This window comes from Lutra lutra, chromosome 5 (genome assembly GCF_902655055.1).
Source record: "Lutra lutra chromosome 5, mLutLut1.2, whole genome shotgun sequence".
Classification (NCBI taxonomy): Eukaryota; Metazoa; Chordata; class Mammalia; order Carnivora; family Mustelidae; genus Lutra; species Lutra lutra.
The window spans coordinates 98,672,459-98,812,521 of NC_062282.1; the positions used below are offsets into that span (position 1 = coordinate 98,672,459).

The 140,063-nt window shown below is 40.5% G+C and overlaps 3 protein-coding genes and 1 pseudogene across 10 annotated transcripts in view; 3 read left to right on the forward strand and 1 right to left on the reverse strand.

Annotated features, from left to right (window-relative positions):
- Positions 1 to 32,871: 32,871 nt before the first annotated feature.
- LOC125100272 (uncharacterized) lies at positions 32,872 to 74,983 on the reverse strand. 5 transcript variants are annotated; one of them, XM_047730365.1, is made up of 5 exons: positions 74,431 to 74,737; positions 63,685 to 63,784; positions 53,403 to 53,460; positions 35,468 to 35,584; positions 32,872 to 33,730 (listed from the first exon to the last, which is right to left on the reverse strand). In XM_047730365.1, the coding sequence occupies exons 2-5, from the start codon at positions 63,778 to 63,780 to the stop codon at positions 33,720 to 33,722; spliced, it is 282 nt and encodes a 93-aa protein (XP_047586321.1). In that variant the 5' UTR covers positions 63,781 to 63,784; positions 74,431 to 74,737; the 3' UTR covers positions 32,872 to 33,719. The 5 variants fall into 5 exon arrangements, 3 of the variants coding, with proteins under 3 accessions (XP_047586321.1, XP_047586320.1, XP_047586319.1); XM_047730364.1 differs by having other exon boundaries at positions 35,468 to 35,563; positions 63,685 to 63,828; XM_047730363.1 differs by having other exon boundaries at positions 63,685 to 63,828.
- Positions 74,846 to 114,860, forward strand: SLC30A5 (solute carrier family 30 member 5). 4 transcript variants are annotated; one of them, XM_047730360.1, is made up of 17 exons: positions 74,846 to 74,898; positions 75,063 to 75,114; positions 85,162 to 85,284; positions 86,439 to 86,505; positions 88,179 to 88,264; positions 93,352 to 93,439; positions 97,421 to 97,508; positions 98,959 to 99,035; positions 99,280 to 99,450; positions 100,126 to 100,414; positions 100,589 to 100,797; positions 102,032 to 102,189; positions 103,059 to 103,188; positions 106,461 to 106,662; positions 107,296 to 107,522; positions 113,262 to 113,390; positions 114,016 to 114,860. In XM_047730360.1, exons 4-17 carry the CDS (start codon positions 86,452 to 86,454, stop codon positions 114,184 to 114,186), a joined length of 2,079 nt encoding a protein of 692 aa, XP_047586316.1. In that variant the 5' UTR covers positions 74,846 to 74,898; positions 75,063 to 75,114; positions 85,162 to 85,284; positions 86,439 to 86,451; the 3' UTR covers positions 114,187 to 114,860. The 4 variants fall into 4 exon arrangements, with proteins under 4 accessions (XP_047586316.1, XP_047586314.1, XP_047586318.1 ...); XM_047730358.1 differs by lacking the exon at positions 74,846 to 74,898 and having other exon boundaries at positions 74,981 to 75,114; XM_047730359.1 differs by lacking the exons at positions 74,846 to 74,898; positions 75,063 to 75,114 and adding an exon at positions 75,554 to 75,802.
- On the forward strand, positions 109,657 to 110,254 carry LOC125100273 (small nuclear ribonucleoprotein G-like; annotated as a pseudogene).
- A 20,412-nt stretch (positions 114,861 to 135,272) lies between the features above and the next one.
- Positions 135,273 to 140,063, forward strand: part of CCNB1 (cyclin B1) — an 8,196-nt gene continuing 3,405 nt past the window's right edge. Inside the window, exons 1-4 of the mRNA XM_047731220.1 lie at positions 135,273 to 135,430; positions 136,046 to 136,216; positions 136,318 to 136,458; positions 138,878 to 139,060. Of these exons, the coding sequence (XP_047587176.1) occupies positions 135,410 to 135,430; positions 136,046 to 136,216; positions 136,318 to 136,458; positions 138,878 to 139,060 (516 nt within the window). The 5' untranslated portion in view covers positions 135,273 to 135,409. The remainder of the gene's footprint in view (positions 135,431 to 136,045; positions 136,217 to 136,317; positions 136,459 to 138,877; positions 139,061 to 140,063) is intronic.

The window sequence follows — 140,063 nt, forward strand, 5'->3', positions numbered from 1 at the left end:
GTACCTCCCTTCTGACATTTCATTTAACCCACAAATTGTAGGCTCTCTCCTAGTACACAGCAGAACCTGGTTCCTGTGGGTGGCTGTCACCAGCCTTCCCTCATGAGGGCGGGAGGCCACATTACTCACCAACTGCAGAGTCATGACAACATCATATAGAAACTGGAGATGTTGACCCTGTGTTCTGTTTATGCCATTTATTCTGTTCTCTTTGAGAATTTTGCAGACGAAACCATGATTCTGTATAAATGGGTAGTGTTCAATGACAGCTCTATATTTGGTTGTAAGTTAAATGACATTGCTTTCAGAATTTAGCATGTGGGCTGTGAAATATGTAAGTTTATGAAAATGTTCTCATAACCAACTGGGAAATAGAAAAGATAAACCAAATTGCTTCTGGTAGAGATCACTACAGTAATCCACTATTAATCCCTCTTCATCCCAGGAATTAAGTATTCATTTCCTCTCTGGATTTCCTCAAAATAATCATGTTCTAATCCATAAGAGGTCTTTCCCTCTCGCCTCCAGTTGCCAGGTTGAGTTTATGACTTGTGAGATAGATTTTTACCTGCACCACGACACTGGTCCACCCCACCCACTAGTCTGTTAATATGGTTGTTTCTTAATGAATTTAAATATATACGGGTAAGTATTCCAAAGCTACTTTTCTTTTTTTTTTTTTTTTAAGATTTGTATTTAATTATTTGTCAGAGAGAGAGAGAGCACGAGCGAGAACAGGCAGACAGAGTGGCAGGTAGAGGCAGAGGGAGAAGCAGGCTCCCCGCCAAGCAAGGAGCCCAATGTGGACCTTGATCCCAGGCCTCTGGGATCATGACCTGAGCTGAAGGCAGCTGCTTAACCAACTGAGACACCCAGGCATCCCCAAAGCTACTTTTCAATCAGATTTCCCCAAATACTATATTCTTCCACTAAGGAAATCTGATTTAAATCTTTCTTATTTTCGAAAACTAGATATATTTCACGTAAACAATAAGTATTATGATAATATATGTGGGTGTTATGTCTCAGCATTAAAGGGGAATGTCAGTATTAGCATTTCCATTTAGGAGGAGAGGACAAAGACATGGAAAGGCTTAAGTCCCTGGAATTCACAGCAAAATCTGAACCTCAAAATATTACAAGGTTCCTTTTTTCCTTTCTTATGTACAAAACTAATACCCACCAATGGTTCTAGCATATTCCCATAGCCATCACCCCTGACAGTCCACAGTCTCAAGGCAGTCCCTGCACTCAGGCTCAGCTGTTCATCGAAATAGACTCTACGTTCTGGTAAAATACAGCTGATAGGCCTGGGAAGTATGAACATAGAACTCAAGGCCTTTTACCTTTGATTCTCCTCCTGGACCTGAGCCTTTTCAGGGTGGGATGCGGGAGGCAGTGCATTAACATAAAGGCAAACAGGAAACATTCCTTTCCCCATATTTAATGCCAACTGGATTCGCTTTCCTACTCTACCCCACAAGCATAGCTAAAATGTGCCCTGCCAAGAGGCACCTGTGAGGAAGATACACTCCCTGCATCGTCTCATCCTCATGTTCTTCCATGGTGCTCAGAATACAGAGTGATTTCTGTGAACTGGGATCCATTCTGCAAAAGGCAGCTTCATGCGTGCCTCATTTAAATGGGCCGCTCTGTGCCGTATATGTTATTATAAGTAATGCTCCCACACCCCACAGATTTTAATGCATCCTAGAAAGCAAATTACTGTCAATGGTAAGTTATATGACATTCCTGACCAAATTAGTTCGTTATTCATCTGAAGACCAACAAACTCAGCCTCCGTTGAACTGTGAAGGAAGGGGGAAAGCATCAAATGGTTATATAGACATTCTGTAATTAGGGGTTGGGACATGACTCCATTGGAATCTTTGCCTGAGCATGGTTAAACTTCAACAGGTCTGGAGAGGTCAATTAGTGCAGCTCCTGCCTCAGCCTGCTGCGGACTCCAGGGATCCATTAGCATAGTCCAACAGAAAGGAAAAGATATAGACCAAGAAAATGAATGTCTTGTGGCACATTTGACAGCTACATTTTTCCTAGGGCTACTCCACTGGAAGTAGAACAAGATGTCAAGAATAACTTAGGAGAAGTTTAAAAAAAAAAAGAAGAAGAAAAAGAAAAAGTCCTAGGAATATGTAAGAAAGTTGGCTATGATGCAAATATCTGAAGCAGGAAAAAGACAGAAGGGCAGCATTCAATGAGCTCAGATCCTCAGGCTACTCACCAGCTGATTCCAATGCAGTTGCTGGCAGATTAAGGAGAAAACAGGGTTTGGGAACTATATATTTTTTTATATCTCCTTCCTTCTAATTGTTCTTAATCCTCACTCCCTAGATGGCTTAAGCATTAATAGGCTGAAGCTATGTTCTTTTTTTTTTTTAAGATTTTATTTATTTATTTGACAGAGATCACAAGTAGGCAGAGAGGCAGGCAGAGAGAGAGGAGGAAGCAGGCTTCCCCCTGAGCAGAGAGCCCAGTGTGGGGCTCAATCCCAGGACCCTGGGATCATGACCTGAGCCAAAGGCAGAGGCTTAACCCATTGAGCCACCCAGGCACCCTGAATTTATGTTCTAATAAACACTGGGTTAGTTATCCTCTTTGGGTTGCAAAAGACAGAAATAATTTCACTTAGGCTACCTCAGGTAACGAGGGTTCACCATGCAGTTATAGGGGGCAATTAATGTGTGCGGCTTCTCCTTTCTCTCCCTGTCCACACCTACTCTCACCACTTCCTAAGCCCCCTGACCCCAATCCACTGGCTGATCCTCTCCATATTTCTCACTTCAAATTCAAATTCAAACAGAGTTTGTCTGCTTATCAATGTAATTACTCTCCCTGGTCAGACTTTTCCCAGTTAGTCCATGCTACAAGCTACCTACCAGCCTATAAGCTGGCTCCCCCTGGGGTCAGGCGTCTACTTCTGGAGCAATCAGATGCCCACTGAACAAGGTACAGTTTAGGGCAACTTCTTTAGCAAGAGGTCAGGAACAAAAGTAGCTTTCCATAGAAAAAATGGTGAGCATCTCAGGCATATGTCTATGTCAAACTGCCATCAATTACTTAAGTAGAAATAAACCGGTTCATTTGGAGGCAAGCATCTTTATAGGAGTGGAATGGTCTTCGTGAGCTTCCGACCTGTGCAATTGCACAGGATCCCTTGGCGTAGAAGGGCCCTCATTCAGCTTACTGCTCTGCTGTGGCCATCTCTACATTCTTAATAAATTTTTTTTTAATTTATTTGACAGAGATCACAGGTAGGTAGAGAGGCAGCCAGAGAGAGAGGAAGGGAAGCAGGCTCCCCGCCGAGCAGAGAGCCCAATGCGGGGCTTGATCCCAGGACCCTGGGATCATGACCCGAGCTGAAGGCAGAGGCTTTAACCCACTGAGCCACCCAGGCGCCCCTTAATAAATTTTTAACAAGGGCCCCACGTTTTCATTTTGCCTGGGGTCTTGCAAATTATCTAGCTCTTCCTATAAAGGAGTTTTTTATCACAAAAAGTGAAGGGAGTTTCATAGAATCAAATCATTTTGGATCCATGGGGTTCTTCTGAGATCATTTACTCCAAATACTCATTTGACAGATAAGAAAACCGAGGTCAGAGAAAGGATAATTGGCCTAATCAAGATCCCACAGTGAGTACTGGCAATGTCAGACTGGAAACAGATTCTTATCACTCTCTGTCCAATCTTCTCATTTCTCCATGTGACAGGCTTCCCAGAAGAGAGGACTTCCTGACACTTAGTCTATTTTGCCAAAATATTTGGTAAACTATTTAGAATTCTCATAAAATGAGGCTGATATAAAAACACGAAAGTTGATCTTTCCTTGTTCAGTCTTATAGTTTATTTCTTCACCTATGACCTCCTCAGAACAAATTCCACTGACAATCCTCAAGATCCAAAATGAAACCTGGGTGGACTAACAGAAGTTCTATGGAGGATCATTTGGTAATAGATCTCAAAATTACACTGTTCAAAGCCTTCAACCCAACAATTCCATTTCTACTCATAGTCTCACATATGTACACGGGCTATTGCATGCCAACACTATGCATCGCAGTGTTGCAAAAGATTAGAAACAACCTAAATATCCATCAACAGGAGAATGGTTGAAAAAAAAAGATGATACTACATTCATGCAACAGAATATTATGTAGCTCTTAGGAAAGAAGAACCTAATCTGTATCTACTAATATAGAACAAGACCAAAATATTGTTTCATGAAAAAGCAAGGTACAAAACAGTTTACAACATGTTTCAGTTCATGGGGAAATTTATTGCATTATATATCCTATAATTACACATAGACACGTGTTGGAGGGATTTGTATATATAAGGAGTTTGTCTGGAATTTATTTAAAAAAAAAAGAGGGACTGCCTCTGAGCAAGGGACACAGGGGACTCGGAGATAGGAATGTAGGGGAGATTTTTATTCTATGCCCTTTGTTCCCTTAAAATTTGTACTACGTGCAAATACTGTGTTTTCTAAAACTAATTAGTGAAATTAAATGTGTGTCTGAAGAGGGACCCCATGACACTGCTGGTATTGTATCACACCTACAACAATGAAAATCATACTACTGCTATTATTTTTACAATGCTTTTTCTGGGATATTGAACTTGCAGACAAAGGAAATTATACATAGTTAAATTAGTCTGAAAAACAATTCTCTCTCCTTCGCCTCCTCTGCTCTGCATAAAAAGGAAAATCTGAAACGTTTTCAAAACCTGTATAATCCATTGCTTGTTTAGTCATTGGCATGACGGCAACACAGTGGAGAAAATGAGGAATGCTCCCAAACTTTCTTTGGAAACTGGCCAATTTCATCTCGAAAGCGTCCTTCAGACATTACCTGCTTACATTTTCTCAGTGCACCCACCATCAGGGTCTGACACACTTTGCCAAGAGTTTTATTTTGAACCAAAAGCACAAAGGAGGACCGAAACCTCAGTAACCCCCATGGTTTAGCAGAATTACATTTTCCTCAGATTAGAGCAGAAGAGATGAGATTAGTCCTCTCGATAAACCCGCTTTCCTCGGGAAAACCAGCGTTCTTAGGAAGCAAACACAATGGCATGTCTTTCCCCGTCATATCCTCTTTGCTGGTCCACTTCCATACAACCTACATTTAGACAACCTTGGATACATTTGACAACTTGGGATCAAAGATGGCCACAACGGGGGCGCCTGGGTGGCTCAGTGGGTTAAAGCCTCTGCCTTCAGCAGATCAGGGTGATGATCCCAGGGTCCTGGGATCGAGTCCCGCATCTGGCTCTCTGCTCAGTGGGGAGCCTGCTTCCTCCTCTCTCTTTCTCTCTGCCTGCCACTCTGCCTACTTGTGATCTCTGTTTGTCAAATAAATAAATAAAATCTTTAAAAAAAAAAAAAAAGACGTCCACAAATTCTTTGACATTCCTCTCCTCGGAAAGTGATGTCTGTTTCCATTCTCTTTGGTTCTGGGCTGTCCTGTGACTGCTCTGATCAACAGAGTATGGCAGAATTGGTGCAATGCCATTCCAAGAGCAGTCTCTAAGAGAACTGAGTTTCCTCCTTGTTTTCTTAGAGTCCTAAGCAAGGCACTGTGTCAGACTCCAATTGATCTCCTAGAAAAAGCATGTGGAGATGCCGTAGGGCAACATAGAGATGGAAAGGGGCCTAAAGTCACTCCTGTCAGGACATCCGACTGTAGGTGGAACCATCGTGGACACTTCGGACCGTGCCAACCACCAGCTAAAGAGCATCAAGTGACCCAGTCAATGCCACATGGAGCAGAAGAATCACCCAGCCAAGCACAGCCCAAATTCCTGACCCACAAAATTATGGGATGTGATTAAATGTTGATTTAAGAAACTAAGTTTGGAGGTAGTATCTTATGCAGAAATAGATACCCAGGGGCGTCTGGGTGTCTCAGTCGTTTAAGTCTCTGCCTTCAGCTCAGGTCATGATCCCAGAGTCCTGAGATCAAGCCCCACAAGGAGCCTGCTTCTCCCTCTCCCTCTGCGGCTCTTCCTGCTCCTGTGTTTTCTCTCTCTCTCTCTCTCTCTCTCTCTCTCTCTCTCAAGTAAATAAATAAATAATCTTTTTTTTTTAAAAAGGAGAAGAAATAGATACCCAGGATGCCACACCATCACTATGAAACACTGACATCTCCAAAACTTTCATACTCAGAATTCAGTCTATCCTAATTTACATTAGAATCATGATAGAAGGATCTCATGCCAGGCGGCCATAGCTCCTGGGAGAAGGGGCCAGCTCCAAGCTGAAACAACAAAAGAACCTCCTCCCCCACACCACCTACTCCCTACAGTGCTGGAGCTGAGTCTACCTGGATGAGTTGAAGTACCATCCCCTGCCACTAAGGACTCCAGAGATCATGGGCCCACAGAACTTGGAGTTTGCCAGGTTATATAGCAACCCTGTCCCTGTGCCCATCCTTTGACCAGCCCAACCACTCCAATGCTCCTCCAAACCGATGTCCACCAACCCCCTGTCTACCACCTCATGGGGGCCACATTACCTGGGTATGAGGTAAGAACCAGACCCTCTTACTCCAGCTCTCGCCCTTTCAGGCTGGGCTGAGAGAAGGAAAGCTGAGACTTGGAAGGAGAGGTTTCTGGATCAACTTCCCTGGCCCATGATGACCAGCATTTGCCCCTCACTCCAGCCCATGTGCCTGTTCTCACCCACCCACAGGGTTACCAAGGCCTCAAAGAGGTGGCACTGTCAGAAACCATAATTAGGGATTTCATCATATACTTAGCTCCCTGAGAACACATTCTTCCTTATAGCATGCAAATCTATTGTTCCATTTTCAAGCATCCCACTAACTTTCAAATACATTGTTGGGAACTCACTAAGTACAAAAGTAAGACATTGCCTCTTCCCAAGTGGAGACATGGCCTCGAAATTCAGAAAAGGGCATCTCCAGGGTTGGGACAAAAATGGAAGATTTAGAAATCACACGATGAAGGAGGACAATGAGACTGGCAAACAGGGCTTAGCAAGGTCCAGGTTGTACAGAGGTGCGCATGAGCGAAGAAGCTGTGTGAGAACAAAGGGGAGGAGCAAAGCCGGTCTCTACCCTTCCAAGGAGTGAGGTCCCATTCAGTGTTACTGAAGGCCTTTCACCATGGCTAGAGAGGTGGGTTGACCATCCGATCTATTTTGATAGATTGGAGAGTCTGCATATTATCAGGGGAGAAAGGTGTTGGTTTGAGAGAACACTTTTTCCCACACCTCAAAGGAAAAAATTTTAGGATTTTCCCGAATTATCCCAACAATTTTCTCAATCTCTCACTTCAGACAAAATATTTAAGGCAAAACTATTTCCAGAGCATTCTTGGGTCACATCTTACAGAAGCAGAGAAGAGAAGAGGGAAGGGTAGAGCCACCCAGATTACCTGTCTGGTTGCTTAGACTGGTCCAATTTCACTAAGAATCACACAAACCTCTTCATTCCTTCTGCCGTGTTCACCTGACCCTTTTCAATTTCTTTTTCTTTTTTCCGTTACCTTAAGGGAGTAATCTAGACACTCTGGCTTTCTTTGCATGCAAAATATAACATTCTTTCTTTCTTCTTTCAGATAAAGGCAGTCGTGGGGAAAGGAAAAGAAAAGCGCCTGGCTTCTTCAAATTAGCTCTGAAATAAAAGTCACCGCCAGATGTTATATAAAAGGTGACGTAATCCTAAAGTACTTCATTACATATGCAGCTCTGCTCTTCAGCCCAGGAGGAGTTTATTACATTTTGTCGATCCCATTTTCTATACCCACATCATTTTTACATAATTTTTCCTGCCTGACAGACATCTTCACATTTTCACAGCAACCCATCAAGAGAGCATTACAGCAGCACGGGAACCAGGTTAGCAGTTTACAAATAATGGTGCTAATAAGCCAGATTTTTCCCTGAGATACAAATCAGGGGTAAGCACTCTATCCATGCATTTGAGAAGCACATCTATTTTAGAGTAATAGGGAAGAAAGCAGAGCTCCATTCCAGCTGACACCATGCTCTTTCAGAACCTGTACCGAATCTATTCCACAAGTAGGAAAATCTGGGAAATGCCGATCTAAACTTATTCCCGCAATTCTCTTTGTTTTCCTAATAAATTCCTGGCTGGTAGTGAATCAATAGCCATGGCAAATACTTTAAGATCAAACTTCCTGCCTTTTGGGACTGGTACAAGACTTAGAAGAAAACGGGCCATTTATACCAATGCAATGTCTAAGCTCCTGAGATCTTTTCAGCACAAATACCTCGAGACACTGCCTCCCACTCCCCAGGTGCGAAGCCGCTCCCCCCCCCCTCCTTCCCAGGCACTTGCAGCCCCACTGCCCTCCGATGGTGAAAAGCAACAGTGCAGGCTGGAAGTTTATTTGCTCCAGAAGGATTGAAACTGGCTGGAGGGAATGGCAGGGAGAGCATCTGCCAGTGTGAGAGGCCAGGTACACTCAATAATTAGCTACTTATCAGAAATGAACCTATCCAGGGTGCCTGGGTGGCTCAGTTGGTTGGGCGACTGCCTTCAGCTCAAGTCATGATCCTGGAGTCCCGGGATTGAGTCTCACATAAGGCTCCCCCTCCTCTGCAGGAATCCTGCTTCTCCCTCCGTTTACTGCTCCTCCTGCTTGTGTACTCTCTCTCTGGTCACATAAATAAATAAAATCTTTTTTTAAAAAAAGAAAGATAGATAGATAGAAATGAACCTAGGGGCACCTGGGTGGCTCAGTGGGTTAAAGCCTCTGTCTTGGGCTCAGGTCATGATCCCAGGGTCCTGGGATCGAGCCCCGTATCGGGCTCTCTGCTCAGTGGGGAGCCTGCTTCCTCCTCTCTCTCTCTCTCTCTCTCTGCCTGCCTCTCTGCCTACTTGTGATCTCTCTGTCAAATAAATAAATAAAAATCTTAAAAGAGAGAGAGAGAAATGAACCAATATGACTTAGAATTCCAGTGGGAAAATAAAGTACCCTGTAACTACCACCCCAAGGAAACATAAGTGCCATTCATCTTGAGGACATCTTTAAGTTTTAAGGAAAGACTCATGTCAAAATGAACTTTACGGTTTTCAAGTATAATAACAAACTTAAGGTAATAGAGCTGCTCCTTCTATAAGAGCAGGATTTGAATGTGGGACAAAGGGAGATGTGAAGGCTTTATAGAACTCTGACCCTCCCCTGTACCCTTCTCCCGGACTACCAAGGAAATAGATACAGATCTGTGGATAACTAGCCCCCAAAATGAATTTATATTTTCTCTTTGTGTCCAAGGGCAGCACTTTCCTTAGTTCTACAAGTAATTCCCTTCATAGGTTCAAATATTCTTTTCATTTTTTAAGTAGTTTTTCTTTATATGAAGGTTATTTGTGCACATAGGGTAAAAAATCAAATAATTCTACAAATCTCATTCCAAAAACAAGGCAGACCCAGCCATCTTCACCTTGTTCTTAGCTCTTTTTAACTGAATCACTTGCTATGTACATCCCTGTTTCTTTTTTTTTTTTTTAAGTTTTTTAAATTTATTTGACACAGAGAGCGAGAGCACAAGCAGGGGAAGCAGCAGGCAGATGGAGAGGGAGAAGCAGGCTCCCTACTGAGTAAGGAGCCCGATATGGGGCTCGATCCCAGGATCCTGGGATCATGACCTGAGCCGAAGGCAGATGCTTAACCCACTGAGCCATCTAGGTGCCACGATATTTCTAAATAACCTGTTTGTTTTGCTGCTTCTAGATATTTGAGTTTAGGTAACTTATACTGACTTTGCACTTATGAAGGAAGATTTTGTACACACACACCATACCTATATACTTCTTACTATATATAATTTGGGTAAGGTTAATAATCAATATTTATAATACTATGAACAGTAAAATATTTTTTTAAAGATTTTTTTTTTAATTTGACAGAGAGATCACAAGCAGGCAGAGAGGCAGGCAGAGAGAGAGGAGGAAGCAGGCTCCCCGAGAGAGCAGAGAGCCCAATGCGGGGCTCGATCCCAGGACTCCGAGATCATGACCTGAGCCGAAGGCAGCGGCTTAACCCACTGAGCCACCCAGGCGCCCCTGAATAGTAAAATCTTGACTTTACTACCACTACTAAGTCATGCAGTATACCACATTTACCCTTTCTTGCCTGAACAAGTTTTTAATTTTCCTTGGAGTTAAAAAATAAAGTCCTTTGGGGCACCTGGGTGGCTCAGTTGATTAAGCATTGGACTCTTGATCTCAGCTCAGGTCTTGATCTCAGCTCAGTCTCTTGATCTTATATCTCAGGTCATGAGTTCAAGCCCCACATTGGGCTCCATGCTAGGCATGGAGCCTACTTAAAAATAAATAAATTCCTTTTTCTCATATGTGAAGTTTTTTAGTTACTCATTGTATGAGTCTTGTGGGGCTGCCATAACAATGTGGTATGGCTTAAAATAACAGAATATTATTATCGCACAGTTCTGGAAGCTAGAAGTCTGAAATCAAGGTGTCCACAAGACCATGCTCTCTCTGAAATCTATAGGGGAGGATCCCTCTTTACACCTTTCTAGCTCCTGGGGAGATCTCTGCTCTGATGGTCACATAGCCCTTTTCCCTTCTGTATATCTGTGTTCATGTGACATTCTCACTTGGTATGTCTCTTCTGTATCATCTCTCCTCTCGTTATCAGGACATCAGTCTTCTGAAATTAAGGGCCTACCCTACTCCTGTATAGCCTCCTCTGAACTTACATCTTAATTACATCTGCAAAGATCTTATTTCTTTGTTTTTTTTTTAAGATTTTATTTATCCACCTGACAGAGATCACAAGTAGGCAGAGAGACAGGCAGAGACAGAAGGGGAAGCAGGCTCTCCACTGAGTAGAGAGCCTGTGCAGGGCTTGATCCCAGGACCCTGAGATCATGACCTGAGCTGAAGGCAGAGGGCTTAACCCACTGAGCCACCCAGGCACCCTGCAAAGATCTTACTTCTGAATAAGGTCACATTCTTAGGTACTAAGAGTTAGGACTTGAACATAGCTTTTGGTGCTCACTCTTCTACCCAGAGCATTTTATCTTCACTAATTTATCTCAAATTCTGTCCAGTTATCTAAATCTCCTCTGAGTATCCTGAAACATTTTCTGTTTCCTGTCAGGTTCCAGCTCCTGTGTTGGTTTACATTCAGATGGGCTTTTCCTTTACGACTGGCTACAGCTATAGCCCATGTACCTTCAGGTTCAAGTGCAGACACAGTGAATGTTTCTCTCTCAATAGTCCCATTGGCAGGACAGGGTCACCAGCCAATCTCAAGCCAACAGTTCCAGGCAAGAGAATACTGTGAGCTCATCAGCTTAGACCTAGGTCATACAGTCTATCCCTGGACCTGGGAGTGGGGCATCTTCATTTAACTACCTGATGGGATCATGGGGAATAGGAGAATATACAAAGGGTGAATAGATGTTGAGCACCCAAAATAACTCAATGTCCACTATAGCTTATTAACAACCACTTCAAGAGAGGTCATTTTCCCCCAAGGCCAGAACACAGATTTTGGCCAGCTAGAGAATTTTATGATAATCTACTCCAGGAAGGTTAAGAAAACAGAAAAGAAATTGAAGAAAAACACATTTAGATCTACACTTTATCCTTTTTCTGGTATTATCGGGATTCACTTGGTAATATCTAAGGGAAAAATACTTGTCACTTTAATACATTTTTACATCCTAAAATGTTTGGGGAGAACGTATTATCCCACATACAAAATGTCCTACAAATGGAAGGAAATATCCTGTGGTCAAATCCCTATGATTTCAAATAGAATGATGCAGAAAATAAAAAATTCCACCCAGGCAGGCAATAACCATCCTGTTGATAAAAATGTTCTCCTGCTGAGATGCCACAGAAGTTTTCTTCAAATGAGTTTTCACACCGCACTCCAGTTGTCCAACATCATCTCCTCCCATCTACGAGGAAGAGAACAACAGCTTCGTTCTTCTCCCCCCTCACAGCATCTGCCTCTGTAAAGCAGCAGAAAATATTTAACTAGGTTCCCTTTTCATTGGTTCCTCTATTAATTTTTTCTACTTTTGACTGAATTTTCTATAGTTCTGAACTACAGATCACCAACTTTAACAGTCACTTTATTCACTGAAACTGAATGTTGGAGCCTAAGAATTAACAATCTTCCAGCATGAGCAGCTTGGTCAAGGCAAACAAAATCTTAAAGACATAAGACCTAAGACAACAAAATCAAAAAGAAAAATGAAGGATATAGGAGAAGATGGCATGATCACTAACTTGATGTGTCAACATGACTGGGCCATGGGAAGCCCGGATATCTGCTTAAACATTTCCGGGGAATGTCTGTGAGGGTGCTTCAAAAGGAGATTAGCATTTGAATTGGTGGACTGAATAAAGCAGATTGCCCTCCCCAATATAAGTGCACCTCATCCAATCCTTTGAGGGTATAAATAGAACAAAATCGCAGGAAAGTTGACTACTCTCTGCCTGACTGCTTGAAGTGGGACATGAATTTTCTCCTCCCTTGGTATTCCTGGTTCTCAGGCCTTCACACCCAGACTGAAATCTCTAGCTCTCAGAGCTTCAAACTACATCCTTGGCTCTCCTGTGCCCCTGGCTTGCAGATGATGGGATCATGGGATTTAGCCTCCATGTCATGTGACCCAATACCTTACAGTAAACCTCTCTCTCTCTCTAATATATATATGCATATACTACGGGTTCTATTCCCTGCAGAACCTTAATACAGATGAAGTCAGAAGGGAGCTAGAAAAAAAAAAAAAAAAAGGAAGAGAGAGAGAGAAATCCAGGAAAACACTGAAAAGACAGAGAGACTAATATAAGATAGAAAAAGCCCTAACCTTGGTATGAAGGGACCTGTACCATAGACCCAGCTGCTTCCTAACTCACTGCCTACCCTGTCACCCCTCTAGGTTTACCCCTCTGGGCCTAAACCTCCCCCGAGAGGAGTGAGCCAACACACCTCTTGAGTCTCTCCAGTTCTAGAACACTGTCATCGTGATTCTTCACTGGTACCACCCACACAGGCAACACTCACATGATGGGTGCCTACCTGGCAGGGTCCTTACCTGTGAGGGAATGCCAGTCAAGGAGCTCACTGCAGGAACTAGATTTAAATGCTGCCTTTGCCAATATAGGCATCTTCAGAATTCTGAGATCAGAGGGAGAATCCCAGTGGGATGGGCAGCTAAGTGCTGGATACAAAGCTGCCAAACCATCAGGCCTAAGGGAGGTGCTCTTAGAAGAGCATTTCCTAAAAACTCGGCATTTTAAATGACACATCTTGACGTGCCATTCCCAGAACTATCATCTCACCTCCTATGGGGTTTTAGTGGTTGAAAAAACAATGAGCTCTCTATTTCAGGTGATATCAACAAAAGTCGTATTTCCCAGATCAATGCCCTCAACCAAATCCACCAAAGCAAATATAGATTCTTTTATGTTTTACTCACCCTTCTACTTGCTGCTGCCCTACATGAAGGCTTGAGATTTTATAGTGTGATTAGTATTGAGAAATTTGGGCCAGCAATGACCTTCAACCCTGGGATATTAAATCACCTAGAGAACTTTTTTTGTTTTTTAATATGAATGTATGGGCCTCTTTCCTAAAAATTTTCATTTAATTGGTCTGGTGAGGGGACCTAAGCTTTGGTTTCTTTTTAACCACCTCCAGGCAATTCTACTGTGAAGGCAGGATGAGAACCACTGGGCTGAGGGAACTACAGTGTTTCCAGAGGGCTCAGAGCAGCCATGAACACCCCTGACACACGTGCTTTACATTCCCAGTGTTTTTGGCCAAGAATTCTTTTTTTTAAATATTTTATTTATTTATTTATTTGACAGAGAGATAGCATAAGTAGGCAGAGCTGGCAGGCAGAGGGAGAAGAAGAAGCAGGTTCTCCGCTGAGCAGAGAGCCCGATGTGGGGCTCAATCCCAGGACCTAGGATCATGACCTGAGCCGAAGGCAGAGGCTTAACCCACTGAGCTATGCATGCGCCCCTTGGCCAAGAATTCTTAACAGAAGAGAAGTTCTTTTCACAACAGCACGAGATGCTGTGATTTTGGTCTAGCTTTTCTCTTTCCCCTATAGAGCTTGCAGCTGGTATAGACATTCCCCAAGCAAGCAAAGGTCCTACCAAGGGTAAGAAAACCACCAAATTTTCTGCCAAGCTTTTAAACTTGGGACTTACACTGCCATTTCAGAATTCACACTAATAATCTAGCATCTCCATGTAAGGGAATGTGTTTCAATGCCAAGTCTTTGTATTTCTGTGATATACTGATTAACAAAGCCATATCTTGGGTGGTGGAGAAGGTAGAGTCAATGTCCATATGTTCCTGAATATTAAACTTTCTCCAGCATTCTGAAAAGTCTGTCTCTCCATGGAGTTTAAAAGAGCTATATCCATCTTCCCTGGGCACTACCACAGTTTTTTGTGGACTTTTAAAGAGAATTATCTGGATTCCATGGACTTTTTTCACATTTGGAAATTTGGTGGTAACAATCCTCCTTATAACCTGCCATATATTCAGTCCTTTAAATATCAGTCACCATATCAGGTACTAAAATACAGCATCTCTTATCCACAGAACAGCCATGCAAAACCAGGACTATTTTTCCAAGTTTACAGATGAGAGTCTTCATAGCTAGTGACTGTTCGAGCTAGGTTTCAGATTCAGGGCTGTCTGGCTCCAAAAATAACAATCTTTTCACAATGCTCTACTGCCCACAGAAAATCTGTTGGAAGGTCAGTAACTGTAACAAAACAATAAAAGTAGATATTTGTATAGCAAATGTTTTCTCCTAACTCCCTGAGCCATGGAAAGGCATTCCTAGGTCATAGCTTCCACATCCTGGACTACCGTAAAGAAAATTCTCTAGAACTTCCAGTTCTTTGAGAATGGAAATACTTTCTGATTAACTTGTGTGATGTGTTATAAAATCACTTGTAAACGATACACAATCAGGTGCCGTAGATGATTAATCAGGATGGCTAGCAGAGTAGGAACCAGAAGGTCCAAGAGACAGATGGACAGCTTTTTTTTTTAAGATTTTTATTTATTTGACAGACATCATAAGTAGGCAGAGAGGCAGGCAGAGAGAGAGAGAGAGGAGGAAGCAGGCTCCCTGCTGAGCAGAGAGCCCCATGTGGGGCTCGATCCCCGGACCCTGGGATCATGACCTGAGCCGAAGACAGAGGATTTAACCGACCGAGCCACCCAGGTGCCCCAGACGGACAGCTTTTTGCGTCAACAGGGAGAAACACTTTCCTAACAAGGCATCCGAGTTCTTATGCAAGTGCCGCTTCTTTTTGTAGATGCCAAGAACATCGATTCAACCACATTAAAAGCCCAATGGTAAAGAAAAAGCACATATGCACTCGATCTCTACCTTTACGAAGAATTCATTGTTCCCAAGTTAGCTGATGGCATGTTCTGTTTTATGTAATGATGGTACCTAGGTATGGTCTACTTCCAGCCTCCATTTCAAAGCCACCAACCAAGCCCATGGGACGATGGATATTGGCACCTGCCAGTTTTCTTGGTCCCCTGCTCTTCCAGGGCTTGAATTTCTAGGTTTTAGGTTTGCCAGCATGGACCCGATTGCCTCCCTTTTCCTGACCCTTCTGTTCGTCTCTTCCCCCATTCCTTACTCCCAACTAACAACTGTATATCCATGGGATGATGGTAATTCTCCCTTATCTTCAAAGACAAAGAAATTAGGATTCTTGCCAGGCTTTTTAGAACCAAGAAAGATCCCCCCAGCACTCTACAAGCCAACTGAATTAATTGAGAGCTTATAATATTTGGTCAGCTACATTCACCCAGGGCTGTCCTAAGGAAGCCAGGAAGAATAGAGCCCTAATAGACAAGCCCGTACCTTTTTCGGTAGGTCATGCAAAAGCTGGAAGAATGTTATAGTTTGAATATTTAGATCCCCCCAAAGAGTGGCCCTTCTCACAGATACAATCTAGTCTTAAAGAAAGACTGTCCCCACTTCTCTATTAGTACGCAGGGGCCGCTTCACCATCCCCTCCAGAGTCAGGAAAGGCTATTATCTATCTCTTGAATTTAGCGAACCAAACAGAAGTTTGATTTCTTTTCAGATAAAAGACATGATGCAAATGAGAATTTTATCTTGCATGGAGGAGTGACAAAGTAGGAGAATGAATCCTACTTGATTACAATCTTCCATCATTCTGATTTTATAATTACTGAATGGAATCAATCAGCTTTCAATTGTTACCTTGGTGAAAGATTAAAACATCATTACTTGTCCTACATATTTCACACTTTAGCAAATTTTAATAAACTGAATGCATGAGAAATGGTTATATTATCTTTCATGATATTGGGATGCTAATGACATTTCTATTGATTTTAATTCACATTTGTTGGTCAAAAAGAGTCAGATTCCAACGAGGCATGGCATCCTATAATCAACACTAACAAATGAAGACCACTGAACACTGAAATGGTCCAAATGAAACCATTAATCAGAAATATCATAAAATAATTACCAAAAAACTAGGAAGGTCTTATCTTCCTAATGAACATCTTTTATAGTATATTGATTCATTTATAACTCTTACACATTGGTGATTTCTCTATTAAAATATTTTTCAGTAAGTATAGAAAAAGCACTCTGAAAAGGCAAAATCAGCAAAACACCAATTTATCAGTAAAATAGATCAGAGATACCTCCCCCTAAAAAAGTGAAAAAGACTCCTGAAGATCATACAATGTATACAACTCCACCTTAACACCATTTGCATCCAAAAAATTCTTAGCCCAGTAGCAGGAAGGATTGTACAGAGTTACCAATAACATAGAACAGAATAATACTTAAAGGTACAGGTTCTGCAGTCAAACATCATGGCTTCAGATAATTTTGTTTACTTAACTTCTTTGTGCTCAATCCACATTATGGGGGCATAATAATAGTACTTATTTCATTGTTCTGGTCACAAGATGAAATGAGATACTGTGTATAAAACATATTTCAGCATACTCCAGTCAGACTGCATTTCCATGGTTAAAAGCAGCATTAAACTTCATATATGTAAAGATGCTGTTTTGATTCTCTCCAACACTTTCTCATTTTAAATTTTTTCCAATACTTATTCTCTTTAGCTGGTCAATTGGACTATGCCTCCTAGGGGGCTAATCAAGTCTGGGAGGGTCTAGTGTTTGGAGTTCAGTCTTGCAAGAGGTAAAGAGGGGGGATGAAAAGGAGGCAAGAGAGAATAAGTTCTTAAATGCTCTACCATGGGAACCTCCCCACCCCATAGCCTCAGTCTTTAATAGACCTATAAAAATCATGATAAATGTGCTCTGTGGGATTCAATTTCTCATAAAAGCTGGAACAGGCAATGCTTTTCTCCAAGAGAATGTAGAAGGTAAAACATAGATGGCCTTGGAAGACATACAAGTAAAGACTAGGGAGCCCAGCCCTGTAACAACAAGGACAAGCAAAGAGTTACAGGAAGGATGCTGGATGGGCCTGAGCCTAGCTAACTTGAATCTCCAAGATGTGGAGGTGGAGGAATGGCAATAGGGGATCCCAGGTGACACCACTGGGGATTTCAATATAAAATCAATTCTTGGGGCACCTGAGTGGCTCAGTGGGTTAAGCCCCTGCCTTCAGCTCAGGTCATGATCTCAGGGTCCTGGGATTGAGCCCCACATCGGACTCTCTGCTTGGCGGGGAGCCTGCTTTCTCCTCTCTTTCTGCCTGCTTGTGATCTCTGTCTGTCAAATAAATAAATAAATAAATCTTTAAAAAAATAAAATAAAAAATAAAATAAAATCAACTCTTCAAAGGCCCCATTTTCTCAATTTAAGATTCAGTGGACTCCTTTCCATTCAGGATTTTTGAGAACTTCAGGACACTAATTCAACATATTGCTATTCAAGTTCCAGTTAAATGCATTCTACCCTTTTTAATCAGATTTTTACTATCCCACATTTTCCTCTAAGGTTATTTAAAATTTTACAACATGTGAAGTCAGGATTTTTTTTTTTTAATCAAAGCACCAGGTCAAAACACCACTTGTATATGCTGTAGAAAAAAATTATATAGGAGGAGGAACAAGATGGTGGAGTAGTAGGAGACCTAAAATACTCAAGTCCCAGGAGTTCAGCTAGATAATTATCAAACCATTCTGAACATCTACATACTCAACAAGAGATAGAAGAGAAGAAGAGCAGCAATTCTAACAACAGAAAAGCGACCACTTTCTGCAAGGTAGGATGTGGAGGGAAGTGAATCCAAGGAATGGGAAGACAGACCACAGGTCCTGGCAAGTGAGAGCGCAACGGAGCATAAAATCGGAACTTTTAGAAGTCTGCTCCACTGAGGAACGTTGCTCCAGAGGCTAAGTGGGGCAGGGACAGTGTCCTTGCAGGGACAGTGTTGTCTCAGGACCCACGGGGTCACAAAAACACTGGGAGTGTCTGAGTGTGGCAGAGCTCCCAGGTATTGGAGATGGGGAAGCCGACTGTAGAGACAGGGCCTAGGAGTGGGTTCTCAGCTCGGGGTTACCTTAAACCATGATCGGGGCATAGTCAGACCACTGCTCTTTGAGCAGGGACCCCGCAAGTGACAGATCCGAGGAGACTGGCCTTCCTCCTTGGGGGAAGTGGCACAGGAGTGTGCTGCAGGAATTGACTGGGTTTGGAGACTCCAAACGGAGCCCTGTGCCAGAGATTGAAATGCTTGTCACAGGCCGGATGAGCATGGAGTGCGGCTGGAGACCAGGGTGACGGGAGGGACTGACTGCTTTTCTCCGAGGGTGCACTGAGGAGTGGGGCCCAGAACTCTCAGCTCCTTCAGCCCGGATATTGGGAGGCCACCATCTTCATTCCCGTCCTCCAGAACTCTACGGAAAGTGTTCAGGGAACAAAAGCTCCAGAGAACGAACTCAAGCAGATTACTTAGCCTGGCCCCTGGCAAGGGCAGTGCAATTTTGCCTCTGGCAAAGACATTTGAGAATCAGTGCAACAGGTCCCTCCCCCAAATGATCAGCAAGAACATCCAGCCAAAACCAAGTTCCCTGATCAATGAGAACTGCAGAACTCCAAGATAGGGGAATATAGCACAGAGAATTCATAGTGTTTTTCCCATGATTCTTCAGTTTTTCAAAGTTAAATTTCTTAAGTTTTATTTTTTTATTATTCTATTTTTAAAATTTTTCCTCTTTCCTATTTTAACGTTTTTAAAATATGTTAATGTTTTAAAGATTTTCTTTAAAGATTTTATTTATTTATTTGACAGAGAGATCATAAGTAGGCAGAGAGGCAGGGAGAGGGAGAGGGGGTAAAGCAGGCTCCCCGCTGGGCAGAAAGCCCGACGTGGGGTTGGACCTTGAGATCATGACCTGAGCTGAAGACAGAGACTTAAACCACTGAGCCACCCAGGTGCCCCAAAATATTTTAATGTTTTTTTTAAACTATTTTATCAATATCTTTTTTTTTAAACATTTTTTTTTTTTTTTGTCAGAGAGAGAGGGAGAGAGAGCGAGCACAGGCAGACAGAATGGCAGGCAGAGGCAGAGGGAGAAGCAGGCTCCCTGACGAGCAAGGAGCCCGATGCGGGACTCGGTCCCAGGACGCTGGGATCATGACCTGAGCCGAAGGCAGCTGCTTAACCAACTGAGCCACCCAGGCGTCCCTTAAAAACATTTTTTAATTTTCATTGTTATAATCATATTCTATCCCTTCATTGGTTTTGACCTTATTTTTTGTATACATACAGGTTTTTCTTTCTTTAAAATTTTGGGATACACTTTCTTCTAATAGATCAAAATATACCCTAAATCTAGTGCATGGCTTTGTTCTAGTCTCCAGCCTGATAACACTTTTCCCTTTTTTTTTTTTCTTTCTTCAACCAACTTCTTGTCAATTCCTTTTTTAGAATCTTTTTTTAGTTATCATTTTTACAGTCATATTCCATCCCTTCATCATGTTTACCCTTATTTTTGTGTATATATATAAGTTTTCTTTCTTTAAAACCTTAGAAGGCAGTCTCTTCTAACAGACCAAAATACACCCAAAATTAATTGTGTGATTCTCTTCTATTGACTGGTCATATATATATATATATATATATATAGAAAAGAGAAAAAAAAGTATATATATATATATATATATATATATATATATATTTACACTTTTTTTTCTCTTTTCTTCTCCCAGTTTCAGGTCTCTTCCAATTTGGTTACAGTATATTCTCTGGGGTTGTTGCTACACTTTTAGTATTTTGTTCTCTCATTCATCTATTCTTATCTGGATAAAATGACAAGGCAGAAAAACTCACCTCAAAAAAAAGAACAAGAGTCAATACCAATGGCTAGGGACCTAATCAATATAGACATTAGTAAAATGTCACAACCAGAGTTCAGAATGACAATTATCAAGGTGCTAGTTGGGCTCAAAAAAAGCATGGAAGATACTAGAGAATCCCTTTCTAGAGAAATAAAATCCCTTTCTGGAGAAATAAATGAACTAAAATCTAATGAAGTTGAAATTTAAAAAGCTATTAATAAGGTGTAATCAAAAATAGAGCCTCTTACTGCTAGGATAAATGAGACAGAAGAGAGAATTAGTGATATAGAAGACCAAATGATGAAGAATAAAGAAGCTGAGAAAGAGAGAGATAAACAACTACTGGACCATGAGGGGAGAATTCCAGAGATGTGATACCATAAGACAAAACAATATTAGAATAATTGGGATCCCAGAAGAAGAAGAAAGATAGAGAGGGCAGAAGGTATAGTGGAGCAAATTATAACAGAGAATGTCCCTATTATGGCAAAGGGAACAAGCATCAAAATATAGGGGGCACAGAGAACCCTCCCTCAAAATCAATAAAAATAGGTCCACACCCCATCATCTAATGGTAAAACTTACTAGTCTAAGTGACAAAGAGAAAATCATGAAAGCAGCTGGGACAAGAAGTCTATAACACACAATGGTAGAAATGTGAGACTGGCAGCAGACTTATCCACAGAGACCTGGCAGGCCAGAAAGAACTGGCATGATATATTCAGAGCACTAAATGAGAAAAATATGCAACCAAGAATACCATATCCAGCTAGGCTATCATTGAAAATAGAAAGAGAGATAAAAAGCTTCCAGGACAAACAAAAATTAAAAGAATCTGTAAACACCAAACCAGCCCTACAGGAAATATTGAAAGGGGTCCTCTAAGCAAAGAGAGACCCTAAAAGTAACAGACCAGAAAGGAACAGAAACAATATACAATAACAGTCACCTTACAGGTAATACAATGGCACTAAATTCCTATCTTTCAATAGTTACCCTGAATGTAAATGGGCTAAATGCCCCAATCAAAAGACACAGGGTATCAGAATGGATTAAAAAAAAAAAAAAAAAAGACCCACCAATATGCTGTCTGCAAGAAACTCATTTTAGACACAAAGACACCTCCAGATTTAAAGTGAAGGGGTGGAAAACAATCTACCATGTTAATGGACATCAAAACAAAGCTGGGGTGGCAATTCTTATAGCAGATAAATTAGATTTTAAGCCAAAGACTATTATAAGAGATGCGGAAGGACACTATATCAAACTTAAAGGGTCTGTCCAACAAGAAGATCTAACAATTTTAAATATCTATGCCCCTAACATGGGAGCAGCCAATTATATAAACCAATTAATAACAAAATCAAAGAAACACATTGCCAATAATACAATAATAGTAGGGAACTTTAACACCCCCCTTACTGAAATGGACAGATCATCTAAGTAAAAGATCAAAAAAGAAATAAAGGCTTTATTTATTTATTTATTTATTTAAAGGGATTGCCCAGGGAGAGAGGGTCTTTTTTTTTTTAAAGATTTTATTTAGTTATTTGAAGACAGAGATCACAAGTAGGCAGAGAGGCAGGCAGAGAGAGAAAGGAAGGGAAGCAGGCTCTCTGCTGAGCAGAGATCCCAATGTGGGGCTCGATCCCAGGACCCTAGGACCCTGAGACCATGACCTGAGCCGAAGGTAGAGGCTTAACCCACTGAGCCACCCAGGCGCCCTGGAAATAAAGGCTTTAAATGACACATTGGACAAGATGGACATCACAGATATATTCAGAACATTCCATCCAAAAGCAACAGAATACACATTCTTCTCTATTGCACGTGGAACATTCTGCAGAATAGATCACATCCTGGATCACAAATCAGGTCTCAACTGGTACCAAAAGATTGGGATCATTCCATGCATATTTGCAGACAATGAGTGTTTTGAAACAAAACAACAATAGGAAATTTGGAAAGAACCCAAATATATGGAGGCTAAAGAACATCCTACTAAAGAATGAATGGATCAACCAGGAAATTAAAGAAGAATTTTAAAAAATCGTGGAAACAAATGAAAATGAAAGCACAACTGCTCAAAATCTTTGGACACAGCAAAGGCGGTCCTGAAAGGAAAGTATATAGCAATACAAGCCTTTCTCAAGAAACAAGAAAGTTCTCAAGTACACAACCTAACCCTACACCTAAAACAGTGGGAGATATAAGAGTAAATGAAACCTAAATCCAGCAGAAGAAGAGAAATAAAGATCAGAGCAGAAATCAATGAAATAGAAACCAAAAGAACAGTAGAATGAATCAACAAAACTGGGAGCTGGTTCTTTGAAAGAATTAATAAGATTGATAAACCCCTGGCCAGACTTATCAAAAACAAAAGAGAAAGGACCCAAATTAATAAAATCATGAATGAAAGAGGAGAGATCACAAGCAACACCAAAGAAATACAAACAAGTATAAGAACATTTTATGAGTAAATACACACCAGCAAATTTGACAATCTGGAAGGGATGGATGCATTCCTAGAGACATATAAACTACCAAAATGGAACCAAGAAGAAATAGAAAATCTCAACAGACCCATAACCAGTAAGGAGATTGAAGCAGTCATCGAAAGTCCCCCAACAAACAAAACCTCAGGCCAGATGGCCTCCCAGGGGAATCATACCAAACATTTAAAGAAGAGTTAATACCTATTCTCCTGAAACTGCTCCAAAAAATAGAAATGGAAGGAAAACTTCCAAACTCATTTTATGAGGCCAGCATTACCTTGATCCCAAAACCAGACAAAGACCCCATCAAAAAATAGAATTTCAGACCAATATCCTTACTGAACACAGATGCAAAAATTCTCTCCAAAATACTAGCCAATAGGATCCAACAGTACATTAAAAGGATTATTCACCAAGACCAAGTGGGATTTATTCCTGGGCTGCAAGTTTGGTTCAACATCCACAAATCAATCAATGTGATACAATACATTAATAAAAGAAAACAAGAACCATATGATAGTCTTAATAAATGCCAAAAAAGCATTTGATGAAGTACAGCATCCTTTCTTGATCAAAACTTCACAATGTTGAGATAGAGGGTACATAACTCAATATCATCAAAGCCATCTATGAAAAACCCACAGCGAATATTCTCAATGTGGAAAAGCTGAGAGCTTTTCCCTTAAGATCAGGAACACAGCAGTGTTGTCCACTATCACCACTGCTATTCAACATAGTACTAGAAGCCTTAGCAATCAGACAACAAAAAGAAATAAAGTCATCCAAATCAGCAAAGAAGAAGTCAAACTTTCCCTCTTTGCAGATGATATGATATGTTAGGTGGAAAACCCAAAAGACTCCACCCCAAAACTGCTAGAACTTATACAGGAACTCAGAAAAGTATCAGGATATAAAATCAATGCTCAGAAATCAGTTGCATTTCTATACACAAACAGCAAGACAGAAGAAAGAGAAATTAAGGAATTCATCCCATTTACAATTGCACCCCAAACCGTAAGATACCTAGGAATGAATCTAATCAAAGAGGCAAAAAAAATCTGTACTCGGAAAACTATAAAGTACTCATGAAAGAAATTGAGGAAGACACAAAGAAATGGAAAAAAAATGTTCCAAGCTCATAGACTGAAAGAATAAATATTGTAAAAATGTCTATGCTACCTAAAGCAATCTACATATTTAATGCAATCCCTATCAAAATACCAACAACTTTTGTCAAAGAAATGGAACAAATAATCCTAAAATTTATATGGAACCCGAAAAGACCCCAAATAGCCAAAGGAATGTTGAAAAAGAAAACCAAAGTTGGCAGCATCACAATTCCAGACTTCAAGCTCTATTACAAAGCTGTCATCATCAAGACAGTATGGTACTGGCACAAAAACAGACACATACATCAATGGAACAGAAGAGACAGCCCAGAAATGGACCCTCAACTCTATGGTCAACTCATCTTCGACAAAGCAGGAAAGAATGTCCAATGGGAAAAAGACAGTCTCTTCAACAAATGGTGTTGGGAAAATTGGACAGCCACATGCAGAAGAATGAAACTGGACCATTTCCTTACACCACACACAAAAATAGACTCAAAATGGATGAAAGACCTCAATGTGAGACAGAAATCCATCAAGATCCTTGAGGAGAACACAGGCAGCAACCTCGACCTCAGCCACAGTGAATTTTTCCTAGAAACATCACCGAAGGCAAGGGAAGCAAGGGCAAAAATGAACTATTGACTTCATCAAGATCAAAAGCTTTTGCACAGCAAAGGAAACAGTCAACAAAATCAAAAGACAAATGACAGAATGGGAGAAGATATTTGCAAATGACATATCAGATAAAAGGCTAGTACCCAAAAGCTATAAAGAACTTATCAAACTCAACACCCAAAGAACAAATAATCCAACCAAGAAATGGACAGAAGACATGAACAGACATTTCGGCAAAGGCGACATCCAAATGACCAACAGACACATGAAAAAGTGCTCCACATCACTTGGCATCAGGGAAATACAAATCAAAACCACAGTGCGATACCACCTCACACCAGTCAGAATGGCTAAAATTAACAATTCAGGAAATGACAGACGTTGGTGAGGATTCAGAGAAAGGGGAACCCTCCTACACTGTTGGTGGGAACGCAAGCTGGTGCAGCCACTCTGGAAAACAGTATGGAGGTTCCTCAAAAAGTTGAAAATAGAGCTACCCTAGGACCCAGCAATTGCACTATTGGGTATTTACCCTAAAGATACAAATGTAATGATCCGAAGGGACACATGCACCCCAATGTTTATAGCAGCAAAGTCCACAATAGCCAAATTATGGAAAGAGCCTAGATGTCAATCGACAGGTGAATGGATAAAGAAGATGTGGTATATATAGATAATGGAATACTATGCAGCCATCAAAAGAAATGAAATCTTGCATTTGCAACAATGTGGACAGAACTAGAGGGTATTATGTTAAGCAAAATAAGTCAATCAGAGAAAGACAATTATCATATGATTTCTCTGTTATGAGCAATTTGAGAGGTAGGGTGGGGTGTTGCAGGGGGGTGGGGGTAGGGAGGGGAAAAAATGAAACAAAATGGGACCAGGGAGGGTGACAAACCAAGAGAGACTCAATTCCAGGAAACAAACTGAGGATTGCTGGGGGGTAGGAGGGGAGGGATAGAGTCGCTGGGTTATGGACATTGGGGAGGGTATGTGCTTTCACAGACCTGTACCCCTGAAGCAAATAATACATTATATGTTAATAAAAACATTATAAAAGCCATCCATACTTGGACCACAATAACGACAACAATAACCATTATTGTTTGTTTATGGAGTGCTGACTATAAGCCAAACCAGGTATCGTACTAATTGCTTTACTGGTATTAAGGTATTTAACCCTTACAACAGCCCAGTAAGGTAGGTTCAATTATTACAGATGAGGGACTTGAAGTCAAGAGAGGCCGCTTGTTAGAGGGGAGATGGGTAGGGACAATGGGTGAAATAGATGAAGGGGATTAAGTGCAGACTTAACTTGATGAGCACTAAGTAATATGTAGAAGTGCTGAATCACTATGTTGTACACCTGAAACTAATATAATACTGTATGTTAACTATACTGGAATTTTAAAACAGAGGGAAAAAGAAAGGTCACTTGTCCAAGGTCATAAATGTTGGTAGGGAAACCAGGATTAGTTCATTCTTTCAGCAACTATCCATTAGGGGTAAAATATATCAAATAAGACACATTTTGCCAATCTAGATTAAAGAGAGGCACTGTTATTTTTTAAGTATACTTATTCACAAGAGCTGTAAGAGCAAACACAAATCACAAATGGTTTTACTTCAACAACTTTATTGCACGTTTCATTTTTCAAAACTAGCCACAACAATAACTCCCATCATACATATTTTTGATGTGATTTTAACTTTCCTCACGTCAAGATAAGGGAATCTGTGTTCCCTCCTTGAACATCGGAGGGTTTATGACTAAACGGTGGTAGCGATGCTATGTACTTCCAAAACTAGTTCATAGGAAGTTCATAGCTTCTGCCTGGTTCTGTTGGAATATTTGCTTTTGGAACCAAAGTGCCACGCTAGGGGAAGGTGCTTTTGGAACCAAAGTACCATGCTAGGGGAAGGTCCAAGCACAAAAGAGAAAGCTCTAGATGTTTCCAGCCAAGGCCCCAGCCAATAGTGAACATCACCCTTTAGACATGTGAGTGAAAAAGCCTTTGGATGATTTCAGACCATCATCAAATTGGCCCCTATTCCCCAAGTGTTCCCAGCTGAGGCCCCAGACATCATGGAACAGAATAAGCTGTGTGCATTGTGCTGATCATACGCTTTCCGAATTCTGGACCCACAGTTCTCCTCAACATAATAAAATGTCTGCTGTTTTACACTATGTTTGGGGTGATCAATTATGCAGCAATAGCTCTCAACAACATCAGTAGAGTTTGCTCATTAAGCACCAAAGCACAGAAACATAAAATTGTGGGTAACCTGTTCAAATTGCATGTTGACCTTTTCCTCAACTTCAGCTGGGTTATTCTTCAATTCTTCCACAAAGAGCCGTTATAGCTTTACAGAGGATTTCTGAAGTATTCATTAAAATAATCATAGCAATGGGACACCTGGGTGGCTCAGTTGTTTAAGCATCTGCCTTCGGCTCAGGTCATGATCTTGGGGTCCTGGGATGAAGCCCTGTATCAGGCTCTGCGCTCAGTAGGGAGTCTGCTTCTCCCTCTCCCTCTATTCCCTCCCTACTTGTACTCACACTTGCACTCTCTCTCTCTCTCTCTCAAATAAATAAATAAAATCTTTAAAATTTAAAAAAAAAAAAAAAGGATCACAGCAGGAACACCTGACTGGCTCAGTTGGAAGAACATCTGACTCTTAATGTCAGGGTGGTGAGTTCGAACCCCATACTGAGGGTGAAGATTAGTAAATAAATAAATACTTAAAAATTAAAATTAAAATGATCACAGCAAATATGTACTGCATTAGAACAAGTAAAATGCTATTAGTGTGATATTGAATGGAAAGAAAGCAGAATACCAATTTTTATACATGTTATGAGTACCCTATGTAAAGATTCTTCATGCGAATGGGAAAAAGTTTAGAAGGCACTCTGGAAATATTAAAATAATGGACCTGGTATTTTGTAAAGTCTCTTGATTTTTTTTAATAATTGGTACATGATGTGTATATTATACATGATATGATATATGCTTGAGGTATAATATATAGATAAAAATATATTAAAATAAAATAATCAGAGAGAGAAATTAGGCAAATTTCCACTCCCTTCCTAGGAGCTCATTCACATGAATGAAAACATTTCCTTCATAACATAATATCTCCGTGTCTCACTTTTCTTTCCTATGCAATGGGAATAATAACACTTATTTCACAGGGTTGTTATGAGAAGTAAATGAGAGAGTTAATTTGGCAAGGCCTAAGACAGTGCCTGACACATAGAAAGTAATATACATGCTATTATCTCATCCAACTCCTAATATTGTAGATTAAGATCATCTCTGTTAATCCTGTCTTTGATTCCCAAACTCTGCCACTAACAAGCACCAGAGGACTGAACTAGGAAAGAGGCCATCTGTGTCCCAGCATCAGCCAAGGAAATGAGCTGTGCAATCTTGGCCAAGCTGCTCAGCCTTCACTTCCTTGTGGGGACAATGAAATGGATGCCTACCTTTCTGGGTTTTCTGTTGAAAATCAACTGACATAATGCACTGAAAGGATTTGGTCAAGCTCCAAAACAAATGCCATTTGTCTATCTTCTTATTTTACCAATGTTATTAGTTTGCTAGAGAAGTTATAACCAAGTGCGACATACTGAGTGATTTAAACCACAGAAGTTTATCATCACACAGTTCTGGAGGCTTCAAGTCCGAGGTCTGGGTGTCAGCAGGGTTGGTTCCAGCCGGAAGGAAGAATATGTTCCAGTCCTCTCCCCTGGCTGCTGGTGGTTTGCAAGCAATCTTTGGCATTCCTTGGCTTCTCGACACATCCACCTGATCTCTGCCTTGATATTCACATATGTTCTCCCCATGTGCATATCTCTGTATCCAAATTCCCCCCTTTTCATAAGGACACCAATCATATTGGATTAGAACCCACCCTAAGGAACTCATTTTAACTTGAATACCTGTATAAAACCCTGTCTCCAAATGAGGTCACATTCTGAGGCTGTGGGGGTCAGGACATCCACATGTAAGTGGAAGGGGGCGGTGACACAATTCAACCCATAAATGGGCTTGAAGAAATGAAGATCCAAAATGGGTAGTCCAGTATTTAGGAAGAGCAGGACATAAACCCAGCAGACTTTGACAACTTGTTTGCTATGTTTTGAAGGAAATGTGCAAAACACTTCTTTTGAAATTCCAGACTAAAGCAACTCTGGCTGAGTCCTTTTATGAACCTCAAATTCAGCCCAGATTCATAAATCCTTGAAGAAAACCAAGCCAATTTTGGAGTTTCCGACAAGATTCAGAGGCTGAATGGATCAGACAGAATTTCATTTGGTATTTAGGATTATTGAATCTAACCTGAAACTTAATGCAAATTCATGGAACACAAACTCCTTACAAATTGAATAGAACCAAATATTAAGGGCTCATGAGCCATCTGGAATGCACATGCTGAATGTTGAGGTTTTTCCCATCGCAATAACATCATGGGGGCGGGTGGGGAGGCCCGGCTGGCAGGTTCTCACCATCACCAACTCTGTAACCTGATGTATTTGCATCTCCTGTGAATTTGAAGATTTCAAATAGTGCAACACAGAGATAATAATGAAGTCTCATTTGTGAGCAAAATTTTAAACAATATGAGTTCTCCTTAAATGTAAAAATTTGTCAAAGTTTACAAAATTTCAAGATGGACAAGCTGAGTGACTTGCAAACTATGTATTGGTTAATGTCATAGGAAGGTGTCACTTCAACTGGTTAACAGAAACACCTGCAATCTTTGATCAGCAGAAACTATCACTCATGGACATCCAAACGTCCACTATTGGCTCCAGTAACCATTATGCTCTCACTTTAAATGTGACAGTTGTTAAGAATTAAAATCTTGGGGTGCCTGGGTGGCTCAGTGGGTTAAGGCCTCTGCCTTCAGCTCAGGTCATGATCCCAGGGTCCTGGGATCGAGCCCCGCATCGGGCTCTCTGCTCAGCGGGGAGCCTGCTTCCTCCTCTCTCTCTGCCTGCCTCTCTGCCTACTTGTGATCTGTCAAATAAATAAATAATCTGTAAAAAAAAAAAAAGAATTAAAATCTTCGGGGCGCCTGGGTGGCTCAGTGGGTTAAGCCTCTGCCTTCGGCTCAGGTCATGATCTCAGGGTGCTGGGATCGAGCCCCGCATCGGGCTCTCTGCTCAGCAGGGAGCCTGCTTCCCTCTCTCTCTCTCTCTCTCTCTGCCTGCCTCTCTGTCTACTTGTGACCTCTCTGTGTCAAATAAATAAATAAAATCTTTAAAAAAAGAAAAAAAATTAAAATCTTCTGGGGCACCTGGGGGGCTTGACTGATTGTCTGACTCTTGATTTCAGCTCAGGTCTTGATCTCAGGGTCGTGAAATGAAACCCCAAGTTGGGCGGTTGCACTCAGTGGGCGGTTTGCTTAAGATTTCTCTTTCTCCATCTCCCTCTGCCCATTCTTCTGCTTGTGTGCTCTCTCTCTTTCTCTCTTTTACAAAATAAATAAATCTTTTTTAAAAGAATCAAAATCTTTTAAGGAGGCTTTAACAATGTCATGCAGGTGTTTACTTAAGTGATGGTCCTCAGAATGAAAAACTCACTGGAAAATTAGTTGCTTTGGACTAGGAGTTTGTCCAGCACAAAAAGCTGGGGAAGAAGCCCAAATATCAACCTCGATATACCCTACTGTTAACAATCGAAGGCTAAGAAAACAAAAAGCACTTGAAGCAAAAATAGCCAAAATAGGTGTGGGGTTTTACACTTTGTGAATACATGGCCTCCACTTTAAACTTATTCCCGTGGGGAAACTACCCTTCAACTCTGAAGATGTTATTTTTTTAATATTTTATTTATTTGACAGAGAGAGGCACAGTGAGAGAGGGAACACAAGCAGGGGAGCAACAGAGGGAGAGGGAGAAGCAGGCTTCCTGCCAAGGAAACCCAATGCAGGGCTCAATCCCAGGAACCTGGGATCATGACCTGAGCCAAAGGCAGACCCTTAACGACGGAGCCACCCAGGCACCCCCATCTCTGAAGATTTTAATGATGCAAAGCCTCCAGGAACATGTCTCTTGAATTAAAGACCACCCTTCTGCATTTTCTTAGCAACTTCATTGGCTTACAATTTATATATCATGAGATTCGCTCCTCCTGAGTGTACAATTCAGTGATTTTCAATAAATTTCCTGAATTATGTAGTCATCACCATAATCTAGTTTCAGAGCATTTTTATTACCCCAGTAAGACTTCTCATGCCCATTTACAATTAATCCTCATTCTTACCTCCAGGCACCCACTAATATACTTTTCTTTCTCCTTAGAGGTGCATTTTCTGGACATTTTAGACAAATGGAATCATACAGTACATGGTCTTTTGTGTCTGGCTTCTTCTACTTGACATGATGTTTTTGAGCAGATCTGTGGTGTAGCACGTATCAATATTTCATTCCTCTTTATTTCTGGATGGCACTCCATTGCATGGATCCTGTAGTTGTTTTTAGGCTTAAGTTTAGAAGGCCCAAAGGCATCACCACTTCTTACTAAGTGTGCCAGATGTAACTATAAATAAATATAGTAGAAAGTACCCAAATATGGCCACCAGCAATTCTTCCCCTTCCTCTGCACACTCCTGACACTGAGAGGTGGAGTCTACTTTCCTTCCTTCACTCTAGAATCTGGAATGGCCCTATCCCTTGACTTGTCCAATAGAGGTAGCCATAGTGATGTCCTGACACTTCTGAGCCCACTTAAGGGAACTGGCTTCTGCTTCTCCTCTTGGAAGACAGCCATCATCCTACAAAGGAGTGAGGGCCAGACTACTAGATGATGAGACGTCACAAGGAAAGAAGCTTTCAACTGTAAGAGGCCTTCTCAGGTGTTGTGGCCCTGGCTGAGCTCCCAGGTGAACGCAGCTTCATAAGTGACTGCAGTTATACCAAATGGAGCTGAGAAACCGGCCAGTTTCACCCAGGCAAGCCACAGAATGAGAAATAATGACTGTTGTTTTAAACCCCTCTGTTCTGGAGCAATTTGTTATGTAGCAATAGGCAACCCAAACATCACAATTTAACCAAAGTCTTTCTCTCCCATTTTAATTCTTGTTGATTTCATTCTTTTTCAGTTTTTACAGTTGTAGGTTTTCTCTTGCAAGAGATTTCTTTTTTTTTTTTTAAGATTTTATTTATTTATTTGACAGAGAGAGACACAGAGAGAGAGGGAACACAAGCAGGGGAGTGGGAGTGGGAGAAGCAGGCTTCCCGCTGAGCAAGGAGCCAGACGTGGGCCCCAATCCCATGACCTTGGGATCACAACCTGAGCCCAAGGCAAATGCTTAACTACTGAACCATCCAGGCACCCTTGCAAGAGATTTCTAAAGGGTGTTGACTTCAACACCACTTCCTTGGCTATTTGTGATATGCTGAAGAGTTCTATGTCAGTCAACTGGCTTTCTGATATTTATATGTTGAAATCTTGAAACAAAATTTTTAAATGCCCTGAAGAGAATCACCTGGAAATCTTTATAAAAATGGATTCTCCATCCTCCCCTCCCCTCATTTCAGCATGATGGATAAGGAATCAGTATACAGCTGTTCCCATGGCAGTGTACAAGTTAATTTAATAATCTCACTAGGAAAACTATTTCAATAACTCAAGTATCTCCTGAATTTTGACTAAAGGAAAATGAGCATGCTAAACACTGTGCACAAAGACACAGAAACTATCAAAAGATAACCCTTACCCTCAAAAGTTTAGAATCCAGTTGCCAAAAAAAAAAAGTTATATCATGTCAATATCAGATTAACATTCGATCAGCCTACACTGGAGATACAAAATTAGGTAATTTTAACTTACACAATGTTATCTATCAATTCTATCTCAATAAAACTGGGTGAATGCCTCTCTTCACCCTTGGAAAGCCGTCTGGCCCCCACCCCATGCATTCAGGCAGGGAGTTATCATCTATAGCCTGGTGATTCAGAGGACAGACAGCATCCTTCTGGCCACAGTGATAGGTTCAGGGATGAACATGTGACCCAATCACAGCCAATGAGACACAATCACTAGACTATGTTGGGACTGTGAGACAGAGGTACTCTTTTTTTTTTTCTTTTTTTTTTTCTTTTTTTTTTTTCTTTTTTTTTTCAACTTGATTCAGAGCTATCTGGCAACCTCAGGAGGAAAGCCTGTCTTAGAAGAAAACTATATTTTAGGAAAACAGAACTGGGAGCCATCTAGAGAAACTGGCCCCTGATGATACCAAAGTTGGTTCCTTCTCTGGACTTTTCAATTCTGCAAGCCAAAAACACACACACACATAGAAAGACACATACCTTTTATTGCTTAGGCCACTTTGAGTTGAATTTTCTGTCTACTGTAAAAGAACTTTCTTAGAAGCATGCTTCTCATCAGTAAAATGAGGATAATACTTGCTACCAGGTTTTGATGGGGTCTGAATATTTTGGAAAGTATCAAGCCTATTCAAACACAAAGTATTGTCCTACTTACTTCCTCTTTACAGCTTCTGCCTATTCCTAGCATAATAACACTTTTAAAGCATAAACATAAGGCTGGACCAAAAGAACATTTTCATTATCAGATATGCTTGTTCTGTGTACAGAGACTTCTGAACCCGTATGTTCCACAGAATTCTTCAAATCATAGAATTCTTTGAAACCAAATCAGCAAAGTTCTGTTTCAATGAGCCGTTTCTTCCTTAGGCCACAAAAATTGCTTTTGCAAATAAAATCCTATTTTAAAAATAGTGTTTGTGGAAAACATTTTACCTGTGATACATGCGAATGTGCTTTGGAAATGAAATTGCCTAGGAAATTCGTTGTTGATGTCTCGTACATTTTCATTACTACTAATTAGTTCAAGTCTAAGTTCCTTCTACTTTCTTGATCTTGCAACTTGCTGCTCAAAAAAGATACAGCCATGTGGGGAGCCAACAATGAAAGCTCTTTGCTCTTTATTTAAACAGCAGAAGATTTTCTTTTCAATAACCAACTGCTCTTTCCTGTCCTTAATTTCTGTTTCTCCCTCCTTTTCAGGACTCTTTTATCCAGCCTTGAGATCTGATGTTTTGATTTGATCCATCTGCAGGATTTATTCCTCATAACCACCACCAATGCCTTTGCAGAAATTCATCATCCAATGCCTGTGGGTATTAGAGGACAGGAATATAAAAAAATTAACAAACAGGAACAATATTTTAGTATGTGAATTCTATCTCAATAAAGCTGTTACTTAAGAAGGAAAAAAATAAGGCAATGAGTAAATACTAATCCAGCACTCCAAGAACCAATAGAGAGCCATATACTGCTCCTTGCCAGAAACAAACCATGACCGGGGCTCATCAGCATGAAGGATGGTGATATTCTTCTCTCGATATCCAAATAAAACCCAGCAAACCCTCCTTCAAGTGTTACCAGAGAGGCATGTGGAATCACAGTGAGTGGACTGAACTGATAAAGGCATTTTATCTTCCAGCATTTAAATGTGCCCTTTAAAGACTAAAATCAATTCCAACATCCCTATTTATACTCTGGTGATACCCATGTGTATATATAGCAAAACATCCATTAGGAAAGAAGACTTGCATCTTTCCACATAATCCAGAATGATGGCAGATTATGACGTGTAATTAAATCAGAGCCATACATAAGAAGAAATATATTGTGGACTGAATCTATTCCAAGCTACCTTCTTTTTAAATTTAATTTTCTACTCCATTTTTTATGTTTCATCTCACCTTGCCCATCTACTTTCCCTGTAATTCATTCCCTAGCTCAGCTGGACTTATTGCTACTTAGACTGGCAGATACAACAGTGAAAAGATGATGTCACCCCTTAGCCAAATTGCACTATTATTATAGAACCGCATGTACTCTCATTCATTTATCTCTGCTGACATCGCTCCACAGGAAGATTTTCCAGGGCAGATGTGAGCTCCCTTGGCAACAAAAGTGGGGGAGAGTGCACATTCATTTTAAAATCCTGAGAGGTAGGATTTAGTAAATCTTGACTCTTCAGAAGTATACTGTGAATAAAGGAGACATCTAATGTCCTCAAATGTGTTCTGATTAAAAACCTCCATCTTGAGCATGAAATACCTTCCCAAATTTATTCTCATCACAGAAATACATTCTCCATCTAAAGGCATGCTTTTGACCCACAAAAATAATGCAGACTAAAGTGGTCTATTTGGCAAGTAGAGGTATATATGCTAAGAAATGACGTACACTTTAGTTATCGTTTGATTACGACTTGGGCAAAAATTAATAAAAGATAATTATGCAGGTTCCATCCAAGTGTGCCAAAACAGCTTCAAAATCGCATAAAAGCATTAGAGAGACAGGATTTTTTTGAAGAGGAAAGCAAGCAGTCGGAGAAGTGGTATAAAACAGAAAAGGCGGGGCGCCTGGGTGGCTCAGTGTGTTAAGCCGCTGCCTTCGGCTCGGGTCATGATTTCAGGGTCCTGGGATCGAGCCCCGCATCGGGCTCTCTGCTCAGCAGGGAGCCTGCTTCCTCCTCTCTCTCTGCCTGCCTCTCTGCCTGCTTGTGATCTCTCTCTGTCAAATAAATAAATAAAATCTTTAAAAAAAAAAAAAAAAAAAAAAAAACAGAAAAGGCACCCCAGGAAATGAGAGTAAAAAGAAAACCCAGGAAAAATCAGGTTCATTTGGGGGTACTTCCCCCATATCCACTCTTCCTCCTTTTTTCCTCCTAGCTCTTTGGAGAAATGGGTAACTTTCTAAAATACATTTTCTATCATTTTTCTCCTATCTTTTTAAAATATAATTAATGCACAGAGCAAAAACTCCAACAGTACAAAAGGGTATGCAAAGAATGTGAAGTCTCTCTGCCACTCTGAGCCCCTCCCCTAGGTACCCACCTCTCGCCTCGCCCAGCAAAGCAAGGGCTGTACTGCCTTCTTGCATCTCTTTATTCTTGGGCGAGCACCACGCGCTCATTCGAGGTCTGATGGAGCCTATGGATAAGGTCAGAAAACCTGTAAAATAAAATACAGAGGAAAAAAGAAGCCAATTCTATTGAAATATGGTTCTGTCTCTGAAGCGGTTGGGGTTCCACGGGCTCCAGGTAAGAGCCTCCACTCTTAGTCCCCATACGTACGTACAAGCCCATTCATAGACATCTCTACCCTGTCCCACAAATGGTGGCGACTTGTCGCAGCGGGTACCATGGAGCTCTGCCCAGATGTCCCGGAAAGCCGGAGAACCCATCGCCTGGCTGCTGTAAGGGAGGTCACGAATGCTTCACACTTGCCCTCTTCCTCAGAGGATCCTCCCCCTCCCACCCCCCACTCCAGCCTGGGATGCACTGCAGCCAAGATGGGGTAAGAGAGCGGACAACCGTGCGGTACAACTCACGCCCCTATGCTCCCTCCCGGATCAGGCTAAAGCTGATGCTTACAGAGGCCTTGCTTAGCTTTTTTTTCCCTTGCCCTGCTCCCACTGCCCCCCTCTCCAACACTCCCCTTTTCCTGCGAGCACCCCTCCTCAAAGCACAAGAATCCCTGTCTTACTCTCTGCTTCTAGAAGTCCCAATGCCCAACGCTTCATGACCACCCCTCCCCTTGAGGTTTCCATTTACTGATTTCTTGGAAAAGATTCCCTATCTGTACACATGGATCCACCACACTCTTTTAACAGCCACATACTATTCCATTAAAGGGATTTACCATCACTAATTTGTCCCATTTCCAGCACAGTCATTTCCAAAAGTTCCTCTCTGGGAACTTAAAAATCTCATTTTTCCACACTGAAATGTGATTACGGCCCTGCCATAGTTTAAGGATCTAGTTCGCTGCGGAGGAGCCCTTTATCTTCTCCACCGGTAAAACGGTAGTCCTTTGCTACCTTTTTGGATTAAAGCTTTATTCTCAAAGCAACTTATCTCTAAATTTGACAAGCTGTAAAGACTCAGCTGGCCCCTGGCCCTTGCATCCGTCAGTCCCCTCAGCCAGAGCACCTTAGCACCCAACCAAGGACCCTTCTCCATGCTAAACAGCAACAGCATTTGTAGGAGCTACAAATGCTCACCTAATGAACAGGTGTCCAAATGAACTTAGACCCTCAAACACTGGGCCTCACTGCTTTCCTCCCTGCCAGTAAGAGGAACAGATGCCTCTTGAGTCTGGTAGGAATGCACGGCCCCTTGCTGTGTCTCACACATGGCTCCTGGCAGCCAACACCCATTCCCAACAGCACAGTCTAAACCCACAAGGGGGTAAGAAGCACTTCCCTCTCTGCATCCCCAACTGAAAGGGGGATCTGGGCACCTAGCTGGCTCGGTCAGTAGAGTACATGACTCATAATCTCAGGATCATGAGTTCAAGCCCCACGTTGGGCATGGAGAAAGAAAGAAAGAATGAATGAATGAATGAGAGAAAGGAAAGGAAGAGAGAGAGGAAGGAAGGAAGGAAGGAAGGGAGGAAGGAAGGAAGAAAGGAAGGAAGAAATGGGGAGGAAGGAGAGAGGAAGGTGCATTTGCTTCCCCACTCCCACCCTGGGTAGTGCTTGTTGTGGCACTTCTTTGAGGCTGACCTGCACCTTCTGAAGAGCCTCCTGGGTGCAGGAATTTCCCACGGTCTCAGTTCCACTTTCCCAAGATTGAAACCAGAACTCATTTTCCCATCGAACAGCTGCTCACAGCGTGCATGGTGAGTAAACCCAGGGCAGAGCAGCATGAGGAAGCAGGTGCTGCTCAGAATCCATTTTCTGGGCAGGAGAGAAGAGACGGGCTGTGGGGTCTAGGGATAGTGGAAGTAGGGTCTCTGCTGGGTTTGTTCAGTGATGTGAGTTCCGTTACATCAAAGAATTGAGACGCATAATTTACTTCGCATTTGTTTCTCTTTCCCTCAGCATCACCCTTCTCCAACCAGAAAAAGATGCTTGGTTTCACTCAAAATCAGACAAATGCAAAACAAATCCAAAGAAATATTTTTTTTCTACCTGTCAGACCGGCAAAGGTGAAAATGTCCAGTGAACTACATTGGTGTGAACATGGAAAAACACGCTGTCGGTGGGAGAATAAACAAGTCCAACCTCTGTGAAGAGAATGGGGCTCGAACTGTCAAGTGTGAAATGTGAAACTCTTAACCCAGCAATTTCACTAATAGGAATTTGTCCTATAGATGGGAGTCCACCAAAACTTTTTTTTTAAGGGCCAGGTAGGGGCGCCTGGGGGGCTCAATCAGTTAAGCATCTGCCTTCGGCTCAGATCATCTCAGGGTCCTTGGATGGAGGGCTGCAGCTCGTGCTCCTGCGCCCTCTCTCTCTCTCGCTCTCTCTCTCTCTCTCAAGTAAATAAAATCTTTTTTTAAGTGCCAGGTAGTAAATATTTTGGGATTCCAGGCCATGTAATTCTTTTTTTAAGATTTTATTTATTTGTTTGTCAAAGAGAGAGGGAGCTGCAGGCAGAGGGAGAAACAGGCTCCCCGCTGAGCAGGGATCCTGATGTAGGATTCAATCCCAGGATCCTGGGACCATTCCCTAACCCAAAGACAGACACTTAACCGGCTGAGCCAGCCAGGCATCCCATTTTCTTTTCAGGCCACGTATTTCTGTTGCAAATACTCAGGTCTGCTGTTACAGCATGAAAGCAGCCACAGACAATATGTAAACAAACAGGTGTGGCTACCACCCAATAAAACTTTATTTACAAGAATAAATGGCAGTTTGAAATTGGCCCACAGGTGTAGATTGCCAGTCTCTTCTGAGTATTCTAGGAAACATACACAAAGACACGGATAGTATATTCTTCGTACCAACAGCCTAAAAATGGAAACCACCTGATGTCCATCAAGGGTGGACTGGATAAGCAAATTAGGGTATCTCCTTTCAATGGAATATTTGCAGCCAGTCAAAAGGAGGCAGCTCTATCTGCACTGATAAGGGTGATACCCAAAATATATCACATTTTTTAAAATGCAAAGTAGAGAACTGAGTACAGTATGCTTCCATTTTTTATTAAAAATGTATAAATGTGGGCTCCTGGGTGGCTCAGTGGGTTGAGCCTCTGTCTCCGGCTCAGGTCATGATCTCGGGGTCCTGGGATTGAGTCCCGCCTCAGGGTCTCTGTTCGGCAGGGAGCCTGCTTCCTCCCACCTCTCTCTGCCTGCCTCTCAGCCTGCTTGTGATTTGTCTGTCAAATAAAAACATAACATTTTTAAAAATGTATAAATGTGTATGTATCTAAGCATGAACATATCTGAAAGGACACACAAGAAGTTGGGGAGGAAAACCAGATGGGGGACAGGAACATGAGGGAGAATTTTTTCACTGTCTGCCCCTTTGTGTCCTCTGAATTGCATACCATGTGCTTCACCGATGTAGAGCAAATAAATACAGTTGAATTTGTTAATTGCATGTGCACTTCTAGTACTGTTCTGGATCACCAAGAATAGACAAAAAAGTAAAGTGGGACTCTGGGCAGAGGACTTTACTATTTCCAAAGTCCACTCCCATGCCCAGAGGCTGCCGTGTCTGTCAAAGAGCATCATAGTGGGAATCAGGAGACCTGGCCTCAAGTCCAGCCTCCGTTACTGACTCTGTGCTGTCCTGGGCCAGGCAACCTCATCACTCTGATCGTCCATTTCCTCTTCTGTACAGTGCAGGCCAAAGCCACTTTTGAGCTATATAATTTATATAATATTACTGTTATTGGGGATATCTTTTAATGTCTCTGGGCCTCTTTCCTCATCTGCAAGTCAGAAAGTTGGACAAAATGAGGCTTTTCACTCTCAGATGCATGATCCCATTAATAAACAAAGTTGTCTTTTACAAAAATTCAGGCAGAATCACCAAGTTGGCAAGCTAGGAAGGATCTCTTCTTGCTTATCTCAAGAGATGACTCCAAATCCAAAACAGAAAATAAGATATCTGTTTGCACTTAAGAGACCCAGTCCAATCTGGGAGTGGGAGAGGTCTGCCTTCTTCCAAGGACATCACCTCCCTTTCCTTGGCCTGGTTGACCCAGCAGTTGTCACAGCCCGGCACCATTTTTTTTTCTCCAGCAGCCACTGGATAGAGAGCACAGCCTGTTGAAAGACATTTAGGAAATGTCAGCCACAAAGACAAATACACTAATAGTGTCAAAGAATAGACTCATGAGTGCTGGCAGGACAAAGAAATGGAGGGATGCCATTCGGCAGGGCCATGTAGGAAAAGCCGGGCCTTGTCCCCACTTCTGGCCTCTGTTAAGAGCTCACCATTTGTATTGTTTCAGGAACTTTAGGGAGGTAACAGGATGGTGATGAGGAAGAGCAGGGTTGCACTAGCCTCCTGTTTCTGAGAATTTCTGGCTATTGTTAAGCAAAAGTTTGGAGAAGTTAAACTGACAGGAAATAACACACTTGTTGAGTTATAAGGTGGCAAATGTTGTGAAATGCTTTTTCAGAAAACGTCCTGCTAAGGGAGAGTGTGCTGATGTGATAAGGAGCAGAACTCTTAAGACCACCTCAGCTGGTGGAAGTCTCTCTCTTTTCCTTCCTCATTTCCTCATTTCCATGAGCTCGGGAGTATAAACCCAGATGCTTTGAAAAGCAAGTTGCAAAGATTCTTCATGTCCCCAACTTCAAAGAAACTTTTATTCTTGAATAAACCATTTTGGCCTCCCAACCTTAGAACCAAAGCAACCAGTCAAATCTAAGAGATTTTAACAAATCACAAACTCTCCCTGGAAATGCAGAGAGTACAGTGGAGACATATCCCCAAAAATGACAGGCTGGGACAGGGTGAAGGGAATGGGTGGCCTTAAGGCAGGAGAAGAAAAGGAAGGTGAGATTTCAAATGTGAATTACAGATTTGCGCTTTCTCTTTGAGAGATGGGAGGAAATAGTCATTAAATATAAGTCACAGGACATACAAAATTTGTATAAATCTTGGTGGATTATGGGACAACTAAAAAGAGGATAGAAAAGAAGGAAAAGAAAGAAAAAGAAAGCGAATTCCGGACAAGAATTTGCTATGAGAAAGACAAAAACTGTATGATTGCATTTATTTGCGGAATCTAAAAAACAAAACAAACCAGAAAGACTCACAAACACAGGGAACAAGCTGTTGGCAGGACCAGTGAAGAGGATTAAGAAGTACAAACTTCCAGGTATGGGGGCGACTGTGTGGCCCAGGTGGTTAAGTGTCTTACTTCAGCTCAGGTCATGATCTCAGGGTCCTGGGATCGAGCCCGGAGCCCCATGTCAGGCTCTGTGCTCTGTGCTCTGTGCTCAGCAGGGAGTCTGCTCTCACTCTGTCCCTTCCCTACCCCGCTTCCGGACTCACACTCTCTCTCTCAAATAAATAAATAGAACCTTTTTAAAAAATAATAAATTTAAATAATAATAAAAATAAAACAAAAATAAACCAAAACATTCCAGGTGTGGAAAAGTCACAGGGATGAAAATAATTGTGTGGTGAGCGATGGGGACTACACTTACTGTAGTGAACATTATGGAACATAATAGAGTTGTTGAATCCCTATGTTGTACACCTGGAACTAACATAACATTATATGGCAACCATATTTCAAAAACAAAAATTTTTTAAAAAGAAGGATTTGCGGGGCGCCTGGGTGGCTCAGTGGGTTAAGCCGCTGCCTTCGGCTCAGGTCATGATCTCAGGGTCCTGGGATTGAGTCCCACATCGGGCTCTCTGCTCAGCAAGAAGCCTGCTTCCCTCTCTCTCTTTCTCTCTGCCTGCCTCTCCGTCTACTTGTGATCTCTCTCTGTCAAACAAATAAATAAAATCTTTAAAAAAAAAAAAAAAAGAAGAAGAAGAATTTGCTGTGTATGCTCTTTGGGGGTTGCCCAATAAGGATCAATCTCATGATGGGGCACTTTGTGCTAGAGAAGAACAGGCAAACCCTGATGGGGGAGGGGGCTGAGAAAGAACATTTGGAACGACCAGAACCCAAGGGTGTCCTACAATTTAACTCAGTTATGACCTACCTACCTGAAAATTGCATCAGATCCCACAGATGAAGGACTCAGTCCCACAAGACTGTCCCCTACTTCAGATGCCAACAGCAAATAGTAGGTTCCCAGTAGGGAATAGTAGGTCCTGTCTCACTTGACTACAAATTGGATGTTCCTATAAACTTCTCCCCCTTGGATTTGATTACTTGTAGAACAGAACTCAGCTCACAGAACTCAGATATACAGTTCACCAGTTTATTCAAGAGTATGATGAAGGATACAGATGAACAACCAGATGAGATACATAGGGGAAGGTCTATAGGAGGGTCCCAAGCACAAGAACTTCTGTCTCCGTGGAACTGCGGTGTGTCACCCTCCCATTGTGAATGTGTTCTCTCATGTGGAAGCTCCCCAAACCATTTAATAGTGGGATTTTATGGAGGCTTCCACACATAGGTATGATCAATTATTAACTCCATTTCTAGTCTCTTTCCCACCTCAGGGGTAGGGGGTAGGGCTGAAAATTCCAAGGTTCTAATCATGGGTTGGTCTTTCTGGTGACCAGCTCCACCCAGGATCCATCCAGGATCCTCATTAGAACAAAAGATGGTCCTCTCACCCAGGAAATTCCAAGGGATTTAGTACCCTGTTTCAGGAACTGGGGTCAAAGACAAATACTAGAATAAGAGATGCTCCTAACACTCTTATCATTTAGGAAATTATGATGGTTTTAGGAGCTGTGGTACAGCAACCAGGGGCAGAAACCAATATATGTTTTCTATTACCTCACTGTACCTTATTTCCATTTTTACTATTTTGCAAAAATACTGCAATATACAACCTTATTCATGTGTCTTGGTGTAAATATGCAAAAATTTATTTCAACTAATGTATATGTACAGATAGAACTGTTGATCTCATCGTATGCTTACTTTAAACTTTACAAAATAGTGCTAAATTATTTCTAAAGTGGTTATAAATAATTACAACTTACACTCAAACCTACTTCCCAGAGGACATTATATGATTTTTTTCACTTTTGACATTCTAATGCATGTGAAGTGCTTTCTTGTTTTAGCTTAAGTTTTCCAGATTAGTAGTGAGATTGAGCGTCTTTTCATATGCATTTCCAATCTGTAACTTAGATCATTTTTCTATAATTCTGTCTGTTTCATGTGGATCTGTAGAAGTTTCTTATACATTCCGAAAACCACTAATTTCTTTGATATATCTGAGCTGATTTTTTTATTTTTTATCTTGCAGATTGGAAACCAAAATATCAGTAGTCCATTCTGTAATTTAAAATTCAAGTTATACAGGTATTCTTACAAGAAAAAAAAAGTCTCCCTTGATTTTCTGATCTAAAAAATTCCTGGGGCACCTGGGTGACTTGGTCAGTTAAGTGTTTAACTCTAGATTTCAGCTCAGGTCATGGTCTCAGGGTCTTGAGATCAAGCCCAGTGTCGGGCTCCGTGCTGCGTGTGGAGTCGGCTTAAGATTCTCTCTCACTATAGACTTCAGGAAGCAAACTGAGGGTTTCAGAGGGGAGGAGGTGAGGGGATGGGAGCCCAGTGATGGGTATTAAGGAGGGCACATATTTCATGGAAGCACTGGGTGTTACATGCAAACAATGGATTATCAAAAACTAATATGTATACATACTGTATGATGACTAACATAATAAATACACACATACTTACATACATAAATAAATAAATATAAAATCTATTTTGTCTGATATTAAAAAAAAAAAGATTCTCTCTTTCCCTCTTCCTCTTCCCTCCCCTCTCCCTCCTTCTCTAAAAATAAATAAATAGGGACCCCTGGGTGGCTCAGTCAGTTAAGCAGTGGGTTAAGCCGATGCCTTCGGCTCAGGTCATGACCCCAGGGTCCTGAGATCAAGTCTGGAGGCCTGCTTCTCTCTCTGCCTCTGCCTGCCACTCTCCCTGCTTGTGCGCACTCTCTCTCTCTCTCTGATGAATAAATAAATAAAATCTTTTTTTATTTTTATTTTTTTTAAAGATTTTATTTATTTATTTGACAGAGAGAGATCACAAGCAGGCAGAGAGGCAGGCAGAGAGACAGGAGGAAGCAGGCTCCCTGCTGAGCAGAGAGCCCGATGCGGGACTCGATCCCAGGACTCCGAGATCATGACCTGAGCCGAAGGCAGCGGCTTAACCCACTGAGCCACCCAGGCGCCCAATAAAATCTTTTTTTAAAATAAATAAATAAATAAATAAGTACTAAAATATTTCTATCTTTGACTCTGATGCACTAAAACTTCAACAAATGACCAGTTCCTAGGGTGCCCAAGAATATTACAATATATGGTCCAAAAAATAGACACAAGCACCTCCCCTCAGACTTGTTTTAAACTTTCGGTATCAGTCAAGGTCCCCCCCTATTCCCCAAAATGGAAACAGATGATATACCCAAATTAGGAAAATCTGAAGAGGTTCTAGCAACAGAGGTATTAATTCCAAAAGGGTGAGTGGGTGTAGGGGAACCATGAGAGATCGTGGTAGTCTAGACAAGAGCAGTGACCCTCTGCTGAGGGACACAGCTGCCTGTGGCCACCTCACAGGAAGGAGCCAGGGAAATAAATGCCTGACCTCATATTCCTCTCTCCCTCCCTTTCATCTCCCACAGAAAACTGGAGAACATGAGTACCTTTAATGTAATCTGTGCAAGACAGCCTGGCAGGTTGGAGAATAGTATGGGGAAAGGCAGAGAATGAATCTAGGGAGGCATACTGAAGAAATTCATCACCCTTGTGTGGCCAAATCATTTCAGGTTCCATCCCATGTGTAGGAAAGGCAGATAACTTGATGAAGTTATAAAGGATTTTGAAACGTTTTTCTTTCTTTCTGAATCTGAGTTAAATCATGAGTTGCTAAGGCAAGAGATTCACTCCAAACTATACAAAGTATTTGCTTTGTATATGCTTTGTAGTATACTTTGTATACTACAAAGTATATGCTTTGTAGTATACTTTGTATACATTGTAGGATACAAAGTATACTACATTGTATCCTACAATGTATACAAAGCATACACCAACCCTGTATAAAGAAATCTACTGAAGATCAGAAATGTTGAAGAACTCACAATTCCTTGTAAACCCAAAGGGTCTACTATAAACTTTTAAATGTTAAGGGTGTTTTAGATGTTAAGGATGACTTATTGAAACTATATTGGAGTAATTAGAACAAGGCAAGTGACAGATCAACTGTAGGGCCAGATACATAGTTTGTGGAACACTTTGTCTCCTGTTTTTCATCTTTCATCTCCAACAAGGAAAAGGAGTATCAGACAGGAAATAGTAGAACAAGCATTCAGAAAGAGACCTAAAAATCCAAACTGGGAAGGGATTTTAAGAGAGCACCTGGGTTCACAACATCAGTAAAACCTCCTGACCCCGACGAACTACATCCCAGCCTACTACTGGAAGAACTCAGTGATGAAAGGAGCTGCTACTTGTTCTCTCTGAAGAATCTTGGGTAACGGGGCAGGGATGGACAGTGCAATTCTCAGGCAGGCTATCAAACATCACTTTGAACACAGAGAGAAGGATGGAAAGAATTTAAACATGCCTAGGAGTCAGGAAGGACAGGTTATAATTTAATTAATAGCATTTCCCTCCCCCCCACTTTTTTTTAACTCTGCCAGACTGGTAAATTAGAGAAAGCGATCAACACTGTGCTTCAGCAATTTAGCTCAGTGTTTGATAGAGATGCACAACTTGTAAGCAAGATGGAGGAGCTGGTCCAAATAATCACAAAGATAGATGATAGTTATGAATCCAGGTCAACCCAGAGTCTCTAGTGCCATGGGATTCTGTCTTCAGCTTGTCCTGTTTTTCGAGTAGAAAGCTAAGTGTACAGCCAACTTGCTTTTCCTCTTCCTTGAGGACTGGGAGAGGTAGCCAATATATTGAATGGCATAGTGAAGATTCAAAGGCCAAAATAACGAGCTAGATTTCACACGAAAAAAAATTTTAATTGAGATAAACATAAAACACTACATTTATATTCTTTAATGCATAAGAACAGAATCAGAAAAACACAACTATCCTTCAAACTAAACAAGAAGGGTTTTACTTCTTGCTTTTATTTCTTCCCTCTTCGAAAACCAACCAACACTACTGTAGATGAATGTTTCCTAATAAAAGCATAAATCCACAGGGACCAAAAGAAGGAGAGAGGAGGAAAAGAGGACAGGAGGTGTAGGTGATAATTTGATAGATGGAAAACAATAGTAACTGAGTTGGCAAGTTAGTTACTTGCCACCTGAAGTATCTGCAAACAGGGATACCTCTAAGAATGAAGCAAATTCACCTCGAAGAACCCTGGAAAGACCTAGAACTAGGAGGCCCAGCTACTGCAGGAGGGAGTGGTGAAGCACAGAGTCAAAAGAAGAAGTACATGAGGGGCGCCTGGGTGGCTCAGTGGGTTAAGCCTCTGCCTTCGGCTTGGGTCATGATCTTGAGGTCCTGGGATCAAGCCCCGCATCAGCTCTCTGCTCAGCAGGGAGCCTGTCTCCTCCTCTCTCTCTCTCTTTGCCTGCCTCTCTGCATATTTGTGATCTCTATCTGTCAAATAAATAAATAAATAAAAATCTTTAAAAAAAAAAAAAGAAGAAGAAGAAGTAGTAGTATGTGAAAATATGAATAGAATGAGCTGCTTAAGGAGTGCTTGGGTGGCTCAATCCATGAAGTGTCTGCCTTTGGCTCAGGTCATGATCCCAAGATCCTGGGACTGAGTTCCACATCCGGCTCCTTGTCCAGCAGGAAGTGTGCTTCTCCCTCTGCCTGCCTCTCCCTCTCCCTCAGGCTGCCTCTCCCTCTCCCTCTGCCTGCCACTCCCCCTGCTTGTACTCACACACTGTCTCTCACTCTTTCTCTCTCTCGTGACAAATAAATAAAAACTTTAACAACAACAAAAAAAGAAGGAGCTGCTTAGTGAGAGAGTGTTTCCGTTCACTTAGTAAGTTTAAGCAGATGTTGGGCAACCACTAATCAAATATGTTATAAAAGTGATTTAAGCTCTTGGTAGAAATTTGGTTCCAATGACCTTTCAAGTCCCATCACCCCTGAAATCCTTAATCATTGTGCAGACAGGCCTCCAATTAACTTCTGCATGTAGTTCACATGAGTTTCCTATAGGTGGCACTGTGGCATAAGATAAAACCGCAAACAGCAACTACTACCGGATTCTCCAGGCTATGGTAGAGTATACAGGGCAATACATAATACACAGAATGTTTCTCAATTTTGAAAAATCAGAAGCCTGAACCTATAGATTCAGAACACCTAAGCACAAAAGTTCTAGTGACTCATTAGCCTTTGTGTGCATTAGTTTGTCTTCCTTCTCAGCTCTGGCCATCTGCCTTCTTTCATATCTCAGCTGTGACATTTCTCTTCAGTCTACTTGTCACTCTTGGACAGCAAAATAAGTGATAATGCAAAGTAACTATTCCTTCACATCCCAAGTGTCCTGCTTCATTAAGTGCACCTTTTACCTCAGAGCTCCTAGGAGTGTGGGGCCCTACAAGCTTTATCCCGTTGATTAAAATAATGATGATGTAGGAAAGATGCTGGGTCTGAGCCTATGGCCAAGAAAGAATTCTTGAAATGTCTTTGGTGCAAAAAGGTGGTTTTATTCGAGCACTAAGACAGGACCCATAGGCAGAAAGAGCTGCAATGGGGTCACGAGGAGTGGTTCATTATATACTTTCAAGTTGGGAGGGGGTTAGGGATAGCGTACGTCCCTTAAGGAATTTCGGAAGCAAGGTTTCCAGGACCTTGAGGGGGCTAGGTATTGGGAAAAGGTCCTTTATTATCATCTAATAAAGCCTTAGTCATGAGACTCTTCAGATATATATCGGTGAGCCATATGCTTGGGGGATGATTGCCAACATGTATCTTGGGGGTTTCGAGACAAAGGAAGTTTCTAAAAAATTTTTTATATGTTCAAGTAGACTTACAGGATCCTGGGATTTGGGTTAAGATTGCCTTTTGCCCTTAGCAGAGAATTAACATCGAAGCAGGTGAGTTCCTAGAGTAATATCACTCTGCCTGTTTCGAGGACTTGGGAGCGGGCTGTAGGCAGTAAGGAAATTTTTCTTTCGTCTTTGTTTCCTACATCAGTAATAATAAATAACAACAAAACAAAAAACTATTTTCCTAGCACAAGTTCAGACCAGTGCCCCAGATATGATTGTCTCTGGCTCTCCTCCCTTTCCACAGCTAAAGGAGATTTATGCTTTGCTTCTTACAAAGTAATCACTTAATATCTAGCTCTTCCTGACAAATTTTGCTATTCATCAAAGCTGTAAATTTGGTTTCTTTATTTCTCTTATCTGTTTCAGATTTACAAGATCCGTGGGGAACATCTGCTTCTCCTCAAGGAATGTCTTCTTCAGTTCCATAGATTCAGATTACTCTGTTCCTATGTTCAGGTCTCAATTCCAAGAAAAATTCCAAAAGCTAGGAACCTTTTTTTGAAAGAGAGAGTGTGCCAGCATGCAAGAGTTGGGGAAGGGGCAGAGAGAGAATCCCAAGCCGACTCCATGCTGAGCGTGGAGCCAGACTTGGGGTCCTAGCCAAAACCAAGAGTCAGCAGCTTAACCGACTGAGCCATCCAGGCAACCCACGTTAAGAATCTATAGAACTGTCAAATACAATCATTTTTGGCATTACTTATCTCTGGACTTTTCAAACCATGGATTTTTTCCCCCTAAATACCATTAGTAAACCCCAAAACATAGACTGCCTTTTTTTAAGTTGGGTCTAATGTACCTGGCAAAAAATTAGGAGTTGAGGAGTAAAAAAAATTCCACATTGATTCTTTCAGTGATTAGATCTGCAGTAGAAATGGTACCTTTGGGGCACCTAGCTAGCTCAGTTGGAGCAAGGTTGTAAACTCGAGCCCCATGTTGGGTGTAGAGATCACTTAAAAAAGAAAGAAAGAGAAGAAATGGCAACCTTGTACCTTATTTCAGGTACTAACTACCTTGGTCCTAACTACCTTGGTCAGCTATAGGCACAGGCCTACCAATATCTGATTGAGTCTGGTTGTTTTATTTTTTTTTTTTTTTTCAGCATCATCCTCTTTACTAACTTTATCTGAAGAATATGCTGTCATAGCTCACAATGTCTTCCATCTGTCCTAATTCGTAGACTTGGTCTTTCTGTCCTTCTCTGGAGAAAATAGAAATAATTTATTTTATATTTAGAGCCGTTAATAGGTATTTACAGAAACACCCTTGAATTGTCTCCCAGAAAGAAGGGTGGCACCTGGTTAGATAGTCCTCCAACTTAATTATTTCTGTGGTTTCAAAAATGCTCTCAGCATTTCCAACATTACCTATGTAAGTGAACACTCATTCCACCTTCATATCACAAAATGGAAAACTCCCGAAGGAATACTATGCATTTGGACATACAGATTATGATAGGTTTATTTTGTTTTTTATCAATGTTCATAGCACATGCTTAAGTTCTTAAGCAGCTTATAAAACAGGAGAGTGCTCTTAATAATCTTTGTGATCTACTGCCATCAAGCAAATTGCCAAGCTTGTCAAAAATGGAAGAATTTAAACTTTGTGGATTCAGATTAACATTCAACATTGAAGCCCCCATACAAGCCAAATTCACTGGTGCTGTGAAGGAACTATGTGCTGGGGGACCCTAAGGATGAAACAAACCAGGGTCTCTGTCTGCATTTCATGCATTTTGAATATAGGCCTGGCTGGTGTAGGGACCAAGGCAGAATGCCCCCAAGATGGGTCACTGTGGCATGAAGATTATTCTGAGCTGAAAGCAACTGAGACTACAGGACCAAGACAAGCTTTTGCCTCTCCCTTAACTACATAGAAGAATCTAACTGATTTCCAGAATAAGGGTTCTTAACAGAGAGAAATTTCATCTGAGTGACCCATCTGTCTGGCAGGGCAAGCCTCTAATTACCAAACATCTGCTCTTCTTCTTGTCCTGTGAATTGCATTCCTTCCCTCTGAGGTCCCAGACCCTTACCCCATTATCCTTAGTTCAGGATGACCTATAGACCTCATTTTGCCTGACTGTCTTGGGAATTCCCATGTCTATGTGGACTCCCCCATACATATACCATTAAATTCAATTTGTTCCTATATTGTGTCTATTTGATTCTTAGCCCAACTAGAAGAACCTTGAAGAGAACAGGGATTCTTGCTCCCAGACACTGGCATCAGACCAGGATGAGGGAAAGCTTCAACAGCCGATGAAAGAGCTTCTCAAGAATGAAAGAAATTGTTTGTTTCTGAGGTCACCTCCCCACCCAAAAAAATCAATGTGAGTCTAGACTTACTTCAAAAAAATTTGCAATGAGATTTAAAACAAACATTAAGCAAAAGCGACTTAACAGTTTCTCCAGAATTAGCTTCTCATTAGGGCACATAGAGGGGTGCTAGGTCTCTGCAAATGTCTACTCAAAAGGCCTCTAAAGATTTCCCCAACTTGTGACCATAACGATGTTCACCTTCTGGTGTTGCCAGTAAAACTAAGACCAGAATTACAAAGATAACATGAGGAGGAAAAAATTTCCCTTCTCCCCTTCTAGGTTCTTTGGCTGGCCTAATAATTAAATAGACATAAAAGAGATTCACAGGATAAAAACAAATTTAATTGCATCCATACTGGAGCCCCACAATGACGCAAGACTAAAGGGCAGTCAGACAGTTGAGGCTTCTGAACTATCATGAGTTGGGGGCGGAGGGGGGAAGCGTGGTATGGGTCTGGGACTTCAAAGGGAAAAAGACAAGTAACAGGAATACAAAAGAGCAAATGTTTGGTCAACAAATGTTTGCCAGGCCATTCAGATAAGTCTCCTTGATGTAAAAAGTTATCTCTGGTTATAGCTTTCTTCCTGGTACAATCTCCCTGCCCAAATCCCTTTAGGCAGATAAGGGAGACATAAAAAGCTTTTCCTGAGTCTCTTAGGTCTTGATCACCTTCAGCTCAAAATAATCCACCTGCCAATATGGCACACTTTGGGGTGGCATACTCAGCTCCCCTTCAGTAACGACTTTGACTAGGTTTCTATACAATTATAGTATATGAAGTGTAATTTTATATAATATTTTATTGTGGCCTGCTTGGCCAATGTAAACAATTTGGAAAGCTTAGGCTGTACAAATATAATTTTGGGGGATGACTTCTTTTTTTTTTTTAAAGGTTTTATTTACTTATTTGATAGACAGAGATTATAAGCAGTCAGAGAGGCAGGCAGGAAGAGAGGAGGAAGCAGGCTCCCCGATGAGCAGACAGCCCAATGCGGGGCTTGATCCCAGGACCCTGAGACCATGACCTGAGCCAAAGGCAGAGGCTTTAACCCACTAAGCCACCCAGGCGCCCCAGGGGCTGACTTCTTTAAAATGAAATCAAGCCCCTAATAAACACGCGGTGTTCTATGCAACTGATGGACCACTAAGCTCTATCCTGAAACTAATAATACACTATGTGTTAACTAACTTGAATTTAAAATTTTTTAAAAAAAGAAAAAGAAATCAAGCCCCAGACAAGGAGAGCACCTTCTTTTATTACTTTCGTTTCCATGAGAAACCAACATTCAGCTTGGCGTACATCAACTCAAAGACATTTTTCCTAGTGCACACTCATCGCGACAAGGATTTAACTTCGTATTGTACACAGCATAAAGGGTTCAAGGATCTCTGCATGTGTTAGGTGGTTTGGTGTTGAGGCAACTTCAAGTTACCTTGGGCACTAGGGGATTTATTGTACATCACATGGAATTAAGGAAAATAGGACAGTGCCTGGCTGGCTCAGTCAGTGGAGCATGGGACTCTTGATCATAAGTTCAATCCCCATATTGGGTGTGGAGCCTACTTTAAAAAAAAAAAGTCTCTCAGCTATATAGCCAGGAGGCATCAAGGAGCCAAGACAGACGGTAGGCACTGCAGAGCCTGGGGTGCTCTTCCCCCAACTGGAAGGCAACAATGCAGCAGCAGACACAAGGGACCCAAAATTGCCTCAGTAGCTGTGTTCACTGACTCTCCATTATTATGGTAACTCAGCAGCTCTCTTTGTTTCTCAACTCCTGTCCACCAACCACCTCACTCTGAATATCTTTTTTCTTTTTTTTTAAAGATTTTATTTATTTATTTGAGAGAGAGACAGTGAGAGAGAGCGTGAGTGAGGAGAAGGTCAGAGGGAGAAGCAGACTCCCCATGGAGCTGGGAGCCCGATGTGGGACTCGATCCCGGGACTCCGGGATCATGACCTGAGCCGAAGGCAGTCGTCCAACCAACTGAGCCACCCAGGCGTCCCCACTCTGAATATCTTTTATCTACATCACAGTATACTCTACTCATAGCTTCTGCTCTGAGTTTAAGGGCTCAGAGCTTGGCATCCCTGCCCTGCCCTCCATCTGAGGAACCCAGATCTGCCTCCATTACCAACTGCCTGTCTCTTTCCCTCCATCACTAGTACAAATTCTTTTTTTTTTTCATTTAAGTTCCTTTTAGTTAACAAATAGTATAATACTACTTTTTTTTTTTTTTTAAGTAAGCTCTATACCCAGTGTGGGGGGCTTTTCTCAACACCCTGAGATCAAGAGTCACATGCTGACCGAGCCAGCCCCAGGACAAATTCTTGAGAAAGAAAACTCGATCCATTTAGCTAGTCACTTAGGCTGCCTCACAGGCCCCAGCCCAACACTGTCCTCGTGCACTCTTAAGTGAGGCCCAGCGTCGTTCATTGAGAACTGCCCCATGCCAAGCCTTCAATATGCTAAGATAGTGGAAGTACACCACCAGGTAACTTGAACTTGCAATTACCAAGGATGCTAAATCCTGTCAATAAGCCGTCAAAAGTCAAGATCAATGTTTCGGTTCCCTTCTGAGTATAAAGACACATCAAAAGAAAACTGCAGAAATTCTCTAATCATATTGTAACATAAAGAGACACGTGAGCGGTGCATAAGAGGGAAAAGCAGACAAAAATATTTTTTATGTAATGAATTTTTTAATATAATGAATAATGAAGATAAAATCATTAGTTATGCAGTACTCAGACGTCCTCACTCTGCATAAACCAAAGTATATTGTGAGGAGAACGAAGCAGGCTCTGAGCTCTTAAAATCTAGATGCATGCAAAGGGGTAATGTAAGCACCTCTGAAAAGGAGGAGGTGTTCAGCAGATGTGCTAGAGGCAGGAAAAAGCCGAATATACACTGGTTTTAGGAAAGGTCCTATATAACCAGCCTGTGAAATGCGTTCCAGGTGGAAGAGTATGCACGATTTTTTCTGGACAGTGTACAATCTTGACACACCAGGCTACAATCCCGCTTCCTTCCCTAGTCAGTCTAGATTGCTGCACTCTTCTTTCCCTCTTCTGGTTTTCTGCAGAAAGTACTCCCTAAATTCACGGAGGATTCTGTTGTCTTACACTGTCCCCTAGTGGCTTCAAACAGTTCTTGACTCCTTTTTTTTTTTTTTTTTTTTTTTTTGAGAAGGAAAGGAAGGTAGGGAAAGTGAGAAAGAGAATCTCAAGTAAAATTCACACCCAGCACAGAACTCACCATGGGGCTCCATCTCACAACCCTGAGATCATGACCTGAGCCAAAATCAAGAATTAGAGGCTTAACCACCTGAGCCACCCAGGTATCCCTCGTCTCCCTTTTTGAAGGGCAGTATTTATCACAGGGCCTCCCACACATATGGTGTTTAACAAATGTCTGTTAAATGGACTGGAATGAATGGCAGAGACCCTACAACGACCATGACTAGAAAACCTATTTCAGAGGCCTTGAGAGAATGGGTTCTCGGGTATTTTAGGCTCAGATTACTTACGCCATCTTCTACTTCCCTTGAAAGAGGATAATGCAATGTAGTTTACCTTTTGCCTCTTGCACAAGTTCCAGGAAGTCCAATGTCATCTTTTTGGGTAGTATAGCCTAGGAAAGCAAAAATTCCAAAAATGATAACTGCAAGTTCTCTGTTGATAAGAACAAATACGGATAGTTGAAGTATTGACGTTGCTCTCTGTGCCAGAACACTGGGACGGCAAGGCATTTCAAGCAAGCCTTCACATCTCAGTCTTGTCTGAAATGTGAGCAGCTCACTTACTAAATAAGGAAACTAGGTACATTTATGGCTCATCAAACTTTCTTTTGTCTCGGCTTGGTATATTGTTTGTTTGGGTTCTGGGTTTTTTGTTTTTCTTTTATGTAGCCATTGAACAGGTGTTTATTGCTTCTGCTATGTGTAAGGCACCCTGATGATCATCCTGGGGGATGCAGTAAGGGTAGAAGTGCCAATGGGACGTACCTTTGCCTTCAAAGTGCTTACAGTGTGGAGAAAAGCCAGAAGTCACACAGATTCTATACAAGCAGTGTTTCAAAGTACCCCAAGAGAGGGGCGCCTGGCTGGTTCAGTTGGTGGACTATGCAACTGTTGGTCTTGGGGTTGTGAGCTTGGGTCCCACGTTAGGTGTAAAGACTACCTAAAAATAAATAAAATCTTTAAAAAAAAAAGTTTCCCAGAAAGTGAAAGAAAGGCAGTTATAAGGAGTTCAAAGAAGGAAGAGGTCCCCTCTGAAATAATCTTCTTTGAATGTATTGCACCTGTCATTCCTGACTGAAGACCATTCAACAGCCAACGAACCATAGAGAATTAACAATGAGAGAGAGCTGATGTCATCTATCTATAATGAAACTATACCTAAGGAGAAATGCCCCACTCTTGTTCTTCATATGATAAAAATACTACTGGGTTTCAACTCAGAAAAAAATATTCACTCAGGAAATATTGGCTTTAAGATACTTTACCAGGTATAGGAAAGAAAAAAAGTAAGATATTGCCCTGACCAGAAAGAATCTAACATATAGCAGGGGAAAGTTGCCTAAAATTAGCAATCATGCAGTGTACCAGAACTGAGATCTTGTAAACAACCCTCCAATTTAAGCTGAGCTATTTTTTGAAGTTTTATTAAAATAATTTATAAATACCTGGAAGTTAGTACTGGGTTTATGGGATTTTTTTAAGGGTTTTTTTTGTTTGTTTGTTTTTTATTTGTTTGTTTTTTGCTGAAGAAAATACTGCAAAACATTTGTTCACAAAGGAGTGGTATTTGCAGAATTAAAGAACTCCTACAATCCTGTTTAAAAATACAAATCATCCAGGGGCGCCTGGGTGACTCAGTCGTTAAGTGTCTACCTTCAGCTCAGGTCATGATCCCAGGGCCTGCATTGGGCTCCTGGCCCAGTGGGAAGCCTGCTTCTCCCTCTCCCACTCCCCCTGCTTGTGTTCCCTCTCTCACTGTATCTGTCAAATAAATAAATAAATAAATAATCTTTAAAAAAATACAAATCATCCAATCAAAAATTGAGTGAAGGGGCGCCTGGGCGGCTCAGTGGGTTAAAGCCTCTGCCTTCAGCTCAGGTCATGATCCCAGAGTCCTGGGATCGAGCCCCGCATCGGGCTCTCCGCTCAGCGGGGAGCCTGCTTCCTCCTCTCTCTCTGCCTACCTCTCTGCCTACTTGTGATCTCTGTCAAATAAATAAAATCTTTAAAAAAAATTTTTTTTGAGTGAAATACTCAGACACTTCCCAAAAGAAGAGAATAGCTGATAAGCATGTGGGGGGGAAAGTGCTTAATTTATTAGTCATCAGAGAAATGTAAATTAAATAAAATATCACCAAACACCTATCAGAGCTGCCCAGCACTAAAGATGGTATAGAGGGAGCAATCAAAATTCTCATACAAGGTTGGTAAGCTTATAAAGTAAAATGACTACTTTGAAACAAAGTTTGGCATGTTTTTATAAACTTAAAACATATATCTACTTCTAGATATTTACCTGAAAAAAAAAAAAAAAACCCGTCTACACAAAGACTTGTGCAAAAATATTTATAGCAGCTTAATTCATAATACCCCAAAACTGGAACAACCCAGGTATCCATCAGTAAAAAAAATGAATAAAGTGTATTATTTCTTACACTACACACGTAGTAACAAAACACATAGCCACAAAAAATAATAAACTATTGATATATACAGGAACATGGATGTATCTCAAAAATATTCTGTTGAGCAGAAGAAGTCTTACTCATAGAAGAACTCATTGTAGGATTCCATTTATATGAAGTTCTAGAACAGGCAGATCAGGAAGAAAAATAAAAATAGATGTTTCCTCTGTTGGGTGGAGGTGGAGATAGATTGAGAAGGATATGAAGGAATTCTGTGGGGTAATGGTAATGTTCCACATTTTGACAGGGGTTTGGGTTACGAAATTAAATGTATTTGTCAAAGCACAGGTAATGTATACTTAAAATGTATGTTTTTCATCGTACATAAATTTTAAATTGAAAGAAAAAATCTGCAAACAAATGCTGAACTATAAGAATAATATACATGCTGACGGATATTTAGGGGAAGTGTATTAAGGTCTGCAGTTGACTTGGAAATGCATCAAAAAATATAAAGGAATGGAGCACCTGGGCGGCTCAGTCAGGTGAGAGTTAGACTCTGATTTTGGCTCAGGTCATGATCTCAGGGTCGTGAGACTGAGCCTGACGTGGGGCTCCATGCTGGTGTGGAGCCTGCTTAAGTTTCTCTCTCTCCCTCTCCCTCTGTACCTCCCCCCACTAGAGCACCCTTTAAAAACAAATATATATACCAGTAATATTGCCAGATGAACTAGGGACACCCTGGGCCCTCGACCCAGCCAGACCCAAAGCAGTCTCCAAAGAATGAATTCAAGGACAGACATGCAACAGAGCGGATAAGCGACACATGCGTGTAAGTTTATTAAAGTGAAAAGTACACTCTGGAGATAGGAAAGCAAACAAGGTCCAGACAGACAGCTGAGTGCCCTGGGGGTTGGATTTCTTTTACTGAGAGTTGTTAACAAGGGGATGGAATATTCATTACTTGAGGTGGGAAGGATTTGGGGCTTTTCCTTCCTAACGTGGTCAGGGGGTTCCAGTCGTGGCAACAGCTATCCAGGGCCTGACTGGTTTGACCTGGCTTCTTGCAGCATGCTGCAAGACAGGCTCTGACCTTCCAGAGAGCGAGCCAGGACTTCCTCATTCCTGACCTCCAGGTATCCTGTTAGAACCAAACTGCCTATCTAACAGTAAGAGAAACGGTAATTCCCTTAAAAGAAAAACTAGAAAATCAGAAAACAATTCCCATATTCTTAAAAATGAGAAACACCAAGAAACATGTCAGCAGATGTTAAAACTTCATGGTTAAAAAAAAAAGTTTTAATTAAAATGGCAATGAAGGGGCGCCTGGGTGGCTCAGTGGGTTTAGCCTCTGCCTTCAGCTCAGGTCATAATCTCAGGGTCCTGGGATCGGGCTGCATCAGGCTCTCTGCTCAGCAGGGAGCCTGCTTCCCCACCCCATTCCCCCTTTGCCTGCCTATCTGCCTACTTGTGATCTCTGTCTGTCAAATAAATAAATAAAATCTTTAAAAAAAATAAAATAAAATGGCAATGATATACAATTTTTTAACCATAAAATTGCCCAAATCTTTGCCCTTCTCTCTCTCTCTCTCTTTTTTTACCTTGAGGGTATCCAAATATATATTCCTAATTTTTATTTATTTTTTTAAAGATTTTTATTTTATTTATTTGACAGACAGAGATCACAAGTAGGCAGAGAGGCAGGCAAAGGGGGAGGGGAAGCAGGCTCCCCGCTGAGCAGAGAGCCCAATGCGGGGCTCAATCCCAAGACCCTGGGATCATGACCTAAACCGAAGGCAGAGGCTTTAACCCACTGAGCCACCCAGGCGCCCTGATATTACTAATTTTTAAATAAAACCTTTATAAAGATGTAATTCACATACCATCCAATTCTCCTGTGAAAGCATACAATTAAATGGTTTTCAGTATATTCACAGAGTTGTACAGCCATCACCACAACCAATTTTAGAACATTTTTATTGCACCCAAAAGAAACACTACTCATCAGCCATCACTCCCCAGCCTTAGGCAATGATTAACGTACCTTATATATAGATTTGCCTATTATGGGCATTACATATAAATGGAATCACACCATATGTGCTCTTCTGTGATTGACTTCTTTCACTTAACACATTTTCAAGGTTCATCCATGTTGTAGCATCAACACAAGACTCTTACCAGATATATGGTAAAAGATATATTGCAAATATTTTCTCCTCCTATTCTGTGAATTATCTTTTCACATTCTTGATGATGTCCTTTGAAGTACAGAGTTCTTTTTTTTTCCTCAAAGTGTTCTTATTTTTTTATTTCTTTTTTTTATTGTTTAACATTAATTATTCTTTTTTTTTTTAATTTCTTTTCAGTGTAACAGTATTCATTGTTTTTGCACCACACCCAGTGCTCCATGAAATACGTATCCTCCTTAATACCCACCACCTGGCTCCCCCAAACTCCCACCCCCCCGACCCTTCAAAACCCTCAGGTTGTTTTTCAGAGTCCATCATCTCTCATGGTTCACCTCCCCTTCCAATTTCCCTCAACTCCCTCCTCCTCTCCGTCTCCCCATGTCCTCCATGCTATTTGTTATGCTCCACAAATAAATGAAACCATATGATACTTGACTCTCTCTGCTTGACTTATTTCACTCAGCATAATCTCTTCCATTCCTGTCCATATTGCTACAAAAGTTGGGTATTCATCCTTTCTGATGGAGGCATAATACTCCATAGCGTATATGGACCACATCTTCCTTACCCATTCGCCTGTTGAAGAGCATCTTGGTTCTTTCCACAGTTTGGCGACCGTGGCCATTCCTGCTATAAACATTGGGGTACAGATGGCCCTTCTTTTCACTACATCTGTATCTTTGGGGTAAATACCCAGTAGTGCAATTGCAGGGTCATAGGGAAGCTCTATTTTTAATTTCTTGAGGAATCTCCACACTGTTCTCCAAAGTGAAGCACAGAGTTCTTAATTCCGGTGAAATCTAATTTATCTTTTTCTTTTGTGGGTTGTGCTTTTGATGTAAGGGCTAAGAAATCATTACCTAACCCAAGGTCACGAAGATCTGCACCTATATTTTAGTCTGACTTTATAGTGTTAGCTCTCAAATTAACTTGGAGTTAATTTTTACCTGTGGGGTGAGGTAGGGATTCAAATTTATTCTTTTGTATATGAATATCTAGTTGTCCCAACACTGTTTGTTGTATAGATTATTCATTCTCCACTGAATTATCTTGGCACCAATCAATTGAGTATAAGTATGAGGGTTTCCTCCTAGACTCTCAATTCTACTTCACTGATTTGTGTATCTATTCTTATGCCAGTGCCCCATAATTCTGATTACTGTACCTTTGTAATAAGTTTGGAAATTGGGAATTGTGAGTTCTCCAACGTTGTTCTTTTTCCATATTATTTTGCCTATTTGCGGTCCCTTGAATTTCCATGTAAATTGTAAGATCGGCTTGTCAATTTCTGCAAAAATCCAGCTAGGATTTTTATAGAGATTTCACTGAACCTGTAAATCAATTTGAGGAATATGGCCACTTCAGTAATATTAAATATGAACATTAAGTATGACACCTTCCCATTTATTTAGGTTTTCTATAATTGCTTTCAACATGTTTTATAGTTGTCAAAACATATCTTTTATACCTCCTTTGGTCAAATTTATTCCTAACTATTTTATTCTTTTGATACTATTGAAAATGGAATTATTTTCCTAATTTATTTTTGGATTGTTCATTACAAATGTATAGAACTGAAATTTATTTTTGTATATTGATCTAGTATCTGGTAGCTTGCTCAACTTGTTTATTTCTGCCAATTTTTTTAGTAGATTCCTCATGTTTTCCGTTTGTGAGATCATGTCACATCTGAAAGTAGAGGTAGTTTTACTTCTTTCTTTCCAATCTGAATACCTATTTTCCCATACTCTTGATGATAGTGTGCTATGAATTTTTCTAAGTAATAAATAACATTATTTTTTTCTATAAGGAATTCTTCTTTTTTTAGGATTTTCTTTATTTATTTGTCAGAGAGTGCAAGAGAGCACAAGCACAGGCAGGAGGCGTGCCAGGCAGAGGGAGAAGCAGGCTCCTCATTGAGCAGGGAGCCCAAAATGGGACTCAATTCCAGGACCCTGTGTTCATGACCTGAGCTGAAGGCAGACACTTAACCCACTGAGCCACCCAGGCTTCCCAATAATATTATTTTCATGGAAAGATATAGCAAGAACTATGAAGGGATTAAGATTTTACCCTGCTTGGGGTGCCTGGGTGGCTCAGTGGGTTAAAGCCTCTGCCTTCGGCTCAGGTCATGATCCCAGGGTCTTGGGATCCAGCCTTGCATCAGGCTTTCTGCTCAGCGGGGAGCCTGCTTCCCCCTCTCTCTCTCTACCTATTTGTGATCTCTGTCTGTCAAATAAATAAATAAAATCTTTAAAAAACAAACAAACAAAAAAGATTTTACCCTATTTGCAAACTTACAATTAGCCAGCCACAGTTTTCTGGAAGCTGGGAGAAATCTAACCAAGACTCCTGGATCAGAGACAGAGGACTTTGTTAACCACACAGGCAGCATGAAACTCATGTCTGCATCACTTCATCTTGCCCCCTCCACCTCCAAATCCCATGGGGGTGATGCAGGACAGTCTAGGTAGATGCTAACCATGCAACTGAGAGTGTAGGAAACTCCACTCTTTTTTTAAATATATATATTTTATTAATTTGAGACAGAAAGAGAGAGCACAAGCATGGAGAAGAGCAGGCAGAGGGAGAGGGAGAAGCAGACTCCCTGCCGAACAGGGAGCCTGATACGGGACTCGATCCCAGGATACTAGGACCATGACCTGAGCTGAAGGCAGACGGTCAACCGACTGAGCCACCCAGGGGCCCCCACTCTTTTTTAAAGAGTCTGCTAGCAAACCTCCCCAACCTTTGTCTTAGAGTGGGACATTATCTTTTTTATCCTGATCAGCAAACAAAGCTTCCCTCCACCCAAAAGGAGATGTTAACTCTAATTTCCATGGCTGTTTGCTATACACACACCCTTGAAAATACAGTCTGTAACAAAGGCTGTCAACACCTCTGCTGGGAAGACATGCAGAAACAGAAAAGATCTACCGAAATGTGTCTCTAAATGAGATTCTTTTCAGGTTGTTTTCCCCAAAGGGTGTTGCTACCAGTTCAGTTTGTAATCAGTTTGAGAAGAAGGATAATACTGTATTTTCCTCTACTCTGGAATATAATTAGTACTGGCACATAATAGGCCTTCAGTAAATACTTCCTTCTAGATAAATGGAAGGATCAATTCCTGAAACACTTGGGGCATGATTACAATGAAACTTCAAGATCCACGATAAAGTTCTGATCTGCTAGTTGAAAATGTATAAATGTGAAGTATATCTCTTCATCTCCTCATCTGCATCCTCTTCCTTGTTCCTGTACATAATGTTTTTAATTTTTAACTGCTCATGTTTAATGTCTGCTAAAGACATTACACAGAGTCCCTAACTGCAAAGAACTCAAATCCTAAAACTACCCACTGCTTCCCTGTAGAGCTTTGCAGTTGTCATATGAACCCAAAGATCTCTGAGAATTCCAGAGCACTCAAACCCACAATCTTCTTCCTACCTGGTCAGGACAGATATGGAATTATTGAACATTGTCTTATGTTCCTTTTCTGATTTCAAATAGAAATAGATCCTTGCTCTGAAATAAAATGCATTTACAAAATCTATGTACAGCCTATTGTTAGTCAAGGTTTGATACCATATCACCTGTACCATTTAGTGTTCTTAATTACAAACAAGCATCTCTACTCTGACTAGTTCATGCAGGAATTTATTAAGGAATACTGGATAATTCACAGAACCTCTCGAAGGACCAGAGAGGCAGGCTCTGCCACGAAGGCCATCAGAAGCAAGGGCCAACCACACCACGAAGGCCACTCTGCCAACAACACCACTGCCACTGTCACTAGGCATCAATGACCTTTAGAAACGGACACCAGGGGGCACCTGGATGGCTCAGTGGGTTAAACCTCTGCCTTCGGCTCAGGTCATGATCTCAGGGTCCTGGGATCGAGCCCCGCATCGGGCTCTCTGCTCAGTAGGGAGCCTGCTTCCTCCTCTCTCTCTCTCTCTCTCTCTCTCTCTGCCTGCCTCTCCACCTACTTGAGATTGAAATAAATAATATCTTTAAAAAAAAAAAAAAAAAAGAAACGGACACCAGAAGCTTTGCCATCGCTGCTTTCAAAGTACTGGGTGCCTCTTCTAGATAGGAAAATGAGCTTTCTGGCTTGCTGCTTTCTCAGCTGAAGTCAAGCCACACTTGGAGATGTCTGACTGATGAAACTCAGGTCTTATGCCAGAACTCTATCTGGGAATGTGAGTTTTCTGGTTTCAGCCTTGGGAAGGCAGAACACAGCATGTGGAAAATGACCAAAATATACATAATCTTGTAGTGGATAGTGTCAGTAAGGCCTTTGCTCATATGTCCTTGCATCCCTTTGCCATTTTTACACATGCCAGCAGCACTCCTCATAACCAGCACCTTCCTCCCTTTGGCCAGAGAACTGCTCCCAAAATATCCCAATTCCTTAGTGTTATGGCCCAAATGTTTGTGTTCCCCAATTGAAATGCTAGACCCCAAGGTGCTGATATTAAGAGGTGGGTATTAGGTAGGTTATTAGGTTACTAGGCTCTTCCCTCATGACACAGATTAGTTCATCTACAAAAAGAGACCATAGAGAGCTAGCTCATCTCTTGCCCCACTTAAGGACACAGGAAAAGAGGTGACACCAGAAAGTGGGTTTTCACTAGATACTGACTCTACCAGCACCTTGATCTTGGACTTCTCCACCTCCAGAACTGGGAGAAATAAATGTGTGTTGTTATAAGCTACCCATTTTATGCCATTGTTTTTATAGCAGCCCAGATGCACTAAGACAGCTTACCTCCAATCAGGACCCTCCAAGCTGGAATCCTCACAGTATCCGAGCTCCCCAGTGGGACATTGCCAAATATCACACCCTTGCTTGTCTTTCTTTCCTATTCTACATTCCACCCTCCTGTTTTTCCTGGGAACATTTATAACACTGGTTACAATTCTGGTTCTCTTACAACACTGGAGTCAGTTGTCACTCAACCAATCAGGAAGAAAATGGCAAAACAGCTGACAATGATGTGCACTTTGCCCGTTACTATATAATGGACAATTAACTTTACCTTTTTTGGGTTAAACTCTGTCACATAAAATAATGCCAGCACTGAAAGATCTTCTAAGAATTAAATGGAAAAAGAAATGTCCTGGGGGGGGTGGGGCCAGGGAGGAGCAAGATAGTGGAAGAGTAGGAGACCTAATATCATCAGGTCCCAGGAGTTCAGTTAGATGGTTATCAAACCATCCAGAACACCTACAAACTCAACAGGAGATAGAAGATAAGAAGAGCAGCAATTCTAGGAACAGAAAATCAGCCACTTTCTGGAAGGTAAGACATGCAGAGAAGTAACTCTGAAGCGATGGGAAGATAGGCTGCCAGGGCGGGGATGGCTCCCAGCAAGTGAGAGAGCAGTGGAGCACAAAATCAGAACTTTTAGAAGTTTGCTAAACTGAGGGGCGTCACTCCAGAGACGAAGCAGCGGGGCGGGGAGGGTGGAGGCCCCGCAGGGACAGTGTGGTCTCAGGACCCACAGGGTCACAGAAAACTGGGGGGTGTGAGTGTGGCAGAGCTGCCAAGTATGGGAGCGGGGAAGCCAGCTACGGAGACAGGCTGAGGAGTGAGCTCTCACCTCGGGGTTATCTTAAACTGTGATCCATGGCACATTAAGGCCACTGCTCTTTGAGCAGGGACCCCACAAGTGGCAGATCCAGGGAGACTCACCTTCCTCCTCCAGGAGGAGCAGTGCAGGAGAGCACAGCAGGAATCTGCTGGGTTTGGACACTCCAAACGGGCCATGCGCCAGAGACAGAAATGCTCTGTCACAAGCTGGGTGAGCATGGCATGTGGCTGGAGACCAGGGAGACAAGAGGGACTGACTGCTTTTCTCCAAGAGCACACTAAGGAGTGGGGCCCTGAGCTCTCAGTTCCTCTTTGCTGGAGACTAGGAGGCCACTATTTTCATTCCCATCCTCCAGAGCTCTACAGAAAGCATTCAGGGAAAAAAAAAAAACTCCCAAGAGTGAACTCGAGCAGATTACTTACCCTGGCCCCTGGCAAGTGCAGTAAAATTCTGTTCCCAGCAAAGACATTTGAGAATTCCGGCAACAGGTCCCATGCCCAGAAGATCAGCAAGAACATCCAGCTGAGACCAAGTGCACCATCAATGAGAATCGCAGAACTCCAGTGCTAGGGAATATAGCACATAGAATTCATGGTGTTTTTCCCATGATTCTTTAGTCTTTCAAAGTCAAATTTTTAAAAAATTTTTTCTTATTCTATTTTTTTTAATTTTTCCTTTTTCCTATTTTAACTTTTTTTAAACTATTTTATCTTATCAATACTTCTTTTAAAAAATCTTTTTTAAATTTTCATTGTTAAAATCATAGTCTTTCCTTTCATTGTATTTGACCTTATTTTTTTATACATATAGATTTTTCATTCTTTAAAATTTTGGGGGACGCCTGGGTGGCTCAGTGGGTTAAAGCCTCTGCTTTTGGTTCAGGTCATGATCCCAGGGTCCGAGGATCAAGCCCCACATTGGGCTCTGTGCTCAGCAGGGAGCCTGCCTAGTCCTCTCTCTCTGCCTACCTCTCTGCCTACTTGTGATCTGTCTGTCAATTAAATAAATAAAATCTTTTTTTTTTTAATTGGAGGAGGGGCACCTGGGTGGCTCAGTGGGTTAAAGCCTCTGCCTTCAGCTCAGGTCATGATCCCAGGGTCCTAGGATCAAGCCCCACATCGGGCTGTCTGCTCAGCAGGGAGCCTGCTTCTTCTTCTCTCTCTCTGCCTGCCTCTCCCCCTACTTGTGATCTCTGCCTGTCAAATAAATAAATAAAATCTTAAAAAAAAAATGGGGGGATACAGTTTCTTCTATAGATCAAATTATACCCTAAATCTGGCACATGGCTTTGTTCTAGTCTCCAGCCTGATCACATTCTTTCCGTTTTGCAGGTTTTTTTGTTTTTGTTTCTGTTTTTAAGATTTTCTTTACTTAGGGGCACCTGGGTGGCTCAATGGGTTAAAGCCTCTGCCTTTGGCTCAGGTCATGATCCCAGGGTCCTGGGATCAAGCCCCACATTGGGCTCTCTGCTCGGTGGGGAGCCTGCTTCCCTCTCCCACACTGCCTACTTGATCTCTGTCTGTCAAATAAATAAATAAAATCTTTTTTAAAAAAAAGATTTTCCTTACTTATTAAACAGAGAGAGACACAGATAGAAAGGGAATACAAGCAAGGGGAGCAGGAGAGAGAGAAGCTGGCCTTCTCCAAGCAGGGAGCCGGATGTGGGGCTCAATCCCAGGACCCCAGGATCATGACCCGAGCTGAAGGCAGACACCTAATGACTGAGCCACCCAGGTGCCTCTTTTTTTTTTTTTAAGATTTTTATTTGCTTATTTGACAGAGATCACAAGTAGGCAGAGAGGCAGGGAGAGAGAGATAGGAGGAAGTAGTCTTTCCACTAAGCAGAGAACCAGATGCAGGGCTTGATCCCAGAACTCTGGGATCAGGACCTGAGACGAAAGCAGAGGCTTTAACCCACTGAGCCACCCAGGCGCCCCAGCGCCTCTTTTTCTTTATTCTTTTTTCAGCCAACTTCTTATTTATTGCTTTTTTAGAATCCTTTTAAATTTTCATCTATACAGTCATATTCCTTCATCATGTTTACCCTTGTTTTTGTGTATATATATAAGTTTTTCCTTCCTTAAAATTTTGGGAGACAGTCTCTTCTAAGACGAAAATACACTCAAAATTAATTGCATGGCTCTGTTCTATTCACCAGTCTCTATATCTATATCTATATCTATAACTATATCTATATATAATTTTTTTTCCTCCTTTCTTCTCCTAGTTTCGGGTCTCTTCTGATTTGGTTAGTGTATGTTTTTCTGGGGTCGTTGCTACCCTTTTAGTTTTTTGTCCTCTCATTCCTCTATTCTCATCTGGATAAATGACAAGGCTGAAAAACTCATCTCAAAAAAAAAAAGAACAAGAGGCAATACCAATGGCTAGGGACCTAATCATTATGGACATTAGTAAGATGTCAGCTCTAGAGTTCAGAATGATGATTATCAAGGTTCTAGCTGGGCTTTAAAAAAAACAAACAAACATGGAAGATACTAGAGAAACCCTTTCTAAAGAAATAAAATCCCTTTCTGGAGAAATAAAAGAACTATAATCTAACCAAGTTGGAATCAAAAAAGCTATTAATGAGGTGCAATAAAAAATGGAGCCTCTTACTGCTAGGATAAATGAGGCAGAAGACAGAATTAGTGATATAGAAGACCAAATGGCAGAGAATAAAGAAGCTGAGCAAAAGAGGAACAAACAACTACTGGACCACAACGGGAGAATTCCAGAGATAAGTGATACCATAAGTCAAAACAATATTAGAATATTTGGGATCCCAGAAGAAGAAAGGGGGGGGGAACAGAAAGTATATTGGAGCAAATTATAACAGAGAATTTTCCTAACTTGGTGAAAGGAACAAGCATCAAAACCCAGGAAACAGAGAGAATCCCCCTCAAAAATCAATAAAAATAGATCCACACCCCCATCATCTAATAGTAAAACGTAATTACAAGTCCCAGTAATGAGGAGAAAATCCTGAAAGCAGCTCGGGACAAGAGGTCTGTAACACACAATGGTAGAAATATTAGATTGGCAGGAGACCTATCCACAGAGACCTGGCTGGCCAGAAAGCACTCACATGATATAATCAGAGCACTAAACAAGAAAAATATGCAGCCAAGAATACTATATCCAGCTAGGCTGTCACTGAAAATAGAAGGAGAGATAAAAAGCTTCCAGGGCAAACAAGAATTAAAAGAATTTGCAAACACCAAACCAGGCCTACAAGAATATTGAAAGCAGTTCTCTAAGCAAAGAGAGAGCCTAAAAGTAACAGACCAGAAAGGAACAGAGACAATATACAGTAACAGTCACCTTACAGGCAATACAATGGCACTAAATTCATACCTTTCAATAGTTACTCTGAATGTAAATGGGCTAAATGGTCCAATCAAAAGACACAAGGTATCAGAATAGATTAAAAAAAAAAAAAACAAGACTCATCAATATGCTGTCTGCAAGAAACTCATTTTAGACACAAAGACACCTTCAGATTTAAAGTGAAGGGGTGGGAAACAATCTACCATGTTAATGGACATCAAAACAAAGCTAGGATGGCGATCCTTATAGCAGATAAATTAGATTTTAAGCCAAAGACTTAAAATCATCATCATAAAAGATGAGGAAGGACACTATATCATACTTAAAGGGTCTGTCGAACAAGAAGATCTAACAATTGTAAATATCTATGCCCCTAACACAGGAGCAGCCAATATATAAACCAATTAATAACAAAATCAAAGAAACACATTGCCAATAATACAATAATAGTAGGGGACTTTAACACCCCCCCTCACTGAAATGGATAGATCATCTAAGCAAAAGATCAACAAGGAAATAAAGGCTTTAAATGGCACTTTGGACCAGATGGACATCACAGATATATCCAGAAAATTCCATCCCAAAGCAACAGAATACACATTTTTCTCTAGTGCACATGGAACATTCTCCAGAATAGATCAGAACCTGGGTCACAAACCAGGTCTCAACTGGTACCAAAAGACTGGGATCATTCCATGTACATTTTCAGGCCGCAGTGCTTTGAAGTTAAAACTCAATCACGAGAGGAAAGTTGGGAAGAACTCAAATACATGAAGTGTAAAGAGCATCCTACTAAAGAATTAATGGGTCAACCAGGAAATTAAAGAAGAATTTAAAAAATTCATGGAAACAAATGAAAATGAAAACACAACTGTTCAAAATCTTTAGGATGTAGCAAAGGTGGTCATAAGAATAAAGTTTATAGGGCGCCTGGGTGGCTCAGTGGGTTGGGCCGCTGCCTTCGGCTCAGGTCATGATCCCGGGGTCCTGGGATCGAGTCCCGCATCGGGCTCTCTGCTCAGCAGGGAGCCTGCTTCCCTTCCTCTCTCTCTGCCTGCCTCTCTGCCTACTTGTGATCTCTGTCTGTCAAATAAATAAATAAAATCTTTAAAAAAAAAAGAATAAAGTTTATAGCAATACAAACCTTTCTCAAGAAACAAGAAAGGTCTCAAGTACATAACCTAACTCTACACCTAAAGGAGTGGGAGAGAGAAGAGCAAATGAAGCCTAATCCCAGCAGGAAAAGAGAAATAATAAACATCAGAGCACAAATCAATGAAAAAGAAACCAAAAGAACAGTAGAACAAAACTGGGAGCTGGTTCTTTGAAAAAATTAGTAAGATTGATAAACCCCTGGCCAGACTTATAAAAACCAAAAGAAAAAGGACCCAAATTAATAAAGTCATGAATGAAAGAGGAGAGATCACAACCAATACCAAAGAAATACAAACAATTTTAAGAACATATTATGAGCAACTATACACCAGCAAATTTGACAATCTGGAAGAAATAGATGCATTCCTAGAGACATAGAAACTACCAAAACTGAACCAGGAAGAAATAGAAAACCTCAACAGACTCACAACCAGTAAGGAGATTGAAGCAGGCATCAAAAGTCCCCCAACAAACAAAACCTCAGGCCAGATGGCCTCCCAGGGGAATCATACCAAACATTCAAAGAAGAATTAATACCTATTCTCCTGAAACTGTTTCAAAAAATAGAAATGGAAGGAAAACTTCCAAACTCATTTTATGAGGCCAGCATTACCTTGATCGCAAAACCAGACAAAGACCCCATCAAAAAGAATTACAGACCAATATCCTTGATGAACACAGTGCAAAAATTCTCACCAAAATATTAGCCAGTAGGATCCAACAGTACATTAAAAGGATTATTTACTACAACCAAGTGGGATTTAATCCTGGGCTGCAAGGTTGGTTCACCATCCACAAATCAATCAATATGATATAATACATTAATAAAAGAAACAAAAAGAACCATATGATACTCTCAATAGATGCTGAAAAAGCATCCAACAAAGTGCAGCATCCTTTTCTAACCAAAACTCTTCACAGTGTAGGCACAGAAGGTACATACCTCAATATCATCAAAGCCATCTATGAAAAAACCCACAGCGAATATCATTCTCAATGGCCAAAAACTGACAGCTTCTCCCCTAAGGTCAGGAACATGGCAGGGCTGTCCCCTTTAACCATTGCTATTCAACATAGTACTAGAAGTCCTAGGCTTAGCAATCAGACGACAAAAAGAAATAAAGGCATCCAAATTGGCAAAGAAGAAGTCAAACTCTCCCTCTTTGCAGATGATATGATGCATTAGGTAGAAAACCCAAAAGATGGGGCACCTGGGTGGCTCAATGAGTTAAAACCTCTGCCTTCGGCTCAGGTCATGATCCCAGGGCCCAGGGATCGAGCCCTGCATTGGGATCTCTGCTCAGCAGGGAGCCTGCTTCTCTCTCTCTCTCTCTGCCTGCCTCTCTGCCTACTTGTGATCTCGGTCTGTCAAATAAATAAATAAATAAATAATCTTAAAAAAAAGAGAAAAGAACAGAAAACCCAAAGACTCCACCCCAAAACTGCTAGAACTCATACAGGAACTCAGAAAAGTATCAGGATATAAAATCAATGCTCAGAAATCAGTTGCATTTCTATATACAAACAGCAAGACAGAAGAAAGAGCAATTAAGGAGTTCATCCCATTTACAATTGCACCCCAAACTGTAAGATACCTAGGAATGAATCTAATCAAAGAGGCAAAGGATCTGTACTCGGAAAACTATAAAGTACTCATGAAAGAAATTGAGGAAGACACAAAGAAATGGAAAAAACGTTCCATGCTCATAGACTGGAAGAATAAATATTGTGAAAATGTCTATGCTACCTAAAGCAATCTACACATTTAACGCAATCCCTATCAAAATACCATCAACTTTTGTCAAAGACATGGAACAAATAATCTTAAAATTTATATGGAACCAGAAAAGACCCCGAATAGCCAGAGGAATGTTGAAAAAGAAAACCAAAGTTGGTGGCATCACAATTCCAGACTTCAAGTTCTATTACAAAGCTATCATCATCAAGACAGTATGGTACTGGCACAAAAACAGACACATAGATCAATGGAACAGAAGAGACAGCCCAGAAATAGACCCTCAACTCTATAGTCAACTAATCTTCAACAAAGCAGGAAAAAATATCCAGTGGAAAAAAGACAGTCACTTCAACGAATGGTGTTAGGAAAATTGGACAGCCACATGCAGAAGAATGAAACTGGACCATTTCCTTACACCACACACAAAAATAAACTCAAAATGGATGAAAGACCTCAATGTGAGACAGGAATCCATCAAGATCCTTGAGGAGAACACAGGCAGCAACCTCTTCGACCTCAGCCGCAACTTCTTCCTAGAAACATCACCAAAGGCAAGGGAAGCAAGGGCAAAAATGAACTATTGGGACTTCATCAAGATCAAAAGCTTTTGCCCAGCAAAGAAAACAGTCAACAAAATCAAAAGACAGAATAGGAGAAGATATTCACAAATGACATATCAGATAAAGGACTAGTATCCAAAATCTATAAAGAATTTATCAAACTCAATACCCGAAGAACAAATAATCCAATCAAGAAATGGGCAGAAGACATGAACAGACATTTTGACAAAGACGACATCCAAATGGCCCACAGACACATGAAAAAGTGCTCAACATCACTTGGCATCAGGGAAATTCAAATCAAAACCACAGTGAGATACCGCCTCAAACCAGTCAGAATGGCTAAAATTAACCAGTCAGGAAACAACAGATGTTGCTGAAGATGCAGAGAAAGGGGAATCCTCCCACTGTTGGTGGGAATGCAAGCTGGTACAGCCACTCTGGAAAATAGTATGGAGGTTTCTCAAAAAGTTGAGAATAGAGGGAAGCCTGGGTGGCTCAGTTGGTTGGGCAGCTGCCTTCAGTTCAGGTCATGATCCTGGAGTCCTGGGATCAAGTCCCACATTGGGCTCCCTGCTCGGCAAGGAAGCTGCTTCTCCCACTGACCTCTCCCGTGTCATGGGGCACCTCTCATTCTCTCTCTATCAAATAAATAAATAAAATATATATTTTTTTAAAAGTTGAAAATAGAGCTACCCTATGACCCAGTAATCACACTACTGGGTATTCACCGTAAAGATACAAATGTGGGGATCTGAAGGGGGACGTGCACCTGAATATTTATAGCAGCAATGTCCACAATAACCAAACTATGGAAAGAACCTAGATGTCCATCGACAGATGAATGGATAAAGAAGATGTGGTATATATATATATACAATGGACTACTATGCAGCCACCGAAAAACCCAAAATCCTGCCATTTGCAACAACATGGATGGAACTAGAGATTATTATGCTAAGTGAAGTAAATCAGTCAGAGAAAGACAATTATCATATGATCTCTTTGATATGAGGAATTTGAGAGGCAGGGTAGAGGGTCATGGGGGGAAGGGAGGAAAAAAAAGAAACAAGATGGGACCAAAGAGGGAGACAAACCGTAAGAGACACTTTTTTTTTTTCAAGATTTTATTTATTTATTTGACAGACAGAGATCACAAGTAGGCAGAGAGGCAGGCAGAGAGAGAGAGGAAGGGAAGCAGGCTCCCTGCCGAGCAGAGAGCCCGATGTGGGGCTCGATCCCAGGACCCTGGGATCATGACCTGAGCTGAAGGCAGCGGCTTTAACCCACTGAGCCACCCAGGCGGCCCCCGTAAGAGACTCTTAATCTCAGGAAACAAACTTAGGGTTGCTGGTGGGTGTGGGGAATAGGGTGGCTGGGGGATAGACATTGGGAAGGGTATGTGCTATGATGAGTGCTGTGAAATGTGTAAGCCTGATGATTCACAGACCTGTATCCCTGAAGCAAATAATACATTATATGTTCATTTAAAAAAAAAAAAAAAGAGGGGTGCCTGGATGGCTCAATGGGTTAAGCGTCTGCCTTCAGCTCAGGTCATGATCTCAGCGTCCTGGGATCAAGCCCCACATCAGGTTCTCCGCTTGCAGGGAGCCGGATTCCCCTTCTCTCTCTCTGCCTGCCTCTCAGCCTACTTGTGATTTCTGTCTGTCAAATAAATAAATTAAATCTTAAAAAAAAAAAAGAAAAAGAAATGTCCTAGTACTTAGTAGAGCCTCTCTGAAAAGATATTTCCCTTTGTTGCTCCTTCCAGCTGACTGTAAGTTAAATTGTGAGAAAATGGTTCATTTCTATATTCGTCACTCTCTGCAAATGAGTCAAATCCAGATTAAAAAATAAAAGCTGGGATGGAGGGGCACCTGTTGGGTTCAATAAATTGAGCATTCAACTCTTGATTTTGGCTCAGGTCCTGATCTCAAGGTTATGGGATTGAGCCCCATCTTGGGTTATGTGCTCAGCCTGGAGTGTGCTTGAATTCTCTCTCTCTCCCTCTCTCTCTGTCCCTCCCAGCTGCTCGCACCCTCTAAATAAATGAATAAATAAATAAAATCTTTAAAAAAAAAAAAACTGAGATGGAGGAGAAGTCTCAGCCAGCCCAGGCTAGCATGAGCCTTCCTGCCAAAGAGCAGATGGCCCACATGGTCAGGGGATTGGTTACATACAAAAAGACTGAGAAAATAAGTCAATATATTGAGAATAATGTGAATCATGTTTCTCAGTCCCAGGGAAGAGCAGTACAAATATAGAAGGGGGAAAGTCTTGGATAAAACATCTAAGGTTGAATTGTAATTGGATGTATCAATGTGAATTCCTGGTTGATTCAAGTGCGTCTTAAGAGTAATGGAAAGCCACTGCGGGACTATAGGGTGAAGTACACTGGGATAAGCAGTTCATTGTAAGATGTACATTTAGAGGCACCTGGGTGGCTCAGTTGTTGAAGCTCCAACTCTTGATCGCAGCTCAGGTCTTGTGTTGATCTTCTGCTCGGGTCATATATTTAAGCCCCACATTGGGCTCCACTCTGGGCATAGAGCCTACTGAAAAAAATTGCATTTGGAAACTGTTATGATTATTGTGGCAAAATGTGGAAAACTGACTGAAGAAGGAAAAGAGCAAAATTGCAAAAATAGTAATGGTTTACCGAAGTGGCTAAAGCAAAAGTTGAACTTGATGGTAGTGATAGAGATGGTAAAATTTGGATTGATTGAAGAAATACTGAAAAGGTAGAAAATGACATGACTTGGTGATGGGGAGATGTATAAGATGATAGCTAAGCTTTTGGTTTGCTAATCTGAACAAAAAGCACCATCCAACAAGGTAGGAATCATTAAAAGAGAATTAGGTTTAACTGGCTTTTAAACATAAAGAATTTGAAGAATTTGAGCTTCCTTTGAGACAACAAAATGTGGAGTTCTGGAAACCAAAGAAAGGGAAGGAGAGAGAGGGGCTCCTGGATGGCTCAGTTGGTTAGGTGTCCAACTCTTGACTTCTGCTCAGGTGATAACCTTGGGGTCATGGGATGAAGTCCAGTGTTGGGTTTTGCACTGAGTGGGGAGTCTGCTTGAGATTCTTCCTCTCCCTCAACCCTTCTTGCACTGTCTCAAAGAGGAAGAAGAAGGAGGAGGAGGAGGAGGAGAAGAGGAAGAAGCAGAAGAAGAAGGAGCAGGAGAAGAAGAGGAAGAAGCAGAAGAAGAAGGAGAAGGAGAAGAAGAGGAAGAAGCAGAAGAAGAAGGAGAAGGAGAAGGAGAAGAAGAAGAAGAAGAAGAAGAAGAAGAAGAAGAAGAAGAAGAATGAAGTTCAACTATGTTGAAAGCTTTAGAGAGTGAGGTAGTAGTATATGGCTGAAAAATATCCATGAAGGAACTGCTTCAGAGGATTGATAGATGGAAAAGCCAAGGCTGGAATGGGTTGAGAAGCGAGTAGGCAGAAAGAAAATAGAGGCTCTTCTCCTCCCACTACAAAAAACAACAACAACAAAGCATTGTAGGAAATGTACTTATATTGGCCTAAAAGAAAATGAAATAATTCTAACCAAATCAGAAATATCAAGTGAGTTCAAGCTCCACTTGGAATGAAGTTAATTTCAATTCATATGTGTCATGATACTTAGTCTTCTGGGCTCCAAAAGAATGGAACATGCTCTAGAAAACACAATATACAATAGTTACTCATTACCACTGCCATTCTGATTGGAAAATAAGAATTCTACAAAAAAAAAAAATTAGTACAAAAAAGTCACTCGGAGTCCTTTAGCCTTCAAAGGTCATGCCTTCCTCTGTGTTTGACACATAGGATGTGTTGTCCCACAATACTTTTCTCCCACATCCAAAACCTTATCCAAATTTCAGATCACAGTCTGTCAGAGAGTCATACCACACCTTACTTGGAAAACCTTAGCATTTGTGCCTTTAACCTATAATTTTGCCAACCAGGCCTTGCTCTCAAATTAATAAATATTTTCACAATAGATTATGAAGTCTCAGCAGGCACGGGCAGTGATTTCTCAATCTTTTATATGTTACTAAGACTTTTTATGTATATTCAAATTAAGTAGAATATTGTAAACTGCTCCAAACTCCATTTCTATCTCCCAGTCCTCAATTTCTCTATGAGTAATAATAACTAACATTCATTGATTACTATGTACAATTCACTATTCTAGACATTTTCCACGTAACAGAAATAATCCTTCCAACAACTCTGTAATATAAATATTTCTATTCCTATTTTACAAATTTAAAAATTGAGGTACAGAAAGGCCAGTGAACAATTAAGTGGCAGAGTTGGGATTCACACAAATACAGTAAAAAGAGCCCACGTTCCTAAATTTTTACCAACAGAAAAATAACCCTAGTAAGGCCTGGTCCTACCTGGACAAGTTTTACTGACGTGCCAGGGTTAAGTAGCATAGTTTAGCAGCAGGATTTCATAAAAGATATTCTAGTCCATTCAATCACACGTTGTCCATTTTCCCTGCCCTCTTCCGCGGTGCTACAAGAACCCGCTGTTTTCCTGGCGGCCCAGAGGTGGCGCTGCAGGGACAGGTAAGGGCAGAGGCAGAGTGGATGGGAGGGGCTGATCCGGAGCAAGGGTGCGATCTGTCCCCCGGCGGTAGGCGGAACCTAAAGAAGGGCAAAGGAAAGCGAGTGTTCGGTTGTGCGCAGGCGCAAGGCTGGGCACACCCCCAGGAGTGAGGGCTGCTGGGCCCGATGACGTGGCCTGGCAACGTCCGCTCCGGTGCGCCTCCAGGGAACCCGGCGCCGCTGGAACTGCCCGCGGCCTAGTCCTGACGCGCGTGTGCTTGTGAGCCAGAGCCGGGGACAGCGGCGGCGGCGGTGGTCGGGCCTGCGGGGACACGACGGGGCCGCTGCCATGGGGGAGTGACGCGCCTGCGCCCGCTGTTCCGCGGCAGCGGCGAGACATGAGGAAACCCCGCGGCGGGGTCAGCGGCGGCGGCTCCTGAGCCCCGGAATGGAGGAGAAATTCGGCGGGGAGGTGCTAGCCGGCCCCGGCGGCGGCGGCGGCCTTGGGCCCGTGGACGTGCCCAGCGCTCGGTAAGAGACGGACGCGGCTCGCGCCTCCGGAGCGCCTCCGGAGCGCCTCTCTCCCGCGCCTGCGTTCGCTGGCTCGCTCACTCGCGCACCCGGACGCGCGGGCACCCGCGTCCCTCCCGTCCCGCTGACAGCGCGGAACGCCCTCAGCCCAGCCCGCGTCCCACAGGGTCCGTCCCGTCCCAGCGCTACCCGCGCCTGCGGCTTTCATTGGCTCCCCCGTTGCCCGCTGCAGAATGAACGCTCTAAAGCCCAGGGAGGTTCTGCTTGAGTTTCTGGTTTCCGAGGCACACCGTTAATCTTCCCTCTGCCAGCCGGTTCACGGGAGGGGTTTTTCTGGTCTGTGACAACCCTTTCCGTTGGCTCTTTCTCCCTGAAATAGTTTAGTGACTAGTTAACCTTTCTGACGTCTCCCTGCGTAAGTTAGGGGAAGGTGCCACCATCTTCAGGCGAAGAAACCAAAGTACAAACGGATGAACTTCGACATTCACCTTAACCCCGCGCATCAAAAATTCAGCCCGTCATCTAGCTTTCTTTTCGTTGGCTTCTTTTATTTTATTATTAAATGAGAAATGTGTGCTCATTGTTAAAAAAACAAACAAACGCAAACGCTACAAAAATTCGTAGAATAAAAAGCGAAAATTCCTTTCTACCGCTGCCTCCTTCGTATGTTCCCACAAACCTCCCAGAGGTAAGTACAGTAACCACTTTCGAGCGTGTCCTTGATCTGTCTTAAGTTCTGAGGTAGTGTCAAAGAGGCATAAAATACTGCCCAACGGTGTTGTTGGAATTTGGTATTCATTGTCTTCATTTTTTTTTTAAAGATTTTTTATTTTTTTATTTTGTCAGAGAGAGAAAGAGAGAGAGCGAGAGCATACAGTCAGAATGGCAGGCAGAGGCAGAGAGAGAGGCAGGCTTCCCGCCAAGCAAGGAGCCCGATGTGGGACTCGATCCCAGGACGCTGAGATCATGACCTGAGCCGAAGGCAGCTGCTCAACCAACTGAGCCACCCAGGCGTCCCCATTGTCTTCATTTTTAATGAGGTTCAGTTTTTTTCGTTCTTCAATACTTTTTTTCAGATTTAAAGTTTTGATAAGTTCTTTGGAACTGTAGAAATAGCATTGCTAATATAATTTTTTTTAGTGAAAAAGAACATTTAAAATGCTGGGACAGGGGCGCCTGGGTGGCTCAGTGGGTTAAAGCCTCTGCCTTTGGCTCAGGTCATGATCCCAGGATCCTGGGATCGAGCCCCGCATCAGGCGTTCTGCTCTTTGGGGAGTCTGCTTTCTCCTCTCTTTCTGCCTGCCTCTCTGCCTACTTGTGATCTCTGTCAAATAAATAAATAAAATCTTTTAAAAAATAAAAATAAAAAATGCTGGGACAGAAGTTAGGTCAACTGCATTTTTGTAGTTTAATTTTCTAATCTCTTATAAAAGCATATCAGATACTATTTACTGAGGTATGACAAGTAAATGCAATAGGCGACTCCTCTAGATTTTGGTAGCAGAGGGGGGAAATGCTATAAAGGACAGTAATAGGTCTGTTAACAAAACTGGTCAAGTATCATACCCATGGTAAATTTTTTGAAGTTGATAACTTTTCTGATTTTATAAGAAAATGTACATATTCCTAGGAAATCAAGTATTTAGAAGTACAATGTAAGTAACTTATTTTTAGTTGAGGGGAAAAAAAGCCTGTATTTAGAGAGATAATAAGGCAAATGAGACATGTAACAATGAGGGAATCCAGGTAAAGGGCATACTATTCTTGCCACTTTTCTGTAAACTGGAAATTATGTTTAAACAAATAGTTTAAAGTTACTGTTTATTCAAGAGATTATTGTCTTAGGTAGATGTGGCAAAGAGTCTTTTGCTGTCCTGTTGTATTGCTTAGCAGAACTGCCCTCCTATTGTAGCTCATTGCAGAATCCAATTCAACTCAGGAGTGGTGAATTTCTAGTAGATTACAAATTGCAAGAATTTTCCTTTGTGTAGACTAATAATCAAATACTAGTTAAAATCTGCAACAAAAACTAGTTTAAAAATCCTTTAATTGTGGATATTTTTGTGCCTGAATTCACCAAAAAAGAATTGTTTCAAATGTTTCTTTTCCTTTTTTTTTTTTTTTTTATTTGTCAGAGAGAGAGAGAGCGAGAGTGAGCACAAGTAGATAGAGTGGCAGGCAGAGGCAGAGGGAGAAGCAGGCTCCCTGCCGAGCAAGGAGCCCGATGTGGGACTCGATCCCAGGACTCTGGGATCATGACCCGAGCTGAAGGCAGCTGCTTAACCAACTGAGCCACTCAGGCGTCCCTGTTTCAAATGTTTCTATCTGGCTTCTGTAAGACCTCTTTGCAGGAAAGAGGGTGACAATCAACATTTGTTGAACACCTGTGTTCGATTTGCTTTGAGTGTAGCATCTCACTTAATACTTAAAACAGTGTTGTAGACTACCTAACACACCCTTGTTTCACAGATCAAGAAACTGAGACATAGAAAAAAGTTTATTTTCCCAACTAGTAAGTTAGAGTCCGTTATCCTAAACCCCATTCATTTCACACACTGTGTTTTGTTTGCTGGAGAACCATGAACTGCTGCAGTGGGCAAAGCTAAGAAGCACATTTAAACCCAAACCAAAATTTCAGTAATTTCAGGTTTAGAGAACCAGAGATTTTTGTACTCTTTCACATAAAAGACCAATGATAACGTTTGATGAAACTAGTTGATGGCAAATAATGATTTATCAGTTGGGTAGGTGGAATGTATCTCCCTGAGTCCCCCAGAGTCAGTGAGTCACTCAAGGGCCACTGCCCCTGTTGAAGAGCATTTCTCTCCTAAACACCCTCCCCCGTCTTTTCCTCTTAGTAAATGAAGCTGTTCACTGTTTTCCTGCACAATATGAACTGCAGATATCTACTTACTAGTATGTGCTTATTTAGCCTTATCTAGTGTTTCATCTGTAGCCCAAGAGGAAGACCTCACTAATGAAGCTTTAAAAATCAGAGAGTCCAGAGATTCCTGGATGGCTCAGTCCGTTAAGCAAGTCTGCCTTCAGCTAGGTCCTGTTCTCAGGGTCTTGGGATTGAGCCCCGAATCAGGCTCCCTTCTCAGTGGAGAGCCTGCTTCTCCCTCTTCCACTGTTGCTCCCCGTGCTTGTCCTTTCTCTCTCTCTTTCAGTGTCTCTCTCTCAAGTAAGTAAAATCTTTTTTTATTTTATTTATTTTTTTTAAACATTTTATTTATTTATTTGACAGAGAGATCACAAGCAGGCAGAGAGGCAGGCAGAGAGAGAGGAGGAAGCAGGCTCCCTGCTGAGCAGAGAGCCCGATGCGGGGCTCGATCCCAGGACTCTGAGATCACGACCTGAGCCGAAGGCAGCGGCTTAACCCACTGAGCCACCCAGGCGCCCCGTAAAATCTTTTTTTAAAAACTTAATGTTTGGGGCGCCTGGGTGGCTCAGTGGGTTGAGCCGCTGCCTTCGGCTCAGGTCATGATCTCAGGGTCCTGGGATCGAGTCCCACATCGGGCTCTCTTCTCAGCAGGAAGCCTGCTTCCCTCTCTCTCTCTCTGCCTGCCTCTCCGTCTACTTGTGATCTCTCTCTGTCAAATAAATAAATAAAATATTTAAAAAAAAAAAAAAGAAAGAAAAATAGGCAACATCTTAAAAAAAAAAAAAACTTAATGTTTTAGGGGCACCTGGGTGGATCAGTGGGTTAAAGCCTCTGCCTTTGGCTCAGGTCATGATCCCAGAGTCCTGGGATCCGAGCCCCACATGGGGCTCTCTGCTCAGCAGGGAACCTGCTTTCTCCTCTCTCTCTGCCTGCCTCTCTTCCTACTTGTGATCTCTGTCTGTCAAATAAATAAATAAAATCTTTTTTAAAAATTAATGTTTTATAAATAAATTTAAAAAATCAGAGTCCAACTTTTAACTAAATGTTAAAATAATTTTCCTGATTTAATAATGGTAGCAAACATCTGGAACATATAGTACATGAAAAGTCATATAACTATCAACATATGTATATGCTTGTAAATAAGTGAATATATGAAATATGCATATTTCATACATGAAGATGCAAGGGAAAAGGTTTGAAAGGATGACCACTTGGTCACCTGTAAGGAGAATATTAGGAATGATTTTATCTACAACTTTAATAACAAGCAGCTACTCAAATTATTTTATAATCTTTATATTTTAAAAATTAAAAAAGGAATAAAGAAAATTGGCATCAGATCATAATGGTAATGTTATCAAGAAGTATTTTACTTAGGGGCACCTGGGTGGCACAGTCAGTTGAATGACCAGCTCTTGGTTTTAGATCAGGTAATGATCTCAGGGTCATGAGATCACTCAGCATTTCGGGCTCCAGGTTCAGTGTGGTGTCTGAGAGTCTTTCTCCCTCTCTTGCTCCCACTCATGCTCTTTCTCTCTAAAGTAAATAAATCTTTTTTTTTTTTAAGTATTTTACTCAAATTAATGTTCCTTATTACTAAATCTTGCCTTTGAAGTGCCAGATTTTTAAAGTTTAATTAATACTTCAAACAGAAATTACTTAGAAATTGGGCACCTGGGTGGCTCAGTCACTTAAGCGTCTGCCTTTGGCTCTGGTCATGATCCAGGTGGGATTGAACCCCACTCCCCTCCCTCATGTTCCTGCCTCAGCAGGGAGCCTGCTTCTGCTTGTGCACTTGCATCCAGGCTCTCTCTCTGTCAAATAAATAAAATCTTTTTTAAAAAAAGAATTTCACATGTTGTCCTATCTTTTTAAAACAAGTATATTAAATATAATTTATCTTTTCCTTGATGATCTCTGGTCATTCTGACCATCTGGTTAACTGACTTTACATACAGTCATTCATTCAAAGGCTTGTTCCTAGTACTAGTATTTTGCATATGCTGCTCTCTGCTCCGCTTTCTTGTTTTATAATTCCTGCTTGGTCTTTATTTTTATTTTTTTAAGTATACTCCACATCCAGCATGGAGCCCAATGCTTGACTTGAACTCATGACCCTGAGGTTGAGACCTGAGCTGAGATCAAGTGTCAGATGCTTAACCAACTGGGCCACCCAGGTACTCCAAATTCCTACGTAGTCTTTAATATACACTGAGACGTCCCGAACTCTAAAGATGGACCTTTGCTTACCAAGTTAGAGTTAGTTGCTTCCAGTGTTCTTTTAAAACTGTATTACATATTAGGTCACATAAATACTTGTTTGGTTGCCTGTCTTCCTTAGGCCTCAGACTCCTTGCGGACTGGGTCTGTATTACACATTAAGTGTCGCAGATAGCTCCTAGAAATATGTTTAGTTATAAGTAACCTAATGAAGAGAACTTTAAACAAATAAGGAGATATTCTCACAGAAAAGAAACCAGGTGTTGTAGGTATTTGGTCAGCACCTAAGTGATACCATCTAGGACCCAGTTTTACTCTCTGCCATCCTAAGCGTATTGGCTTTCATATTCAGGCTTGTTATGAGATGGATAAATCTTTTAGATAATGTTAACATTTTGATAACATTTTTTAGATAAAGGTCCTCCCTTGAAGGCAGAAAGAAGACAAGTATTTCCAACTGCATCTTCTCTTTTGATCAGGAAGAGGGAAGGCTATGCTTGAAGCCACCGTGTCAGTCTTCCCAATGGTCTCATTGGCCATGTATAGCATTTGGCATATAGTAAGTGTGCAAAGAATATTTGAAGAATGGCTGTATAGCCCCATGGAGAATATACAAGGTTCTTTGCTGTCATTGAGAATTCCTGGACTGCTGTGATTTTTTTAATGTACTTCTGTTTTTCCTGGTCTTTGTTTTTTCCCTCCCTATCTTGACATTATTGTTCTTTGTGTCCTTGCTTCTATCCTGCTGCCTTATTATTACACCTAATTAAAAGCTTAAGGAGTAAAGCCCCTGCGGTTTTGAGTGTTGCTATTTGATTTCATTCTTTTCTTTCATTCTGAGTCTGTAGCTCAGTTGCTGATAGTTCAGATTGCCAGAAGCTTGATTGCCACTTAATGTACTGTATAATTGCATTATATATGTTACCATATGAGATATCACCATATCACAAAGTATAGTTGTAGAATTAACATTCTTTTTTTTTTTTTTTTTAATAAACATTTGCTGAGCACATATAATGCTGGTCCCTGTGTTAGGAACTAATAAACAATAGATTTCTAGCTCAACTTTTATTTTCATTGGCTAATTTTGAATTGCTACGCTGACCAGAATATTTAATTAGTATTAATATAGTTAATATACTCAGTGTACCGAAGTCTAGCTTAAATGGTCCAAAATATAAATAAGTCTTAGGTTTTAATATGCTTTTTTGTCTTCCATATTTAAAGATGATTTTACTGTTAGCGCAGGCCACCATGAATGTATAATTGAGAACAGTTTAGAATATAGGAACCCTCTGGCGCCTGGGTGGCTCAGTGGGTTAGGCCTCTGCCTTCAGCTCGGGTCATGATCCCAGGGTCCTGGGATCGAGCCCCACATCGGGCTCTCTGCTCGGCAGGGAGCCTGCTTCCTCCTCTCTCTCTGCCTGCCTCTCTGCCTGCTTGTGATCTCTCTCTGTCAACTAAATAAATAAAATCTTAAAAAAAAAAAAAAAGAATATAGGAACCCTTAAAGCCTTTGGATGAACTTTAATTTTCTGTGTGACATATTACATGATCTTAGGGTTGTTGAGAACTGCCCCATGTCAGGCTCCATGCTCAGTAGGGAGCCTGCTTATGATTCTCTCTCTGCCCCTACCCTGGCTTATGTGTTCTCTCTCTCTCTCTCTCTCTCTCAAAAAAAAAAAAAAAAATGCTTGGGCACCTGGCTGGCTTAGTCTGTAGAGCATGTGACTCTTGATCTCCAAATGGTAAGTTCAAGCCCCATCTTGGGCATGGAGCCTACTTAAAATTAAAAAAAAAAAAAATACTTGAGAGCCATGGGTTAGACTCTAGCTAACTCTGTGGGCTTTAATTTCCCAATCTATAACATCAAAGGCAGTGAGCTAGAAAATCTCTAAGGTGTTTCTTAGCTCTCAGATGTTAGCGTTCAGTTTTTTCTTGCATATGTACATTTACCATCACACCTGGACAGTTGCTAGAGACTTGGTAGATTTCCCTTGTTTTACTGTGTTTTTAGCCAGTCTGCAGAGAGTCCAAAAACAAAATACACTTGATTTTTTGTTGCTGTTATAGCCATAATTTTAAATTTATTATTTTTGCAATACTCCTTTTTTCATTGAGATAAAATTTACCTATAATAAAATGCATAGATTTTAAAGGTACAAGTTTGCATTTTCCACAAATGTGTATACCTATGTAACTTTCAGCATAATCAAGCTATAGAGCAATTTTTTTTAAAGATTTATGTATTTAGAGAGAGCGAGCATGCTCAGGGGTGGGGCATAGAGGGAGAGAAAGAATCTTGAGCCGACTGCCTGCTGAGCACGGAGCCTGACACCTAACATAGGCTTCATCCCATGACCCTAATATCATGACCCCAGCCAAAATCGAGTCGGGCACTTAAACAACTGACCCACTCAGGTGCCCCAAGCTATAAAACATTTTTGTCATCCCAGAAAATATGCTTGATCTTTGAAACATATTTGAATGTTCAACAAATGAGTTAAATAGGAATTTCTTTAAGGTGCTTTAGGATGTGACGTACACATTATTCTACAATAACATTTTTATTAGCTTTTGGGTGATTATCACATAGTTAAAATCCCCAGACTACACTATAAAACGCCCCCCAGATCATGTTCATAATAAGAAAAAGCACTTTGGTCAAATCTTCTTTTTTTTAATTGACTATAGTATTATCTGGACTAAAACAGAAAATGAGCCATCTTGGATGGTAAAGATACTGAGATTCATTCTTTGAAGAACTGAAATTTATTTTAATAATTGCATCAAAATCTTCCTAAAATATATTTTTTGTGCCTTCTTAAATTACTGTATGTTTAATATAGTTTAGCTCTTGTTAATTCAGTGCCATCTTACTGGGTTATACATACTCATCAGTTTTTATATTATACCTTGATATCCCCATTGTATGCCAAATTATTTTAACTTTGTTTGAATGACTTCGATTTCTTTTAAACTTCTGGGTTTGTTTTTGTATTTTTTCTCCCACTGATAGAGACTTCTTAACCCTGTCAGTATGCCAGATGTGGACATCCTTCACACATTGTGTTTTGTTTTGTTTTCCCTTACACCTCCTTTTTAATATAGTAACACCTGTTTGATGTAAACTTAAGAAGTCATGTACTTGGGACGCCTGGGTGGCTCAGTTGGTTGGGCAGCTGCCTTCGGCTCAGGTCATGATCCCAGCGTCCTGGGATCGAGTCCCACATCGGGCTCCTTGCTTGGCGGGGAGCCTGCTTCTCCCTCTGCCTCTGCCTGCCATTCTGCCTGCCTGTGCTTGCTCTCTCTCCCTCTCTCTCTGACCAAAAAAAAAAAAAAAGAAGTCATGTACTTGAGTAGCTTGCACAAGATGTCCTATTAGGGTGAGGGAAAAAATACTAAGAATTTCACCACTTTTTATCTCATTCTTTTAAATTTCTAATTTGTATATGTTTTATAATGTATATAACATCAGTACAGTAATACACTTTTACAACATACAGATAAGTAGTGGGTTTCATGTGCAAAATTTTTTTTTTACTGCTAGAGAGTATATGATCAAAGACTACTACTACTACTAGGCTAGAAGACTGAAGTAATTTCTTCCCTAATTTCAGTTTTTTGTTATTGTTTTTTTTTTTATTTGACAGAGAGATCACAAGCAGGCAGAGAGGCAGGCAGAGAGAGAGGAGGAAGCAGGCTCCCCGAGAGAGCAGAGAGCCCGATGCGGGGCTCGATCCCAGGACTCCGAGATCATGACCTGAGCCGAAGGCAGCGGCTTAACCCACTGAGCCACCCAGGCGCCCCTAATTTCAGTTTCTTTTTCAGGAGCTCTTTTTTCTTCCTTTTTATGGCAGCCTAATTTTTTCATGCATTCGGTATTCTTATGTCTGAGAGAATGTTATTTATAGTTCTTTTTGTTTTCTGCTGCTGTTACCTATGATCCCTTTATCTTTTAGGTTTGTTGTTGACTTTGATTGGTCCCTCCTAAGCTTATCTTAAAAGAGGCTTAAAAGGGGCTTAAAAGATTGATTATCCATGTTTGCCATTCATATTTGAGGGAGCCCTAAAAAGCTAATTAGAACACCTGTGTGGGGCTTGTCCCTAGTGGATCCCTAAGAGGGTTCTGCTGAGAGATTGCAGCCTGGCTGTTAGGATATTAGAGGTAAAAGACGAAAAAGAGGTGGGGTGGAGTTAAGAAGGAAAGTTCCTTTTAATTTCAGGAATCTGAAGCACCTCACTCCTCATCTCTGCTTTGCCTTATGTCTAGACCTCTCCAGAGACTAAGCCTCATGTGTCCTGTCATGATTGAGGAGAGCTAGTTGCCTGGCTGTGATGGGTAGGAATGTGGGGATCCAGCTACCTGGAGGACTTATTGATGCTGCTTCTCTTTTCAGCTCCCCAGACCTTTCTGAGGTGCTTCAGATTCCTGAGCTTTTACACAGCTCTGTAGGGCAGGTTGCTTAACTTTTCAACCATGACTCTCACTGCACTCACATAGCAAAGCAGAGGAGGGGCAAATCTAAGGCATTTACCTTTCCTCTGTTACTTCTTACATTGTGCTCTTCTAGTTTCATCACAGATAGAGTTTGGTGTCTCTTTTTATTCTGTTTGAAGTAACTGTTAAGTTTTAAAAAGCAGATTACAAAGTAATCTGAACAACTCAATTAGCCAAGAACATATTTATTTTTAGTTTGGCCCCTTTTTTTGTTTTTTTAGCAGATTGTATCCGTTAAAAAAGAATCTGGAAGTGTATGTACCAAGATATTAATAGTTGTTATGTGTATGGGGAGTTGTTTGGGTTTTTGTTTGTTTCATTTATTTTAATGAGTATCTGTGGTTTTTATAATGATCCCTAGTGTATAATAAGAAAAAAAATTACAGAGTTCCTTGTGATTTTAATAATACTGAAACTTGTTTCTGCTTTTCCTTTTCAGATTAACAAAATATATTGTGTTACTATGTTTCACTAAATTTTTGAAGGCTGTGGGACTTTTTGAATCATACGATCTCCTAAAAGCAGTTCACATTGTTCAGTTCATTTTTATATTAAAACTTGGGTGAGTGTCTGTAGTTCCTTAATGGTTTTTTTCCTTAATGGTTTATTTATTTGAAACTCTTGTTTTAACTGATTATCTCTAGGAAATTTTAGATAAAATATTTTGTGCTATTTATTCCTCCTTATACATTTATGATTAAGTTTTCAAAAAAATAAAATACCTAAGGTTAGAGGTACAAAGAGAATGACTCTTTTTTTTTTTTTTGAAGACTGTTATACTATAATAGCTTCCCAAAACTCGACTTGTGCTATAGTTTGTGTTAAAGAGGTTTTTGCACGTTTCTTTCAATGTTCAGCTTAATAGAGGATTGCTGAATTTTCATGTCTGTTTCAGCATTCAGTCTATGCAGGATCTCACATCAATTAGCCTCTGAAGAGCTCCACTGTACACCCCTGAGAGAATAAGAGTGAAAAGGGCAGATAATTTCTTAGTATTTTCATAAAAATGGTTTTGACCCCACAGGCTTCCAAAGAGTCTCCAGGCCCTAGGGATTCCCAGACCATACCACTGGTGTAGGTCAGCCTTCCAGCAGGCATAGAATGTAACCTGAGACTTGTTCTGGCACAGATGTTCCTTATTTTCTAAGTTTAACTATGCTGGGCTTTGTTCACAATATGCTCCCTTCACAGTACAGGCTCCTCATATAAAATAAATTTTACATTATTCCACACATAGTAAGAAATAAAGTTTCTTCGGACCTTGAGCTTGATAGTGACCACTCTCTGGGAATGAAAATCCATTAAGACTAGAGGAAATTAATTTTAGTAATTATGGAAAGTGACCATTTTGGGAATTTGAAAGGTGAGGGCATTCTTCATTTCTGTTATTTCTAGACTGTTACTAAGTTTTGGAGAAGATGGGTTGGGTTTTTTTGTTTTGTTTTGTTTTGATTTTTCGTATTTCAAAGTATGAAAAAATATCGAGACTCCTTTTGTGGCTGGTGAACTGATTCTGAAGGCAATTACAAAATAAGAGTTCCCCAGATATTGCAGTGGAAGCCTTAGTAGAATAAATATTGTTCTCCAGTATAATTTTTTTAGAGGGTAACATACCTTTCAAGTTGTAGTATGTTTATTTAAAGTGAGAATCTTTACTTAACATCGTACTTTATATATAAGATAAATATTAATATATTAATGTTTCCTTATTCACAGTACTGCATTTTTTATGGTTTTGTTTCAAAAGCCATTTTCTTCTGGAAAAAGTATTAGCAAACACCAGGTGAGTTTTTGCCACAGTCCTTTTTTCCTAGCACCTTCCTAGTCATTGGGCCAGAAGAAATGCTCTTTCGTTGATCAGATTCATTTAAATCATTTTATTTAAATGATTCAAGTACACAGCAGAACATTTCCAGAGTTAAGTTGCTCTTGACTTGCCTTTTAGTATCAAGTCTTCAAGAGTAAACTGTAAAGTATTAAGATAACAGAATATTTAAAAATGGAGAAGAGAGTAGAAAAATTTTAAGTTATAAAGTAATTTTTTTTTTAAATGCAAGACTCTATTCTAAAGATTTCTAAATGATACTTGGAGACATGGCCCAAAGCCTAGGACATATGTCATTAGGGGGCAGATAAACCATAGAGGTTAATAATGAAGCCTCTGGAGTCAGCCAGATTTCATGTTGTGTTTGTCCTCCTTACGAACTCTTACTTGGAGCAAGTTTCTTAATTTTTCTCTACCTCAATTTTCTTACCTGTAAAATGGAGTTAATAATACCTTTTAATGGAACTGTGAGAAATAAATAAATTAATACATATAAAGTTCTTGAAATAGTGCCTGGCATATAGTCAGCAAATAATACGTATTAGCTGTCACCCTTATCATCATTATTATTTTCTTTAGGCACCTGAGGTTCAGGATGCATACCAGAAATCTCCTGCATTCTGTATTGTCATCTCATATTATTACCTCTTTGGACAATAGTTAGACCCTACTACATGTTTACTTTGTGCAACAACTTAGAGTCCTGTGCCATGACTTTTTATTAGAATGACAAATTTATGTACCTCTGTTTTAGAGACCATGCATGTTTTGAAAAACAGGATTAATATTTTAATGCCCATCATAACTTTTTTCCCTCTTTTCAAGTAATTCACGCTCCGAATAGCTGGTGGAAAAGAATTTAAAGACTAAAACATTATGTGTTCTAGCAAACTAGTGAGAAACTAATGAAAAAAACCCACAAATTTATATTTTATAGAAAAAGATCTCAAGATCTAACAACAGACAAGAACATAGAAAATGGAAAACACAATACTGTCTTACAAATCTAGATTTAGTCAAGGGATCTTAACATTTTCTATTTCAGTTCAAAATATGTGATTTTTTTTTTTAAGATTTTTAATTTATTTATTTGACAGAGAGAGATCACAAGCAGGCAGAGAGGCAGGCAGAGAGAGAGGAGGAAGCAGGTTCTCCGCTGAGCAGAGAGCCCGATGCGGGGCTCGATCCCAGGACCCTGAGATCATGACCTGAGCCGAAGGCAGCGGCTTAACCCGCTGAGCCACCCAGGCGCCCCATATGTGATTATTTTTAAAAATGTAATTATTGGGGTGCCTGGGTGGCTTAGTTGTTAACCATCTGCCTTCAGCTCAGGTTATGATCCTGGGGTCCTGGGATCAAGCCCCTCATTGGGCTCCCTGCTCAGCGGGAAGCCTGCTTCTCCCTCTTCCATTCCCCCTGCTTGTGTTCCTTCTCTTGCTCTGTCTCTCTCTGTCAAATAAATTAAAATCTTCATTAAAAAAATAATAAAAAAAATAAAAATGTAATTATTTAGCCTTTAAAATATTTAAGTGCTACCATTATTTTCTTTCCTTGTATATTTTATTTAAGATTTCGAGATACTAGCAAAACATATATGACTAAAATTTTTAACTTTTTGTTTCCATTCATAGTGGATCAAAATATTTAAACATGCAGTTGCTGGGTGTATCATTTCACTCTTGTGGTTTTTTGGCCTCACTCTTTGTGGACCACTAAGGTAAATAAAAAATGCATATTTTGAATGTTTATTTGTATTTCTTAATTTTGAATATTAGTTTTATTCCATTATATTTTATGTCAGGTATTTTTGTTAAGTTATATACAAATGCTTCTCTTACTCCTATAGCATTGGTTACAACTCAATATTTATACATGGCGGGGGTGCTGACAGAACCTGTTTAATATGTGGACTATCTTTTGGTGAACACTGTAAATGTATTGTTCATGTTCTGTTGTGATATTATACTAGTTAAGAGTCCAAACAGTTTCAGAAAATTTTTAACATAGGTGATTTTTTATCATCCATTGGTGATCCCTTTTAGCACATTATTTGAGAAACTTAAAGATCTGAAATGGTAAATGAAATCAATCAGTAGGAAAATCTTTGGGGCACCTGGGTGGCTCAGTCAGTTATGTGTCTGCCTTTGGGTCAGGTCATGATGCCAGGGTCCTGGGATCAAGCCCCGAGTCAGGCTCTCTGCTTACTTGGGAGCCTGCTTCTCCAACTCCCTCTGCCTGCTGCTCTGCCTGCTTGTGCATATGCTTTCTCTAAAATAAATAAATAAAATCTTTAAAAAATCTTGGGATGCCTGGGTGGCTCAGTTGGTTGAGTGTCTTCCTTCAGCTCAGGTCATGATCTTAGGGTCCTGAGATCAAGTCCCACATTGGGCTACTGGCTCAGCAGGTAGTCTGCTTCTCACTCTACCCTTCCCCCTTGCTTGTGATCTCACTCTTCTTTCTCTCTCTCTCTCTCTCAAATAAATAAAATCTTTTCTTAAAAAAATTTCTTTTCCATTAAATTATATTTTGTTCTGTATGTTATTAAATCACTGTCCCTGTGTGTTAGGTAGGGAAGAAAGGCAGAATATTGTTAAATTCTTATTGGACTTCTTATTTATACTTATATTTCCTGCTTACAACCTGTCACTACCACCAGCTCCTCTGCCAACACTGCCCCTCTCATTCTTTTATGAAAACCATCGAGGGCCCCTGGGTTTTCGGCTCAAGCCATGATCTCAGGCTCCTAAGATTAAGCACTGCACTGGGCTCTGTGCCTAACATGGAGTCTGCTTGTCCCTCTCCTTCTGTTCCTTCCCCTGCTTTTGCACTCTCTTTTAAATAAATTAATTTAATTTAATAAGCAAAAGCAGCCATCATGCAGGGGTCCCTAGGTGGCTCAGTCAGTTAAGTGTCCAACTCTTGATTTTGGCTCAGGTCATGAGATTGAGCCCTTATCAGGCTCTGTGCTGAGTGTGGAGCCTGCTTGGGATTGTCTCTCTGTCCTCCTCCCTCTACTCCCCATCCCCATTTGCAAGAGTGTGTACACACTCTCTCTCTAAAAAAGGAATTGGAGGATTTTTTTTTTTTTTTAGGGAGGGGCAAAGGGAGAGAGAGAATTTTAAGTAGGCCCCCACCCAGCGGGGAGCGCTACACTGGGCTCCACCTCACAACCTGGAGACTATGACCTGAGCCAAAATCAAGAGTTGGACACCTAACCAACTGAGCCACCCAGATGCCCCATGCAATTTCTTCATTAGAAAGACTCCTTCAGGTGGCTCAGTCCTTAAGTGTCTGCCTTCAGCTCAGGTCATGATCCCGGGGTCCTCAGATCGAGCCCCGTATCAGGTTCCCTGCTCTGCAGGAAGCCTGCTTCTCTCTCTGTCCAGCTCCCCCTGTTTGTGTTCCCTCTCTCACTGTTTCCGTCAAATAAAGAAATAAAATGTTTGGTTTTTTTTTAATAAAATCTTAAAAAAAAAAAAAAAGGATTCCTGTGGTCCATAGCTTGTCTTATTTTAGGTTGGTATTACTCCACTGATACATTTATTTTCTTAAATTTTATCTCACAGTCATTAATAGAATTAAAGTTAGCACTGCTGTGTTCTGTGTTACAGATTTTCTAGTAAAGAGGAAAAATGATAATTTTTCAAAAGAGCAGCTAAAAAATCTTAATATTTAGATCCTGTAAGCCAGTGTTCTGGCTGGTGATAATGTTTTTCAGTTTTGGGGGTTTGGTTTTTTTAAAGATTTTATTTATTTATTTGTCACAGAGAGAGAGAGAGAAAGAAAGCACAAGGAGGGGAAGTGGCAGGCAGAGGGAGAAGCAGTCTCCCCACTGAGCAGGGAGCCCGATGTGGGACTCTATACCAGGACCCTGGAATCATGACCAGAGCCAAAGGCAGATCCTTAACAACTGAGCTACCCAGGCAACCAGGTTTCTTTTTTAATATTTCATATATATAGGAGAGTAAATATGAATAAGAATATTTAAATAATAATAAAGTGGGGGCACCTGGGTGGCTCAACCAGTTAAACATCTAACTCTGTTTTGGGGCTGGTCATGATCTCATGGGTAGTGGGATTGAGCCCCACATTGGGCTCCCTCTGTCCCTCCCTCTTCCTCTCTTAAAAAAAAAAAGAAAAAGTCAGGATGTCTTCTTGAGTTTCCCTCTGTCCCTCCCCGCAGCTCTCTTTTTGGTCACTCCTCTCTCTCTCTCTCTCTCAGATAAATAAATCTTCAAAAAATAATAAAGTGAACTTTCATGTATCTAGCACCCAGCCCCCAAAATAAAACCTTACCAATACCTTTGAAACCCTGTGTGCCACTCCTGACTGTGTCCCCATCTCCCCCTACCCTTGGGTGCAATCAGCATCTTAAGTTTTGTTTTTCTTTTTTTTTTAAAGATTTTATTTATTTGACAGAGAGAGGGACAACCAGAGAGGGAACACAAGCAGGGGAGAGTGGGAGAGGGAGAAGCAGGCTCCCTGCTGAGCAGAAAACCCAACTCTTTGGAGCTCCGTCCCAGGACCCCAGCATCATGACCTGAGCTGATGGCAGACGCTTAATGACTGAGCCCCCCAGGCGCCCCTTAAGTTTTGCTTTTGATTTTCTTAGTTCTCTATATAGTTTTTTCACATATGTATCTTTTTTCACATGTGTCTTTTTTTATGTTTAACTTTGCAAGTTGTTTACGTTGTATGAGTAGAATTACATTGCATGCATGTTCTACAGCATACTTTTCCTATTTATTTACTTATTTATTTATTTTTTACAAAGATTTCTATTTATTTATTTGACAGGCAGAGAGGCAGGCAGAGACAGAGAGGAGGAAGCAGGCTCCCCGCCGAGCAGAGAGCCCGATGCGGGGCTCGATCCCAGGACCCTGGGATCATGACCTGAGCCCAAGGCAGAGGCTTTAACCCACTGAGCCACCCAGGCGCCCCTCCTATTTATTTATTTTTAAGATTTTATTTTTTATTTGACAGAGAGATCACAAGTAGGCAAAGAGGCAGGCAGAGAGAGAGGGGATCACAAGAGGCAGAAAGGCTGAGCAGAGAGCCCGATGTGGGGCTCGACCCCAGGACCCTGAGATCATGACCCGAGCTGAAGGCAGAGGCTTAGCCCACTGAGCCACCCAGGTGCCCCTACTTTTTCCTTTAATGTTATATTTGAGACTTGCCCATATTGATGCATATGATATATATATATAGTTCATTCATTTGATGGCAGTTTTTTGAAATATGATTCATATACTGTAACATTCATTCTTTTTATTTTAGTCCATTTGGGCTGTTACAACAGAAGTACTGTGTCGACTGGGTGGCACCTTTTTTTTTCTTTTTTAAGATTTATTTATTTTTTTTTTTAAAGATTTTTTTATTTATTTATTTGACAGAGAGAGAGCACAAGCAGGCAGAGAGACAGGCAGAGAGAGAGGAGGAAGCAAGCTCCCTGCTGAGCAGAGAGCCCGATGCGGGGCTCGATCCCAGGACCCTGAGATCATGACCTGAGCCGAAGGCAGCGGCTTAACCCACTGAGCCACCCAGGCGCCCCTATTTATTTATTTTATAAAGAGCATGCATGAGTGGGGTGAGGAACAGAGGGGGAGAGAGAAGCAGACGCCCCACTGAGTGCAGAGCCTGATGTGAGGCTCAATCCCATGACCCTGATATCATGATCTGAGATGAGATCAGGAATTAGAAGCTTAACCAACTGAACAACCCAGGTGCCCCATAGAATGGGTGGCTTTTAAACAACATAGATTTATTTCTTAGTTCTGGAGACTGGGAAGTCTAATATCAAGGTGAGGCAGATTGTCTGGTGAGGGACTACTTCGTGGTTCATAGACAGCTATCTTTTCTCAGTAACCTCACATGGCAGAACAGGCAAAGAGAATACTATTATGGTCTTTTTGATGAGGACTCTAATCTCATTCATGAGGGAGGGTTCCACCCTCATGACCTATGTACCCCAAAAGTCCCATTTCCAAACACCATGACACTAGAGATTGGGTTTAACATGAATTTAAGGGGGACTCAAATATGCAGTCTATACCACATTTGAAGTGTACAGTTCAGGGACGCCTGGGTGGCTCAGTGGGTTAAGCATCTGCCTTCAGCTCAGGTCATGATCCCAGGTCCTGGGATTGAGCCCCTCATCAAGCTCCTTGCTCAGCAGGGAGCCTGCTGCACCCCCTGCTTGTGCTCACTTACTGTCTCTCTCGTCAAATAAATAAATCTTTAAAAAAAAAATTCTCTTAATAAAAAAATAAGGCGTACAATTCTGTATTTCTTAATATATTCATAGAATTTCATTCGTTTTTATTGTTGTATAATAGTCCGTTGAATGGGCATATTCCTTATTATTTATTTTCTTACCAGTGACATTTAGGTTGGGGCTACTGCGGACAAAGCTGATAGGAGCAACCTTCAAAGTGTTTCCTGGTACACATACACAAGAAACTGATGTGATATAATCCTATAAGTTATACCATTTCAGCTTTTTTCCCTCCTTTTTTTTTTAATTAAATTAAGTAGGCTCTACACCCAACATGGTACTTGAACTGACCACCAAGATCAGGAGTGAGGTGCTCTACCAACTGAACTAGCCAAGTTACCCTAGTTTCAACCTTTCTGGGGTAGATAAGGCCAGAAGATAGATGATTCCAAAGCAATTTTCCCTATTTATTTTTCTCAGTGTTTTGCGAAATCAAGGAGAAATATTTATTTTCTCTTACTACAGTTGAATTCATGCTTCTCGGTGAAGATCAGATATATTTTGTGAATGATAATGTTGTATTTTTATAGGACTTTGCTGCTATTTGAACACAGTGATACTGTTGTCATCTCACTACTCAGTGTTTTGTTCACTAGTTCTGGAGGAGGACCAGCAAAGGTAAAATTTTCTGTTATTAGTTACTAGAAAATTGAAAGCTATGCATGTGAAATATTATCCAAACCAATTAAATAAAATCTTTCACCATTTAAAAGAATAGAGGGGCTTTTTCTGCTATTTTAACTTTTTCTTACAAACTTTTTTTTTTTACTTTTTATTCTGAAATCATCATATATCCATAGGAAGTTGCAAAAATAGCACCAAGAGTGCCCTTCACTCAATTTCAGTGGTAATTTCTTACCCAACTCAATTACACTATCAAAACCAAGAAATTAACATTGGTATAATTCATAGACCTTATCAAGACACTGAACAGATTAACCACAAAGATCTCCGTCATGCTGTACCCAAGTCTCTTGCCCACCTCGTTTTTAACCCTTATACATCATTTTTAGAAAACACTTAATGAACACTTGTTATAAAGTCTGATGGATATTTACCCAACATTTTGCCAACTAGGCCTTATTTATCTTAAGTAATTTAAGTATTATCCTTTTTTGGTAAATGAGTCAAGAGTCTGCAATTCCAAATTTTTGTATCTACATATTTCTTTTTTTTTTTTTTTAATGATTTTATTTATTTGAGAGAGAGAGAGTGAGAGAGAGCATGAGAGGCGAGGAGGTCAGAGGGAGAAGCAGACTCCCCATGGAGCTAGGAGCCCGATGCGGGACTCGATCCCGGAACTCTGGGATCATGACTTGAGCTGAAGGCAGTTGCTTAATCAACTGAGCCACCCAGGCACCACAGTATTTCTTTTTTACTAGATAGTTTGCTGTGCATAGTGCATTGTCCCAGTTATAGGGGAAAGGAGAAATAAAGACAAATAAGATGTAGTAGTCCCTGTTCTAAAAGGAGCTGTTGAGGCTAAGTAATGGAGGCAGATGAATAAAATTAAGTGAACAAAGTAACATGCCAGGTAGAGTAGAGAGACCACCTAACCCATAGATTTCAAATGGGATAATTAATATTAAAGCAGATGCCACTATTTCATCTCACTCATAGCGTACTCCAAAATAAATGTCAAGTAGATTGAAGTATTTTGTCAATAAAAATATATAATATACAGTAATATTAATATAGTATAATAATATGTAAAATACATATAAATACATAATTATAGTATAAAATACTATACGTAAATGTGATATACTATAGTATGTAAAATATAAACAGCCATAAATGTGTATAATATATAAAACATCAATACATGTATAATATAAAATGTAGATTGATAATTAACTACAAGCAAAGAACTTTCGGAGCATAAAAGCTGTGGGGAAGGGGTGCCTGGGTGGCTCAGTGGCTTAAGTCTCTGCCTTCAGCTCAGGTCATGATCTCAGGGTCCTGGGATCGAGGCCTACATCGGGCTCTCTGCTCAGCAGGGAGCCTGCTTCCCTCTCTCTACCTGCCTCTCTGCCTAATTATGATCTCTTTCTCTCTCTGTCATATAAATAAATAAAATCTTTTAAAAAAAAATTTTTTTTAAATAGGGGCACCTGGTGGCTCAGTGGGTTAAAGCCTCTGCCTTCAGCTCAGGTCATGATCTCAGGGTCCTGGGATTGAGCCCCACATCGGGCTCTCTGCTCGGTGGGGAGCCTGCTTCCCCCTCTCTCTCTGCCTGCTTCTAGCCCACTTGTGATCTGTCTGTCAAATAAATAAATAAAATCTTTAAAAAAAATTTTTTTTCTAATAAAAAATAATAAAGCAGTGGGAAAAATCACAATGGGAAAACTCAGTACATTTGACTTCATAGCAATTTTAAGTTTCTGTGTAACAGAAATCGTGCAAACAACAACAGAAAACTATCACAAAAGTTTTAGGTTCCTTTCAAAATATAAGTTAGTAAAGTCAGTTAAGAAAAATGCGTAAGAGGGGCGCCTGGGTGGCTCAGTGGGTTAAGACGCTGCCTTCGGCTCAGGTCATGATCTCAGGGTCCTGGGATCGAGTCCCACATCAGGCTCTCTGCTCAGCAGGAAGCCTGCTTCCCTCTCTCTCTCTCTCTGCCTGCCTCTCCGTCTACTTGTGATCTCTCTCTGTCAAATAAATAAATAAAATCTTAAAAAAAAAAAAAAAGAAAAATGCGTAAGATTCTCAATAAAAATGAGCCAAGGGCAGAGAAAGACAACTCACAAAAGAAATACAAATGACTTTAAAACATTAAAAAAAAAAAAAAAAAAAACACAAAAAAAAACTGGGTAGCCCCTGGCTGGCGCAGTCAGTTAAGCATCGACTGTTGGTTTCAGTGTAGGTCATGATATCAGGGTTGTGAGACTGAGCCCTGTGTAGGCTCCTTGTTCATTCAGTGTGGAGTCTGCTTGACACTCTCTCCCTCTTCCTCTGACCCTCCCCACCTTTCTCTCAAATAAATAAATCTTTTAAGAATATAATTATAAGTAAAAATAACAAATTTTGCTGCCCTAATACTCAGAAATGAGAATATGAATCGTACACATCATGCCATTAGTGTCTATAATGAATCTGGGCGTCTAACCAGGAACATAGCATGTGTTTTTTTCTTTTTTTTTTTTTTTTTAAGATTTTATTTATTTATTTGTCAGAGCAAGAGAGGGAGAGAGAGCGAGCACAGGCAGACAGAATGGCAGGCAGAGGGAGAAGCAGGCTCCCTGCCAAGCAAGGAGTCTGATGTGGGGCTCGATCCCAGGACGCTGGGATCATGACCTGGCCCGAAGGCAGCTGCTCAACCAACTGAGCCACCCAGGCGTCCCGCATGTGTTTTTTTCTTAGTTATGACTGAAGCCCTACAAAATTCTCAGTTGCCCTCTTTAACAAAAAATTAAATTCTATCCTGGCTGTTGTTGATATTGTCATATTCTAATTTAATGAAAATTATGAAATTTAAAATTGTGTGGTTTATGTATACTGACATTTGTCAAGATATCCATCTACCACACTAACAAAGAATTTATCAAGTGTAGTGGTGATCATGTTCATGAATAAAATAGGATTCTCACTTTAAATTTTAACTTTTATTTAATGAAAATGTGTGGCAGTATACTTGTAAATTTGTTTTGTTTTGTTTTGTTTTATACTTGTAAATTTATAAATACAGAATGTATCATAATGCTATTCGGATGGCTTTTATACCCAACATTCTGAAGTATTTGCATAAACTAGGCAGTATGTTCTTCCTAATTTTCTTTTGTCAAAATCCTTTCCTGAGATGAGAACATAAACTTATAAAAAAAGAATCATCAGCTTTTAAATGCTCTACACTTTTGCTGGATAAATGACTTGTTAATTTTAATAATGTGCCTCTTGTTCTTTTTCCCTAGAAGAGTGGTAACTAGAGTATTGATATTATTGTAAATTAACTGTCTTCTCTATCACTTACATGTTGTAGAATAAAATAAGTTCCTACTAATTATTCTGTAGCTGCTTGGGCTTTTCAACCAGAAGCAAAGTAACATTTAGGAAAATTAATTCTGCAAACACTAATAGTTTGTGCACGGTAACACAGCTAGCCCTCTTAGCAAGGAGACAGTTCAGGTTGTCGTTCCTATGTGTCTTAAATGCCTTCAAAATATCCTGCAGAATTTGTTGGAGCTCTTTACTTGTTTATGTTACTGTTAATACTGCAAATTTAGGGGCACCTGGGTGGCTCAGTCTGTTAAGCATCTGCCTTCAGCTCAGGTCATGATCCAGGGTCCCAGGATCAAGCCCCACATCGGGCTCCCTGCTCAGTGGAGAGCCGGCCTCTCTCTCTCCCTCTGCTGCTCCCCCTGCTTGTATGCTCACGCTCTCTCTTTTCTCTCTCTCTGTCAAATAAATAATAACAAATAAAATCTTTCAAAAAAAATACTGCAAATTTATATTGTATAGTAGAAGGACTTTAATGTGAGATGTTATTTTTTCTTTAAATATTTATTTGGAAAATAATTTTTCTTTAGCATTTGTATAATCATGGTCTTAAACATCAACTCTTAAAATAGCCATCCTTGCTAATATTTTCTTCATTTTCAGACAAGAGGGGCTGCTTTTTTCATTATTGCTGTAATCTGCCTATTGCTTTTCGACAATGATGATCTCATGGCTAAAATGGCTGAACACCGTATCCTTTTACAATAGATTGAAATAATTTAGTCTTGGGGCGCCTGGGTGGCTCAGTGGGTTAAGCCGCTGCCTTCGGCTCAGGTCATGATCTCAGGGTCCTGGGATCGAGCCCCGCATCGGGCTCTCTGCTCAGCAGGGAGCCTGCTTCCCTCTCTCTCTCTCTCTCTCTGCCTGCCTCTCCGTCTACTTGTGATCTCTCTCTGTCAAATAAATAAATAAAATCTTAAAAAAAATAAAATAAAATAAAATAAATAATTTAGTCTTGCGGAAAAATAGAAGACTGGCAGAATGGGACAAGAAGGAGGATTGAATTAAAGTCAGTCATGAAAAAATAAAAATAAAAAAAATAAAATCTGTCATGAATGAAACTTCCATAGGTTAATGTAGGTATTCAAATAATGAGTAAATTTATTCTAAATTAAGTATTTTATAGCATTTCCATCAATATCTTCTACAGGGACAGTGAAAGACTATTTTAGAATATCCTAGTGCTTAAAAAAAATTTTTTTTTTACTTGTCTGTCAACAAAATCACTCTGTTGGCTCCCTTGTAACAAATTTAATGATTTAAATGCTCAATTTAGAAGTCTGTTGCAATTATTAAGTATAAACTTTTTTGAAATTTAATGAAAAATCTTTGACATCTTCTTTCCTGAAAGAAAAAGCTGAGTTCCTTCACCTAGTAATCACTCTCTTGCTCTAAACTGTTATTTCTAGTCTAGCTTCCACTACTCTGTAACCCCAGCTTTCCTGTCAAGTATGTATATTCCTTTTCCTCTACAAACAGACATGCCTTGTTCTTCCCTGTCCATACACCTTTGCCCACTCCATTCAGCTGACCTTAGAATACCAGTTTTGATTCTTCTGGTTACTAATGATACTGTCAAAAAGCTTGTCATTTAACTAGTAACAGTTTACTTTGTTACAATGAAAGAGAGTGGTATGACTTTGCAGAGCAGGTTGCTTGTGATATGCCACCCATGCCCCTTTCTGCTTGCTACTTGCTTTACTGAGGTTTATGTGGTTAGTGATTTAGGAACGGATTTAGGACTGATTTGACATACTCTGAAAGAACAACCTTAATTTCATGACAGTAGTGGTCCAAGAAGTTCCTTGCTCTTATCTTTTTGTCATACCTACATTATATATGCATGTACTTTTGGAGGCTGACTTCTAAAATTTAACAACTATTTCTCAAGGGCTATTCTAATTGTTTTGGAGACAACAAAAGAAATATAGGCCATTCCAATTTGTAAATCATTTCCCTAAATTAAATTTTTAATTTTTTTGTTTTTAAGGGCAATAAACTGTTGGCAAGTAGTCAGGTTTGGGGCCCCCACATTAGTCTATTGTTAGCCTAAAATAATGTAGCTAAAATTTTAGGAGGACTTCAGGATTCAAGGAGTAATATTTGGGATTATTTTTTTTCCTTTACTGCAACTCACTTAGCTGAAGGACATCATGACAGTGCTCTAACTCACATGCTTTACACAGCCATTGCCTTCTTAGGTGTGGCAGATCACAAGGTATGTTCTTTTCTTTGTTCCTAATGTGATCAAGAGATTGTAAAAAAGTAGAGCAACTATAACTTTAAAAGTGCACTTGAAATAAGTTCCAGTAATTTACAGTACTGCCTGACATTTAAGTAGTTCAGTAATGTGGGGTATGGAAGAGAAACATTAATAGCTCCATTTCTTCAAATATTATGTATTTAAGGATTGAGCATTGGACTGTGTGTTTCTAATGAAACTTATCTAATTTTACTCATAGGGTGGAGTATTGTTGCTAGTACTGGCTTTGTGTTGTAAAGTTGGTTTTCATACAGCTTCCAGAAAACTCTCTATAGATGTTGGTGGAGCCAAACGTCTTCAAGCTTTATCCCATCTTGTTTCTGTGCTTCTCTTGTGCCCATGGGTCATTGTTCTTTCTGTGACAACTGAGGTAAGAGTAGGAATTTATTGGTAATAAGTAAAATGATTTGCTCTTAACTTAAAAGTTTTAGTTCAGTACATTGTATTTTATTTCGCTTTGAGCTTGCAAGTATCTTAAATTATCATTGCTTTTTATGACAATTTTTGGAAAAATTTTTGGGTAAATTTTACTGTTTATAGAAAATACAAATCAGGTACTATTACATTTATATATTCACCCCATTCGTGTGGCCCAAAGGAATCAATTAAAGAATATGTATTTATTTTAGAGAGAATGGGTGATCTGGGGGAGGAGCAGAGGGAAAGGGGCAAGCAGACTCCACGCTGAGCCTGTTGCAGGGCTTGATCCCACAACCCTGAGATCGTGCATGACCTGAGCAGAAATCACAAGTCGGACGCCTAACCAACTGAGCCACTGAGATGCTGAAGAACCTGTTTAATAGTTACTGTGTGTTACAGACAAGGATTGTGGGTCACCTAGAATTTATATAATCATTAAACCATAGCACTTTTATTTTTAATACTTTGGGGGTTACTGGGAAATATACCAATATTTTACAGCTCTTAGCATTTTATGAATCATATTGAGTTAGAATATTTGTTTAAATATAAAGGGATTAACTAAAGCATAAGACATGAACTTTATTCCAGTGCAGTACTAACAATTTTTTTTTTTAATTTCTAGAGTAAAGTCGAGTCTTGGTTTTCTCTCATAATGCCTTTCACAACAGTTATCTTTTTTGTCATGATCCTGGATTTCTATGTCGATTCCATTTGTTCAGTCAAAATGGAAGTTTCCAAATGTGCCCGCTATGGATCCTTTCCCATTTTTATTAGTGCTCTACTTTTTGGAAATTTTTGGACACATCCAATAACAGACCAGCTTCGAGCTATGAACAAAGCAGCACACCAGGAAAGCACTGAACATGTCCTGTCTGGAGGAGTGGTAGTGAGCGCTATATTCTTCATTTTGTGTGAGCATTTTTCCTCTTAGGAAATTTCATCTCGTGGATTCTGATGTTGAAATTGTTTACTTAGTTTGGGAATTTGTTCAGGGCTTGCATTTATTGCCGACAGATGCCATGTTGGTTTTGGTAGCTTAAACTTTCAAAACATTTTTAATGTTATTGTTTTCCCTTTTTTAAAAGCTGCCAACATCTTATCATCTCCTTCCAAGAGAGGACAGAAAGGCACCCTAATTGGATATTCTCCTGAAGGAACACCTCTTTATAATTTCATGGGTGATGCTTTCCAGCATAGCTCCCAATCGATTCCCAGATTTATTAAGGAATCACTAAAACAAATTCTTGAGGAGAATGACTCTAGGCAGATCTTTTACTTCTTGTGTTTGAATCTGGTAAGATTTTTATATATTTGTGACATTTCCTAAAAGCTACATTTTCTTTCAGTAATAGGAAGATTACAAGATCATATTCAGACTACTTAAGCAAACCATTTCTGAGGCATTTTAGATGCATTAGTTTAGTGTGCTATTTTATTTTATTTTTTTAAGATTTTATTTATTTAGGGACGCCTGGGTGGCTCAGTTGGTTGGACGACTGCCTTCGGCTCAGGTCATGATCCCGGAGTCCCGGGATCGAGTCCTGCATCGGGCTCCCAGCTCCACAGGGAGTCTGCTTCTCTCTCTGACCTTCTCCTCGCTCATGATCTCTCTCACTGTCTCTCTCTCAAATAAATAAAAATAAAATCTTAAAAAAAAAAAAAAGATTTTATTTATTTATTTGTCAGAGAGAGAGCACAAGCAGGCAGAGTGGCAGAGAGAGAAGCAGGCTTCTTGCTACACAAGGAGCCCGATTCGGGACTCAATCCCAGGGCCCTGGGATCATGACCAAAGGCAGAGACTTAACCCACTGAGCCACCCAGGCGCCCCCCGCCGAGATTGCTAACATTTTATAGCCTAGTGTATTAAGTTCTACAGACATGAATGACACTATCTCTATTTCAATAATTTATAAGATGAACATATCTGATATAGTATAGTATCTTACAGTTGTTTTGTTATTTCTTTTTAAGATTTATTTATTTGTCTGAGAGAGAGAGCGTGCACAAACTGGGGTAGTGGAAAGCAGAGCAGGCAGGAAAAAAGCAGGCTCCCCACTGAGCAAGGAGCTGAATGAAGGACTTGATCCCAGGACCCTAGGATTGTGACCTGAGCCAAAGGCAGATGCTTAACCAACTGAGCCACCCAAGTGTCCCTGTCTTACAGTTTATATGAAATGAAATAAAGTGGCAGTTATATCTTTAAGAAAGGTTTGCATAATAAAAGGTGGCTCAGTTGGTTAAGCCCCTGCCTACCGCTCAGGTCACGATCTCAGAGTCCTGGGATTAAGCTATGCACCTGGGCTCTTTGCTCCGAGGGGAGTCTGCTTCTCCCTCGTTCTCTGCCTGTTGCTCCCCTGCTCGTGCTCACTTGCTCCCTCTCTCTCTCTCTCTCTGTGTCAAATAAAAAAATCTTTAAGAAGAAGTTTTTTTTAACTAAAGGGTTAAAATTCTCATGATTAAGTTCTGTTAAATCTTTTGAGACAGTATTTCCTAACATACTCCTCCGCTGTTTCTCTTTAATTTTTTAGCTTTTTACCTTTGTTGAGTTATTCTATGGCGTGTTGACCAATAGTCTGGGTCTGATCTCAGATGGATTTCATATGCTCTTTGACTGCTCTGCTTTGGTCATGGGGCTTTTTGCGGCCCTGATGAGTAGATGGAAAGCAACTCGGATTTTTTCCTATGGGTAGGTACACTGACCATCAAGATGATATAATACAATGGAAAAATCTAAGGGCAAATTCCATCTTAGGGAATAAAATTTTATTACTCTTAATACAAGTAATTAAATACAAGTAATTTTTCAGAGCTTTAGTTTTCTTTAAATTGAATTAGATACGAGGAAATAAACCAAGCATATGATAAACAAGTAAATGGCAGTAAGCTCCAGGTTATATTCTCTAATTCTTCTTGTATGGAGAGAACAGAAAATCAGTTAGATTTTGAGCTCTGTGCCTAACAGTTTATTTGAGACAGTGGAATGTGCATGGTCATTTGCATCTTTGCCATTAGAAAGAGTATTCAGAATTTGAAGAGGCTATGCATGAAATTCCCTTTCATCAACAATTCAGTTCAACAAATATTAGAATCCTTGATTTGTACAAAGAATTTTGGTAAGACCTACCCTGAATAGATTGATAAATTCAGCTCTTTCAACTGTTAACATTGTGAAAGATAGGTGAGCCAAAAATACAAATAATTTTGGTACAAAGCAGTCTATATGTTATGACAGGTACAGAGCCCATCAAGGGAGAGCCCATTAAAAGGAGAGAAGGAACTTCTTGCTAAGAAAGGCTTTGTGTAAGGGGAAACGTTGAAGGACTTTGATAAATACTTGTATTTATAAAAATATATATATTTATAATTGCAACAAACTTAAGGACAGAAAGACTCTTCCAGCATTAGTATGGTATTTAAAATCTTGGTAATTTTGTGATCGTATTATTTATGTACGTAGTTGAAAATTTGGACTTATATCCTCTTTTTTAACATAATATTTATACTTTAAAAATATTTGTCATTATCCTTTTCTAAAAATACATTCTACATTTTTAGGTATGGCCGAATAGAAATTCTCTCTGGATTTATTAATGGACTTTTTCTAATGGTAATAGCCTTTTTTGTGTTTATGGAGTCAGTGGCTAGATTAATTGATCCTCCGGAATTAGACACACATATGTTAACAGTAAGTCTTTATTTTCCTGTTTGAATTTCTATTCATACCCCATACAGTCTTTTCCATGCTGAAGTTTATTTGTAGTTACTGATCTAGGAAGCTTTTTATTTTATTTTTTAATTTATATTAACATAATTTCTTTTTTTTTTTTTAAGATTTCATTTTTTTCTTTTTTTTTTAAGATTTTATTTTTTTCTTTTTTTTTTTTAAGATTTTATTTATTTATTTGACAGACAGATCACAAGTAGGCAGAGAAGCAGGCAGAGAGGAGGAAGCAGGCTCCCTGCTGAGCAGAGAGCCCGATGCGGGACTCAATCCCAGGACCCTGATCAGATCATGACCTGAGCCAAGGCAGAGACTTTAACCCACTGAGCCACCCAGGTGCCCAAGATTTTATTTATTTATTTGACAGAGAGAGAGATCACAAGTAGAGAGGCAGGCAGAGAGAGGGAAAGCAGGCTCCCCGCTGAGCAAAGAGCCCGACATGGGGCTCGATCCCAGGACCCCGAGATCACGACCCGAGCTGAAGGCAGAGGCTTAACCCACTGAGCCACCCAGGCACCCCTAAATTAACATAATTTCTTATATTGTCTTTGTATTTACGCCACTGACTCAGAAATTAATCCTTTTCGCTGATATTTTAGTTAGAATATTATATGACAGTCTAAAACCTAAGATTTCTTTCTGACTTACTAAATGTTTTTCTGTGAAGATGTGCTTTATAGGGGTACCTGGGTGGCTCAGTCGTTGAGCATCTGCCTTTGGGTTGGTTCAGGGATTGAGCCCTGCGTGGGGCTCCCTGCTCTGCAGGAAGCCTCCTTCTCCCTCTGCCATTCTACTTGTTTGTGTTTTCTCTGGCTGTGTCTCTCTCTGTCAAAAAGAAATTAAAAATCTAAAAATAAATAAAAGTAAACTCATTAAAAAAAAAAAAAAAGATGTGCTTTACAGATACCTGAGGAAATTTGCAAAATGTTAGAGATAGAATCAGAAAAATACTATTATTTTAAAGGCTTTACTTTGTTGATTGTACTATTGCTGTAGTAGTTTATAATGTTCTCCCTGGACCTTCAAACCTTTGCATATGCTATTTCTTGTAGTTGACATACCCTTCCCTCACATCTGCCTTCCAGCCTTTGTCAGGACTTTGTTGATATGTCTCTTCCAGTGAGATATTTTCCCTTAATCCCTCTTTTCAGGGTGCTTGGGTGGCTTAGTCATTAAGCATCTACCTTCGGCTCAGGTCATGATCCCAGAGTCCTAGGATCGAGCCCTGCAATAGGCTCCCTACTCCACAGGAAGCCTGCTTCTCCCTCTCCCACTCCCCCTGCTTGTGTTCCCTCTCTCGCTGTGTCTCTGTCAAATAAATAAAATCTTTAAAAAATATATCCCTCTTCAAAGACTTTTTTGTAGATTTCCCTTTCTTAGTATTCCTGTTATATCTTGCTTTTTTTTTATAGCAACATTGATTTATAACCCTTTGTCTTTCTTCCACAATTAAAGATATAAGTGAAGTATCTTTAGGACCTGAATTTTCTCTCATTAACACTTAAACTACCACCTGGCTTATAGTAGGAAATCAGCAATTAATTGTTGTGTGACTATAAGCAGTTATGAATCTGGTTGCTGGAAGCATATATTAATAAAATGCTTTGATTACAGTTTAGAAATATATTTTGAATTTTAAATGCTTATATCTTTTGACCTTTAATATTTGTTACAGAAATCTTTGCAAAACATATTTGCAAAGATGTGTAAAGGTGCATGATTCCTTGTGCCTTTGCTCATAATGGTGACAAAAAAATGTCCACCAAGGAAAAGACTAATTAAATAAAGAAAGAAAGCTGTCATTCATTGGTTACTGTATAGCCAATAAAAAGAATGAGGCATATCTATATACACTGGCATGAGAAATACTTATAAACTATACTAAGTTAAAAAAATTCCAAAGCATTATAATGTGATACTATTGCTGGTTTTAAAAGGTGTTTATGTATGTATTTTAGTATGTGCATAGAAAGTACACCATTCTCTCATTGACTAATTTACATGCTTAAACCTTCTACATTATTTTTTCTGATGAAATCTATACAAATGAAGCATTTATCATTAGAGGAGAAATATTTGAGATGATGGAGTCTATGTAATATTTGATTTTATTCAAAATTTAGGAACCATTTTCAAGTTCATAAAGCTAACTAAAATTTTAAAAATCTGACAGATAAATGGTCTGAGCCTCATTAAGAAGTGTATAATTTCCATACATGTTTACTAAGGTGAATCTCTTGTCTTACAATCTTTGGAGATTAATTTGAATTATCTGTCCCCATTATTTTTATATATTTTTATAAATCAAGTGGATTTCTCTAAAGGAGAAATTGTAATGTGTGGTAAATTAAGTAACACCCTGAACATCCAAAATCATTTTATAAGAGAGGATAATAAAGGTTAACTTTGTTTATCCTTTAGGGTGTTATGTGGCATTATTAAATCAAGATAATTCCATTCACTTCTTTAAAAAAAAAAGTGAAAGATTACTATTACATGTTTGTTTTTCCATTATACCTTTTTTTCACTTTGGGAAATTTTACTAGGTTTTAAAAAACACAATAAGATTATATATATTTGGAATCCACTAGTTAGTAAATTATAATCATTGCCTTACAAACAAATTCATCTGGTAATATAAACAAGATTTTAGCTAGAGTGCATACTTGCTCTAGTAAGCAGTACTTTCAAGCTCTATTTAAATGAAACAAAACTCTAGCATAACTTATTCATAAACCATGAATCAGGTACATGTTCTTTATTGATTAAAGCAAGTCCAAATTCCTCTACTTGTCAAAACTTTGCTATTTGAAAGTTAAAATGTTTCTTCTAAAATATTCTAATATCTGCTTTTTAAAAATTTTGGATATCCTTGAGGGAGACAAACCGTTAGAGACTCTTAATCTCACAAAACAAACAAGGTTGCCTCAGGGAGTGGGGTAAGGAGAGAGTGGTGGGGTTATGGACATTGGGGAAGGTATGTGCTATGGTGAGTGCTGTGAAGTGTGTAAACCTGGTGATTCACAGACCTGTACCCCTGGGGCTAATAATATATGTTAATTTTTTTTAAAAAGATTAAAAAAAATTTTTTGGATATCCTTATTGAACTTAAGTTTTAGCAAAAATACTTTGAAAACTGTAAATAGAAAAACATATTTAAATATACAGTAGCTTTTAAATAACAAATACATTTTTTAAATTACAAATTTAAAGGCTTTCTTTTCTCCTTTTACTAGCCAGTCTCAGTTGGAGGGCTGATAGTAAACCTTATTGGTATCTGTGCCTTTAGCCATGCCCATAACCATAACCATGGAGCTTCTCAGGGAAGCTGTCATTCATCTGATCACAGTCATTCCCACCATATGCATGGACACAGTGACCATGGGCATGGTCACAGCCACGGATCTGCAGGCAGAGGCATGAATGCTAACATGAGGGGTGAGTCCTTGCCAAATACTGTCCTATTTTTCAACTGTGTTCTGAATTGACACTTTTTTTAGTAAATATTAGGCTTCTGGTTACAGTTTTATTTTAGAAAAACACTGTGGCTTAAAAAAATGTCTGAAGTCATCTGTTGTAGAAAATGCTCACATTTCTTCATAAATGTCAATTTTAATCAGATAATTGTATTATAGAGTCCTTTTCATAGTGACTTTTGCATAAATATTATTTGGAAGGGAAATACTATGTCATCATGAACTTTAACTACAAAAGAACCAGGAAATTTTTATTTTACTATAAAATATATAGGGGAAGTATTATTTACTGTGTTGAATTATTTATTGTGACTGTTTAATTTGGGTATTGTCAGAACTTGGCTTATATGTGATTTCTAGGAAAACCACACCATCATAAAACTCACCACTCTGAGCTGTAGTTCCCTATATCTTTCTCTTTTTACCACTGTGCTGTGTATTCTTTGAGAGCAGTGACCATGTTTTTGAGGTATTTTTTTTTTAAGTACTATCCCCAGCAGAATCAGGTGCATAGTAGGTACCCAGTAATATTTATAAAAAGGATAAAAGATTGAGATGTGTTTTAATTTTTAATGTCTTCATATTTTATTTGTAGGTGTATTTCTACATGTTTTGGCAGACACACTTGGCAGTATTGGTGTGATTGTATCCACAGTTCTTATAGAGCAGTTTGGATGGTTCATTGCTGATCCCCTGTGTTCTCTCTTTATTGCTATATTAATATTTCTCAGTGTTGTTCCACTGATTAAAGATGCCTGTCAGGTTCTACTTTTGAGACTGCCACCAGAATATGAAAAAGAACTACATCTTGCTTTAGAAAAGGTATTGTGTGTAATTTCTTCACTATATTTTTTCCTTTTAAAATAGCTTTGAAAAAGTACTACTAATAATAATAAATAAATAAAATAGCATTTGAAATTGAGTAAGTTGACTCAACTAGAAATGTGCAAAATATGAATTAAGAAAATACAGTTTAATTTAAAAGACATAAAAAGGTTTAGTCGGTTAAGCATCTGACTCTTGATTTTGGCTCAGGTCATCGTCTCAGAGTCATGAGGTTGAGCCCTGCATCAGGCTCCATGTGGAGGCTACTTAACATTCTTAGTCCCTTCCACCCCTCATTTGTGTGTGCGCACACACACTCTCTTTCTCTCTTTCAAAAGTAAATACATACATATATGCATACATACATACATACATAACTAACTAACATACATATAAAATAGGGAGTGAGGGTGCCTGGGTGGCTCAGTGGGTTAAGCCTCTGTCTTTGGCTCAGGTTCTGATCTTGAGTTCCTGGGATCGAGTCCACATCGGGCTCTCTGCTCAGCGGGGAGCCTGCTTCCTCCTCTCTCTCTGCTTGCCTCTCTGCCTACTTGTGATCTCTGTCAAATAAATAAATGAAATCTTTAAAAGAAGAGAAGAGAGGGGTGCCTGGGTGGCTCAGTGGGTTAAGCCTCTGCCTTCAGCTCAGGTCATGATTCCAGGGTCCTGGGATGGAGCCCCGCATCGCATCGGGCTGTCTGCTCAGTGGGGAGCCTGCTTCCCCCTCTCTGCCTGCCTCTCTGCCTACTTGTGATCTCTCTCTCTCTCTCACTCTGTTAAATAAATAAATAAAATCTTTAAAAAAAAAAAAAGAAAAGAAAAAAATAGGGAGTGAATAAATGGAGAGATTTTTCTTGGATGGGAAACTATTGTGAAGTTGTCCTATTTCTTGCATTTAAATCTCAGTGCAGTTGCCTTTCCTGGGATTCTTTTCTTTTGTTTGTTTTTGTCTAGGGGGAGAATAGGTAATCCAATATTACTTAGAAACTTATTTGGAAGAGTTAATGCTTGAGAATAAAAACAACAAAGATGTAAAAACTACAGAATTAACTAATAGGAGCCCATTCTGTGATTATAAAGTTACAGAATTAGCTAACACAACTAACAGTTTTGTTCTTGCATAGCAATAAACACATAAATCAATTTTTAAAAAATTGGTTGTCCAGAAACAGACCCAGGAATTTATGGAATTCAGTTTGTAGCAAAAATGGCATTTCAGGGGCGCCTGGGTGGCTCAGTGGGTTAAAGCCTCTGCCTTCAGCTCAGGTCATGATCCCAGGGTCCTGGGATCCAGCCCCGCATCGGGCTCTCTGCTCAGCAGGGAGGCCGCTTCCCCCCTCTCTCTGCCTGCCTCTCTGCCTACTTGTGATCTCTCTCTCTCTGTCAAATAAATAAATAAAATCTTTTAAAAGAAAATGGCATTTCAAATCAGTTGGGAGAAACGATGGGTGTAATTAACATTTCCACTTGGTAGAAAAGGAAGGCTTTATTATCTTTACCATCAAATATAAAGACATATTTCCAATGGACTAATTATGTAAATGATAAAAATAATAAAACTACTCCACGAAAATAGAAGAACATTTTTAGTATATTTCTGTACAGACGTAGAGAAAACCTTTTTTAATAAGCTTGAATTGAAACTAGAAGGCAGTGGGCACCTGGGTGGCTCATTTGGTTAAGTGTCTGCCTTAACCTTCAGTCTTCAGAGTCCTGGCATCAAGCCCCTTGTCAGGCCTCCTGCTCAGGGGGGAGTCTACCTCTCCCTCTGGCCCCACCCCCACTCCTACTCATGCACACGCTTTCTCTTTCTTTCTCTTTCTCCCTCCCAAAAAAATAAAATCTTTAAAGAGAAAAAGCGACATGGTGGAGGAGGGTAACGTAGGGTTGCGGCACCTGGGTGGGCCAGTTGGTTAAGCATTTCCATTTAGTTCAGGTCATGATCCCCAGAGTCTTGGGATCGAGCCCCATGTTGGCTTCCTGCTCAGTGGGGGGCCTGCTTCTCCCTCACCTCCTGCTCGTGCTGTCTCTTGCTATCTCTTCCTCTCTATTTCTCTCTCTCAAATAAATAAAATCTTTAAAAAAGGAAAACAAAAATAGAAGCCAAAAGGAAAGAAGATAATCTGCAGATTGGAGCAAGTAAAAAGTAAAAATTATCCATCCACAGAAGACCCCATTAACAAATAAGAAATACAGATCTTTGAGCTCACACAGGAGACACCATGAGTAAAGTTCACCCTCCCAAGTTATAACTATTTATGGACCAGAAATTATCACTGAAATTAAATGATGGCAGACACGTCCAAGGAATGTTGCAGGGTTTGATCCTTTTGTCAGTCTTGTGATAGATGAATGTGTGGAGATGGGCTACTAGTGGGCCACAGAACAATACTAGAATGGTGGTAATATGAGGAAATGGTGTCATCATGTTACAAGTCTTGGAACAAGTGTAAACAGTGCATGCGTACTCTGGAAGAAATCAACTGCTTCCACGTGTCCTCTCCAAAGTACCTGTTTTACTACAATATGAAATGAAGTCGTGCATTTTCATAATGAACTTTTTTGTTAAGTAAACTTTTGCAATAGTCAGAATGCTTTCTCAGGCATTCTGAACATAGAACACTGAATATTAGCTCATATTCTACTTTTTTCTGACATGAACTGCTCCTGTTTGAGACCAATGTGTTCCAAAGCTTTTATGCATTAATATAGAAGCAACCGATCAAATATGAAGCATGGCAGGGATGCCTTTTTTCCATCTTTTAATGGAAAGATAAAGAACCTACAGGGCGCCTGGTGGCTCAGTGGGTTGGGCCGCTGCCTTCTGCTCAGGTCATGATCTTAGGGTCCTGGGATCGAGTCCCGCATCAGGCTCTCTGCTCAGCAGGGAGCCTGCTTCCCTCTCTCTCTCTCTCTCTCTGCCTGCCTCTCTGTCTACTTGTGATCTCTCTCTGTCAAATAAATAAATAAAATCTTAAAAAAAAAAAAAGAACCTACAAACCTGAGCAGGTTTCTTCTGAAACATTAAATATAATTTTCAAAACTCTTGTAGTAGCTTTTGAACATAATGGGGAAAAATTTTTGAATATGAGACTAGAAACAGAACTTGAGAAACAAAAAAGGTAAAGGAGGAGAAAATATTTGCAGCACATATAAACAGGAAGAGACTTACTATCCATAATTTTTTTTTAAGATTTTATTTATTTATTTGACAGAGAGAGATCACAAGTAGGCAGAGAGGCAGACAGAGAGAGAGGGAAGCAGGCCCCTCGCCGAGCAGAGAGCCCAATGTGGGACTTGATCCCAGGACTCCAGAATCATGACCTGAGCCAAAGGCAGAGGCTTAACCCACTGAGCCACCCAGGTGCCCCTATCCATAATTTTTTAAATCAAGAAAAAGACTTGCAGGAAAATGGACTAAGAATATAAACCAGCAATTCATAGAAAAAATAAATACAAAATAAATATTTTTCAGGTTGTGGTCTGCCATATGATTTTTTTTTTAAGGTTTTATATGTAAGGGGCACCTGGATCTGCTTTCAGCTCAGGTCATGATCCCAGGGTCCTGGGATTTCCCAGAACCCCATGATCGAGTCCCACATCAGGCTCTTTGCTCAGCAGGGAGTCTGCTTCTCCCTCACCTCCCTGCTTGTGCTCTCTCTTTCTCTCTCTCTCTCTCACACATAAATACATAAATAATATTGGGGGGAAAAAAAAACCTTTATATTTAAGGGGCACCTGGGTGGCTCAGTTGGTTAACCCTCCAACTCTTGATTTCAGCTCAGGTCATGATCTCAAGGGTCTGGGATTGAGCACTGCATCAGTCTCTGCACTCCTTGGGGAATCTGCTTGAGATTCTCTCTCCCTCTCCCTCTGCCCCTCTCCCCACTAGTGTGTGTGCTCTCTCTCACTCTCTTGCTCTCTAAAATAAATAAAAAATTTTTAAGTAATCTCTACGCCCAGCGTGGGGCTCAAACCCACAATCCTGAGATCACAGGTTCTACTGATTGAGACAGGCAAGCACCCCTCATTTTTTTTTTTTCCAAGTAAGCTTTACAACCAACATGGGGCTTGAATTCATGACCCTGAGAAAGAGAATTTGGTACTTTTTTTTTTTTAAGGTAATCTCTACACTCAACATGGGCCTGAAACTCACAACCCCAAAATGAAGAGTTGCATGTTCTTTTTCTTTCTTCTTTTAATTTTTTTTTTTTTTTAAGATTTTTATTTACTTAGGGTGCCTGGGTGGCTTAGTTGGTTGAGCGTCTGCCTTCAGCTCAGGTTGTGGTCTCATGGTCCTGGGATCAGGTCCTGCATTGGGCTCCCTGTTTAGCAGGGAGTCCACTTCTCCCTCTCCTGCTTTCTTTCTCTCTCTGTCAAATAATAAAAACCGGGGGAGGGGGTATATTTTTATTTATTTATTTGAAAGAGAGAGTAGAAGCAGGGGTAGCAGCAGGCAGAGGGAGAAGGACAAGCAGGCTCCCGCTGAGCAAGGAGCCCCACATAGCACTCAATCCTAGAACCACGGGATCATGACCTGAGCCAAAGGCAGATGCTTAACCAACTGAGCCACCCAGGCACCCTTGCCATATCATGTTAAATTAGGATCTGCTGATGAAAAGTTAGTATCTTGAATATTTAAGAAATAACATCTTAACCCACTGTTTTCATAAATTCATGAAGTTTTCTCACCTACATCCTACTAAAAGGGAAAAAAAAGTTTTATTTCAAAAATACGCCCATTTTGGAAAACTTCAAAAAAAATTTTTTTTTTTTTTATTTATTTGACAGACAGAGATCACAAGTAGGCAGAAAGGCAGGCAGAGAGAGAGGAGGAAGCAGGCTCCCTGCCGAGCAGAGAGCCCGATACGGGGCTCGATCCCAGGACCCTGAAATCATGACCTGAGCCAAAGGCAGAGGCTTAACCCACTGAGCCACCCAGGCACCCCAACTTCAAAATATTTTTGTTTTGTTTTGCCTTGTTTTTATTTAAGGACTCTCTGCCACTAGTGTGGAGCTTGAACTCACATGTTCTGCCAACTGAGCCACCTGGCACCCCATCTTCAAAATATCTTAATATGGAAAAGCACATTTTTTTCCCTGCTCAGAGGAGAGAGTCTGCTTCTCTCTTTCAAATAAATAATAAAGAAAATCTTTAAAAAAATTTTAAAAGCTATTTTGAAAATAAAAATGGCAAAAACTGTTTTGTACTGCTTTGCAAAATTTTCCCCATTTAGTTATTTCATGTTGATAAATACTGTCATACATTTTTAATGCAGGTAGTGTTACAATATATGCAATATCTGTTACTTAATCAGTTCATTTTTAAACATAGAGGATATCTTTTGAACATGTTTATGTAACCATTAATATATGAATGTGTGTATAAATGTGAGGAAACCAGGTAGTCCACTGAAAATATCCAGTGTTTAGAAAAGGCACAGTACCTCTTAAAGAGGTGAAAATGGGTATGCAACTGTTGAGTGTAAAGACACCTGTAACCCCCATTCATTTCCTGTTCAGACCTGTCTTCTCTGACATCATTCCCATTTCAAAATATTTTAGGCACCTTTACTTCAAATAAGTTATCCCTTTCTTTTCTTACTTCTTTGCTCTCCTTATTATCTTTTTACTAAAATCAGCTTAATAGTGGTTTCTTGGACCAAAAAGTTTGCTTTCTGTTAAGTAAATCAGTTTTTTAAGTCCATTTACATCATCTCTCCTTTTATTTGACAGATACAGAAAATTGAAGGATTAATATCATACCGAGACCCTCATTTTTGGCGTCATTCAGCCAGTGTTGTGGCAGGAACAATTCATATACAGGTGACATCAGATGTGCTGGAACAAAGAATAGTACAGCAGGTGATAATCTTTTGTCTTTAATTAAAGTCATCTCATTTGAGTTAATTCATGCAAAAACTGGGACACATTATAAGTTACACAGTTGAGTAATCATTTAACTGTTCAAAACCACCAATCTTTTAGCTGTTCAAGGATAATATAACTTACTTTTTATGTCTAGATTTGTTTTCCAGCCCAAAATGGTTAAAATAAAATTAAGTTTTAGTGCTTAGATGACAGGCTTAAGTGAATGTAAAAAAATTTACTTATGATTCACTTTGGCTCCCAATCGATTATCCAGAAATAAATTATTATAAATACAGATTTAGATTAATAGTAATTACAGTCAAGTTGGCAGCGTTTAACGCTGTGATTAGAAGTAAGGATCAAAGCAGTTCCTATATTCCTATTCTAAACCTCCCATATTACAAACAAAAGCTGTTTCCCTTTTCAAGTTTGAATGTCAGGTCAGTAATTTGGCCGTCTAAAGAAATAGAGCTAACATTTGACCAAATAAATAATAAATATTACTTTGAGGATTATCTTTGACTATCTGTGGCTATGAAAAAAAACGTAATATCAGTTATAAGATATGCACTAAATGTATTAATCTAAATGCTTTAAAATGTATGGGTTTTGATAACAGGTTACAGGAATACTTAAAGATGCTGGAGTAAACAATTTAACAATTCAAGTGGAAAAAGAGGCATACTTTCAACATATGTCCGGCCTAAGTACTGGATTTCATGATGTTCTAGCTATGACAAAACAAATGGAGTCCATGAAATACTACAGAGATGGTACTTACATCATGTGAGATAACTCAAGAATTACCTGTGGGATATGAACAATGAAGATTAATTTACTCGGTATTTATATTGCCAGAAGGAAGAAAATTGCACATAATTGTACAGAAACATTTGCTGTATTCAAAAAAAAATTCTAAAGCTCCCTGCTATTGGATCAAGGAATCTTTCTTAAAGGAAATTTAAATACAGAATGAAGCATTAATTGTACAAGTAAAATAATTACTTGAATTATGTGTATAACATGAATCTTAAAATTTGAGTGAACATGATGTATCGCATCATCTTCAAAAATGAACATATAATGATGGATTCTAGTGAAGACCAAAATTACTTGTGTGTTTACTTTCTGTCAGAAAGCATCTCCATTGTAAATAATGTATTTACATGTTTATTACAAAGACCCAAATGAAAAATTTTTAGTCAATTTTTTGCATAGCCCTAGGATAAAATAGGAATAAAAGTTCTATATTTATGGATTTTCTGTATATAAAACTGGTTTCTAATTATAACTTAAATCCATTAAGTAAAAGCTGTATTGCCACTTTAAATGTAAACTAAATTATTTGGGAGAAACCAACCACTGAAATGAGACAAGCAGTGAGAATAGGGAAGTATAACATTATTGATGTATTACAAAAACCAACCACTCTGTAAAATAAATTTTTTTACTTTTGGTAATATTTGCAAATGAATAATTACTTTATTAGGGTAAAGAACTTATACTAAGTTGTGTGCATGTTATTCGATCACTTGTCTTTTTCCTCTGAAGTAGAATATTCCAGTTCTTGTTATGCATCTGCCATTCCAAGTTGCTTGGCAAGCTGGGATCCAAGCAATGCGAGAGTTCTCATTTTTCATTTAGCTCCATATTTTGTGGAACAACCAGTTGAGAGAATCATAAATAATGTCAACTCACATTTGAATTTTCTGCCTTAAACACAGCTTCTTTTTTTAATTTCTGGAACATGTGGATCTATAAGAAGTATCAAAGAATAGGTAATTATTTTAAATTTAGTAAGTAAATCTTGTCCGTAAGTACTTGGGCATCATAAAATCAAAATATCTACCCTGTAACTACTTTCTATAACAATATCTAATTTATATTTTTTCATTTCCAATTTAAACTGAATGTATAGTCTGAAAAAATGTATGATAAAGAGATCTATAATAATATATGCAGTTTTATGAACACCAAAGAATGTTGTTCAAAAGAAACCTTTGAATACCTATTTATAAGCATTTGAATATTTTCATTCATATAATAGGAATTTTGATAAGTAGGATGAATTAATTTTAGTATGGGTGTTATTTTTTTAACTATACCATAATGACAAACATGTATTGTAAATCATATTTTTATCTTAACAATTTTAATATGTGAGAGGTTCTAGAAATTTGTTACAAGTTATTTTGATATTCTTTGTCTTATCCTTACACATTTTCTGGTCCAGAATCTTCAATACATAATTAAAATTTTTGAGTGGTGGGAAAATAATTGCATATTGATGTTTTAATGCAATTTTGGCATGTTAAAAAATTTTTAAGTAGATAGGTACAATACATATTGCATTGTTATTAAAATTGCCATGTCCTAGGAGGCATATAACAGCAGAAAAATTAAATTACTGTGATGAGAGATAAGGCGCGACATAGGGTTGGGCTGAAGGGGATGCAGATTGGAAGTAGGGAAACCAGTATTAAGAGCACCAGGGTACGGGTTCTAACTCCTACAAACATTGTGACTTCAGGCAAATCCTTTTCTGGGTATCTTTTTTTTCCCCTGGTACATAAAACCAGAATGAAATTTGCTCACATTCATAGGATTATGAGGAGCAAAAGGAATGATGTATGTGAGATGAATTGGAAAAAAAAATTTCTTAAAGTTGAAAAGGGCTCAGTAAAATTGAGTTGTTATTATTCTAAACCTACATTCAAAGGTAGCTTTCATTCATTTGTCTATTTTTTTCTGTTAAAATCATCCCAAGAGATAAACTGTATTTAAATTGTATAAATAAGTTCAAAATAATACCCAAAACAGCATCCTGTTTAACAGTTCATTTGCCCCAAGGGTGGTGGTGGTGGTTTACCACACCTATTAATTTGTCTCCTCTTCCTTTACTCTCCAGCCATTGTTTTTCCCATATTATCAATTTGGGAGCTCATGATTTCCACTTAGAATAACTTTAGGGATGCCTGGGTGGCTCAGTTGGCTAAACGGCTGCTTTTGGCTCAGGTCATGATCCCAGAGTCCTGAGATACAGGCCCACATCGGACTCTCCTCTCAGCGGTGAGTCTGCTTCTCCCTTTACCTCTGTGATCACTCTCGCTTCCACTCTCTCAAATATATATTTAAAAAAAATCTTAAAAAAAGAATTAACTTTACATATGTTATATAGATTTATTATTCCTTTTACACAATCAGATTTTAAGCTTTCCTAATTTTAACAGAATAATGAAACTAATTATAATTAGGTATCTCTAACTAAGGGTTCTGGTTTTACTTTAAATTTAGATGATGATTCTCCCCTAAATTTTATACTACGTTAATGCAAAGATAATTTGTTTTTACTAGTTAATGGTCACATGGTTCAGAATTCAAGAATAAATGGCAAAAAAACTCACACCCCTGTCACTCAGATACACAGCTCTCCTCTCTAGAAATTACCACATTTGTCAGTGTATAGTATATCCTTACAGATATCTTATAAATGTACAAATACATATATGTATTTTTCACTTAGAAATTATTCTAGGGGCGCCTGGGTGGCTTAGTTGGTTAAGCGGCTGCCCTCGGCTCAGGTCATGATTCCAGGGTCCTGGGATCAAGCCCCACATCGGGCTCCCTGCTTAGCAGAGAACCTGCTTCTCTCTCTCCGTCTGCCTGCTGCTCTGCTTACTTGTGCTCTCTCTCTCTATCTCTCTGTCAAATAAATAAAATATTTTTTAGAAAAAGAAATTATTCTACACATTAAAAAGCAGTCCATTTTTTTCCCCTAGCTGCATAGTAACCCTAGTGATGCAGTTTTTTTGGTTGGTTCCAATGTTTTGCTGTTATAGACTGCCGATAGGAACACCTTTGCCCAAATACTATTTTGCATATGTACAAATAAATATATAGACTATATTCCAGCATGTAGGATTTCAGAATCAAAGGGTTTAGGACATTTATAATACACTAAATTGTACCCTATAGAGATTTTAACAGTTTACCTCCCCTCAGCAATGTTAGAGGTCTTAAAATATTTTTTTTTAAGATTTTATTTATTTGATAGAGAGATCACAAGTAGGTAGAGAGGCAGGCAGAGAGAGAGGGGGGAGCAGGCTCCCTGATGAACAGAGAGCCCGATGCGGGGCTCGATCCCAGGACTCTGAGATCATGACCTGAGCTGAAAGCAGAGGCTTAACCCACTGCGCCACCCAGGCACCCCAATGTCTTAAAATATTTTAAGATGGTGCTTGGCTGGCTCATTCAGTAGGGCATGTAACTCTTGATATCAGGGTGGTGAATTCGAGCCCCATGTTGGTCATAGAGATTACTTAACTGTATAGATAAATAGAGCTCACATAATAAAAATTCTTTTTTTTAAAGGTTTTATTTAGGGGGCACCTGGGTGGCTCAGTGGGTTAAGCCGCTGCCTTTGGCTCAGGTCATGATCTCAGGGTCCTGGGATCGAGCCCCGCATCGGGCTCTCTGCTCAGCAGGGAGCCTGCTTGCTCCTCTCTCTCTGCCTGCTTCTCTGCCTGCTTGTGATCTCTCTCTGTCAAATAAATAAATAAAATCTTTAAAGGTTTTATTTATTTATTTGACAGAAAGCACAAGCAGGGGGAGTAGCAGGCAGAGGGAGGAGGAAAAGCAGCCTCCCAGCTGACCAGAGCCTGATGTGGGGCTCAATCCCAGGATCCTGGGATCATGACCTGAGGCCAAAGACAGCCACTTAACCTAATGAGCCACCCAGGCGCCCCTCACATAATAAAAATTCTATCAGAATTTTTTTTCAATTTTTAATATTAAATTCTTAAAATTTAAGAATTTTAAGGCAAACTTTTTTTTTTTTTTAAGATTTATTTGAGAGACAGCACAAGTAGGCAGAGAGGCAGGCAGAGAGAGAGAGGAGGAAGCAGGCTCCCCGCTGAGCGGAGAGCCTGATGCAGGGCTCAACCCCAGGACCCCCAGATCATGACCCAAGCTGAAGGCAGAGGCCTTAACCCACTGAGCCACCCAGCCACCCCAAGGCAAACATTTCTTAATAGTCTTAATTCATATGCAAGTTAAATATGCAGAGATTATACATAGACACTAAATTGATTTCAGTTATAAAACCACTAATGTTCATTTTTAGAGTGATTTTTCAGAAGGAAATTTTTCTAGTAGATACTGTATAATATAATTGAAATGGTAAAATTTGATTTTTTTAAAGATTTTATTTATTTATTTGATACAGAGAGAGAGATCACAAGCTCGCAGAGAGGCAAGCAGAGAGAGAGGGGGAAGCAGGCTCCCTGCTGAGCAGAGCCTGATGTGGGGCTCAATCCGAGGACCCTAAGACCATGACCTGAGCCAAAGGCAGAGGCTTTAACCCACTGAGCCACCCAGGCGCCCCTGGATTCTTTTTAATCAAAATTTTTTTCTGTGATTTGTTCCTTCTATGCACAGTACAGTTTCTAAGACAGGTGATCAATATTATATTTTCTGCATGTGCAAATACGGTATCCTGTTTCTTTTCTACTGTTTTTGTTGTGGTACACTTAGGTACACAGTGAAATACATTTTAAGTGCTCAGTTCAGTGAAGTGAGGATATGGAGCAACCGGAACTCAGTGCATGGGAGAATGAAATGATACAGCCACTTCAGAGAACTGTTTGCATTTCTTTGAAAGTTAAACATATATCTACCCTGTGACCTAGCAGTTGTTCCTAGGTGTTTACCCAGGTTTACCCAAGAAATGGAAAGATGTGTCACAGAAAGACTCGTACAAGAATGTACATAATCATGATAACCAAAAACCAGAAACAACCCAAATATCCATCCACAAGAAGATGGATAAATTATAGTATATTCATAATGGAGCAGTACTCAGCAGTTTAAAAAAAAAGAAATACTGTTTCAAAAATATAGGTAAATCTCAAAAACACTATGTCAGGTGAAAGCAGCCAGACTCAAAAGAGTTCGTACTTTATGATTACATGTACTTAAAATCCAAGAACAAAGCCTATAGTGATAGAGCACAGGAAAAAGTTTGTATTTTCTATTTTTGTCATAAAAAATTACCATAAATTTAGATGTTTAACACTAACTGTCTTATAGTCTGTACGTCAGCAGTCTAATATGGGTCTCACTGGGCTAAAATCAAGGTGCTGCACGACTGTAATCTTTCCCTAAACTCTGGGGGAGAATCGATTTCCTTGCTCATTCAGGTGGTTGGCTGAATTCACTGTTTGTGGCTGTGGAACTGAGGTCTCTGTTTCTTTGTTCGTGTTCCCAGTTTCTAGAGGCCACCTGTATTCCTTGGCTTCTTCCATCTTCACAGCCAGCAACAATGGGTCATGTGCTCCTCACATCTCAAATCTCTCCTGTTTCTTTCCCCACTGTTATATCTTCTTCTGACCTACTTTTCTGCCCTCCTCTTCTACTTTTAAGGACTCATGTGGTTCTACCAGGCCCATCCAGGTAATCCAGAGTTATCTCCTATCTCAAGGTCTTAAAAGTCCCTTTGCCATGTAACATATTCAAAGGATGTTCATATTCTCAGGTTGTAAGCATTCTGGAGGGGGAGTGGCTCGTTATTCTGCCTACATGGTTGCCTTGGGGAGATAGAATTTGTTGAAAAGGAGCAAGGGGCATCTTTTTTGAAGTGAAGGGAATGTTCTATATCTACACCTAACATAGGTGTGTATAATTGTCAGAATCTTCTAAATTATACTTTAATTTCTATATTGCATATTCCTTAAGTGTCCTTATAATTTGTTAGCGATTATTAATTTAGAAGCTGCTATATGCTAGGCATGATAAAAGCAGGTGACATAATCATCTCATGCATTTTTTTCTCCTAGTACTCTGGCATTATCAAATACTAAGTTTGTATTAACAGCTGTAGTTCAATAATGCAGTATGGTGGAGCAGATTTTTTCAGTTACATATTTTCCACTTTATTGCTATTTTCCATTTGAGTGGAAAGACCAAGGTTTCGCCTGCAACAAAGTACAATACGTAGATCAGTCAGTATTAATATTCACATAGGGAAAACCTGTCTAAGAAAAAAATAAAATTCAATTGTGGTTTTTTAAGCATTCAATAAGTTCATTTATACTCAACAAGAATTTACTGAAATCCTTTATACCAAGACACACTGCTATAGGGCTAAAGTCATCAATGAAACAAAATCCTGCCCTAATGGAGGAGACAGGCTAATATATGAAAAACAGTTTGTAATAAATACTAAAGAAAAGCAATAAATTATTGACCCCTTACCATGTATCAGATGGCCAATGTCCAAAGCAATAAATATATAATTATCCCATTTTATGAATGAGGAAACTAAGGCAGAAAAAGGTTAATTAGGGGCCCCTGGGTGGCTCCCTCGGTTAAGCACCTGCTTTTGACTCAAATCATGATCCTAGGGTCCTGGGACAGAGTCCGGAGTCAGGCTCCCGGCTCAGAGAGGAGCCTGCTTCTCCCTCTACCCTTCCCCACCCCACCTCCATTTGTGTTCTCTCTCTCGCTTGCTCACTCAAATAAATAAAATTTTTTTTTTTAAGATTTTATTTATTGGACAGAGACATAGCAAGAGAGTGAGAGAGGGAGAAGCAGACTTCCCACCAACCAGGGAGCCAGATGTGGGGCTCGATCCCAGGACTCTGGGATCGTGCCCCAAGCTGAAGGCAGACGCCCAACAACTGAGACACCCAGGTGCCCCCAATAAATCATCTTTAAAAAAAGAAAAGGAGGGTGCCTGGGTGGCTCAGTGGGTTAAGCCGCTGCCTTCGGCTCAGGTCATGATCTCAGGGTCCTGGGATCAAGTCCCGCATCGGGTTCTCTGCTCGGCAGAGATCCTGCTTCCCTCTCTCTCTGCCTGCCTCTCCATCTACTTGTGATCTCTGTCAAATAAATAAATAAAATCTTAAAAAAAAAAAAAGAAAAGAAAAGAAAAGAAAAGGAATGGGGCGCCTGGGTGGCTCAGCGGGTTAAAGCCTCTGCCTTCGGCTCGGGTCATGATCCCAGGGTCCTGGGATCGAGCCCCACGTTGGGCTCTCTGCTCGGTGGGGAGCCTGCTTCCCCCTCTCTCTCTGCCAGTCTCTCTGCCTGCTTGTGATCTCTGTCTGTCAAATAAATAAATAAAATCTTTTAAAAAAAATCTTTAAAAAAAAAGAAAGAAAAGGAAAAGGGAAGAAGAAAAAAAAGGTTAATTTGTCCCAAATCTTATACCTGCTAAGTGGTAAAGCCGCCTTTAAACAGGCGCTCTGCTTCAATTGAGTGTCAGTCCTGAAAACAGAATAAAAAGAGAGATTGGCCAAAGAGGATCTCTATGGAAGAAGACATGAGACCCTGTTTTAAGTAAGGAGGTAAACTAGTGTCCTAGACCGTATTCTACCAATATCCACTATTCTAGACAAAGCATCAAATGCAAAGGCATCTGAGGAAGGAAGTGCCTAATGTGCTATAGAAGAGTAGCAAGAAAACTCTTGTGTGATAGCAAAATGAGCCAGATGGTGTGAGGACATGGAAAAGCAGTGGAGGGGCTTTGAGGAAGGGACTGGAGCTGAGAGGTTTCTAAAGAATCAAGATAGGAGAGCGACAGTGCAATCTGGGGGAGAGTTAGAAGGCTTTTGCCAAAATCCAAGTGAGAGAAGACGGTGACTTGGACTCAGGTCATGTGGACTCAGGACTTGTGATAAGCTCATTGCCTCTTATTTGTAAGTTTGCTATTTAAGATTAAAAAAAAAAAACAGATACAAACTCTTTCTTCAATACACTTTATTAAAGCGGAGAAGATAGGATGAAAACAACTATAATTCAAGATTTGGAGAGATTTGGTGCCATAAGGGAGTGGCAAAGTTTAGATTACTCTTAGCTGAAGGAAAAAGGTACAGCTTCACAGAGGAGGTGGCATTTGATGGACCTATAGGACTGGTGGGAATAAGAAGGCAAGGGGCTTAATTCCACCAGAGCTGCGTAAACCCATTAGTAGTTTAGTTTTGCGTATGGGATATGGAAATATGGAATAGTTAAGAGCAGGGTGCTAAGGGTACTTGAATACCAGGTTACAGGTTAACTATAGACCTGTAGATCATCACCTGGAGGTTAATTGTCCAGCTGTGTGAAAAGCATTAACCAAATTACACCGATATACTTTTCAAGTAGGGAGTCCCATTTTGAAGTTTGCTTAGATTTTCCATGGGAGCAATATAGGAATGCCTAATCTGAAAGACTGCAGGTTGATATGGGCTAGACACTGGCCTAGGAATCGGGCTTTCCACCACAGCTGTGATCTAAAGGCCAGTCACTCATTCTCTGACATAAAGTGACGGTGTTTGGATCTAGTGAATATAAGATGATCCCCTTCAGTCCTGTGAAATCAAGGTGATAGTCCTAAATTAATGTAAGGAAACTGTCTTGCTAAAGGCACCTACCTATTTAGACAAGAGAGGCATTAATGGCCTAGTACATAGGAAGCAGAGTGAATGACACAAAAAGGTCTGATGTGGCCTCTGTCCATAAAAGAAAGCAATAGTTACTGAGCATATAAAATATGTAAAAGAAAGAAAAGATATATGCTGGAGAAATGAATGAAAAAACACTCTGAGTTCAGAAGAGGAAGAAAACCCTCCCAGGAATATTACAGGAACCTTATGAAGGAGAGGGCATAGAGGGCATACACTGTTAATAATTAGGAAAAATCAGTGGAATTCACTATGATTTTGAGCTTGACTTGGCCACATCCCGATTACATGACCAATCAGCTTTAAACCAAGCTTCAGCTTCCTCAGGAGCATCACAGAGGTTTCGGAGGATCCGTGATCTTTCACCTATGCCCACCTCTCACTCCACCAAACAGCTGATTGTGAAGTACAGCTGGGCACCATCACAAGACAAACTGTGCTGTCAGGCTTCTGCTCTGTATCCATGTTACTCAGGCTACACAGCGTTCTCTACTAGACTACTCACTCCACAAAGCCTGACTACTGAGTACAGTATATCCAAAACACAGGGAGAAAATACTGCCCAGGGGAATCCTTACTTCAGTTGCTGGCACAATCATGGGCCCTCCCGCTCTCCATCACCCCTCTTTTGCCATTCTTCTTTTATCTGCTTTTTATCTTCTTTTATCTGCTTCTGTGTTCTGTGTTCTTGCGATCACTTAGCATACAAGATGTGTGTTAGAACAATCCTTTTCACTACAAGGATTAAAGTTAGGCTCAGTCAGAGGAGCATGGGACTCTCATCTCAGGTGTAGAGCCACACATGGTATAGAGATTACTAAAAAATATTTAATAAACTTTAAATAACATTTAATAAATTGGGGTTTGTAGCTAAAGATTTCACAATGATTGGAATATTTAGTTGTGAAATACTTCACCTTGGGGCATAGCTTATTCCCAGAGCAGTGACTGAAAACAAAACAAAAACCACTACCATGACAAAAACAAAATGTTCCCTTGGGGCGCCTGGGTGGCTCAACTGGTTAAGCATCTATCTTCCTTCACTCAGGTCATGGTCCCAGGGCCCTGGGATGGAGACCCCGCACTGGGCTCCTTGCTCAGTGGGGAGTCTGTTTCTCCCTTTTCCTCTGCCTGCTTGTGTGCTCGCCCGCTCTCTCTCAAATAAATAAAACCTTTAAAAGACAACAAAAGAAAACCCAGTTCCCCTGCTAGACCACTATGACTCATCTCTACAAAAAGAGCCTCAATGCTAAGTGTTTTACATAAGAGCTAGTTCAAGAAAAATTTAAATACCTATAGCCACATTCTAAATACAACAAAAACAATTTTTCAGGACGCCTGAGTGGCTCAGTCGGTAAAGCCTCTGCCTTCGGCCTCAGGTCATGATGCCGAGGTCCTCAAATCGAGCCCTGCAGCATTGGGCTCCCTCTCAGTGGAGAGGCTGCTTCTCCCGCTGCCTGCAGCTCCTCCTGCTTGTGCTCTCTCTTTCTCTCTCACTCTCGCTCTATCTCAAATAAATTAAAAGAAAAAAAAATTTTTCACTACTTTCTCATATACCAATTCTTTAACACTCTTACCTCTGTAAACAAATTCGCATGTTCCCCACATCCATCCACATACAGTACGACAGTGTGCGTAGAAGCAGAGAGAGCATGAAGTCTTGCTCTCTCAGTATAGCATTCTGGTTTGGGGGTTTCGTTTGGTTTTCTGTAAAAATTGAAAGATTCTTAAAGTTCAAAGAAAGGAAAGCAGAAAATAGAGATAAGTATCCTCCTTTGCTTGAGACCCAAAATCAACCATGCCTGAAGCTAGGTACTGCCTGGACTTAATACTTCAGAGAGCCAATAATTTTCCTTTGTGATTTAAGTCAGTTGCAGTTGGGTTCTTATCACCTACAACAAAAAGTCTTTATAACAGTATTCTGATGCAAATGCACTCTTGGTCTTTTAAACCAAAGTCCCTCTGTTTCCCCCCACCCCCCATGACAGATGAAAAGGGAAGAAAAGAGGCTGATGAGAGGAAAGAAATCTTATCTAATACAATCATATTGTAATACTTTATCTTCATATCTGCAAGAATGTGTACCTTAACGACAGGTATCCCTAGAATCTAGCACAGTGTACAAAACATAGTAAAACTAAAAACTATTTATTGGTTGAACAAACTTGATTTACTCTTATTTTGGGGAAAAAAAAAAGATTTAAAAGATTCTTTCAAAATCTTTGTACTCTTGGGGCGCCTGGGTGGCTCAGAGGGTTAAAGCCTCTGCCTTCGGCTCGGTCATGGTCCCGGGGTCCTGGGATCGGCCCGCATTAGGCTCTCTGCTCAGCAGGAAGCCCGCTTCCTCCTCTATCTGCCTGCTTCTCTGTCTGCCTTGATCTCTGTCAAATAAATAAATAAAATCTTAAAAAAATAAAATTGGGGCGCCTGGGTGGCTCAGTGGGTTAAGCCTCTGCCTTCGGCTCAGGTCATGATCTCAGGGGCCTGGGATCGAGCCCCACGTCAGGCTTTCTGCTCAGCGGGGAGCCTGCTTCCCCTTCTCTCTCTGCCTGCTGCTCTGCCTACTTCTGATCTCTCTCTGTCAAATAAATAAGATCTTTAAAAATAATAATAATAAAGTAAAATCTTTGTACTCTGTCTCTCTGTCAAATAAAAAAAAAAATAAAATATTTTTTTAAAGGGCGGGGGCGCCTGGGTGGCTCAGTTGGTTAAGCATCTGCTTTCGGCTCAGGTCATGATCCCAGGATTCTGGGATCAAGCCTCGAATCAGCCCCCTGCTCGGTGGGGAGTCTGCTTCTCCCTCTACCCCTCCCACACACACACACACTCTCTCTCCGTCAAATTAAAAAAATAAAATCTTAAAAAAAAAAAATCTTTGTACTCTGGCGGCGCCTGGGGTATCTCAGTTAAGTGTCCCATTCCTGGTTTCAGCTCAGGTGTACTCAGCTGAGAGTATGCTTCTCCTCTCTCTCTTCCCCTACTCATGCACTCTCTCTCAAATAAATAAATCTTTTTTAAAAATAATAAAACTTTTAAAAAGTCTTTGTAGGAGCACCTGGATGGCTCAGTCAAACGTCCGCCTTCAGCTCAGCTCATGAGTCCTAGAATCAAGCCCCATATCGGGCTCCCTGCTCTGCCGAGAGTCTGCTTCTTCCCTCTTCCTCTGCCTCTCCGCCTGCTTGTGCTTTCTCTCTAAAAAATAAACAGAGGGGCGCCTGGGTGGCTCAGTGGGTTAAGCCGCTGCCTTCGGCTCAGGTCATGGTCTCGGGGTCCTGGAATCGAGCCCCGCATCGGGCTCTCTGCTCGGCAGGGAGCCTGCTTCCTCCTCTCTCTCTGCCTGCCTCTCTGCCTGCTTGTGATCTCTCTCTGTCGAATAAATAAATAAAATCTAAAACAAAACAAAACAAAACAAAACAAAAAAAAACCAGAATCTTAAAAAAAAAAAACTAACAACTTTGTACTCTTATATGTGCACAGAATATTTTTAAAGGATACCCAAGAAACTTTTTTTTTTTTAAGATTTTATTTATTTTGACAGAGATCACAAGTAGGCAGAGAGGCAAGCAGAGAGAGAGAGAGGAGGAAGCAGGCTCCCCACCGAGCAGAGAGCCCGGTGCAGGACTCGATCATGACCTGAGCCGAAGGCAGAGGCTTAACCACCCAGGCGCCCCCCCAAGAACCTTTTAATACATTTTCCTCTATGGAGGAGTACTTCCTGTATTGTATAACCTCTCTAAGTGTTGTTACATGTAGCATCCAAAACCTTAGGGGAAAAAAAAGACAAAACTGCTGTCAACAATTCAAGGGACAGTGGTAAATGTTAAAGTATCCACTAGCCCTAGGGCATCTGGCTGTCTCCGTCAGTGGAGCCTGGGACTCTTCATCTCAGGCTGGTGAGTTCAAACCCCATGCTGGGTGTGGAGCCTACTTAAAAACAAAGAGGTGTATACCCTAGCTCTACCACTGGAACTGTGTCCCACTGAAGAAGTTACTTCATGATGTTTCTATGTATCCTCAGTGTCCTTTTTCACTATTTCCAGCTCCATCTTAGTGTGAATATCTCACATTTTCAGTCAACCAACCACTTGCTGTCTTTAACTTAATCTTCTTTCAGTTAGAAATGTGCATGCTTTTATTTATTCATTTATTTTAAAGGCGAAAGAAGTTTATTGAATACACCCCAAGGGAGCGGTGGGCAGGGCAGCAGAGGAGAGGCTTTCTGCTATGCATGTTTGGGTTTTTTTCCCCTAAAATTATTTTATACACACACACACACACACACACACACACACACACATACATATTTTTTAAAGATTTTATTTATTTGACAGAGAGAGACACAGTGAGAGAGAACACAAGCAGGGGGAGTGGGAGAAGAAGAAGAAGCAGGCTTCCTGCCAAGCAGGAAGGCTGCCTGATGCAGGGCTTGATTCTAGGATGCTGGGATCATCACCTGAGCGGAAGGCAGATGCTTAACGACTGAGCCACCCAGGTGCCCCTAAAATTATAATATTTAAAAATTTAGGGCACTTGGGGGGCTCAATCCATTAAGCATCTGCCTTCTGTTCAGGTCATGATCTCAGGGTCCTGGGATCAAGACCCACGTTGGGTTCCCTGCTCATCAGGGAGTCTGCTTCTCCCTCTGCTCCTCCTCCCTACTCCCATCAAATTAATTAATTAATCTGTAAAAAAAAATGAAATTTTGGGCACCTGGGTGTCACAGTGGTTAAGCATCTGCCTTTGGCTTGGGTCAGGATCCTGGGGTCCTGGGATAGGGCCCCAGGTCGGGTTCCCTGATCAGCGGGGAGCCTGCTTCTCCCTTTCCCACTATCCGTGCCTGTGTTCTTCTCTCGATGTCTCTCTGTCAAATAAATAAATAATCTGAAAATAATAATAATAATGAAAGAAAATAAATAAAATTTCAAATACACACAAAATGGAAAGAACAGTATAATCATCCCCTATATTTTCTGTGCATTATCTAGATCTAACCATTATTAAAGCAAATATGGAAAATTTTAGCTACAATTTGTGTATATATATAAACACCCTAGAGTAAGCTTACATTTATAATAATATCATTATGATATTAAATTTATTACTATTATATTTATTATACCTGGGTTAATTAACAAGAATTACTATAAGTTTTGTCTAGTCAAGTTTCAAACTTTCTCAATCATTCCAAAATTCATTCCCAAATTTCTCTTTTATTCTATTTTGTCCCAATTAAGATTTAACCAAATTTGTATGTTCTGTTATGCATGGTTTTATTTTTTTTTTATTTTTTTTTTAAGATTTTTTTATTTATTTATTTGACAGAGACAGAGATCACAAGCAGGCAGAGAGGCAGGCAGAGAGAGAGACGAGGAAGCAGGTTCTCCGCTGAGCAGAGAGCCCGATGCGGGGCTCGATCCCAGAACCCTGAGATCATGACCCGAGCCGAAGGCAGCGGCTTAACCCGCTGAGCCACCCAGGCGCCCCTGTTATGCATGGTTTTAAAAAGTCAAATTGTTCTTTAAAATTTAAAACAAAATTGGCACACTCTTGTTCCCCATTCCTGCTCTCTAAAAGGAACCATTTTCTATTCTTAACTGTGCAATTTTTCATTTACAGTCATAATTTCGATAATGTCCTTATAAAGCTATTTTGGGGAAAAACAGTTTTGTTTTTTAAAGATTTATTCAAGAGAGAGAGCACAAGGGACCAGTCAGGGCAGAGTAGGAGCAGAGGGAGAAGCTGAGTCCCTTCTGAGCAGGGAGCCTGACAAGGTCAGGGTCTATCTCAGGACACTGAGATCAGGACCTGAGCAGAAGTCAGCTGGTTGAGCCATCCAGGTTCTGAGATACAGTTTTAAAATTGCCCACTAGCTCTTTGCAATGGAAGATGCAGGTTTAATACCACCACAGGAAAACATGCACACACCTACACATCCCTCTCTCTTCCCCACCTTCCCAATATAGTTGAATCATAATTTCTGATTAAATCAATATTCAGTGTTACCATTATTATGACTGTATGATTTACTGCAGTGCCCTATGTACCATATTATGATTACATTTCCATCTTCTCTTTTAACAACTTCTAGCTTGCTCCAGATTTAATGTTACCTTGTTTATATTCCATTTGCTTAGTTTTTTTCTGTACCCATCACTAATTTATCTCCTATTTTATCAGAACTGTAAATCTCTGCTTAGTATGTTCAAATACATCAGGTGATATATCAGTTTCTTTCTTTCTTTCTTTCTTTTTTTTTTTTTGCTTGGAGTTGTCCTAGAGCTCAGTCTTCTTATTCTCCACCATGCCCTGATTGATCTCTAGGCCTAATGGAATATTTTTTTTGTTTTAAGATTTTACTTGTGATCTCTGTCTGTCAAATAAATAAAATCTTTAAAAGAAAAAAAAGATTTTATTTATTTATTTGACAGAGAGAGAGAGAGAGAGAGAGATCACAAGTAGGCCGAGGCAGGCAGAGAGAGAAGGGGGAAGCAGGCTCCCTGCTGAGCAGAGAGCCCGATGTGGGGCTCGATCCCAGGACCCTGAGATCATGACCTGAGCCGAAGGCAGCGGCCCAACCCACTGAGCCACCCAGGCGCCCCAATGGAATACTTTATTTATTTATTTTTTGAGAAAGAGAGATAGCACATGTGCACACGCAAGCAGGGGCAGGAGCAGAGGTAGTGGAAGAAAGGATCCCAAGCAGACTCCACACTGAGCTTGGAGCCTGATGTGGGGCTCCATCCCGCAACCCCCAGATCATGACCTGAGTCAAAATCAAAAGTCCAATGCTTAAGTGAGGGAGCCATCTAGGCACCCCGAGGCCTACTGGAAAGAGCCAGCCTGGGATCCTATAAGTCTTGGGAATTTCTTTTGCTTTTCTGCTGTGTTGGAACTACTGTATTTTAGATTCCACATCGAACTCTTTTTATTTTCATCCTTATTTTGGAAGACTACACACCAATAATTTTTTAAGAAAGGTACACAGGAGATATTTTTAAGATGTTATAAATCTGAAAATGCCTTTATTCTATGTGATGGTTGTTTGATGGTTTGGCTGGGTACAGAATTATAAATTGAAAATCATCTTCCCTAGAATCTTCTAGCTTTCAACATTGCTATGAAAATCTAATTCCAGGGCACCTGGGTGGCTCAGTGGGTTAAGCCTCTGCCTTTGGCTCCGGTCATGATCTCAGGGTCTTGGGATCCAGCCCCACTTGGGCTCTCTGCTCAGCAGGGAGCCTGATTCTCCCCACTCTCCCTCTGCCTGCTGTTCTTCCTACTTGTGATCTCTCTCTCTCTCTGTCAAATAAATAAATAAAACCTTAAAAAAAAAATCTAATGCCATTCTGATTCTGGATCCTTTGTATATGCTATCTGATTTTGTTTCCTTTTAGGTTCTTCCCTTCATTCTTAATGTTTTATGTCAGCATAGTGTGTCATGGGATCCATCTTTTTTTTTTTCTTAAGATTTTTATTTATTTATTTGAGAGATAGAGAGACCAAGAGAACACAGAGGGAGAGTGAGGAGAAGCAGACTCCCCGCTAAGCAAGGAGCCAGTTAAAGGATTTGATCCCAAGACCCTGAGATCATTACCTAGGGTGAAGGCAGATGCTTAAACGACTGAGCCACCCAGGAGCCCCGCAATCCACCTTTTGTTCATTTATTTTGCAGAGTGCTCAGACGTGAATGCATGAAACTCATGTTCTTTGGTTCTGGGCAGTTTTCCACTATTATATATTTGACAGTATCCTCTCTGAATTTTCTCTGGTCTATTTTTCTGGAACTATTAGTTGTGTGTTAGACCTTGTGGAATGATTTCTAATTTTCTAAGGTTTTCTATAGTTTACCTCTTTGTCTTTTTATCTTTTTTTCTAGGAAAGTCCCATGACCTTTCCTTTCAAACCTATGGCATTTTTAATTTTTGCTGTCATATTTTTAAATTCCCAGCTCTCTCTTATAAAGTTACTTGTGGATGCATTATTTTTATTTTTCTGATGATATGAGTGGTAAGTCATTTTCATTTTTAGCTTGTTCACTTAAAGTTTCTTTTTCTTTATTTTGGTCTCTTTCTTTCCAGCTGGAGCATTTCTTCAAATGTCTGGTGCTCACTGGCTGGCTATTAATAGTTACAAATTAGACACTAAAATGTTGATTAGAAGTTCAGGTTCAGGGGCTGCCTGGGTGGCTCATTGGTTAAACATCTGCCTTCAGCTCAGGTCTCAGGGTCCTGAGATCAATTCCCTCATCTGGCTCCTTGTTCAGTGGGGAGCCTGCTTCTTTCTCTGCCTGCTGCTCGCCCTGCTTGTGCTCTCTCTCTCACAAATAAATACTAAAATCTTAAAAAAGAAAAAAAGAAGAAGGAGGAGGAGGAGAAGAAGTTCAGAGTCAGTGTACAAGTTGGTCAAGTAGTAAGCTTTGCCCTCCGGGTGACCAAACCACTTCTTTGGATACCCTAACCATCAGTTTGTTTGAGACTTTTCTCTGGGGCTGGTCCATTTCCAGAGAAGCCTGCCCTTATCTCGTTTTGGACGATATAAGTTCAGCTACCAGCATTTAGGGGACTGAGTGGAAGAAAGGAACTGAAGTATTTACCATTTGGTATCGAAGAATTTTATTTCCTCCTCTTTCAGCTTGCCTAGTGTCTGAATCCAGAGTTCCTTTAGTTCAGAATCCCCGAATATAAACTTCTAGTACTCAGCTAGGACCGGAAAGAGGCTGCACCCTCACTGCACCCAGATGAGCAGGAGAGAAGCAACAAATTCTGTTTGCAACTCCACCTATACCATCAATTTTGCAGGCTCCTGTTTACTCCAATTCATGAAACTGCTGGAGTCTAAAGCCAGAATCAGTTTGATTCTTGGTTTTCCATTGCCAGCTTAGATTTCAACTTTCTTGAGCAGATAGCTCCTTCTACCACCACTTTTCAATTGGCTTTCCGGCTTTCAAAATGTCTTTAGTGTCTCCTTACCTATCCTTGAGAGTTGTGCATTATTTATTTATTCATTTGTATTATTTTATTTTATTTTGAGAGTTGTGCATTTTTTTAAAATCCCTTTACTGTCTTCGGGAAGAAACAGATAATATGTATATTTAGTCTGTCCCGGTAAATCACTGTTCCCTCAGTGAAACATCCATCACCTTCTCTTCTCTGAGACATCACTGTTTGATCTCCTGCCTCTCTGATCTTATTGCCCAATTTTCTTAACTGGCTTCTGCCATTTTGTTCAATCTTTAAATACGGAGGCCCCCAGGGCTTGCTCCTGGCATGTAGGCTTCTTTACATTCCTTCTCTAGATGATCTCTTCCATGTCAGGATTTAAATACCATCTACAGCCATCTAGCTCCCACCCTGATTCTGTCTAGTGGACCTCTTCTCCTGCCTATCTCTAAGCATTCCAAATACAGCAGAATTCTTAATCTCCTACCCATAACCTGCTACCTACTAAAAGCTTCTCATCTCTAAGTCTTTCTGTTTCAGTGACTCGGGCCCAAATCTGGGAGTTATCCTTGATTCCATTTTCTCTCACTCCCAAGTAGGCAAGCCATCAAGACCCAGCAAATCTACCTCCAAAATTTATCCAGAAGCCATCCCTTTCTATGTAGCGCTCCTAGCACCATCCAAGCCATCATCTTTCGCCTGGCCAGTTACGATAGCCTCTTATGGCTCCTCTTGCTGCTCTTCTCCTTCCTCCTCCTTCCTCCTCCTCCCCACCTATATACATTCTCTCCACAGTAACTAAGGTAATCTTTTTGAAAGATGGATTATGCCACACCTTGGCTTGAAACCCTCCAAAGCCTTCCAAGGTACTTACATAGCCCTGACTCAAACCCCTGGGTTTACAAGGACTTGTATAAATTTATTCTTTCCAATTTCTTCAATCTCACTTCTACTCTGTCCCCTATACTCTAGCCATACTGGCTTTTCTGAATATGACAAACTCATTCCTATCACTGGGTTTTCACAGGCTATATCCCCTATCTAGAATGTTCTCTTTCTTGTCATTTAAGCCTCGGCTTAACCTAGGAGTTAACATCACCTTCTCAGATTATCTCTGAGCACCAAGTTACTCTACATCACTTCTTTTCATTCTCTGCCTAGCCCTGACTAGTATCTGGCCTTTTTTTTTTACTTCACTTACTTGTTTCATTTCTCTTTTCTCCTACTGAATATAAGGTTTGTGAAAGTGAAGATCTTCTCTGTTTCATTCAGACCCGTATTCCTAGCACTTAGAACAGGGCCTGGCATGTAGTCAGCCCTATTAACTTGGCCAGAGGAGAGAACATTGAGTTCATTGACTTCACATTGAATAGTTCACTGAGGAGAAAGTCACAGAAGGTTTTGTTTTGCTTTGTTTTTTAAAAGACTTATTTATTTATTTATCTGACAGAGAGAGAGAGAGAAAGAGAGAACACAAGCAGGGGGAGCAGCAGTGAGAGAGAGAAAGGCAGGCTCTCCACTGAGTGTGGAGCCTGACGTGGAGCTAGATCCCTGGACCCTGGGGTCATGACCTGAGCCAAAGGCAGATGCTTAACCCCCTGAGCCACCCAGACGCCCCAAGTTTTTAAGTATTATAAAGAAAGGAGGTGATCCATGATACTTAGGCTAATTAAACATCAAAAACTAGTATACTGTGGGACGCCTGGGTGGCTCAGTTGGTTAAGCGGCTGCCTTCGGCTCAGGTCATGATCCCAGCGTCCTGGGATCGAGTCCCGCATCGGGCTCTTTGCTCAGCAGGAAGCCTGCTTCTTCCTCTGCCTCTGCCTGCCAATCTGTCTGTCTGCCTGTGCTCACTCTGAGAAATAAATAAATAAAATCTTAAAAAAAAAAACTAGTATACTGAATAGAAATGAGTCTATAGGTACGTACATAATTGGCAAGATTTCTCAAGTTTAGCACCTCCAGACTATTGACATTTTGGGCTGGGTAGTTATTTGCGTGTACTTGGGAGGGTGGGAGCTATCATGTGCGTTGTAGGAGAAGCTGAGGGAAGTATTCCAGATTAAAGGAAGCTAAATGTAACATCTTGCCCTAGACTGCATCCCGTCCTGGAGTAGGGAAAATACTAGAAGGGACCTTACTAGATCAACTGAGAAAACTGGAAGATAAACTAGACTGCATGAAATATTTAATAATGTGAAGTTAAGAAGTTAATAACTATTACGGTTATGTAGGAGAATATACCTTTTCCTTAGGAAATACACACCAAAGAAGGGACCAAGGGTCATAAATATATATAGAATTTACCCTCTCATGTTTAGGAAGAAAGTTTTTATGTACAGTTAGACATAGATCTACATACAGAAGGAGAGAAGTAAATGATAAAGCAAATGAGGTAATATGTTAAGGATACTTGAATCTGGGCAAAAGGTATACATGTGTTCCTTGTAATATTTTTGTTTGCAACTTCCCTAAATTTGGAATTCTTTTTTTTTTCTTAAGACTTTATTTATTTATTTGACAGACAGAACACAAGTAGACAGAGAGGCAGGCAGAGGGAGAGGGAGAAACAGGTTCTCCACTGAGCAGGGAGCCCAACATGGGGCTCGATCCCAGGAGGCTGGGATCATGAGCCGAAGGCAGCCGCTTAACTGACTGAGTCACCCAGGCGCCCCGAAATTATTTTCAAATACAAAGCTAAAACAAAAGATTGGCTTTGGGAAGAAATTCGTTTAAAGTAATCTGGCAAATTAAGAAATTGACAATTTTCTTTTCTTTTTTTTTTTTTTAAGATTTTATTTATTTGACAGAGATCATAAGTAGGCAAGAGAGGCCACAGAGAGAGAGGGAAGCGGGCTCCCTGCTAAGCAGAGAGCCCGATGTGGGGCTCCATCCCAGGACCCTGGGACCATGATCTGAGCCGAAGGCAAAGTCTTTAACCCACTGAGCCACATAGGCACCCTGAAATTGACAAGATTCTTAAGAGACAATTAGTGTTGTGAAAACATCAGGGATCCAAAAAATAACCGAAGTTTATTTCCCATTTACTAATTTGTAGCTCTGGGAAAGTCACTCAAAGCCTCTCTCAGCTTCAGGTCCTTCACCTAGAGGGCTGCTGGATATTGAAATGGAAATGTACCACATGCCGCCGCAAAAAGGAAAGTGTGTAACAGTAAGTGGGACTAGAGCCGGAACTGCTTATCAGGTCTCAAAATCAGGCTGCTCCACTGTCACTCATGGTAGGGACACCAGCGGTCCTCCAGGTTAGCTCCCGCGGCGCCCAAGCTCTCCCTTCCAGGTGGGCGGCGCACCTCCAGCTCTCCTCTCCAGGTGGCAGCGCAGCTGCCCAGGAGCGAAGGCCTGGCCCCGCCCTCTCTCGAATGTCTCCGCGGAGTCGCCCGGGAAACGCATTCTCGGAGGAACCGGCAGCCGCCAATGGGAAGGGAGCGAGTGCCACGAATAGACCAATAAGGAGGGAGCAGTGCGGGGTTTAAACCTGCGGCCGGGCCCGGCTCCTCCCGGCGTGCTGCGGCGGAACGGCTGTTGAGCTGCGCGGGGTTCAGGTCCCCGGCTGGTTGGTGACTCCCGTGCTCTGCTTCTCCCCACTGAGCTGCTGCCTGGTGAAGAAGAAGCCATGGCACTCCGGGTCACCAGGGTGAGCTGCTGCGGACGGCGCTGCGTGGCTTCTCGTCCTCTGTCCTCTGCCGGAGCCCTCCCTCCCGCCCCCCCCAACACTCCCCGAGTGGACTAGGGCAGCGGTTTGGGGAGGAGGATGGAGGGATCGGGGGCCCCTGGCACGGTGGGGCTTTGGGGGTCCGACGGAGAGAGGAAGAGAACGGGGCCGTCCTGGGATAGATGTTCGGCGCGAGGAGGGAGGGCGGTGGAGGGTCAACAGGAAACCTCTTTTAAAACATGGTAGAGGGCCCCTGAGTGAGCTCCCACCAGCCGTGGAACCCCCCCTTCCCGGAGAGAAGGTGCCTGCGGTTGGAGGCTTTTCCGATTTCCTTTCAAATGTAAATTAAAATATTTCAGGGTCGCCGGGGACTAAACAGGCAGCCCCTCAATAGGGGAGTGAGGAGGTTCTGGGAAGAAATGGGCTTGTCACAGCCGAAGCGTAGATCCTGGAACCCCGGTTTCCCTTGGGAGCCCATTTTTTGCAGCCAGCGTTTATTCTGAGAAGCCTCTCTCTTGCCCCGCCCCACCTTCACTGACCCTTGACTTAACTCTAACCTGGGCGGGCCGGCTCTCAAAGCGGTCTTGGTTCTTACAGAACGCAAAAGTTAATGTGGAAAATAAGGCGAAGATCAGCATGGCAGGCGCAAAGCGCGTGCCTCTGGCCACGACTGCGGCCTCCAAGCCCGGGCTGAGGCCGAGAACAGCCCTCGGAGACATTGGTAACAAAGTCAGCGAACAACCACAGGCCAAATTGCCTCTGAAAAAGGTAACTATCTTCCTGAGCCAACTTCTCTCTCCGTAAGAGTCCCCCCTACAACAGGGACCTGTGGTGGAAAAACATTTCATTTCCCGTCCTTTCATCCACAGGAAGCAAAAACTTTGGTTCCTGGAAAAGTTATTGCTAAAAAACTATCTAAACCTCTGGAGAAGGCACCCGAACCTGTGCCAGAACCTGAGCCAGAACCTGAGCCCGTTAGAGAAGAAAAACTTTCGCCTGAACCTATTTTGGTAAACTTACTTTGCCTTTCTCCATCCCGTCTTTTGGGTGTCTCTTTCCCCTCGTTTAATAACCCATGGGATAATAGCATTCGAACAAATAGTGATACTAGTAACGTTTATAGAGTACTTGGCAGGCGGTGGTCTTCACTCTGCACTTGAAGGGCTTTTAAGTGGCATATTCTTCACATGGACTCTCTCACTTGTATTATTACCTCTACCCTTTAGATAAGGCTTAGAGAAGTGTTAAGTCATTTTTCTAGAGTCGCCCATCTCATCAGTGGCATCTGTGGATGTAAACCCAGGCCATATGGCTGGAGAATCTAGGCTCTTTAGCATTTTGTTACACTGCCCTTTCCCCCCTGTGAATGGTATTAAGTGAGAGCTGCACGGACTGAAGATTTTGCAGTCTTTGGTACATGCCATCAGACCAAAATTCCTTGACTGACACAGATTATCTTGAATCCTTTTACTCCCTAATGTGGCCACTGAGTAATTAATAACTCTGTAGCAGTGGAATAGATAAAGGTGTAATGCGGAAAGAAAAATGTAGCTTTTCAGAGAGTAGATGAGTTTAACAGCCTCAAAACTAAAATTTAAGAACTTATTAAATATCAATTACATAAGTGTATCCACTCCTGTGAAGGAGAAACAGGGCACTAAAAGGGGCTCCTTTGCTGAAATTACAATGAGCTCATTTGATGAAGCTGTAATTTTTAAAATGTAGTTAAGGGGGTGCCTGGTGGCTCCATCTGTTAAGCATCTGCCTTCAGCTCAAGTCGTGATCCCAGGATTCTGGGATGGAGGCCCTTGTCAGGCTCCCTGCTCAGGGAGGAGCCTGCTCCCTCTCCCTCTGCTATTCCCCTGCTGCTTGTGCTCTCTCACTCTAGCTCTCTCTCAAATAAATAAATAAATAAATAAAATCTTAAAAGGAAAGTAAACTAAAACATAGTTAAGGAGCATCTCTACTTGGTAGATGGGTCTATGCCCACTTCTCGAATCACTTAATAAAGACAATTACATCTTTAAATTAGGAAACAAATAATAGTTAAAACCAGTTGATAAAAATTATCTGTAAAGTCATTCAGTCCAATTCCTTATATCGAAGAGTAGGAGATTTGAGGCTATTGCTTTAGTATTGACATTCTGGACATAACACATGAAACCTGGAGCATGCGGTGTCTCTTAATTGGCCATACTGGCCTACATGAGGATTCCTTGAAAGTCCCATACTGATCCTGGACTTTCCTCTCCCACTTACTAAGAAAAGCCCTTCTCACTCTTCCTTCTTTTAGATAGTTACCTTTTCATCCTTCAAAGCAGCTCAACCATCAACTCCTGAAACTGCCTAACTTAACCTCACCCTTGTTCCTAGGATCAGTCTCATTTCATTTACTTCTGTCTCCTATATTCAAAGCTGTTTGAGGACACTATAAAGGCAGTGTCTACAAATAAATAAATAAAAATCTTTAAAAAAAGGCAGTGTCTAGCATAGAGCTTGACTAGAAGAAAATGCCAATAAATGTTTGAACAAAGGGATAGCTGGAGTTTGAAGGAAATGGCTCATAATAATAACGAACTAAGGATGCCTGAGTGGTTAAGCGTCTGCTTTCAGCTCAGATCATGATTCCAGGGTGTTGGGATGGAGTCCCATATACGGGCTCCTTGCTCAGTGGGGACCCTGCTTCTCCCTCTGCCTTTGCCTGCACTCCCCCTGCTTGTGCTCTCTCTCTCTCTGACAAATAAATAAAAATCTTTTTAAAAAGTAATGAACTTTGTTAATCCTAAGTAGTCAGGACAGAACTTGTGTTTTCCTGGGCAGTGAGAAGCAGTCCATGTTTTGATATAAAGACCAAAGACTCATTCATTTGGGTTGACTTCACATGATCCTGATAAACAGTTTACTCATTTCCTTCGGAGGAAAGTCTAGAATGTGATTTTGTTTGCTTTTTCTCTGTTTTACCTGTCGGTTTGGGTTCTGCTAACTTAAAACTCTCAGTCTGTTTTTGTCTTTTTGCTTTTTTTTTGTATTAATCATGTCCTAAGGAGAGATTGAATAAATTTGAAAAAAAGATACTTTTCCTTTAAGGAAATGAATTATGAATTATATGTCTATTTATTTATTTATTTTTTTAAAAGATTTTATTTATTTATTTGACAGAGAGAGATCACAAGTAGACAGAGAGGCAAGCAGAGAGAGAGAGGAGGAAGCAGGCTCCCTGCTGAGCAGAGAGCCCGATGCGGGACTCGATCCCAGGACCCTGAGATCATGACCTGAGCCGAAGGCAGCGGCTTAACCCACTGAGCCACCCAGGCGCCCTATATGTCTATTTAGCAGTTGGTCTCTTGAGTTAGTACCAATAATTGGGCCTTCATTTCCAGATTGTATGCTTCTCTTTGCTATTATTTCAAAAGGTCTTTCTGTTTCAAGGTTGATACTCCCTCTCCAAGCCCAATGGAAACATCTGGATGTGCCCCTGCAGAAGAATATCTGTGTCAGGCATTCTCTGATGTAATTCTTGCAGTGAATGATGTGGATGCCGAAGATGGAGCTGATCCAAACCTTTGTAGTGAATATGTGAAAGATATTTATGCTTATCTGAGACAACTTGAGGTCTGTATTGTTGTTAGAATCTTTTTTTTTTTAACTGCATTTAGCTTGATTAAAGACTTTTTTCCACTGAGAGTTTATAATAATTCAAGCAGGATGTGAACAGTATTTCTTAACAGTAGATTCCATTTCAAATTCTCATTCATGAAGTAGCAAAAATCAAGTCACTGTGCTCGCTTCGGCAGTACATATACTAAAAAATCAAGTCCCTAACCAAGCCAAGGACATCTGTATTTGCCATTTGAACAGGTAAAGTACAAAGTGACAGTGGATAATAACCATAACTCTAACGAATGTCCATAGGTTGAATGATATATTTATGTCTATCACAGTTAGGAGTGAGCAAGTCCCAGGCTCAAGAGTTTGAGGATTAGAGGCCGGAGATGGATGGTAATGGAGAAAATGCTGAAAAATTATAACCAGCAGCAACACAAGACATTTTGCATCAATGTGGCTGATGTGCATGTGATACCAGGGAAATTGTTCTTTGTGTCCAAGAGGATACACTCAAAGTTTTTGGTTTTCTTTCATTTCCTATCACTTCTCAAACTTTCTATTAGTGGCATTAGTCCCCCACCTCAAGACAAGGAAGCATTCTGTATACTAACAAGCTGTATACTACCAGATTTGCCCAGTTGTTTGTTAATAATACATTCTCGTTGGGCATCCATTTTCTACAGGATTGTCCTATAGAAACTTCCTTGCCAGGACCAGCCTTCCACTTTGGGTTTTTTCCTCCCTTCTTTTTAATAAAATTATAACTTTGGCCGAGTGGGTTTAGCAGGTGCATGTGCTGGTCCTTGATGGTTCATTATTTTTCCCTATGGTGTTTTGGGGGTTTAAATCCTAGAGTGGGAGAGTGGATACCACATAGGTTCCAGCTGATCTGGAAAGTAGCTGCTGCTAGTTTTCTCTGCTTCACCCAGCTCAGGTTCTGGATTTAGAGTCATAAGTGAAAAGATGAGATGATGGCGTGATACCTTTGTCTGGGACGAAATGGGTACAG

Bases quoted from the DNA above. Each gene is read 5' to 3' on its own strand.
- LOC125100272 (XM_047730363.1), bottom strand. From the start codon at position 74,469: ATGCTACTTAACCCTGGCACGTCAGTAAAACTTGTCCAG. The intron at 63,829-74,430 runs GTAGGACCAGGC...TATATTCCCTAG, and splicing joins CGTCAGTAAAACTTGTCCAG to CACTGGAGTTCTGCGATTCT. The intron at 35,585-53,402 runs GTAAACTACATT...TTTATTTTACAG, and splicing joins ACTTGTGCAAGAGGCAAAAG to GTTTTCTGACCTTATCCATA.
- SLC30A5 (XM_047730358.1), top strand. From the start codon at position 75,032: ATGGAGGAGAAATTCGGCGGGGAGGTGCTAGCCGGCCCCGGCGGCGGC. The intron at 99,036-99,279 runs GTATGTTCTTTT...TTTTACTCATAG, and splicing joins TAGGTGTGGCAGATCACAAG to GGTGGAGTATTGTTGCTAGT. The intron at 106,663-107,295 runs GTGAGTCCTTGC...TTTTATTTGTAG, and splicing joins CATGAATGCTAACATGAGGG to GTGTATTTCTACATGTTTTG.